At 32.7% G+C, this 114,192-nt stretch overlaps 3 protein-coding genes and 1 long non-coding RNA gene across 7 annotated transcripts; 2 read left to right on the forward strand and 2 right to left on the reverse strand.

Moving 5' to 3' along the window:
- Nucleotides 1-469: 469 nt before the first annotated feature.
- On the reverse strand, nucleotides 470-9,065 carry LOC124369537 (restin homolog). Its single transcript, XM_046827561.1, has 3 exons — nucleotides 9,053-9,065; nucleotides 6,376-6,785; nucleotides 470-4,678 (listed from the first exon to the last, which is right to left on the reverse strand). Exons 1-3 carry the CDS (start codon nucleotides 9,063-9,065, stop codon nucleotides 992-994), a joined length of 4,110 nt encoding a protein of 1,369 aa, XP_046683517.1. The 3' UTR covers nucleotides 470-991.
- A 17,090-nt stretch (nucleotides 9,066-26,155) lies between these two features.
- Nucleotides 26,156-45,035, forward strand: LOC124369753. The gene is made up of 4 exons (XR_006923078.1): nucleotides 26,156-26,221; nucleotides 28,841-29,004; nucleotides 36,499-36,699; nucleotides 44,776-45,035. It is a non-coding gene; the product is annotated as an uncharacterized LOC124369753 (long non-coding RNA).
- Nucleotides 41,681-72,019, reverse strand: LOC124369752 (MKI67 FHA domain-interacting nucleolar phosphoprotein-like). The gene is made up of 5 exons (XM_046827832.1): nucleotides 71,794-72,019; nucleotides 64,094-64,213; nucleotides 61,622-61,730; nucleotides 55,818-56,053; nucleotides 41,681-42,434 (listed from the first exon to the last, which is right to left on the reverse strand). Exons 1-5 carry the CDS (start codon nucleotides 71,902-71,904, stop codon nucleotides 42,282-42,284), a joined length of 729 nt encoding a protein of 242 aa, XP_046683788.1. The 5' UTR covers nucleotides 71,905-72,019; the 3' UTR covers nucleotides 41,681-42,281.
- Nucleotides 72,020-75,574: 3,555 nt separating this feature from the next.
- On the forward strand, nucleotides 75,575-103,348 carry LOC124369754. 4 transcript variants are annotated; one of them, XM_046827836.1, is made up of 2 exons: nucleotides 75,575-75,665; nucleotides 96,761-103,348. In XM_046827836.1, exon 2 carries the CDS (start codon nucleotides 96,765-96,767, stop codon nucleotides 97,968-97,970), a length of 1,206 nt encoding a protein of 401 aa, XP_046683792.1. In that variant the 5' UTR covers nucleotides 75,575-75,665; nucleotides 96,761-96,764; the 3' UTR covers nucleotides 97,971-103,348. The 4 variants fall into 4 exon arrangements, with proteins under 4 accessions (XP_046683792.1, XP_046683789.1, XP_046683791.1 ...); XM_046827833.1 differs by lacking the exon at nucleotides 75,575-75,665 and adding an exon at nucleotides 75,944-76,113; XM_046827835.1 differs by lacking the exon at nucleotides 75,575-75,665 and adding an exon at nucleotides 79,994-80,348.
- The last annotated feature ends 10,844 nt before the right edge of the window (nucleotides 103,349-114,192 follow it).

Genomic DNA, 114,192 nt, shown 5'->3' on the forward strand with positions numbered 1-114,192 from the left:
GTGTAAGTGATTTGTTAAGTATCATGAAACAGGATGATCATAGTTACAACTTGTAATCTGTCATCAGTATCATCAAGGCTTCCTGAACAAGGTAAACCCTTACTCAACACTTTGTAGTGCTCGCCAGTTGAACTGTTAGTACAGAACAACACCCAGATACCTCTTTCAGACATCACTTCAATTTACGAAGCCTATCAACTATAATGGAGCAATACATTGGGAGTTAAAAACTTGTTCCAATAGCTATATATTGAGATTTCATCCTAATGAATTTGTATTTATACAATAATTTATATTAATGTGCTCTTTCTCTTTCACTCCCCTCAATTGCTACGAGTAATTTTCTTAGTATAAAAATGCTAAGTAAATTCAAGCTGGCATAAAGGATGTAATATTAAATCATCAGTTTAAGTTCAACTCCCCAGTATTAATATGAACATTTCAAAAGGTTATAAAGGAACCACATATATCACATGTATAAAATATGAGTTTTTATTGACTAGAAACATCAGTCATCAACACTTACAACACATTGTTCAACTAACAATGTGAATAAGTTGTCATGATAATCTAGGAACAAATCATAAACAAATAAAGCTAGAGTAAACAAAATAAGGACAATTTATTGATATGTTTTATTCTTGAAAAACTTAAAACCCCAAAAACTAAGAGAATTGCTAAGAAATAAAACAAACAATATGGTTATAAGTTCACAATCATCTTGACATCTTTCAAATTCTAAATTTTAATATACATCCCATACATATCTAAAAATATCTAAATACTTGTGAATTCTATATCACAATACTGATTACAAAAACTACTAAAAAGAACACAAATTATGGATTTTTAAAGACGTAAAAAATGAAAACTATAGAGCGGCAAAGAATGAAAGACAACCCTGGTAACATCCCTTAGCTGATCTCATAGAAAAATAGAAAGCAATACTGGAACAAACATCTTTAAACTTTTCTTCATGCCTCTGTATTTTTCACTTACTCTTTTCCATATCAGTAAGTTGATCTGTGATATCTGATGAGTTGGATTCATTTTGTGTCTGAACATCATTTGTATTTTGAGAGTGCCTTAATTCTTCCTGACATTCTCTGGAAACTTCTGTTACATCTGCGCTGTTAGTAAAACTAGTTGGTAATTTAGTTTGTTCTGAAGATTGTGGCTGATTATCTGAAGAAGTTGATTGACCATACTGCCCATGAAGCTCCTCCAGCCTGTTGGATATCAAATCACTTCTTTGAGAAGTGGCGGACATTTTACTAAACAAGGATTTACATTGCTCTTCCAGGCGGTTTAGTAGTTGACCTCTTGCTTGCAGGATTTCTTCAGGAGTTCTTTTTAATCTATCTGGTTCTGTATTTGTTTCTTGTTGTTGCAGTTTTATCCTTTCATTCATATTTTCTGCTTGGAGAGTATCCAAATCTTGAGCATTCGTTTCTTTAGAAGTCTTGTCTTTTTCTGTAGAGTGAATCATTCTCCTATAATTTCTTGGAGAGCTTGTTGGAGTGGATCTTCTCCTATCATTTTCCAAAGATGATGAGGAATGTTCATCATTGTCTGAAGTATCTTCTGACGATCCGTAGCAACTGTGAAGCTCATCTAGTTTGTTTGATATTATTTCACTCCTTAATGATGTGGCTGTCATCTTGGATACTAATGATTTGCATTGTTCTTCTAATCTTTTAAATCTTTCTGCTCTAGCTGCTAAAATTTCTTCTGGTGTACGATTTGTTTTAGGACTTCCAGTTACTACTGGAATTGGTTCAGTTGAAGGTCCAGGAATAGAACATTTGTTCAAAATTTCCTTAGACTCGGATGCCAAATCAGGTGGTTTTGAATCTTTGATTTCTTCTCTATGGACTGACAAGGACTTTTTTTGATCTGAGTGACCAATTATTTCTTTATCCTTGTTGTTTTGGTTGATTACTAGTCCAGAAGTAAGTGCATAAGTATTTGTAACCATTGGTTTCTCATTAATTGTTGATTGCTCAGAGGACCCATAAGATTCATGTAGCTCATCTAGTTTGTTAGAAATCACATCACTCCTTGAAGATGTTGCTGCCATTTTTGAAAACAAAGATTTGCATTGATCCTCCAACCTTTTTAATCGTGCAGCTCTTGCTTCTAAAATTTGTTCAGGTGATCTACCTAGGATGGGACTTGGAACTTGAGACAAATTTTCACTGTTTGATGAACAAGCTATTGCTTCTGCATCTTTAGAATCTTTTAAAGGTATAACTGACTTTGAAGAAGTTGTAACTTGCTCACTAAGGTCTGTAGTCTCTTGTTCTTGAGCTTCAGGAAGATTACAAACTTGGTTTTCATTGTGTTTTTCTTTTGACTCTATATTGACAGGCCCTTCTTCAGTAGAACCATAGCAAAGATGTAGCTCATCAAGTTTATTTGAGATGATTTCACTTCTGAAGGATGTTGAAGAAACTTTAGATACAAGGGATCTGCATTGTTTTTCCAACTTCTTTAGTCTATCCTCTCTGGCTTTCAAAATCTCTTCTTGCGTGTTTGTCCCTGAATTAGAAGAAATCAAGGGAATTTGATCAATAATTTTAGTTTCCTGAGAAACTCTCTCTGTCTCTGAAAATGTAACTGTAGTTGGTGGTTGAGAATCAATAACCCACTGTTGAACATGCTCCATTCCAGTTAATTTAGTTTGGTCACTCTTGTTTTCATTTAAGCTTTCTTCATTTTTAACTGGAAATTCATAGCATTCTTCACCACTTATTAGTGGAGTAGCACTCCCAGATAAAATCTGATAGCTTCCATTGTTTACTATTGGTGTTGTAGGATCATTATCTGGGGTAGATTGAGAAGTGCTAGGGATATCAAGAAACAAATTTTGCTGTGGAGGAGAAGGTCTATTTCTGGTAGGTTGATCCACAAACAATCCATCAAGGAACTTAGAAATGTTTTTTGATGAATTAGAACCAAACAATAAAGTTTCTTCTTGTACTGGTTGATTTACAGTAGGTAAGGGTGATGAATAGATATGATTATCATTTGATAAGGAATCCTCCTCCGATATATCCATTTCAGATGATGCAAAGTCGTCATTTTCTGTAGGAATTGGGGAAGATCCACTTGACGAAGGGAGGGATAGGTTATAATCAGCACCCAACAGCTGGGTTTGATACTGAATATCCAAAACAGCAGCAAGATCTTCAGACTCGATCTGATCAAGCCCCTCTGTAAATTCACTACCAGACAGTGGTAGCAGGCTGGGAGATATTTCTGATGCCACGGTAGGAACTTCACAGAGAACAAATGGAATTGTCGATTCACCTTCACTTTGGTTTTCAAGGCAAGCAATATCTAATAAATCAATGACTGTATCATAACTATTTCCATCAGAATGCTCAATGTCTTCTTCAGACAGTTCAGCCTCACTTCCATTATTAGGTCTTATTTCAAACAAACTATTGCCATGATTTATTGTTTCTGAAGGTGGAGAGACAGCAACATCTTCCTCTTCATAACCACTTTCCGCTGAGTTACTTTCCGTTCGAGACTTCCTTGAAGCAAATTCCTTTCTGAGTTTTTTCCAATCTTCTTCAGTTTGAGTGTTCTTTTGCCGAGCTCGCTCCCATTTGTCCCTGCAATGTTCCAATTCTTCCTTCAGTTCTGTTAGCATACACCTTTTTTGTTGAAGTTCATATCGAAGAATCTTTTCATGAGTATGTAGTTGTTTGTGTTGAGCTCTAAGCTTGTTAAAAACTCCCCACGTTTTTCTTAATTCAGTTGTTACCACTGAAAGCCTCTTTTCTTGACTTCCTAAACGATACTCTAAATGATTATTCAATGTTTTCAATCTACCAACTTCTTTTACCAAGCGATTTTTCTCTAAGATTAAATCTTTCAAGGTTAAAAATGTTTGACTAACACTGATAACAGATCTTGGACCAGTTGGTGTTTGGATACATTTATAGCAACTTTCTGCCCCTCCAGCAAGTTCCACATGACTTGAACTTTGGTGATGACTCAAAAGTTCTACCATCACTCTCCAAACCTTAGATAGATTTGACGCTATTTCAGTCTGTGATTCAACATTCTTATCTAAATCTTCGGAGTTTTGTTCCTGTTTTTTCTCTTCTTCTTGTTCTTTTTCTACTTGCCCTGCTAGATCTACCAACAAAGCAGCAACTTCATTGGAATCCCCTTTTTCGGTTAAATCAGTTATGAGACCATGGTTGTCTTTCAGAAGTCGTGTCAACCGGTCTAAGTCTACTTTGGGACTTACCAGCATTTGAGAAAATAAATTGTTAATTAAAGTAATTTGTGAGCTCAAACTTTTATTTTGAACAGTACTCGAAAATAAATCATCTTTTAATTTGTCAAGGTCATCCTCATTTTTCTGGATGACGCCCTCTAACTTCTCAATCTTCAATTCCAATTCTTTCTTCATTTCTTGCCAATCTTCTGTTTCTTTCTGAAGGTCAGCTAGTTTTGTTTCTATTACCTCCCTCTTTGCCTCTTCTCGTTCCAGTGCCCGTTGATGCTCAAGCATCGTTGCTGCTGCCCTTTCCTCGTAAAGAGTTCGTAGTTTGCGAATGTTATCTATTTGTTTCTCGTATTCAACGCGCAAGTCTTCTGGTGGCGCCAACACTGTAGACAAGTTGATCTCAACAAGTTTCTTCTTCAGCTCTTTAACCTGTCATCAAACAACTTTATTATTATGGTTAACAGTTGTATCTAAATTAATGTGCTGTAGTTATATTGGTTTAGTAATAGAATTAGTAAGTAAATGTTTAAACCATTAATAAACTTGTTCTATATTTCTTTAAAACTTTTAGATTTTTTCGAATATGCTTCTTTGGTATAAGCTGTAATATAACAGTACTTTTTTGTGTAATAACAACACATCTGCAAACTACAAAGAAATGTTTTGTGACAGGTACAAATGCATTGTATTAAAAATAAGAGTAGTCAGATAACTTCAATCTAGGACCAGATTCAATAGTTTCTAGGCCTACCAGTCACTTTTTCACCTGAGCGTTGAATTTTCAGACACTAGCAATCACAGATGTGTACTATGGCATACACATATTTGACTTTATCTACCTACGTCCTACATGTTACGTTTATTGGAAATCCACATGGATACAAAGTAGCATCCTCCCCATGGCTCGTATTCCAGTTTATCTTATTTTAAAAATTCTGCTTTGCAAAAATAACTAAATCTGTCTGACATTCAAGAGTGTTATGATTGGACATAAGAAGGGATAAAAATATAAGTATAAATACAAACTATATATCACTATTACAAATTAATTTTCTTTCTTCACATAAACAATTAATTAGGTAGTTGATATGTTACGTTGAATTCAAGATTAGAGTAAACACTTGTTTAGATCAAATTATATAATGTGGCGTAATACATAGTGGTAGATAAAAGAATCTAATTAATGTAACAGACTGACATTGTAAGACACTAGTTACTATAAAACTCAGTAAAGAAATGTTGATAACAGCAAATTACGCATTTTCCATTCTAATTTATGGTAGAGAATCATTGGGGAAATAGTGCAAGTTCAAAAAATGTTTTTATTTGGCAGAAGAATCTTTTGAGAGCTGTGAATGATGTGTCTAAACAAGAATCTTACTTACCAATAATTAGAAAATTTCAAATCATGACTTTGCCTAGTTATATATTTGTTGTCTATTACTCCAAATCAAAGAAAATTTTGCCAGCTTTACATATATACAAAACATACATTTGCACTATACAAGAAAGAATTATTAGCAGTCATGTGTATTTAAGAATAAAACTTTTCAATAAGTTACCAGAAAAAGGATGGGGTGATATATTAAGAAAATTTAAAGTTATCCTAAAAGTGGCTGAAAATCCAATCTTTTTTTCCGTAAATGACTACATGGCCTGTGATTTTAGTACTTAAAGTTTTGAATCCTGTTTTAATTTAGTTTTTATATAGTTTTATTATTTAATGCATACATTTTATTGTTTTTTAAAATGTTCTTACTAGTGTTAAAATCTTGCCTCTTCTTCCATTAAAGGCTTATATTATATTGTACAAAAAAAGGTGCTATATAATTTGTTGACTTTGTCTATAGCATGATTTGTAATTTTATTGTTCTTATCGTGCTCACACATACATACATATATATCATGCAATTGCAGAAATAGAAGGAAATTTGCCTGTAAATCTTCCAAGTTTCATTTTTACTGACTTCTGTCCTGTTTTTATTCATGTTTCAAAAGAATAGGTTCAATATATATATATATATATATATATATATATATATATATATATATATATATATATAGTTTGAACTTTATAATTGTTCTCAAAATTAAATTAGTAAGGTTAGAAATGTAAGGAAAATCACCTGAAGTTCTCTAATCCGCAACATCTCCTTTCCTATCTGTGAGACATCCTTAAGAGCTTGTACTTGTCTCTCGAGACCAGCTTTCTCCTCGACTTCTTCCATTAGGCGCTCTCTCTCTTCTTCAAGCTGTTTCTTCTGCTCTGTTACCCTCTGAAGCTCCTGACTTAGATCTATAGAGGCGGAGGATCTCAGAGTGTCTCGCTCCATCTCCACCTCCAGTCGCAGTCTTCGCTCCTCCTCCACTTGACTCCGCAGATCTCTCATCTCTGCCTGTAGGGCTGCAAGAGCCTCATTACGCAGTGCTCTCTTGCGAGCTAACTCTTGTTTAAAAGCCTCTAGCTCTGCTTGCTTCACTCTACCTCTCTCTCTCCCAACCCCTGAGACTCCTCTACTTCCTCTGTGACAACAACCTGTACAAAGACAAACAGATGACCATTAATTGATGTCAGTAAAATTCTATATATAAGTACTATCCTTTTATAAACATTACTCCTTAGGAATTGTGGGTAAATATACATATTTGTTTGCTGTGAGCAATAGAAAAATTCCTAAATAACCAACAGTAAATATATATTTACTTATAATTTATCCAACAAAGACTTTGGCACTACCAGCGTAATTTCTTCCCATTCCCTGTTATAGTGTGCCCTGAAATCAATAGCTTTTTATTACATTTACTGTCATTTTGAAATTCATTGCCATAACAATTTTTAAATATCCATTGTTATAAAATAATAAAATGTGTTGACAAGTACACTTTTATGCTGAATTATTCTTTAACACCTTCTGTAACGTGAGTCATGTATAGACTATACTACAGGCGGAAAATAGTAGTGTATGCATCACACTCAATGTGTTAGTTTGATACCTATCTAGCAACAGTATATGTTAACAACATCACTGCAACACCTTTAATTTACCAACTTTAAGACAGGCGGAGAGTAGTAGTAATGTCCATGCACCGCAGACTATGTGTTAAATATTAAATTAAATAACACATAAACATGTGTTAGTATTTAATATGGGCGTGTTAATCAAAGGTGAATTTCATGTGTTTTCAATGTTAAGAAAACAAAATAAAAAAATGTCTGCATTAGCTCTCATCACCCAAACCTAAGCCTGGGATGAAAATCTGCTGAAATGGTTGCGTTGGGTTTAGCTGCCAACCTTGGTAGGTAGGAACATGTGTGATATTGTAATACTTGGAAGCAATATCAGGATAATCATAATATTGACATTTAATTATACAGTCAGAGACCTATTTATTTCTATTATAAACATGTAAAGATGAGTATCAAGAAATCTGTAGAAATAAAATTAGAAGTTCATTTAAATCATAGAATGGTCTATTTAGATATATAGTCGATAAGGATCTATAAGGTTTCTTTGACAATTTCCAACCTTGACTTTTAGCAAGAATATGAGTAACTTAGAGGCAACTATGAATCAGCCAAATGAAATTTTCTACCCACAGTCAATTGAAGGTCACTCTTCTCTGCAATCTTTGAACCGACTAAACCATTTCTTTATCACCCGTGGACTGACTCATCACTACAAGCTTTTATATCATAGAGATTGTCTCTGAAGCAGAATAGCCAAGTTTCTTGCACAATGTAATACAAATTCTGCTCAAGACTCATAGTGGAATGCAACACAAGACATGTAATAACATCAAATACAGTGTTGTGACTCACTGACAGGGTGTAGTGTACAGATTGTCTGGTGGCAGTCTCAGAAGGGTTCCCTTTATATAAATCGTCTGAGACAGTCACTCACTTAACAACTAATTACTGTAGTAAAATTACAATAGGCTTTAATATTGTTCATTCATTTCATAATTTACAAGTATTTGTTTCGTCAAGTAATTCTGTCATTTTATATACATACACACATATATATATATATATATATATATAAATGATTTCCAGTTGCCATCTTGACTTGGTATGGTTGTCACAATTTTAGTAGAGCTCATTGTAGAAAATTGTACAATGCAGGTGAACTTTTATGATAATTTCCTGAGTATCGACCAAACAATAATTTTATTTACCATCACTATTTATATTTATTTCAACTTTAGACAAATAAATTAAGTCTCTTCTTGTAAAACTTGACCAACAAATTACAAAACAATAAATGCAATCCTACTTGTTGGATTCACCCACATTGAAAACATGATTAAATAAAGCTGATACAGCTCTTTTATTACTACCTTTGATGTTTTTGAAGCAAGAATGCACTTTTAAATGTTAAAACACTACTATTTATTTTGCTGTAAAAGACTATTTTTCTAGCATTTAAAAAATAAATCAATTGTGTTAGAAACCATAACATGTTTCGGCAAGAAACATACAAAATACTCCATTATTGAAACTAATGTAAAGTTAATTTATCACTCTATTTTGATTAGATGAGTTCCTTGGTTTTAGAATTGTATTACTGCTAACCATATTCATTGACTCCAGCTGCATCAACCAGGAAATGGTTACTAAAAGAAAATAACAACCTGAAGATATAGTTACAAAGACTACATGAAGAAAATAGGCTGCTAAAACTAAAAATGCAGTCTTATGATGAAAGTTACCCAGCACAGAAGTCAAGATGGAAATGTTGGAGAACAATTAGCAAATTTTAGAAGACTACCTAAAAAATCTGCAGAAGTAGGAGCACAACTTACCTATGCTACTCATAGCAAACTAACTTAGAAATAACAATCAGGAACTGCCTGACCTTCAAAGCAGTGGATAAAATCAAGCACCTGTACAATACATGTGATGAACATACAGGTATACGCCGGTCAATCATACAGTAGCCTCTACCTAAACCTCGCTCAGCTTCATTTGCATTAAAATAAATCAAGATCACCAGAACTTATGAGACCACAAGAACAGCATACCATGTATTATTTTAGAGCCAGCTGCTATATGAAATGACTGTTTGTGGTGGTTATTCTGATGCTTCACAGTGTTACGGTTATACAGAAAAAGCTATAAGCACAATGGCAGGAATAGGATCTAGAAATATTTTAAATAGTTGAAGAAAGATTTTCAAATAGCAGATGATTTAATGATTAATTCTTTACTGCACGAACAAATGTCCTCCCAAACAAAGACCCCTACATAACCATGACACCAGACAATCAAAAGATTATACACTATCAATTCAAAGAACAGCCTCATATGAAAAAAAGAAATTGTTGTAATCTGTGTTGAAAATGTTTAACATTCTGCATAACACCTAAAAGGTGATAATCCAGACATTACTAGGAATATATTTTGGTGTTGTCTGCAAGACCAGCCTTTTTTTTTTACCCGGATGCAACCTCCACCTTCTCTCATGCTCCGCGCGAATCCATTTCGAGACAACCCTAGAGGATTCACACCTTGGAACACCGCAGAACAGTTGAGGGCCCGTCATAATTGTCGCTAAGCCCTGGTTGGCCAGGGCATCAGCTCTTTCGTTCCCAAGAATACCCTCATGACCAGGAACCCAACAAACGGTTACATTGTTGATTCTGGCAAGGGAGGAAACGGCCTGATAGCAATCCCAAACCAGTTTGGATTTGATCACGCAAGAATCCAGTGCCATCAGCGCTACCTGACTGTCCGTGAAAATATTAATCATCTTGACGAAGATTCTCATGAGCACATTCCATAATAGCTGCGACCTCCGCTTGAAAGACTGTCGGAAACGGACCCAGAGGGACCACCAGCTCCCTACATGGTCTCACTCCCAGAATTCCAGCGCCTGTGCCGCTTTTTGTTTTAGAGCCGTCTGTGAACCATTCGAGCTCCGCTTGTGGAAGAGGTTTCCTTCCCTCTGACCAATCATCCCTAGAGGGTAAAATAATCCTAAAGGGTTTGTCAAAGGAGAATTTTTGTGGCACCTGATCAGAAATCATGTGCAGAACATCCTCCTGTATCAGAGTGCTAATTCTGCAGTTCCCACTGCTGCAGCCCGACCAGAGTCCCATCTGCTGAAGACAGTAGGCACTCCTCCTGGCCATAGCCCGGATGACAATGTCCAGGGGGGCGAGGTTAAGACAACAGTCCAGAGCCGCGCCTGGCACACTAGGAAAAGCCCCAGTGATAGCAAGGCAGAAGACCAGCCTTTCTACACACTGGATGAGTTTTTTTCATAAAATGATGACTTAACTGCTCTATTTATTTAATGTAATAACTTGCTGTAACAACTGTATGAGACATGAACATTTACAAAAGATTAGTTAGTTAAAATATTATCTGCTTTTTGTACTTGTCTATTGTTTTGACAATCTACAACGCTAAGATAACTTACCAAATAATACAATGCCCAATGTCTATGAATTATTTACATTGTGTTTAAAGTAAGTTGTTACTCATATCATTGATTTTTAGTAATAAAATTACTCAAATCATCTGTCACACTCTGAAAATAGTAAAAAATAGAAGGATTTTGAGTATTTGTTTCAATGGAAACCCAGTATTATAGAAGTTACAACAAAATCTACTCACGGCTACAATGCTTACAGATTTAGTAGAAAGAAGCAGGAGTTGGTACAGTAGCTAGTGAGGCAGCTTTATAAGTTAATAATTTCTTAACATGATGGCTTGAGTAAAGTCGAATCTAGAAGAATAATAAGAGACATTAACTAACCTGTGGTGAAGTGTCACACAGTGGTCTGGTTTGTGGTTGCAGAGGTGGCCACCAGGGGTCAGGTGAGGGCTCTTGCTCCAGAGAACTCCAGTTACTACCCATTGCATCAGCTCGCTCTAATGTCACCAAAACTGTAAACAGAATCACAGGTTATACTGAACTGTAGAGAACCAGTGGCAAAATAACTACCTAGCAAAGTATAATTTTAATAAGTGTTGTACTGAAACTAATAGATGGATTGTATGAGTTTCAAAATCCACATATACTAGAAAAGATTCATGGAAAAAAGTAAAACATGATTTACAAGGAAATGGACCTTCACTGTTAGTCACCAGGTTTCTATGACTATCTCAAAAAGCAAAGCTATTAATATTTTCTTTCTGTTGATGAAAAAGGACAATTTCATATAAATTTTCAGTCAAATAACTGGTAATACTACCACTACACCAAAGAGCCCTTACTTTTTATGATTAAATTATTTCGTATTTTACCGTTTCTGTCACATATACCTTTAAATAACCGAACTAACATATGATCGGAAGACTAAATAACTGTCAAACAAGTTTTATTTACATTAATTAAATTTGTATAAATTGCAATAGTCAAATTATGTGTTTTATTAAATGTAACATTAAATAAACAATATTATATTCTACAAGACTGAAGGGAATGATATGTGTTTTATAAAAAAATATGTAATTTCATTAAGTCATAAGATTTTCTTTGATAAAAAGCATGTCACTTCCATCAAAAATAATTTATAGACAAACTCTAAAAATTTCATATCCTTATCTTCAACCGTTTTCCCTTGAATCTGGCTATGAAATTTCCTGAAATTACTATTATACATGCCTGAAATTTCTCATGGAACAATAACAACTTTGGTTTTTCCTGTCTTTAGGGAGTTATTCTAAAGGGCTGTGACTATAAAATTTAACAACACATCAACCCAGTGAAAAACCAATTAAACAATCTTTATAAGCTGAAAATATTTGCTAAGAAACATTCCTGTTTTCTCTTTTTCATTGCGCTCAGAGTTATATGAATGGAATAGTTTGTTAATTATATTAATTTCAAAGGCAAGGTCTCAATGCTTACATAAATCCTAAAATATTGCTATTGGAAGAATGTAAAGCCAGATTACAAAAATTATTTTTCACTGTTGGAAGTTCATGTTGTAAAGTAATGTTATAATGTACCGCTATAACAATAAATAAGGTACATAATGAGCCAAAATAATAATTTTCATTTGTCTGAAAAAAATCTGTTGGTATATACTTTAGAATGATGTTTCTTTTGTTACATTCACTACATCGTTTTAGGTTGGTCAGATTCTGATGTTATGTGTCAGTTATAAATTAGTCATCCTATAATGAATGAGGTCAGAAAGACCAAAGGTTAAAATGTGCAAAATGCAGATTAGAGTAGAGAGAATATGAAGCTCATCCAACTAAAAGAGGCGATTAAGAGTGTGCAGTCTCAACTGAGGTGAAAAAGGAACAATTTCAGAATTGAAGAAACTAATATCCAGATAAATTTAGCTCATAAGACCTTAGCACTACAGAAGTTACTGTAAGTACCTACTGAGATTTTCACCGAAGTATAAAATCACTGTTTCCTACAATATCATGTTAGTACAGTAGTTGCATGGAAAATATTTTCAACAATTTTCTGCAAAGAAAATATAGGTGGAGAAGCAAAAAATCCATCTTCTATAATTCTGTAACATTCAAATTTGGCAGCAAGTTAATTCTTAGATAACAATAAATGCCAAAATGAGTTGGGCACCTTAATGACTAGACTAAGACCAGTAACCTAGATAAGGTCAGTTAAACATAACTTTTTTTGAAGTATTTCAATAAATATTATAAATTTAGTTAAAACATAAATCAAATCATAAGGTAAATATTATCTCTGTGTTAAATTGACATCAAATTACTCTAATAATAGATGTTTGTATTATGTAAACAACATAAAATGTTAAGTAATACACCAAAGTAGTACTTCTATTTGTATTTTTGGTAATAGAGTAAACACATCTATCTTAATTTTCAATGCTTCTTCAAACAAATTATGCAAATAAAATTAATCATTGTTCTGCTACACATTACACAACTTAGAAGACCGACATCCAGCCCAATGCTATTTCACCACCACAGCAATTATTTTTAACTGTACTGATATGGGTAAACTACTTAAATGTTTGACTGAATAATTTTCCGGGCTGGAAATGTTTCGAAAAACTAGTTTTCGTTAAGTAAGTTAAACATAAAATAGGCTACATCAAGTACCTCAATGTAATTAACTCCCTCTATCTTAGAAGCCACATGCCGACCAGCTCTGCAAAAAATCTCTGTTCAGGAACCTTTTTCATATGTGATTCAGACAGAGTATGTACACGAGAAGCAAGAAGAACTACCTATTTGGCCTTTCTTGAATGTCATGTAAGATATGGTATAGTTTCTTGGGAGGAAAAACTTCCACAAACATAGAAAGACTCCTCATTCAACATAAGATAGCTGTTAGATGTCTACCAAGTGTTGGATATTGAAAGAGCTGCAGAGCTACATTTACTGAAATAAACATTCTAATTGTGGTGGCACTTTATATACAAAAATTATCCTTCACACAGTCTCTACTTTACATTCAAGACATCAATATATTCACCCGTATAACGCAAGACATGCCTCAAACTTTGTCCTACCACCCCATCACCTTAATCTGTACTACATAAAACCTACTTATGATGGCGCAAAACTGTTCAACTTAGTACCAGAGGAATTAAGGAACACACCAGCACAACAGCTGAAGAAGCGATTGACTAACGACCCTTCTACTCAGATGATGAATTTAAGAAAGAAGGAGAACTGGAAGAAGAAACTATTTTTTAATATTTATAAAAAAAACAAAAATAATATTGTTTTATTATTATTGTTAATGTAACAATATGATGTATTACTAATTTCCAAGATTACATAAATTCTTTACTAATGTACTAGAGCACAAAGAATATTTGGAATACATTAGTAAGAGAGATGCATTATTGGCCTCAGGATAGTTCAACTCTGGCTTGTTTATACTTACCAGTATAACCTATACTGGGTACAGCAAAGTAGCAGATTTTTATTTATTCTCCGATCTCTAGAAGTTGATTAGCATTACAAATTTTAAACGGATACGTCACTAAACTAACGCTTGATACCCATAAAAAAAGACCACTAAAAATAAGCTGAAATTGAAGTCTCTATAGGGTTTCTGAGAGTAATTAGTGACTTCACATAAGTACTCTTTTAATTGTTACATTAGAAAGTCAAGTTAATACATTCTGCCTTTATATTAACTGTTGGATTAAGAGTATCTGTCAACAAAAATGTTTCTCTTTTACTTCTTGTCGATATTTTTTTCTGTTTACATAATACTCAAAATCAACCAAAAAAAGTTAAAAGAACTATGGCTTCTAAACATATATCTAAAGTGTTGACTTTGTGCAAAATTTTAAGTAACTAGTTTGAGCTACATAAGACTGCTTTAACTATGTAAGTGAAATTTTGAGGATGAAACTCCACATAATTGAGAAGTGGCTACACTAACTATTGATGGAAATTACGGCCTGTGCATGTATAAGTGTGAATACTACACTTGATCACAGTTCTTGTCAAGTTCTGCCACTAATTAAAAATTCACAGTTCACAACTTCTAGAATAGCATTCAGGTTTTCAAGTGTTTTATTCTGCATAAGGGAACATGAAAAACAGTGTATTTTATTTTTAAATAAGATGATTAGTTTGAATATGAGTACAAAATATTTGTTACAGTTGCAGAATTTAAATATACCTCACAACTATGAATTGAAACTGCTTTATTAGAGGTAAGGGTAGAACTACGAAGTCCCCCCTTATACTTATTCTCAGTAATTTATCATATTAAAAAAAACATATAGTAAAAAAAGTGAAAATGTATCCTGACATTGTCACCCAATTGAAACTATCTATGAGTTCACAACCTAAAATTTGAAAACTTCTACACTTTAGTTATATTATCAACACGTAAAAACTGTTTTTGAGTTTTTAAAAGATGAATCTCATTGTCAGAAGTACAAAATATAAAGTTTTGGATAGAAAATCGATTTAATAACCACGAATCCACAGTGAAAATAAAACAATAAGCATCAGAAAATGTCAATAGATATGTTAAAGATTTTCTGAAGTAATTTCTTTAACATTTGCCCTTTTCAATACACAAGGAGTAGGAAAAACTTAAAATTATCCATTAAAAAACTGCAGGATAGTAAAACATTTTTTCATACTTTTAATTGGTAAATTTAATGGTTTAAAAATAGTCAACATACTTTTTAGAAAAGGGAAATAAATAATATGAAATTTACTGATATAATGACCTTTTTAGAAGCATTTCATTATAATTTGAATAGCTGTGATTAGAAAAAGTAGTGTTTTCCACAAAAGTATTAAATAAAAAACCTGTATTTTTATGATAAAAAGACTTGTTAGTTGCATTGAATTTTGTTATTTTATTAGTTACCATCTCTGTATATAACAGATACAGATAACATGTGTAGATCCACAACTATCTGCTTTATTATTAATTGGTCTTTTAAAGGTTAATGTTTAGAGCATCAAAGTACAAAATGCAATTGTATACAAACTGCACAATGTACAATGATATACTTGAAATTTATTTTTTAACTAGAAATCAATGTGAGGTTTATGAGTAACATATGGGAATGAAATTAAAAGAAGAAAAACTGGTTTATTTTAAAAATACTGAGTGAATGGCACTGAAAACAAAACATGATGTCACATATTTTAACCAGTTAGTTATTTTAGAATTTACACAACACAGATGCTAGGTAGATAGAACCAATAGGTTAAAAAAATACTGTTGTCTATTACAACTTTTGTTTATTTCTAAGATTTTTATTATAAATTTTATTTTTTTTATGAAAAATTAATTTTTAAGAGAAAAAAAATGTATATGAAACAGATTTTTGATATATATTTGTATTTTATGAAATGGTAAGTGCAGTCTTAATCATGATTTTCTAAACCAATTCAATAATTGATAAACTCACTATACATATTTTAATTTAACTCTGAATGAAGGCAGAATTGCAATACCATACATTCAGGGCGAACAATTTAATTCAAAGAACAGGTAAATATAGGAACAATTTTTATGCTATAAAGAACTTTGACAAATGTTTTTAGACTTTTATTAGTTCAATCTTACTCGTATTTAAATAGATAAAATATTGGGTTGAAACTAAAATTACTTTTTCTCTTCTAAATTCACCTTGTAAATATTTAAAAGAACAGAAAAATGTTTTGCTGTACCGGTAGTGAAGTGATATAAAGCGGTGCTAGCAGATGGATGAAAGCGAATGTTATAGATAGTCTGGCTACGTTTGTTGGGTTGGGGCCAAGCCCATGACGACCATCAGTACGTTGCAGCTACATCTACGTCTCTTGTGTGTGCAAATTCTTCTTTTGGTACAATCAGTCGCTCTCTCCAACAATCTTTCTAAATTTACGGAACACTTAAAATGCCAGTGTGAATACAAATTTGTGATTTTTTTAACACGTTTACTAAATTGCTAACTTGAGATCTTGAGGTGTAATTCACTATAAATCGACTTCCAGACCATGAATTTTAATAGTTATATAACATCTCTTCATTTTTAAAGCATAGAATTCCAACAGATTTTTCTATTTATATCTTGCAGTGTTTGACATTTGTGATGGGGAATAGATAGAGAATTAGGGACTATTCAAAAGTAAGTTACACAACTATGAAACCAGAAATCGCTTCAAATTAATTAACAATTTTTATTCAAACAGCAAGTCTTATTCAAGTTTTTATGGTAGCAGTATTAGATTTTTAAACTTTTTTTCTTCAGAAATAAAAGAACTCCCTCTTCATTCGTTTAAAAGATACGTTTATAATAAGTCAACAGAAAACTGTTTATACTTCATAGGAGACTTTTTTACATTAAGTTTTTAATTGTTATTTATTGATATTTATTTGTTGATTGTTGTTTGTTGATTGTTATTGGTTGATTGTTATTGATTAATTGTTTTTATTTATTTTGTTGTTGTTTTGCTTTTACCAATGTTAATGCAATATATATTGTTTATTCCATATTACAGAAAATGACTGATATGTCAAAACTTAAGTATTGGTATTGATTAGTATTTAGTGTAAAAGGATAGTTTTAGTACAATAACTGTAACTGTCTTTAAGGAAAAACATGATGGATGACTGTACTGAAAAGTTGTTTGGCAATAAACTATTTTATTTGATTTGATTAGCTTTTGTTGATTTAGTGTATTCAAACACTTATAATATAAGTGTGTGGCTATTTATCAATCTAAAGACTCCCAGCCGTGGAAGCATAAATAGTATACAGCATCTTACTAGCTATAAATGGAAATGTTACACCCTACTTGACTCCTAATGTCTGGCTGCTGTGAGAGCTAGAGGTATGTTTATCGTGAATCTACTTCCAGACCATGTATTTTAAGGGTTAAACATAAATATATATATACTTCTCTTCAGTAGGTTTAATAGATGACATAAACTCTTACTCTCTTAGCACTCTTCACTCTACACATAGTAGATGATTTTTTAACTCTAACACTCTTAACATCCAGTTATAACAGAAACATGATTTGGAGGTATGTTCACAATGATTCTTCTACCATATTTGGAATCAAGGTTATATAACATTTTATAAGGTATAGAATACAAAGTTACCCTTAACACTACCAGCTTTTGGCTATTATTAATTCAATTTATAAATGTTTTAAATGGAGGTCTATTGCTAGACCTCGATGTCTAAAGGATAACATCTGATTTATAGAAGTGATTACTGCTAATTTATCAACAACCTGGATGTTTCATAATATTATAACATCTCCTCCATTAGTTGTACTATCTGTGAATCCAGGGCCAGCTTTGGCGGTAAAAGATATTCGACCTGGCTCCGTCATCTCCATCCATCGACATGGTCCCTTCAAACAGATGTGCGGTGGAGCTTGCCTCTTTGGTTGGATGGCACTCATATTTCTATACTTAGCGAGTCTGAGAAGTGGTACTCATTTACAAAAAAAAATTGTATCACTTAATTTTGGTTTGTCACTTGTGAGTTTCACCTATATATTTTTATTATTATTTACACAGAAAACATGTAAATAATAAAACATGTAAAAAAATGTATGTCTACATTTTTACATTATTATAGACATAACTTGAGCCATACTTTAGCTAATCTTTGTGCTGTTTGTAAGAGTACAATTTTATGGTAGTCAAAAGATCCTTGTCTCTTGTTCTTGTAACAATCATATACATTTTAAATATCTCAAATACACAAAAGCCGAATACAAATACATTACAATTCAGTAAGACCTTCAAGCATCCTAAGTATAGGAATGATGAGACTTTAATTCTTCTGCATGAAATCTCTAATCGGGCTGAACAGTATAGTGGATTTTTTTAGGGTTCATATGATAATGCTAATGTACTTTGGCCATACCAGTATAGGTTACTATTCAAGGAATGAATAAGATTTTTGAATTCCTTGATGAGTTATTAAGAAACTGAGATCAAATGTAGTAAGTCTTGCTAAATAAAACCATTGAACCCAAGATCTTCTTTAATAATCTGAAGCAGTTTGTCATACTCTAGCTGTTTTCTCTGATTCTTTAAGTTTTAAAATTCAGCCCCAACTTGCAGCCAATGTTGTTTTACATTACTGGAAAGCAAACTGCTGTTGAGAACCCTTCAGTGTGAGGGTTCTTGGATTCATGGCACAGCTGAATTCTAACTGATTCAACTGGTAAACCAGGAATCAGGTTGTGAACCTCTATAGCCCACTGTGCTTAGAAAGTAATCTCAGAATACAAGTATCTGAATAAAAGATCAGTCTGAAGAGCATGGACTGAAGAACTGCCAAGGCAACATCAAGCTGGGCAGAGTGGCAGTTCAGATGAGTAGGCTTAGGTTGTTGCAAATTAACCAAACACTCTCAGTTACATTGTTCTTCATAATTAAACATTTTGTAAAATAATTATAATAATAGTGGTTTGTAAAATGGCATGCCCAAGATGATAACAAGCACCACAAGCAGCTAGCTGTGCAACGAGACCAACATTGAAATCTTTGAAGAGCCCAATTAAGAATAACAGTTAAGTAGTAATTTAATACCAACATTTTTTAAATCATTCTAAATTTTAACACTCAAAAACAATAGACTTGTAATTATTGTGTATTAAAATGTTACTAAAATGTTACTTAAATGTTATTAAAATGTTAAAATGTACATTTTGTAAAATAATTATAATAATAGTGGTTTGTAAAATGGCATGTCCAAGATGATAACGAGGACCACAAGTTGCGGTTTTAATCAGATTACAAGTTTCAGAATTATGTATTTTCAAATTTTTAGTTTGGTTGAAAAGTGCTAAAAATGTTACTTTTTTGTTATCAACATAAAAACTAAAAGTTATTGTTTGTAAATAATTTTCTTTGTATGTTTAAACACATAAATAGACAAGCAACATTTTAATGTAACTCCTGTTATTGCAACTGTACTGGTGAGTTTGTGATTAACTTCCAACTCGTTTACCTGCACGTTTTGGTCCGAGAATAGTCTTACTACGGATGCAGTTAGACTATTGTCGGACCAAGACCATACTCTTAGGTATCTAATTGGCTAAAATGGTTAACATTCAATCAAAAATATTATTTTTTACAAAATATTACTTTTTTTACAAATATTTATTTCTTAAACATTAACAATTAGAAAACAAAAAATATATATGTACCCACGATTAGACAATTGAACTGAATGAGAATCAAATTATTCTATTGCTTAATCTCTAATGTTATTTTATTTCTATCAAATTTTAACTTCAGTCTCTTGTAAAATTAAAATGAAAATGTTAATATAGATTTTAATTCATGCCATTGTATTGACTATATGATGTAATAGTAAAAGTTTCATCAAACTTATTGATCATTTATGAACTTTCTTAGTGTTTAATGTTGTGGAGTTTTAAACACTTTATTTGGGTCAATTGGTCCATAAATTGACAGTTTCTTCAAAAATGATTTATAAATATTTTCAATATTTCAGAACCAAAAGTTTACCACAGTTAAAATGTTTAAACAGTTTCTCTCATAGTGTGTTATTTATACAAAATACATTTATTCCATAAAAATATTATTTTGAAAAGTAATACTGACTCAATATTTGCCTAATCATATGCATTACTTGAGAGAAAAACTTATGAAAAAGGTTAATTACATTTATTTACATTAACTAACTGTTGTTCACGGTACTGATGATAAGGAAATAATGTCACAAATTGTATTGTTTATATCAATTATAGCAAAATAAAGACTATTAAGAAATCAATACTGAATTAATACCCTTAATTAAAGGTATTGTTGAAAGAAGCTCCATTATGTTACTGATCAGCCAACTGCAACTGCATCAAAACAGCTAGGCTTGTTTTAGGTGGGGAAACCCCTGCTAAATATATCACAGTGAGAACAGCTTCCTGATTTCCAACAAGTGTTAGTTCATCTATAAGGATTTTAAAATAATTATTTGTTACCCTTGTAAATAACATTGAGTTTTTTAATAGTAACTCTAGTAAAAAATAAACTAATTTTTATTTTAATTGACGTTTTAAATCAAATCTGCTTTATGATAAAATTAATCAAGTTGGTTGTATTGATTTTTGTCAAAATACTTCTTAAGACAATTAACTCACCAACGGGGGAGGAAAATTCAAACATCATAACACAGCACAGTGAAGTACTAAGTTAAGAGTGTAAGAGTACTGGTCAATTTAGTTCACCTACAGCAATTTGGCGAAGGTCAACAAATTGCTCAGCTCTTGAATGTCATTGGAAGATTGCTCTTTTTTATATAACTTCAAATCAAGGCAGGCCCACTTGATCTATTAATTATATATTAACTCGGTCATATATTTTTTTATTTTATATATTTGGTTATATTTTAAGTGGTTTTTGGAAAATTATAGAGTAAAGAGGTTATTTTAACTATTCAAAATAATTAGAGAAATAGACTAAACACATTTATTTTTATTTTCATCTCCATGTATAATACAAAAGAAAAATATATAATCAGAAAAAAATTTAATTTTAAATGGTACCAGTAAAATGATCAGTTTTTGACTCTGCCCTTCCTTCTCTCCAAATAAAATGTTAGTTACAGTATAATTGGTGATCTGAATGCATGAGTGAGTGTGGATGTACCTGATGTGACCAAAACAAAGTGGACCTTGATTATGAATATTAATAGGGGTTTATTAATTTTTTGACATTTTTAAGTATTTAAGTTTACCCAAAAACTTGTTTTGTAAAGAACCAAACCTTTCTAAAAAATCATAAAACATTTAATATAATGAGAAATATCATCTCTAAAAATTCTTGTTCAAAAGTTACAGAAGATTTAATTTTAATTTTTGATACGGAACTGAGATAGAGGCTTTATGGATGATCTGATTTGAATAATTTAGCATTTAGAAGTCATTTTATGAATATCTCCACATAATATAGTTATTATTTTTTTAATTTTCAAGATTCTGAACACAATACAACATAAGTTTTCTTTAATAACTATGTATGTAGTTTAAATGGTTTTTAAAAACAGGCTCCTAAATTTTTATTAACATTTTGCCACTTATACCCAATTACACGGTTTGAAATTTTACACTACATATACATAAAAATTATCTTTTATAAGAGTTAATCTTTATGTCTTGTATGGGGGCCCAGATGAAGTTCCAAACCAGGCCTTCGAGAACCAGGGGGTATAAAAACGTAAAATATAATATTTAGTACATAAGAAGGAAACATTTTGTGCAATATTTTAGCAATATTTTTATAGTGTTTATTCTTTTGCTCACTATGTATATCAATTTGGGTTATCGGTCACAAAAACCTGAATAAAATGTACGGATTAAATTGTAATCAACTCTCCAAGTCTGTATAAAGATATGTTTTATTAGTTATGCCTGAGCAATACTTAACCAGTGAACACCAACTAGATCCACGCCTATGAAATACTGTATTATTGAAATGTTTAAAACACACACTCAGAGTTCAAAGTCAATAACAAAAATTTAACGTCATTTGGTAAACTCAATATTAAAACATTTTGCTGTCAAATTCTCAATCTTTATTATATTACCAATCAAATTTGGAATAAATTGTCTTATTCAAAAATTCTTTTGGTAAGAATATTAATATACAAATTAAACTAAAATAAAATGCTCTATTCTCGATAAAAATAAAATTGGCTTCTCAAATAAAAACTAATATAAATCAAATGAAATTAAAGCTTCTTCTCTTCATAAAATCTAATAATCAATCAAATTGATTTATTCTCAAAGTTCTGTTGTGCATCTCATTCTAAACTCAAACTTGTGGGATTTTGTCCAGTCCACGTGATGTTCCAGTTAATTTTAAAAAATTTAAATGCAACTTGCTACTAAGTTAACTCTAAATTTGCAAAATTACCCAAATTAGTTACAAAGAGTTCAAATCCTAACTATTCTAGAGATGAAATTAATCCTTTGTTCAAACAGGAAAAAACAAGTATACTACATGAAAATTTTCTTTTTACTAACGGCCTCCCTGTTTACTGGATTTAATAAATCTGCAATTGAGTCTTGGATAACTGCGTGAAATTCCCTATAACAAGAGAACCCCTAAATTAGGTACAGGTCAGGAAAACTACTTAACGTAATTCTGAGAGATATTTTGTACTCACCCAAAATCATTTTCGGAATTTTGACACACACAGAACAGACAGACACTGATTTGTGCACTCTTACAACAGAAAAATCGTGTGGAAATCGAGAAGCGCTGGTTTAAATATTTCCCCCCCATAATTAATGATGTTATAACCGAGCTAAATCATTGGCCCAACACGATTCCAACGAATTAGCCAGCTTTCCTTTCCTAAACCAACCAAGACCCAGTAATAGTTGGACAAAAGAACCAGTACAACACAGGCTTAATTCAGAATTGAACTACTATCCTCAAATAACAAGAACAGACTTGCCAAAGGAGTACATTTCAGTATCATTACATACCATTTGAAAATCTACTTAATAATAAAAACACCTTTTATATTTTTCTTATAAAATCAAATTCATAAAATTGTAAAGTTAAAACAAATGTAGCCTAAGATGCTATATTATGTTATATCCTTTCCTATTTTGCCCTTTTCTACCTTTAAGGATCTGATAAATTAGGATAGAAATGTGAATCTGTGCAATACCATATAAACTAGATAGTCAATGATGGTTCATATACGTACTCTAAAATCAAGTGTCTTTAAACACTTTGATACTGAATCATCACATTTTATTTTACAGTTTTCTTTCTAACATCTAATGAAAAATTATATAAATTTTAAAGGACTATTATAATTTTGTTTTATCTAGCTACAGAACACTTCTCTACCTATAGTATACTATACTAACACTTAGACTGCCAAGGGGATTGGTGTCTGAACTGGTGAGCTAAGGAACAGTAACATTGTGTGAACTGCAGTAGGGACCGTATCATAGGTTTTCTAAAATTCAGTTTTGATAGTGTGTTCTATAAAAACTTCTCTAATATGATCCTGTGGTGTATCCGGGAATATATTTTGAGGGGAATAATTATGGGATTGAAAGCATATGTCCACAGTTAAGAATAAAAGAAAGAAAGAAATATTAAGAATATGTATGTGTCAATAATTTATTGGAATTATAAATTGTTTTAGTTTTATCTAACTGAAAATATTTATAAGCTAAAACTGAATTTTGAGGGATCAGTTCTCCATATTCCTACTTGGTGCACCTGACATGATTTTATTTATCACATTCAATATGGTTGCCCAGATACTGCTATCAATGTACAAATAACTCAAATATTCTTGTGGTTTTTTCTTCAGTAATATATTTTTTTTTACTCACGGTAGTACATAATAGTGAGATTAGTTAAAACACCATTATCTGTTTTTATTGAATTTAATTAGATATTACAAATTATAATAAACTGGTTATACTAATAAACTTTTGTGTGTATTGTTGTGATCATTTTACATTTTTTCCACCTACTTATTGTAAAATTTACATACACTGCATATAAAAACAAATTTTAGTATTATTAATAAACTAAATAAGTTTATTAATAATACCCTCTTCTAATACCCTCTTTATGATTACAAAATAATATTGGTTCCAAAATTGAACTTAGAATATTGAACTAAGGTGGTAATTAAATTTGAATGAAATGGGATGAACTGGGTTTGGGTTAGATTTTAAGTTAGAACTTAAACTATCATGGTAATATAGGTAATATTGAACAGTTTTCAATCTATTGACTATAAGAAAATCTATGAAAAGCTGTATTCAAACACATATATTTACCAAATACTTTACTATCTATATCAATGGAATTGATATAGAATCAATATAGTTTCAATTGCTATGGTGACTGAATTGAAATTATGATGCCTTTCTTTAAAATGGCAGTTAAATTCAAAATACTTAACTAAAGTATAAAATGGTAGTTAGATTCAAAATACTTAACTAAAGTATCATTTATTTTTCACAAATTTTAGAAAGGAGTGAAAGGATATTAAGGGTCTCTTTTCAGAAGAAACTCCTTTTAAAACAGAGATTTTAACTTAGAAATTTAAAATTTGCCTGTGAAATCACCTAAAATGAATGATGACATGATGGAATGATATGTACTACAGTTTGGCAAGTTAATCCAATAATTACATTTGATTATTTATCATAACGGTTGACATACTATTATACACAGTAAAGAATGTAATTTTTAAACAATGTTTTAAACAATTATCTAACAAATTGTTGTTTTATTATTTATTTCAATGCTTATTTTTAAATCTGTAAATTTTGCTTATAAAAGGACAAGGCCTCTATCATAATTTGTAATTAATAAAGTTATATACATAAAAATACCATATTGTTTTAAGACCCCATGATTTAGCCAGAATTATTTGTAGTCTATTATTATTATCTGTCTTCTAGGAAAAGCACACAAATATATTTTTTTGCAGCACTGCAAATAATGGGTTTGCAGAAGCAGTGATTATACATTTGTGTTGTCGGTAAATGTGCATTTGGCATAATTCCAAAAACACATAACAACATGATTTGCCAATTATTTTTGGATCATTATGTCATCTGTATTTAAACACATTCACTTTTTGTATTATGTAACAACAAAGTTAAAATTGTCCAATTTTTATAGCTGTTTTTGAATATTTTGTTGTTACTGTGATTCAAATGGTGGGTACTAGATGCAGCATTTTGGGGTGTTTCATTTATGGACACGTATAATGTGGACTTTTAGAGATTTAATAATCATTAAAGTATTAGTTTTAAAATATATTAACATAACAAATTTTGCTGCACTCATACCAGTAGCATATTATCTTAGGTAAACTTGTAATTGAGCACAATAAGTAAAATTACATCATTATGAAATATTTTAACTTTTTTTATAAGGTTACATAATTTTGGAAACAAAACTATTGGTACTTCTTTTAATATAATATCTAATGACTTGAACACATTTTATACAAAAACATAATAAACCTATATACAGATCAGAAGAATATGATTCTACATTTTTTATAAACACTTAGTTTTATAATTACGTTAAAATTTTTATAATTTTATTTGGATGAATAGAGTATTTCCCAGTTATGATTTTCCATAGCTTTACAAACATAAAGGTAGTTTATCTATTTATCAGGGGCAAACAGGGCTTCAAACTTTATCCTGATCGCTGTTTACTCCAAATGAAAACATCAATACATTATGTCTGTAAAATTATGAAAATCAACCCTAAACTTGTTATAAAATACAAATTATAGAATATTAATGTTATACCTCATGCAATACGAGGAGCAGTAGATCACTTGAGGAGTACTCACTTGTATAATGTAAGCGGCTTAACTCGGTCTGCTGGTCGTCACTGACTGCGTTGTCTTTCACGTCAGCGAACCGTTGCCAGCGGAAGATATAAATAGAGAAGTCGACTCAGATTGAAGCTGCGAAGTTCAATCAGTAGTGACAACTTACGATTGCATCTTCACGGGAGGTAGACTTCGGTTGTACTGAGAGCTGGAGAGGTAAAAATAGAGGATATTTCTGTCCAGTGTCTGCCTCTGGATTTATTTCCAGAGTCGTAACTTGTCTGGAGTGGGGGAACAGTTGTAAACATGCTCCTTTCGTGATTGCACACTTGTTATGCATCTCCTTTGGATGAGACTATTGACTATTATTTTGCATGAGTAACTTAACAGGATGACAACAAGAGTAAAATAATATTATGAAATCATGTATCCCATTACTAAAAAAAACACACAGTTTTTAGAATGAAATAAGTTGATTCAGTCTACAAGAGTTTAATAATCTGAATAAGTTACTCAGTTACTATAAATGGTAAAATGTACTAACCAGAAGTTAAGACTTGTTTTAATACTTTAATAAACCCCCAAAATTGTTTTAGAAAACCATCTTACGTTGAAAAATATAAATTTCACAACCAAGCTTAATAGCTGGATCAGCTACAGACTTTTTATGAGCTCTTTAAATGTGGAATTTAAAAATCTGGAGAGAGGTACATGTAAAAATTTAAAGAATAACAAATTTCCACCGCCATATCACCTGATGAAAGAATCTCTCAATCTGAGGCTTATAAACTACCATCCAACAATGCTGCTTATTACAATACTACATTTTAGGGTATTACCTTTTAGTTAATTTGGTTCTGCTCAGTTGTATTAGCTAAAAACGAAATAAAATCTTTATAATTAATTTGGAACAATCTGTACACATTATAAAGAAGTGAGGTCTTATGAAATATTTCAGTCCAATGAATGATTCATATTACACTAACTCTGAAAATAAAACCTGCTGGCTATTTCCTTGTATTGAAAATTAGATTCAGTGAATGTATTAGACAACTTCCTATTTGTTTTAAATTATTTTAAAACTCTCCCCCTATTCTTAATGAAATGGTGAAGGGCAACAAAACATTTTTGAATAACAGTCCCTAGATACTTTAGTTGAAAGAGTAGGATAAATAAAATTTCACTTACAAATGTGTTAACTTGTTTGAATTGAAACAAAAAAAACACTGTTTAAATTAAATAAAATCAAAACTTTAAATTAAATAAAATCAAAACTTTAAATTCTTCTTCTTGAAAATTATGATTTTTATCAGGGCTGAGAACAGATTAAATGATTTAATTTAAATGTAAACTTTTATTGAAAATACACATATTTTTAAATGCAACATTCATGTCCAACAGGCCCCCACTGACAAGATCAAAATAGCAGGACTCATTTTCATATAAGAATTCAAAAATAAAAATTTTCCATTTCTATATGTATATATAAATGTGGGAAGACAGGGGTCATCCTCATCCTCTTGAAATTTGTTTCTCTGTAGTCGGGTGACTTCCTCCAGAGAATTCATCTGACTTTTACTACTTTCTATCCAGAGCTTTAGGTCTACATTGTTAGTTTACAAGGAATACTATGTCCATTACGAGGAAATTTTTCAGGTAACAGAAGGCCAACTCAAACACTTTGCTTAAGTATTTATCAGTTACTAAAAGATACCATCAATGCTAGAAATAAATACAATTTGTAGTGAAATAAATGAGCAGCTTATAACTTACAATCAGATAATTGCTGTGTTATCAGTTGTTATGCTTCGAAGTACAAACATCTTCAAATAGAAATATTGCACTTCATATTGAGTAATGATGTGAAACATGGTTTTGTACCTTTTATGGCATTATTCATGTGTTTTTATTTTATTAAAAAATCAGGTTTTGTTAAATTGATATTACAATATTTTTATATTTTTCTTAAACATTGCCATTTTTAAGGTATTTCAGTACAAAAATGTTTTATCTCTACCATTTTGAAACAGGAAAGGATATTTTTCACATTTTATTCTCAAAGTGTTATCAAAGGTTAATAATACAACCACTAAGTTTCACAATCCTAGTGTAAGTGGTTCTCAAATAATACATTTTTATGTAAAAAAACATACAAAGAGATAGATGGTTTAAGACATCCATATAAAATTTTTTCTCACTTATGTGTGTACCATACATTCTAGATTTTACTGAACACCCTGTATTTTACGGTTATAAAATGTTTGAATCTATATCAATTAATTCCTACTAAATATTATTTAAGAAAAATCTTTTCTTCAATTAGAATTAAAAATTTTAATTTAAATTTAAATAACATTTGCACGATGGAACTGTTTTAAAATTACATGACATGTTTTCCAAAAATTTATTAGAACAGTAAACACATGGAAATCAGTGATTAAAGTTGACATAGAATTCAGACAAAATAATTTGGTTCTATACCATTGTTATGTCACTATAGCTGTTGTGGTAATTGTTTGTATTCATATCTGATTTCGTTGAAACAAATTTAGAGTGAGCAAATTCTCCACTTTTAAAAAAAAAAGAACCAGCATTTTAAGAAATCTCAGAATATTCCCTATACATATCTTTATTTTACGTTAATTATTTTAAAAAATTAAAAAGATGGAATGTTATCTTTCCCTTGTGTTCAACAGTGCATTAATTCCGGATGTTATATTACAAATTATGTTTTAGAATACACAAAAGATTTTCTACCAGATTAGCAATAGTAGTTAGAAATGTAAGTAGTTTTTTCCTATTCTTCTGTGTTGTGTATTAATTGTTTGTCTCAAGACTGGTCAGCAAGCTGCAAACGTTTAGCTTCCTATAATTCTGTGCCCGTTGGCCCCTGAAACTATTCTGGGAGAGATCTGGGAGTGAAGTGGTGAAACCGAGAGAGTAAAACATATGCTTCCTGTTCAAAGTGAAACAACAAACCGCCTTGTGTTTACAAACAGGTGATTTAGCCACTGGTAATAGATCTAACAATAAATATCCAAAGAACAAAGCTACAATTATCACTGCAACTTATTTAACACAGGTTATATTGTTCAATAAATAAAATTATACCAATTTGTTTATAGAAAATGACAAAAGCATAGAAAATAGTAAATGAGAATTTCCAACATTGGTACAAAATTTACATTTACGAAAAAGATAACTTTATCTACATCTGATTATCTATATCAATTTTCTCCACATTTGTACCTTGCAATTTTGTGTGTACTTGCCTTGATTTCTTTGCCAGGTGATAATTTGTAAACACAAGATTAATGGTATGTTATTTAACTGAAAACGCCTGGTTATTGTAAGTCAACCCATACTCCCAAATGGATTTTACAGGACTGAAGTATGTATTGTTAAATATATTAAATCAATTGTAAAAAACAATGTATACATATAAATGGTCCATAATACTTTGGCCACAAATGATAATGCACCAATATTAACTCCAGTAAATTCAACCAATACCACTAAGCATTTAAAAAAATAAATGTTGATTTTACTTCAAAATCATACATTTGGGGTTAAAACTTATAGTTTACAATATTTTAAACTCTAAAAAATTAAAATCTTTCCAAGAGACATTTCAAAATTAAACTTGCAATGGTACATTTCTACAAAATCAGACAAATTTTGTAGCTATATAAAGCTTACATTTGCATTTTGCATGAAATTTAAATGAATTCTTTTATTTTGCATCAAGAATTTTTAGAGGTGCAGTTAAGGTAAGTTTGTTTGCCAGAAATTGGGCTATAAATAGCAAAAACGTAATCAAAATTATCACAATAATATTATATAATATTTAGGTTTTGACATTTCTTTATTAAACAATTTAAAATAATAACATTTTATTATGAAAATAACTTTTTAATTTGAGTGAAGTGTATGTTTTCACTGAAAAACTCATTTTAATTTTGGGTCATCACAATTATTTCTCCTGTTCTAGACTATGTATTGAGAAGAAAGTAAAAATAAACAGATGACAAAATACTAACGCTTACCAATGTAGTATGTAGGAGCTCTATTTCAGGCTTCTACTATGAAATTACAAGACATCAATGACTCATTGGCTGATTCACTAAAAGTACTGGAACTCAAAAGCTGTAATGGGTCAAATTACAAAGCTATTAAAAAATATTAGTTTCCAAATGTTCAATTCACAGTGTCTTTATTCAAATGTTGATTTTTAACTCGCATGTAAACAATAACAAAGTAACTATGTAGTTTTAACACCAAATTAACTAAACAGCTACCAAACGTTTGAGAACCAATGTTTTCATCTGTAAATGAAAAATGTATTCATAATAAATTGATCTCTCTGGAGTAGACTGGTCAAAAGGAAGTAAATTAAAAGTGAAAAAGGTCTTATTAATAAAGTGATTTCAATTCCAGGGCACAGGGAAATCACTGGTAGGCTTAGTACAGCTCAACAAAACACAACATTACAGTTTTTTAAGATTTCATAATAATATTTATTCTGAGACAACACAATTTTATCAAATAATATTAGATTATTCATATCAATTCACATTAGATACTTCAAAATTTTGAATTTGGTTTAATATGAAGTGCTTTTCTCTTGTATATAACTCTGCAAATGTTTTCAATCTTCCATCTAACATAAACATTAATCACAGGATTTGTGTCATTAGACCTCACCAAAACCAAGTAAAACACTATTATCAAAATCATTAATGTGAAATATTTCACCTAGAAACAGTTAAGAAAACTTTAGTATTGAAGTAAAGTCTTCAGCTTTATTCCCAAAATTATCAAAGAAAAGAACAATTTCACACTGGTGCTAAACAATATTTAAGAAAAGTACAATAATTTTCTTTTCAAAGGTATTGGTAAATAATACATATAAATGTATATATACGTAATTTAATTAAAACTAAATGTGCTGATGTTTATGCAGTGAATAAAGATGTTATGCTTGCATATGGCTACAACTTAAGCTTCCTATTGCCATTCTACTTCCTACAGCAGAGTCTGCTCACAGCAAACCCTGCCAGTCTATTCTTGGACTTACGTCCTCTCTATATTTAGCCCAGTGGTCACAAGACTGCTGCAATCAAATAATTATCAACCTTCCCAACGCAAACTTCCTTGTCTTCCGCCCTGCAAACATTCACAGGAATCTCTGCACAGATTTTCAACTATAAACTAATTGTACTTACTGACTCACAACTAGTCGGGTAGTCACTTAAAATAAAGTGCATTTTGTAAATGCTAAGTTAAGTAAGAACTAATAAAGTTTCCTCTGTGTAAAACATTTAGTTATTCTTAAAGTGTTCATATTTAAAAAAAGTCTTAAATTTGTCCAAATACATAAATAATGTCCAGGATATGAGGAGAACACAAAAGGTTAATACAAGATAATATATTATGTCTAATGTATAACATTTACTAAGAGCAGTTTAAGTTAAAATTTTGTTGCAAATGAATTGTGGTACAGTATTTCTTAGTTAGTTAGTTATAAATCATTATTTATAATATTATTGCTAAATGTCATTGTTTTTTACATATTAAGTAAAAATGATCCAGAGCTGCCAATAATGGAATTTATTTCACTAATACAGACGAAAGTACAGTCAAAGCATACTGTTAATTTGAGTTAACAATTTCTTGTTAATATGCCTTTAAGATATAAAAACAAATTGATGTCAATTTAAATCTGGGATTATAAATTGCCTGTTTGGTTGATATATCTTTCATATACAAGATCAGGAATTTTTATTACAACTAGAACATATTTCTAAAATAATTCCAGAGTGCCCCACCACTGATAAACTTATGGAATGTAAACACAACAGTAATTTTATTCATCGTAATATATTGTAGACAGGGACATAGTGTAACCAGTTTATGATGAGGTAACTAGCTATGGTCAATGACTAAGACTTATGCTAATAACTATTTTACAAGTTTATTATCCTTTTCGTAAATATTGGGTACCAGTTAAATTGTTTGTTTGGTTGATTTTTTTAGTTCTTACTAAACCTGTCTTGTTTTAATTTAGAAATGTGTTCCCCACATACTCAAAAAATTATGAATTTGTTGATAAAAGATCATAGTATATTACATGTCAGTTTATGTTATATACAAAATCTGTATACACTTCAAACATTTCTTTATATTTTTTGCAATGAAAAAAACATTTTTGAGTTCATTAATCCAAGTCTTTTTTTATACAGAAAATCCCTATTATTCTTGATTAGCTGAGCAATAAACAAAATAGCGTTCATTGAATATTATTAAACAATTTGTAATTGAATAACTTACAGAGCTAAGAGTGCTACAAGTAAATGGTCAAGCAATCTGGAATGGCGTAGTATTATAGAGGTACAGGCTGTGTTATGTAGGTCCAACAGCCAGTTGTGTTATGTTGGCTGGGTGCGTATTTGGCAATGTATTTGCAAACCACTGTTTACTCTACCAGCTAGAGTCACTGCACCCATTTCAAAGCAGGTCACCCTGTGCTTATTTAATTAAGAACGGTATCACGCAATAGTCCATTCACAAACAATAATTTTTTATTACATTACTGTTACAATTTAAGTTAGCTTTTCACATTAACCCAATTAAGTCCATGATATTTTTCCATATGACCTCTATGAACAAATTTTAATTTAAAATATCAAAATGCAAGGTAGTAAACTTGACCAATAATTCTTTTTTAATTTCAATGTATGAGGAATGATTTTTAGATAATGAAATGAGCAATGAAGATACTATGTCATCTCTATGAATATGACATTTTAAAGAAATATGTTTTATATACAAACACAAATTATTTACTTTGGTTATAAAAAGTGGATATTTTACATATTACCAGTTTATTTTTGTATAGAAATCGCAACATTTTATTTCACACACATTTTATTTTTATTTGAAGATAATTAAAATTATCTTCAATTTTATATAATTTTTTAATGTACAACTTTCTGTTACTGTACAGTTCAGTAATTTTATTTTAATTTGTCTAAATATAAGAGAGTGATAATAACTTACTAGTCTGACTTAAAACTATACGCAAAATGTTTCTATACTAAAATAAATAACAATAGAACCATAATATAGCATGAAATCTGGCACTTGTTTACCAATACTGTGTTAACTTTAGGCAAAGTCAAAACATAATATTATAAGATTCTTGGACAGGTGAGTGACCCTTGTGGACAGGCAAAATGAGGCTTAAATGGGGATCGACCTTTTCTTTAAACCTTAGGGCATTTTCACACACACCGGCATAACAGGAGCCAGATGATTCTACTCTCTGAATAGTCCAGTCTGCTTGCTGCTTGTGTGAAGTAAGGGTATGTCATAGATTTAACCTGCGGTATCTTGCTTGCTCTTTTATTTGAGAAGAAGGTACTAAAGACAAAATAAAGTTTACTGGATTCATCCTTTTTTAAATTTGGTTTACATGGCAGGTTATCTAAAAACTACACTCTTTTTGATAAATTAAGAGTTGACAATAATATATTTTGTAATTATTATCAACATGAAACGTCACTGTACTTGTCCCATAAACAACACATATCGTATCTAAATTTTACTATGATTATCCACTGCAGAGACACTGTCAATACTGAAGAAAACAAGCCTCCTCCACCGACGCCGTTTCTGGTGAATTGGAGCCTGTGTGAACATGCACACAAGAAAGCATCAGCCTCGGCTGCCGGCCCAGCAGGTTTAGATACTGCCAGACTGCATTCCTGATCACCGGATACTGAGGCAATAAATTTGCTGGACTAGATTTAGTGTGAACTATAATACCAATAAAATTGCTCCCAGTATCAGAACCGGGTCCGGTTTTACCAGTGTGTGTGAAAACACCCTTACCCCTCGAATTATTTTCAACAACAGTTGTCAGCCTAACCAATTTACCGCTTGTGGGTTTGGTGTTTTAAGCGTTTCTTGTTATATATTTTCATGAGTTTCACACCTTCATTTTTAAAGGTTATTTAGTGACTCATATAAAACTCCTGATCTGAATCATTTGTACGCATTTATAAAATTTTTTATAACCAAAATTAAATAAAAAGTGTAAAGTTGTAAAACTTTTATTTTTTTTTAAGTTGCAGGCCATGTCTAAAATGTTTTACATGTTTCTTTCAAGGTACAACATATATTGATGGTATACATGCATATAAATATAATTTCAGTTCTTGAATGGAGTATAAAATAAATTTGTCTATGCATTCTTCATGGTCTGATGATAAATATCTACCAGTTTTTCTGTTCCTCCAAATTTCTAGTATCCCCTATGAATTGAAGTATTAGTTGCTTGCTGAATATTTTCTGTCTCATAGGGTTAGGCTCCTTTGTCTTATTTAATTAAAAGTAAAAAAGAATTACATACACCACATTCAACTACGTGGTGGTAACGTAAGTCAGGAAAACTACTTTCGCCACCACTTAACTGATTTTCTGTCAAAGTCGTACGAGATCTTGTAGCAATCTTCAATAGCCACAACTCCCAGGTTTTCTGTTTATTTTTCAATAATGGTTGGTTTGACAATGGTTCCTTTAATACCTCATCTATTAATCCTTCAACTGTTGTTCCTCTGGGACCATTGAAAAAAATCAGCATGGAGACATTTCTCTTGACTTTCCAGGCAAATACAATGAGCCTATTATCCAGACAAAATTCTAGCTATTCATGTTGTTTCAGTCTGAGTTTCTTTGTATTTCATTTCTGGTGGTAGATGTATCAGTTGATCATAACTGTACCCGTTATATAGGTTGGACCAAATCAGAGTTGTTAGTATTTGATTCATAGTAAGCTTTAATTATAGATACATAAGCAGTGCTTCACTCTGCTAAAACAAATATTCTAAGCCCCCATTTACTTGGTTTGGTTGGGTTATAGGTCATGAAAGATACTTACCCCCCAAAAGCCCAACTGTAGACTCATCATAGATTTCTTTTTGCAATGGAATAAATTTTCCTTAAATTTATCTTATAAATACACGTGTTTTTATTTTTGATAGTCTAGACTCCATTCTCTCAGCAGTTTGAGGAGGTGGATTGAGATGTATATAACGAAGGAAAGATCTGCTACAAACACATCCTTAAAAAATGGTTGTTTGTAAAGCCATTCCTCAGAAAAAAGTCTGCATTTCTGGTTTATTTTGCAATCACATGGCCAATATAACACCAATAAGTGCCTTGAATTTTGCAAGTGTTACAGGCACCTAACTACACCAAATGGATTTCTCTTGTAAAAGAGTGCACTCTCTTATCTTTACTAGCATATCTGTTGGTCTACTTCCATTTACACTTTGATTAGAAGTATCAGTCCTAGGTAGAGTTGAATGTGCAATTCTTTAAGTCATAGGCCTATTAGAACTAGTTGATGGCAAGTTTCCATCTAAATTAGTGTACTGAGGATCAGTAATATTGTTTTCATCATCAAGTTTCCATCATTAAATAAAAAAATCATCTGCAGCATCATAAAAATCACTAAAACTACTTACATTGTCACCTGTATATTTTTCTAAGGCCACTCCTATTTCCTCCTGATCCAAATAATCCTATTCCTATTCCAAAAACCATCACTTACACAATAGTACAGGGTCTATTTAATAAGTATCGGGACTGATTCCAAAAATCAAAATTTATTGCAGGTATCATTACAATTACTTAATAATCTTCAAAATACATTCATCCTTGATCGATACACTTATTTCGGCATGTTTGCCACTTGTCAAATGCTTGCTGGAAGTTGGTGGTTTCCGGAATACTGTTGAGAACTTGTCTTTTAGAATGGTGTGGTCGGTTCCGACTGAAAGGTCGGTCTCTAAGGGAGATAGTTAAACGTCTGTCAGAGTCCAAAACTGTCGGGCATCATCTTCGACAAGCTCCTGGCCTTCCTTTAACATTTTGTGGCACTCAAAACTCTTGTACGGCTTAAGGCATCATCCATTTAAGCCTGTTTAATGAGTTCAAGGGACTCTGACGTGGATTTCCAGAGTTTTGAGCAAAACTTAACACACTCCATGCTTGCATGATAACACTATAAAAAATCACATGTCAAAAAATCCACCTCCTGTCTCTACGCATGCCTACAGGCAACTGAATTAAAGTGCACCTGAGTGGTGAGAGACCCCTCTACAGAGGCCGACCGGTTAGACCCCCCTCCACCGCTCCGTTGAGAGTACAGTGAACCAGTCCCATAACAGACCTTGTATATCCCACAAATAAAACAAAGCAATCCCTGTTTCCAAAGAAAAATTAAATCAAAATTACAGAAGCGTTGATTTAAGTGAACACTAGCATCAGACAACAATCACACAGTTGGTGATCGTGGCAATAAACACACAAATAATCTGGAAATCACTTTTTTCAGTGTTTGATAGTAATTCGTTGCCTTAAAATAGAGTATTTTGTTTGTGTAATGGATCGAAGTACAGGTTAAGATTGATTTGTATTCGTTTCAGCGAAATATTCCGTCTATGACTTAACAAACGGCAGCTACACAGTAGGCGGGTCGGCCTCTTGGTGAAACAATACATTGATGTGCTGGTCCAGCCTTGCCGGCGCTATTGGTAAAAAAAACATTAACTCAGTGAGATTTAATGTTCGCCACTGTGCTAACTTTGGAGCACATTGAGATAAAACAGGAAGCTTCATAAATACCCGTAAGTCACCAAACATGTGTTTTCGAGTTTTCTACATATAACGTAGTTGTGGCGAGAAGGGTAGATTCAATGTGAATGTTGAGTTTAGCTCCAGTTCACCTTTGGTTGCTCCACTGTGCATTTAAATTGTGTCAGAAACATTGTAGTGCAGAAACTCAATTGTGCACCTGATGAGACAATGAGAATGTAACCTCTTCACTCAGATTAAAACATACTTTATAATCTAGGTGGCTCTGATGTCGAAACGATATAAAGAGTTTGTTTTGAGCTTCTTTATCACTGACTTTTTTTGCATCTCTTCAGACAACACAATTTCAGATTCCTGGTGTAAAGTCTGTAACAGCTTCAGATTTCAAACGCTGCAGTAAGAGGAAGGTGAACTGTAGCTAAGTTTAACATTCACACAAGTGTTATGTTTTTCTAGTAAAAAATCAAAGAATGAAGTTTTTGATTGCTAGGTTTTCAAAAATTGTTTATGCTTATAGTAGTTTTGTGAAAAATGAATTTGAACAAAAATAGTGTTACAAAAACGTATCTACATTTTACAAAAAATTTACTTAACACACAATTCAAAATAACCAAATTGTAACAATTTAAAGTAAAAACAGGAATTTGTAATGTTAAAATAAGTTTTTTCAAGTAATTCTTTTTTTTTATATTTAGTGGAAGAACACAGAGTGGAAATGTTTGATTTATTTTTTTGTTCCTAGATAATTTAAACTTAATTATTCTTCTGTTTATTATTATGTGTTTTTATAACTTTTCTTGTTGATTAGTAGAAACTTCCTAAATGGTTTTTTATGATACAAAACAGTTTGAAGAAGTTTCTGAAATTTGAACTTGTAGTAAACACAGACCTTTTTACTAATAACAATAAAAAAGCTACTATAGCCTATATAGCTCTTAGTATATATGTAATTAAAAATTGTCAAATAGCACTTATAGTCTAGTAACATATTAATTTAAAGGTCTTGGTTAGTCAATAAAAAATACACAAATAAATGAAATCAAACCACTCAAAAAGAAATAGCAGTCCCAAACGTAACTGAGCATTATTGTGATTCATAACGTAAGAAATTAATACCTAATTTAATAAATAATTAAAAATCATTTAAGACAAAACTTATTTGAGCAATTACAGATAAGTATTGCCATATTGGGGAGGGAGTAGAATTTTGATTTAAGCTCCAGTTCACCTTCCTTTTAATTACAGTATCTGGTATGTGACGCTTTCTCAGACCTAACTCCTGGAATCTGCAGTCATGTTCGTCTGAAGAGATCCAAAGAGTTGACGACAAAAAAGCTCAAAAAGAAACATTTACATCGTTTCGACATCAGAGACACCTATAAATTTGGACTTGACACCTATAAATTTGGATCTCTTCAGGTGAACATGACTGAAGATTCCACAAGTCTGAGACAGCGTCATTAAAAGGAAAGTGAACTGGAACTAAACTCAAAATTTATGTGCCTTATGTGTAGGGATGGAGTAGTTGGAAAAACTAATACACTCTTGTTTATCTGATTCTTAACTTATACAATGCTTTTATCCAATCATTTTCCCTAGTTTCAAACAGTTCCCTTGAAAGGTCTGACTTATTCGGTTACCATATAGGCTACTGAGTTTAGTTGTAGTTTTTAATTCAGAGTATGACGTAGGTACATTATTATTAGGATAACACCCCAAACTTAATGTTTTAATGTGTAATTCAGTAACCCCTATTCTAGAAAGAATCAAAATATTCTGAAAGATTGCAGCAAGATATACAATTGATGACTAAATTACTTTTCAACATTATACATTTGGGCCTGCCATTTCATGTAAAGTGGACCAATTTCAATTCTTTAAGTGTATTTTTTATTGACTAATCAAGACCTTTAAAATTATATGTTACAAGACTATAACTGCTATTTGAAAATTTTGAGTTACCCCCCCCACCCCTCTTTACACTGATTTGAAAAACTATCATTATTAGTGTAGCCCTTTGTAGCTAGTAAGATTGCCGCAAACAGATGATATATATCTGAAATAACAAAAAAGTTAAGAGGAGGTTAACTTACTTTTCAATCACCTGTCTGTATATTCAAAGTATTGGATTTCAAGATATACCCTAACACAGTATTTGACTAGCAATAAGCCTTTTAAAGATAATTTAAGTGGTTACTACAGGTCTCATTTGTTATGATGTTGGAACTTTACAAATCACAAACAGTGACGACATACACTTCCCGGATAAAAAAAAAAAAAAAAAAAAAGAGTAGCAGTCGTGGGACTGCCGATAGAAGTGAAAACGGAACTATTAAGTTGAGAGAAATTAAAACTATATGCAAAAATTATATGAAATTTTTTATGTTTTATTTATTAGTTACATATGATGGGTTAAACAAATCATGAACAAAATATAAATACAAAGTGGTTGAAAAAATAATTAATATACAATTATCTTAACAATATCTTAATAAAAAGTTCAATGCAATCATTATACTTGTTGTAATTGCTCAATATTAATAGTTAGTTAAACATAGAATACAAGTGAGTAAACACCGAGTGAACAACAGTGAGTTGAACACCGTTGTAAATAATACAGTTATTGCTACGGATAAAGTATATAATTGCAATAACAATTAAACCCACAATATTTTTAAAACTAATAAATTAGTTAAATTAACTTGGTTCTTTCGTAAAGGTATTTTTATTGCACAATAAACTAATTTATTGAGTTAATACGGTATCAGTGAGCCAATGCGCCAACTACAGTTCCGGCAGAAACGTTCACTCATCACTTCATACGCTACTACAGGCTAAACTAAACTTCCAATAAAAAAATGATAAATTACAAAAAAAATATTCATCTATTTTCACACAACTTTCTCGCTGACAAATTTTGTCTGACCAAAAAATAAAAAAAATCCTCGCTTACTACTTTTTTCTTGTAATTGTAAACGCTATGTAAAATGTAAACAATAATAAAAATTATTTCGAAATTTTTTTAATATTTAAAAATGTAACCAATAGATTGCCAATATTAAGAGCTTTAATTTGACGCATCTTACAGAATTGTACGACATTAGCTTCACTTTTAAATCGCGAGAGGAAGCCGTAAAGGTCACTGATTTTCGCAGTCTGTTTTCATACTCCGCCGGGACAGTTTTAACACAGCGAGACTGACTTTTTCATGCAGGTTAGTATCATTAGCATGTCGGTGACGCGAACCGAGGATTTTACCCTCTACCAAAACGCTCAACGCGCCTAAAGAAGTTTTCACTTCAAAAAATAGTAAATGTGATTGAAATATAAAGTAGTTCTCATTATTAAAAGTTTTGTTCCCCAAGTTTCCTTTTGTTCAATTGTTTTAAAATGGCAAAAGTTAAAAACATACATAAGATTGTGTTTTGTCAGAAACAGTAGAGCATTTGGATTGCTTTTCAGTACACTTAAAAGGCATATAAATGTTGACATCAAAATCTGATCGCATATATGATGGTAACCAAATGGTATGTTTGTAATGCTAGGGTGAAATACAGAGTGTTAAATGGGAAACGGATGTTTTGTTAACAAATATACTTGTTGGCGGGCAGGAGGGGAGGCATTTGACTGATATTTATTTGTGACCACATCTAAAGTACATGGACATAAAGAAACACACTGGAAGAACTGATGACTTAATACAAAAACAAATTGCAATGAGGCAAATTATAGAGCTTCAAGAGTTTATTGCAAACCATATAAATTTTAAATGGAAAGTGTTAAACTTACCATTAACAAAAAATGGTATACTTATATTAACCCTTTTAGTGCTAAGGAGTGCTAAGCATTTTAGTGCATAAATGCAGACTTTTAGTAAATTCCTTACTATTTCCTTATTTGAAGTCATATCTTGTTACTTTTTTTTGTATTGAAGATAAATAACCAATAAACAGAAATAAATACAAAAAATACTTTTGTAAATTTTTTTATAGTTTTTTTTTCGTATTCACTTTGGCATACAATTTTAGTATGTAAACAATTTTATATTTTTATATTTTTCTGATGCTACCATCGGAAAGAGCAACTAAAACTAAACAAATTCTATATATTTTATTTTATTTTTACACAACAAATAAGAAGTGTGGATGAAAAATAAAATATGTTGTCCGCGCCAAATTTTGCCCTACATGTAATGTTTGAAACGCTCAAGAGAAAAAGTAATACACTTACTATTATTAGCATAAATACTTTACTAACTTTACTATTATTTATAAAAAAAGAAATTCAAGCACAGTTAACATTTTTTTACCTAAATATTGTTTTATTCAGTAATAAAACTATAAAAAAGGTGATGTAATTTGGTGTTCTTACTAGACATAGTTTGTAACTTAGTAAAATGTAATACACATGGAAAACAAATGAAAAATGAAGTAATGCAATGATTTGGCATACTAATGAAGTAGTATTTCACAATTATAACACAATTTAATGGATAAAATAAGATAAAACAGAGTAAACAAAGCACAGCATTAGTTCGCTCGTAAGTAACCATCCGAACTGACCTTCTTTTTATTTCACGTCAAAGACATATAAACAGCTGGTCGTTGGCAATCAAATATACAAATATCGTTACTCTATGGCTTTTGGATGAACTGTCATCGTTTGCAGCCAGTAAATTGCATAAACTGAACCAATATATATTAAAATACGCTACGTCTATGACGTAGACGCTGTAGCACTAAAAGGGTTAAACTACGATTAACTATATTGTTCACTGACAAATTTTTTACTCTGAAACTAGAGTGTAATGGCCATGACCCTTCTCTCCTAAGATTCCTCCTGTCATACTCTCCTGATTTTTTTCATGTGTGAATGATATTTATTTGTGAGCATATCTTAATGTAAATAGACTTAGTATGTATGATATGATCAATATAAAGCAAAGTATAGTGATGTGCTACTATTGTTAACCATCCGTTTTCCATGTTACTCTGTACTAATAAATAATCAGAATTATTTCATATAACAAATATTTTATTTACAAAATGTTTAAAACCACAATATTATAAATCAAAATTAAGAACATTGAATTAAAGTTACAGGGGTTTTCTTAAATTTTCACACTTTGGAAGAGAGTGCAAATTCAAGAAAACCCCTGTAAATCTGTTGAAATATTCAGTTATTATCCTTCCCAACATTAAGAATTAAAAAAAAACAGGATTTCTCCGGACATTTTCCAGCATTCAGTGATACAAAAAATCAGTAACACTAGGTTTTGAGATCTGTAATCTGATCTATTCTTCAAGTAACACTAAATAACTAAACTAACATATAATTAATTACAAACTATGTTAAATTAAACAAATAATAAAACTAAACACGCTGACCAACCACTTGAAGATCTCAGATTGCAGATCTCAAAACGTAGTGTTACTGATTTTTTATATCACTGAACAAATGTCCAGAAAAATCCCATTTACTTCACAATCCTCCCATTGTTAATAAGAAACTTTAAACAAACAATTTACGAATTTTACTAAAATGAGTAAAACTATAAGGTTGGGAAAAGTAATATCCAATATATTTCATGAGGCTAATTCTACTTAAAATCAGCCTATGAATCATTTTCATCTTCCACAGAAGACGCTTTCTTATTCTTGGGGGGCTTCTTTATCTTTTCTTCTTTTTTTCTTTTTTCTTTCTTGCCTTTTTCATTTCCACTGTTCTTTTCTTTTAACAACAAAGACTCAATGTTCGCTTTTTGGACCTGAAAGTGAAAAAATGTTCTTGTTACAAATAAAAAAACAAGAGGTCAGAGTTCTTAGAAGAATTTTTACAGCAAATTACCTCATAAATTATCTTCCTTAATTTCAAATTTGTATTAAGTAATCCTTAAAGTGCCAATTGAAAGTACCTTAAATACCAGCCTTATTTTTAGTGTTATGAGTACATACTTTAAAAATATTTGAGAACACACATATTTCTTTACAAGATGTCTACATTTTCAGAAGAACATGTAGACAACACGAGGGGTATCCAAAAAGTAAGTTTCCCTGTTCTGTAAAAAGACGTGTACGTAACACAGCGTGCAGCTGTGGGCGGGGATATGTAGCGCGGTTCGGTTGGCAACAGGTGCGCCGGTCACTGGCCCATTGTCACGCTTCTCAGTCAGTTGCTGCCCAAACATCATGGAGATTCCACTGCGTTCTGCCGCCAGTTGCGAAGTCCATAGTGTTATTCGTTTCTTGACCGCCAAAAACGAAACTGCCGTTGAAATTCATCGTCAGTTGTGTCAAGTGTATGGTGAACATGTTATGTCCGTTCAGATGGTCCGTCGTTGGCGTGCAATGTTTTTGGAAGGAAGAGAAAATGTTCATGACGATGAGCGTGGTGGCCGACCGGCCAATTCTCGGCAACCTGACGTCATTAATGCTGTACGAGCAGTTATTGACAATGATAAGCGAGTGACTCTCGATGAAATTATGGATAAACTGCCGTCAAGCGTTGAAGTTAGCCGGTCATCTGTGCACAATATCATGACAGAAGATCTTCAGCTTGCAAAAGTGTGTGCAAGATGGGTGCCTCACTTATTGAGCAATGCCCATAAACAACAACGAATGGCTGCTGCCCAGTCTTTCTTGCGATTGTTTGACGATGAAGATGATAACCTTTTCAGTAGAATAGTCACTGGTGATGAAACATTGGATTCACCACTCAACTCCAGAGACCAAACGCCAGAGTATGGTGTGGCAAAAAAAGGAGGCAGCTCCTCAAAAAGCCAAAGTTTTTGAGTCGGCAGAAAAGGTAATGGCTACAGTTTTTTGGGACTGCCGTGGAGTGTTATTGATTGACTATCTTCCTCGTGGCGAAACCATAAATGCAGAAAGGTATTGTGAAGTTCTCACCAGACTTCGGCGGGCAATACAGAATAAACGGCGCGGACTTTTGTCGCGCACGTTTCTGCTTATTCAAGATAACGCCCGACCACACGCTGCTCGTGCAACAATGGAACTTTTGAGGAAATTTAAGTGGGATGTTTTTGGTCATCCTCCATACTCACCAGATCTTGCACCTAGCGATTTTCATCTGTTTCCGGAGCTGAAAAGACACCTTGGCGGTCGGCGATTTGCCAACAGCGATGACCTTCAAAATGAGGTGGATACTTGGCTTAAAAATTTGGCGGGTGAATTTTGTGATGCTGGAATAAAAAAAACTACTTCCTAGATACCAAGAGTGCTTAGAAAGGGATGGTAACTATGTAGAAAAATAAGGTATGATGTAAAAAGTTGAATAAATGTTTCAGTTATTTTTTGAGTCTTTTTAACTTTTTCATAATTAATGGAAACTTACTTTTTGGATACCCCTCGTAGAATGTTGTATAACACTTAAAATTATAAAAAATATTTTTCCCCACGGCTACATTTTTGGTTGAGGTTGAAATTGAGGTTGAGTGGTAGAGAGGGCTAAATAGCCCTAACTCCGCCTCTTGAATAAAGGCATATTTCATTTCATTTCAAATTTTTTGAAATGTGGCAAGGGTTCACTTCACAATGAAAAATGTGACAGAAAAATGTTTTACATCTTGCCTAGTTCCAGAAAATCTATAGTTTTACATGTTATGAAAAAGAAATTCCATATTAATTTAAATCACAAATGGTTGCTTATCACAGTTTACAACCAGCAATGCTCGCTTGTTACAACTGACAACCAATAACCGCTGACTGACCTACTGAGTCATTTACATTATTTTTTGTGTGTATTTTTTAAATATATTTTCATGGCTCAAAATTGTAAAGACAAGAAAAGGAAAAAAAGAGACAAAAAGGTGAACCTATGTCTAAATTGACATTTTCCTTATCGATTCATAATTAAAAATTTGTACAGAGCAATACTGGACTAGCTAAAGTAAACATTGTTAATCATATTTCCTCATATTTTGGTCAATCTATGATGAAAATTTCCTTTGTTTCAAACATGATAGCTTTATTATTTAAATGGAAGATATTGATAATTTTACAAGCAGAGAAACATAATATAACAGTATTTCTTTATAAACCTTTGTTTTTGGAGAAATTTCTACTTTAATATTATTAAATGATTATGCTCAGGAGGAACATACAATTGTCCATGGCTCATTGAAGTTCTGATAAGTACAATCCTAGACGACCTTACAATTTCCACCTGTGGTTTTTTATGATGATACAAAAAGGCAAACAAACTTGGAACAGCAATCTTTGAAACAAAAATAGAAGAGTGGAGCATCACAGGGCGAACGATCAATCCTTGGCAGAAGAACAGCCTGTATTGTTACCCAGTAGTTATTATCTCTAAATGTAAAAAAGTGTTTAAACTATTAGTTAAAATAATAGTTTCATTTAACAAACCATTTGCTATATTTTAATTCCTGCAAATTCCTTCAATGTTTAATCTTCATTTCTGTGGCAACAACCCACATAGGTACAAACTGTCAGAAACTACATTAGTTCCCTTGCATATTCACAAACCAAGTTATTTATACTTATATATTCTGTATGTTGTCCAGGTAGTAAATCAATTAATTTGAAGTTAATATCGTTACAATGCTTGTTTGTTGGTGCAAGAATTACAATATTAGAAAATTTCTAAATGCCATCTTTCAAAGTAATTTTTCATCCACGAAATATCAGATATTATCACTTTAGCTGAAATTATTATTAAAATCAATTACTTCTGCTGTTTAATTTTCTGGTGAGGAATACTCACTGTTTCCAACATTAAATAAGACATATGCAAACTTTCATTCTCTTTATTCATTTTTTGGTATGTACATTTGAAGCTTGGCCAAAGATGTAAACATTTGATGCCAATAATACTGTGTTGTACAATTGAATGACTGCAAGCACGAGGAATCACTGTTAATACCTGCCTGAAGTCTCCTCCAAGATTTAATACTGTTTCTCACAAAATCGAGAAATAATTTAATTACAGCCATTAAAGCATAATTACTAGCCATTGGAGCTTCATCCCAAATAATCAGTCTAGCTTCTTGTCTAAATTGGCCTTCTTATCGTTAAAGCAGACACAGATGTCTTGTTCAGTTATAGTGGAAATTTTATAGAGCTATGTACTATGCGACTATAGTATAATAACATGCCTGCTATGCCAGGCCAAGCGACAGGAATCATGCCAAAATTAATTGTTACCTTTGCAAAAAATGGATAAAGCGATAAATACAATGTCCTAACTGTTTTACAAGGCCCTCTACAAAAGATGCATTATTTTTATTAGGTGTTGCTCTGCCTTAAATACCTCTTTAATTATACTAAATTGATTGCCATTCATTTTTTTTTTTAGCAAAGCTTTTGATCGAGAGTCTCATAACATTTTGATTAAAAAACTAAAACATTACAATATTAAGGGGATAGCTTTAGATCTATTTAGCTCTTACTTAAAAAATAGATCTCAATATGTAGTATTAGAAAAAGATATATCTCTGTGTAAACCAATAACCTGTGGAGTCCCAGAGGGCTCTGTTCTAGGGCCTTTGCTGTTTTTAATTGCAGTGAATTGTCTGAGTGTAAATTTACCTGCGAATAATGTTTTATACGCTGATGATACCACTATAGTAACTACAAATAAAGATTATAACAAACTCTTAGAAGACTATTCTTAGAAGACTAAAGTTGAACATTAATCTTGTAGAGAACTGGCTCACTGCCAACAACTTGATTCTAAATAGTGATAAGACAACTACCATAATATTTAGCTTCAGAGAAGATCCTAATAGGACACAAGAAGATATATTTCAAACATTTTTAGATTTGACTTTTGATTCTAATTTAAATTGGCATCAGCAAATATAAGCACAAGTGTGTTTGCAATTAAACGTTTATGTGGTGAACTTGAGGAGAAAGCTCTTATACAATCTTATTTTGGGCTTTTTCACTGTCATTTAACTTATGGTTTGATTGTTTGGGGCTGTCCTTCTTACGCAAATGAAGTATTCATCATCCAAAAAAAAGCTGTTAGAATATTGGCAGGAGTCAATAAATATCATAGTTGCAGAGAACTTTTCAAATGTTTTAAAATTTTGACATTATTCTCTTTATAATACAACAATGCCTACTTTAGCTCCGAGCTAATTTAGATAAAGTAAACCTAAAGAAAAATGTTCACAATTATGAAACAAGAAGTTGTAACAATATCAACCTACCTCAAACTAGACTAGCTAAAACCGACAAAAGCCCAATAATGATGGCTATTAGACTATACAATAAGTTACCATTAGATATAAGGATGCTAAGTGATATGGAATTTAAAACTAAACTATTTTTCTTGTAAAAGATCATTCTATTCAGTGGAAAAGGACATCTAAACAGTGTGGACGAAGCAAGACTTTTAAAATGTTCATTGTTTTACAAAAGTTGTAACATTGTATTGACGTGCCAATGTATTTGTGTGGAATATTTTCTGGCAGAATAACGTTCTTATTCTTTTTGAGCATGGTACTATAATCAACATCACTCGGTATAGTATCCAATCAATTGGGTTCAGCAAGAGCCATCATCACTATTGTTAGTAAATTAATTGAGATAGAGAAACCCCATATAAACATTATTTGAACGGGCACAGTGGTATCTAATAATGAAATTACTTTTTGTGATTTTTTAGTATACACTTCTCTGGCTATCTTTCTTGTAGTTACTACGAGGGTCGTCCATAAAGTAACCGCCGTTTGGGCGTGGCGCGATAAGTAGTGGGGGTAGCGCCGCCATTCTCACATCGGCGTGCGCAGCAGTTCAGTACGCTTCTAGCTGTGCAAGGGAGAGCATCGTGCGATCGCGCGCTCTTTTGTTACGACGTAAAACTGAGCGCCGTGATAGAAAATCCCGCCAAATGTGAAGTGCGTGGTGTAATAAGATTTTTGTGGTTGAAAAGTTACACAGCAGCTGAAATTCATCGTGAATTGAGTGAGGTGTATGGCCCAAACATTATGAGCGAAGGTGTAGTCCGTCAACCAAAAACCAACAAATTAGAGGTGTCTAAAATTACATGGATCCACGCTCAAAGTTTATAAATTTATTGTCTACCATATGCCCTATAAACGTTTAGTCTGTGAAAAAATTACTCATAGAAACAAGTTTCAGCTTATGCCCAATATGCCCAGTCTGCTCATGATCTCTTAGAAAAAAATCAATATATTATTTTTAGACATGACTGGAATACCGTAACACTCATCATCTACTATAAAACCTTTATAGAACTCTGTAAAATATAATTTAGCACTTTGCGTCTAATCTCAATATGTTTATTCTGTGCTTTATATAAACAATACGAAACAGCTTTAAATAAACAGTTCCCATCATCACTGATTCTCACCACACTTGAAGTCATCATTAACTACAGTAAAATCCCGGGAAATGGGACAGAGACTAACTCGGATAAGTAAAAACTTGGATAATCTTCCAAGACAATCTTGAGACAATGTTCAAATAGATTATAAATAACAAAAAACATGTTGGATTTTTGGACTGTATTATATATGTGCCAAATTCGTATTTACACTTAATTACAAACAGTTAATATATAATAAACAGTAATATAGAAAATGTCAAAACCTTTTTAGGTTGTGAAAAAGCTTTTGATTGATTTTTGCGCTAACCTCTTTTCCCTTTTGGTCGCCATGATGTAGCGCCACTGCTGCTATGTTAGAACGTAATGTGGTGTGAACTCCTCTTGCTGTTCGATGTAGGCAATGGCAGCGTCAATCGCCTTTAGTCCATCGGAATGAGACACTTTAGGGGTGATATCATCTGTGTCAGATTCTTGTGGATTGTTGACAATGTGCAGAATTCCGTCATCACTAAGTTCCATTTGAGCATCTTTATTGCACCACATATGAATATCTTCATTTTCTATCAGCTGATCACAAGGAAGCTGATTAGCTAGTTGCGCTAATTCATATAGGCTTTCATTGTTCTCTGCTGATACATTTTCTTTATGCTTTGGCAAGTTAAAGTTTTTCTCCATGATTTTTGAAGTGTTCAAAGTCAAAGTCAAAGTCAAAATCTCTTTATTTACAAAATTTCATAGAGAAATGTATTGGCGTCAATAATACAATGTTAAAGTTTAAAATTTACAAAATGTTCAATTGTTAACTTCGTCCCAAGCTGTTACGATCCAAAAAACTGCATTTTTGATTGTTATTCTTTCAGAGACTCTGTAACACTCATCCGATCGTCTAGACATGAAATAAGAGTTTGAAGAAGTCTATGCATGTTTCATGGTCTCAAGAACTGATTGATCTAGGGGATGTAGTAGCAAGGTCACATTAAGGTGTAAAAAATAGGTCTTTAATATCACCCCTACAAAGCTTGTCCTCATCAAAGTGTATTGTCCATCAATAGGATTGCTTTTCGGGGAAGCTTTCTGTTTTTTAAAAATGCCTCAACAACAGGTATAAACTTTAAAAACCATTCCTTAAAAACCTGGCTATTCATCTATGCACCTTTTTTGGTTTCGGTGGTACATGGTGGGCAAACAGTTAACATTGATGTGTTTAAATGCTCTGGGTTTGTGGGCTTTTCCTATCAATAGAGACTTTAGTTTAAATGTTGCTGATGAATTAGAGCATGCTAAACTTGTAACACGCTCTTTGCTCTTTTTAAATCCCAGAGGGATTTTTTTAGATTTAGCCACCAAAGTTTTAGTCGGCAGCATACGAAAATTGAGCCCAATCTCATCGCAGTTACATATTTGTTCATATGTTAGATCAGACTTCAAAACAACCCCTGCGAATTTATTTTGAAATTCTGTAATTTTTCAGCAACAATATTCAGATGTCTAATACTGTGCCATTTTTTCCACCTGTCTAACCATCCATCGCTGGCTGTAAAACTCATCACCATCCTTAAACTTTTTATGAAATTCTATTGCCTTTGCTTGTAGTATTACGTCGGTTATAGGGTTTCCAAAACTCTGCATTTGAAAAAAACCATAAAAAAGACAGCTTCTAATGTCAGCTCATCTTCACTTTGCTTCATTGGTTTCCGCAATCAACCGCTACTCCCACTCACTTTTATTAACAAATTTCTCAATGTTTTGTTGGTACTGTCTCCAATCACTAATATTCACTTCAGTAACTTTATATCTGCATCCACCATTTTAATGGTCTCGCTAGTATCTGAACATTTTAATACTTTCATTTTTTCTTCCAGAGAAATCACAAGCCTTTTTCGTTTTCGACTCATGCTGTAACACTAACACTGTACACTTTCCAACAGGTAGAGCACAGTAACAATAATAAAATTCATTCATGTAGGTTACGCTCAGACGAGCCTTCAAACGTCGGGTGATCTATCATAAATCAGCAACTGTTACATCACCTAGAGGATGCGTATTCCAAGCAACAGTCAAAGTATATGCATCACAGATCGATACAGACGCTAGTCACACACATTATCTTATTATTGTACTGCTACTTGGTCTTTAAAAAACATTTTTATCTTTGAAGGCCTCGGTTAACCTGGAGCCTTGATTAATCGGGACTCGGATAAGCGGGAGTTTACTGTATGTGGTTTGATGTCCATATAACACACAGCAACAGATCTTGCGGCCAATTCTTGAATTATTCTGACTAAGTATATAAGAGAACGTTGTATAAAAGACAGGGAACATATTTTCATAATATTTTACAGTCTATAATCAGATAATTTTAATAATTTTCACAAAATTCTTCAAAACTATCCAACATTTAAAGATCCTTGCTCAGTTGTTTGCAGACATCTTTGGGAGGGATACAATTATGAAACAGATAAGATGATTTTAGAAGGCCTTCAAGTATAATGGACAATCACTTCACTCTCCTGCATGAAAAGATTACTAAAAAATGTAAGTGAGCTCTTGTTAATCAGTCTGAAAGGGTGGTCTGGAGAAAATATTACAAGCGCTCTCCAGATTAGCTTCAACCCTTTCTATTTTGGCTACTGTTTTCAAAAGTTAAAATCTATTTCTTTTGAATTCTATATAACACATGCTGTCTTGCCCACTGTGGTTCAAATTGTAGGATTGGCAGAAACCTTTGCGTTTGTGTGCAACTGTTCCCAAACACAGTAAGATTTGTGGTAGTCATTAGATAGTAAATAGTCACTGTTTTCGTATCCTAACTCTCTCCACTGAAGTAGACTTGTAATCTCATTGGTTACAGTATTGATATTATCATTACTATCACATTCTTCATTGTAGGCAAACATTTTAAATTTTTACTCCTTATTTTAAGCCTCAGATCCGATATTTACAAGTGTTGAGTTTGTGTGAGCGATTTTGCTATTTTCCACAAGTTCTCGTAATTGGTTATGAAATCATGCTAAAGCCATTAAGCACAGACATACATACGACTCATGTCAAATCCTAATGGTAATTTTAATTTTTTTTTTATTCTGAGTTTGATAGAAATTGCCATTAAAATTGTTCTTGTTTTCCACAGATTTATGTGGTTAGTATTGGCAGTATTGGCAGTACGTTAATTTTTCATGTCTGTGCAAAAATGATACACGTGGCCCAGACTGTGACAATCAACTAAATTTTGTTGGTAGGGGCCATGTGTATCATTTTTGCACACTTGATAATTTTTGTATTATTATACTTGAATTTTACAAATAGCCCTGTTTTTGGTGGCTTGATCGACAAAGGACAGTCTGCAGCACCTGGTCGGCTACTTGGGGAAGGCCGAGTACTGATAACTGACAACTGGTACACAAGTGTGCCCCTAGCACTTGGTCTGTTAGATTATTCGACTCACTTGATTGGGACAATGCGTATCAATAGAAAATACCTCCCACCAGACACAACAACACCTTCGAAAAAGGGAGAAATCTTAACCAAAGAAACAGGAGAAGGGGTCACATTCCTGAAATGGAGAGACAAACGTGAGGTTTGTTTACTCTCGACTGTGCACACAAATGAGACAGTGCAGATCAAAACCAAAACTAACTGAGTTGTAAAAAAACCTTAAGATGTTGTCCTTTACAACAGTGGAAAATTCTCCATCGACATGAGCGACCAAATGGCCACCTATGGCAAAGCTCTTAGAAGATGTACCAAATGGTACAGAAAACTGGTAATTGAAGTTATTTGGGGCATTGTTCTTTTCAACAGTCACTTCCTCTACAATTTGAACTCTGGCAAAGAATTAATGCCAATTAAGATCTTCAGAGAAAAAATAATAACCTCTCTTCTTCTAGATGACACTGTACCTGTTACACATAGAAGGTCAAAAGCAGTGCACCACTTGATTGAAAACATCCAAGGTGATCCACCAAAGAAAAAAAGAGGTCGATGCAAAATTTGCTATCAAAAATGTGGCAAAAGTGGGAAAGCTGAAAACCTGGGTGAAAAAAAGACAGTGAAACAAGTTTACACAGTATGTGACACTTGCGAAGGAAATCCCTACATGTGCCGTACGTGTTTCGACAACAAACACTAGTTTTCTAATTCATGAAAACTTACAGTTTTTATTTTAGCAGCTCAACTAATGATCTTTTATTTTATAGGTACCCATTTTATATTCATTTTATATTTTACCAGTCGTATATAGACATTTGTATAATATAACATGTTTAGAAATGGAGTGTATGTACTTCATTAGAAAGCTGTGATCTAAACAGTAATCTGACGTCCTGGGCCGGAACTGGCCGGGTTCTGTGATAGGCCTGGGCCATGAGATTCAGTCTATAGTGTTACAAGCATTGTAGAAGAGCTCAGTTTTGATACATATGGCTAAAACTAGAAACTGACGTATGTATCAGAAATGATACACGCGGCCCACTTGGTAACATGGACCGTGTATCATTATTGATACACATGGCCCTGACCGTTAATATATGGAAAATCCTAGTGGCCCGTGCTAAATGGATTGTGTCATATGCCCTGGCGCTGAATGTGTTAAAAAATACTTAACTAATAGCTTACGAAATAAATTTTAAAATACTATTAATTATTCAATATATGGAAATAATTTTAAAGATGTAGTTGTACAACTATGTGGTCAATATTTGTTAACTGTTGACATTTTATATTAATAATTGATATTTGGTTCTTTAGGAGAAGCATTTTTTTCGATTTTCACCTTCTTGTCTCCCTTTGTAGATCCATATAGCAAATTTGCAAACATATATGTAGCTTAGTAGTGAAGAAAAAAACTTAGTACTTAACCCTTTGGACCCCAAGCGGTCGATTTTTGGACGTCTGATAAGTATGCTCAAAAGACCAAACGGTCTATGGACGTTCGCTAATAGGACCAGACGGTCGATTTCCGGAATTTCGGTATTTTTTAACCCTTCCAACGCGGCTAACGCCTAAAGACGCGGAACTGCCGATGCTTTAAACGCGGATTACGTCTACAAACGCAAAAGCTTTACTTATTAAAATGGTGAAGAATTAGTTGTTAAAACTTCCGTTAAAGAGCAGATCGATGTTCCATTCGACTGTCGGGACTAGACAAAACGCTTTGTCACCGTTGGTGGACTTTGTAACGGTATCTACTCGGGTTGAAAGCAATCGCCGCCATTTTTTGTATGGCCTGTGACGCGGCATACGCCTACAGACGCGTTCGTTTCATTCAGCTGTTTAACTACGCGTGTGTTGGTCGTATGTTGGTTATATTGTTAAACAAAGTGTTTTGAATCAGTCCGTTGTAATTCTTATACAATTTTTATAAAATTGTTTTTACTAACATTTAGTATAATTTTTTGTTATAATGGCTAATCCAGATGATCCAAGTTTTGACAAATGAGCGCATTTTTGGTATATTATGTGTAATATTTTTTTTCAATTATTTGTTTTGTAGCCTATTTTATACCAGTTTCGCCATATAATTCCAGTATATTTATTCTAAATAAATAAGGTTTATAAGTACAATATTTGTTTCATTTCCCTTGTAGGCTATCATATAAATAAGTTTGTGTTGAATTTCACATTATTACATTTCAAAATCTTATACTGAACTTATTTATTTTATGTACTAATTATACAGGAACTTCAGTTACAATTTACTCATTATAAATAACCTGTATAAATGTAATGTAATCTGTCAAATAGTGTTGCTATGTACATTATCCTGCAATGCAGTATATTCAAAAATTTCAAATATTTTCGTGCGTATAAAATTCTCAAAAAAATTTAATATTACATGTTTATTATTTTTTCTTATTAAGGCAATACCAAGGTATATGAAACAAAAATTAGCATTGGGAAATTTAAAAAAAATATATTTTTTATGTCTTAGCGTTTGACAGTAATTTTGATTAGCGCTTTAAGGGTTAATAAGTAATATAATAATGTTAGCATTTAAAATATCATTTTATTACATACTTTAAACCATATACTCTTTGTTAAAAGTATTAAGGATATTAAAAATATTGTTTTGAATGAACTACAAAATATTACACAGCAGCAATACAATAGCGCTGTCAGCTGATCACTGTGTACTGCGTAGTGGCTCGCCTCGCCGCCGGGCGCCAGCTGTCTAGATGTTTACGTTCTGTGTTTTCGATGTAGTAATATTTGCTTTCGTACGAATTATTTTTTTACTAAATTGTGATGAAAATTGCTTATGAGAACTTGAGAACAAGTGAACTTGATAGGGAAATAGATAGGGAGCTAGATTCGCCTGATTCTTCAATTCCATTTGATGACGACTCGGACGCAGATCCCACCTATAACCCTATTCTACAACCTTCAAGATCTGGTCAAACGTACAAGCAATCAAGAAAAAAAATCTAGATTTGCAGTTGGTGCAAAGAGGGCTGCCATTCTCTTTGCTTTGGCAAACATGTGTGTAAATAGTGCTCCGAGTGAAAATTGGGTACTTTGGGATTATACTGACCACACCCAGACGTGAATCGTTATTTGACATTTTGCTTCTACTGATTACTAGATAAGCGTAGAACAATATTTCGTCAATATAAAACAGGAATTGTCTTATCGCAAACCCCTCCCAATCCTCAGACAGAGGTCAAAGTCGAGCGGTCTAGTAGATAACGTGACTGCAGAGTCTCGCCGCCCGTTCAGCTGGTATGCCGCGACCCAGAAACCGGTGCTAATACTCAACAAGTTGAGTGAATGTGGGGTTCAGCTAAATGGCGTAATAAAAAACAAAAAGGAACAGCACAACACCATCTTGACTAACACCTAGCTGAATACATGTGGCGGTCGGCAGTTGCGGCTGAAGGCGGAAATCCACTACACTCACTCATCCTTGATATTATTGCTGCATTCTGGGCGTCACAGAAAACGCATTAACAGTTGATAATCATTGTAAGTTTGTAATTTTGTAATTAAAGAGTTGTTTTTTCGTTCTATAATGTTTGTTTCTATAAATTTATATTTTTGTGTTCCTCATACTGGTGTGGTTGGTATAATCCCAAAGTACCGAGAGAAAATTGTTTGTACATAGTGTATATATCTTTTTACTTTAAGCCATTGTAAACCAGTACATTTTATTGACTTATGCCTATTTTGGTCTTCACTATATTGTAAAATAAAATAAGAATTTGTATAACTTAAATTATTTTTATATTTTCAATGCTGTACTGATATTTCAGAATAACAACTTTTTTATTGCTTTTGTAGCAACATGATAAATTTCGTTTAATTGTATTATTTGTATTTCAAATAAGTTAAAATTTGGTACACATGTAGAAAACAATATTCTCTGTAAAATAAATTGGTTTCCCACAGTTAAAAACTCTTTGGTATTTTCAGTAAAACACAATAAACTAAAAAATTATTAAATAATTTTGTTATTTTATTTTTATTTTTTAATAAATGCAAAAAAGGAGGGTCAGATAAGACGATTTGGAGTTTTATATACTTAAGCTGATTTAAAATGTACATTTTGACACCAAATACATAATCATATGCCAATACATTTGTTATGATTTTTCTCTTGAACCACTTCAAAAAAGCATGACTGACAACTGAACAGTTTTGGGAGCTAGTCCACACAGCAGGTATTACAGTATTGGGCAACATCCATTTTAGGGTCCGGTCCTTAAAGGCTTAAAATTATCAATAAGCCGAAATTTCTAGTTGTTGTTACTTAAACTTGCAATAAAAACTTCAATGAGTCCACAAAATTTCTATTGAAACATACAATTCATACAAAACTTACCTGGAATTTATAGTCAACACCAAGCTTCTCCAGGTTTTTGCTCATTTCCTCTTGTTTTTTCAACAATTTGTTCATCACTTTTACCTCCTTGTCTTTCTTAAGCTGTCTATTTTTCATTAGTTGGTTCTGTTTCATGGACTTCGCAGCTTTCTCAGGAATGGTTGTATGGCTCTTTTTTGACTCATCAGCTGCTATGAAGAGGCGTGGTTTCTGTTCATTAGGTGGAATATACTTGGCTGTAAAACCCAACATTATTCAACAATTTTGTTGACCTAATTATCTTTTATACAGTCCATTATTTTATACAACATGTCCAAATAATAACTCACTCAATTAAAATATGTTTAATCCCTTTCAGAGACTTAATAAATTATACGGATTTTATATTGATGACTCAAATGGAACATTTTGTGGAAGCACCCAAGGATCTCTGATTACCAAGTAAGAGAACAATGGTAAAGAAAAACTTATTTAGGAAGTTGATGGAAGAATTGAGACAGACCACAGTTTATGGTTGGTTACATTCCATTCTACAACTTTATTTTAATTTAGGTTCTGTCTCAAAACCAACTGCAAAACAACCAAATGCAAGCTCCTTTCTTTATACCTGTCTCCAAATTATTTCAGTTGGTCATATGTGTTTTGTAAACAGTCCTGTGTCTTTTAATCTCTTCAGGATTCCACTGTTAGCTTCAACAACATATTTAATAAGCATAATTTTATCATAATATATAGTGTTACTACTACAATAGTTGTATTATTAAAAACTATTTATGAGGGCAGTTCGAAAAGTAATCCCCGGTTTTTATAAATAAAACATAGGAGTAGACAAAAGTATTTTATTACATACATATTAAAACTACATCTTTAATCTATTTTTCAATATAATTTCCATGTACATTGAAACATCATAATATCTGTGTATTAACTGGGAAATTCCTTCTACATATAAATATGCTGCCTAAACCTGGAGCCAGCCAGGGACTCCATCTCATAGTTCCTAGTCAAATCAACAGCTTTCATTATTCTTTGGTTTTTGGATTCACATACTTAGAAAAACTCAACCCCTACCCCCCAAACTCAACTCATGTTTCTGTGCCCGTTACAATTCTGTTGAGGAATGATTGTTCTTTTTGCTTGTCGTGGGTTGGAAAATCCAGAGCAGAGACCATTCGCTGAGTTTTTTTATTTCTCAACAGAACTTTCAGGACCCACCAAGCACAGAACTTTTGGTAACCTAACAAACCATTCTGTCACTATTTTGAGCAAAAAAGTCATAGAAATTTGTGGGAATTCGTCACAAAACGTTGAGATAATGAACCATTAACTGTCACAAATCCTTCCATTGAATTTCTTGACAAGTTCATTGTTGATCCCAGAGAGACTACCACTTCTTTATTGTGTACATTTGTTCGGCCATTTTTTAAAAATATTACAATTTTTTGAATAATGAACAACTCCTTCGCTCATTACTTTCGTTCCACACACAGCGCAAAGTTCTCTGTGGTCTGCTGCGGCTGAATATTGCTTGGCTGTGAAAAATGTATGACTGTACGTACCTCACACTTGGCGGCACTTTTGATAAAAGAAAACATTTTAAAAACTAATTAGCACTCAATGTATCACAGCTGTATGACGACTGACCGGACATGTGTGCTAACGCAACAATAATCTCACTAACCTGTCCACTTTCCATACAGTATATGTATTATGTTTAATATTTACAATAATGTTCAGTTATAGTAGGCTTTAGTTTTAGTATTCAGAATAAGACTCCTGCTCTCAGTTAAATTAGTTTAAGGGGTTCCAATATAAAACAGTGAGCTGACTAAGTGAACCATGGACCTCTCGTCCAATTTAACTACTGCTACTGCTTCTTCCATTGGTGGAACTCATCATGTGGTCTATCTAAGTCCGTCCAATATCGTCCCTTAACACTCAAGCTGTCAGTCTTACCGTTGAAGTCAATCTGAACATGACATTCTCCAGTAACAGTAGCTCAGCAAAAGTTTCATCCTTTGTCCTCTAGTTGTAGTAGCAGTGTAAATCTCGTCTTGGGTTCGCCGCATTATGAAGTAGCATAAGTGGTTATGTTTTCTCTCTACCAAGATGGTGCATAGGTATTGAACTCTCCTTGTATAACCCGTTGACTGTAGTAGTGCCGTCTTGACTTTCATCTTATGGTGAGCGATATCTTAACAAATTCTCCGTTTTCTAGTTGACTGTAGTAGTGGGTCCCAATGCCCTTTGTGAATGCGATTGCAATAGGAGTGCCGCTTTGAACGCCGCCTCGTGTGCGATTAACAGATGAATTTCCCTCCAAACATTGTGTCCTACCTCAATGCCAATGACTGTTATTAGTGACAAGAAGGAAGTGTTGTACATGGTCTGTTTGTCCATGGATACCACTACAACGTTAAGAGGCCCTGAACGAGCTGTACGTGCACCACCCCCTCCTCCCCCCACATTGGATGAAGTCAGACATGAAAGTAGGACGTTGGTGAGTTAACATCATCCCTTATTTAATCTCTACTAATTTCAGCCCCGTCCTACCATCTCCTGATTTGTGTTTCAAATTGTATTAATAACTCATTTTATTTTACTTATCCAAACAAAAAGCCAATCAGCTAAGGTCCATCCAAGCATGAAGACTCGTGAAAGATCTTGGAAAAGAGCACAAGAAGCAATCATTGACAATGTGTTCCATTTGCCTGAGATCTCACTCCACAATGTCATTATGGATCTAATCATTCCTCATTTGGATTTTCATGCATTGTATCTGTCCACTCAAGTTCAAAATTGGTTTAAGAGGACCAACTCCTTCCAGGGAAGGTAGCACCCAATGTCGTTATTGGATTGGAAACCAGAAACTTCTTCCATCCTTCTAACTAATCCCAGGAGAAAGCCTAGTTACCATTTGATAAAAATCCTTCCAAGATCAAACAATGCACGTAGGAGTGGTTTACGGGACCGTAGTTGAGTTTCAGACTGAGGCAGGTTCAATAAAACGGTCACGTTAAGAGTAGAAGTGATTCTCTGAGGAATGCTTCCCTGCACCAAATTTCATGAGAAACTATGTTTTACAGTACTGAATCAAGAATCAAGAATGAATAATATTTATTGTCATTCTACATATGCACTGGATTGACAAAGTCCAAGGAGTTATACACTAGCATAAGTAGTTTAACTTAAGCCTAACTATAAATAAAAACTATGGTAACTACATATGATTAAAAAGCTATCTGAACATGACGTTCTTAAAATAGCTATAAATAGCATCCCTAGCAATCAAGGGAAATTGTCGTGAAAGTGCCATTGACTTATCTTATTCTGACCACATTCTGCTGTAGGCGACATTGATCTATTTTGTATGAGCACTATTTAGCCAGACAGGAGCACAATATTCAGTAGCTGAATACACAAGAGACAAAGCTGCAGTACACAGAACTTGTGCATTGGCTCCCCATACTGAACCAGCAAGATGGTGTGTAAAACTGGCCCTTGTTCTAGTTTTTAAAGTGGCTTTTAAAATGTATTGAGATATAACTATGGTAACTTCCTCATACTGAGGGTGTTCATTGTGATTTAATTGAACACCATCGAAAAGATGTTGAGCTTATAACCAGCCAGTTTATTGTTCAGGGTTCTGACTCAACTTCCATGAACTTCCATGTTCTGAAATAATCTTTAAAGACATTGAAATCATCCGTGAGTGTTACTTCCACCTAGTGTACATGTTTATGTTGACAAACTAAAGCAATATCATGTGCATAAATAAATTTCCTGGATACAATATCAGGAATGTCTGCAATATACCTGTTAAACAGAAGATGAGCTAATACCGAGCCCTGAGGAAGGCCGTCATTTAATTGTCTGAAAGTGCATTTCCTGTGACCCAAGCAGACTTTAAATAGTTTATTGCTTAGTATTGAATTTAGGAGACACAAAATTAAAGGGCACAGAGGTATCGCATATAGTAAGCATACAAAGGTTTTTTTTTTTTTTTTTTTTTTTTTTTTTTTCTTCCTTGGGGCGGCCTACTGCCATGCACTTAAGCCTCAAGGGCCTTTTGCGCACCCCGAAAACACCATGAGGACTACCAGTCTACAACTTCAGCAGTTCAACAAACCGCCGAAAACAACCTATCAAGTCCTCCTGGGAAAACTCGCCACCCCTGTTCAAGCTACCAAAGATGGCATACCGCTCTCTTGCTATTGCTGGGCAATCAAAGAGCAGGTGCTCAGCAGTCTCCTCCTGCTCATTACACCTTCCACAGAGCAGATCCTCCTGAAGGATACCAACTCTGTGTAGATGCTTCTTCAGGTGACCATGCCCCGTAATGAGACCAATGACCTTGGAAGACATTGATCTGTTTAATGAGAGAAGGTCCGAGGCCACCTTGGAGGAAGGTGACTGTAATACCATTCTACTCACTCTCAAACCCGGATGCAACCTCCACCTTCTCCCATGCTCCGCGCGAATCCATTTCGAGACAACCCTAGAGGATTCACACCTTGGAACACCGCAGAATGGTTGAGGGCCCGTCATAATTGTTGCTGAGCCCTGGTTGGCCAGGGCATCAGCTCTTTCGTTCCCAGAAATCCCCTTATGACCAGGAACCCAACAAACGGTTACATTGTTGATTCTGGCTAGGGAGGAAACGGTCTGATAGCAATCCCAAACCAGTTTGGATTTGATTGCGCAAGAATCCAGCGCCATCAGCGCTGCCTGACTGTCCGTGAAAATGTTAATCGTCTTGCCCCTATATCGCAGACGAAGATTCTCACGAGCACATTCCATAATGGCTGCGACCTCCGCTTGAAAGACTGTCGGATACGGACCCATAGGAACCACCAGCTCCCTACACGGTCTCACTCCCAGAATTCCAGCACCTGTGCCGCTTTTTGTTTTAGAGCCGTCTGTGTACCATTCGAGCTCCGCTGGTGGAAGAGGTTGCTTCCCCTCTGACCAATCATCCCTTGAGGGCAAAATAATCCTAAAGGGTTTGTCAAAGGAAAACTTTTGTGGCATCTGATCAGAGATCATATGCAAAACATCCTCCTGTATCAGAGTGCTAATTCTGCAGTGCCCACCGCTGCAGCCCGACCAGAATCCCGTCTGCTGCAGACAGTAGGCACTCTTCCTGGCCATAGCTCGAATGACAATGTCCAGGGGGGCGAGATTAAGACAACAGTCCAGAGCCGCGCCTGGCGCACTAGGAAAGGCCCCTGTGATAGCGAGGCAGGCCATCCTTTGGATACCTGCCAAACGTGCTACCACCGTTTTGGCTTCCATTTTTGGCCACCATACGACAGCTCCGTACATTAGTGCAGGTCTGACCACGGAAACATAAAGCCAGTACAAGAGCCTCGGCTTCAGTCCCCAGGGCCCACCTATCACACGTCTGCATTGCATTAGAGACCACTTACCCCTGGCAATGACCCTTTCTAGATGAGGTCCCCAGTTTAGAACCCTATCTAGGATCACGCCCAGGTACTTGACCTCAGGCTTCAGCTCAACGGGTGAGCCTTTAAATAGAAAAGGACCAATGCCCTCCATCTGTCGCCTCCTGGTAAGGCGTTACTATACAAAGGTTACTTTCCAAACAGGAATTTTCATGATGGTTTAATTTTCAATTAAGATATGATTAACCTTCAACATGAAATTTCCACAATCTATTAACAGAATAATCAACAAACACACATTCATGTGTGCACACTCATACTGATGTTAATGACTACAATTGTAAGGACAAATTACAATTAATATTTAACTAAATCAATCTATATATTCATATTACTCACCTTTAATTAATCTTTTGAACATAAGATAGTTGTTCATTGTTTCTGCCGCAATCTCAGCAACCTCTGGATGTTGAAATTCAACAAAAGCAAATCCTCTAGCCCTTCCCGTCTAAAACAAATAAATGAACAGTCATTAATTTTACATCAGTCACAAGGCTAGGTCCTACAACTGTGGTTCTAATTGTGAACATTGGCAAAGCCATTGTTGTACTCATGTAGCCTACCACAACCTCACTTGACTTATACTCATTTTTTTTGTACACACCACAAAGTTACAATAAATGTCTATAGGCTTGTGGATTTCTCTACAAAAATATAACAAAAAAATGCATCTTACAAATGGCGGGATTGTTTATTGTTTTAATTGCAGTTTCCCTTTTAACACATTGCAGAAAGTAAGTATGAGGGGCACAGTCTATATGCTACCACAGTTGTATGCATGTTTAGTGTAGAAATGTGTTGACTCCAATATGTTGGCTCAAATTTTACCTATTGCTATGATAGGCCAAAATGTTTGTTGCTTTCTAAATAGCCCCTATATAATATGCTATATAGTGTTTATATTTTCAAAGCAATTAATGATTCATAAAAGTTTAGAACCTATGAATATGTTTTTTTTTCAATTCTGAATTTGATTTTCTATATGAGGATTGATAACTACAGAGATGCTGACAATATTTTATCAAGTGAACAACCACACTTAATATAAGTAACTAAAAAATGTGATTAAATATCATAACACATGCAGGGAGTACACCAGTATATGGTGTAACCATATGCAAAACACTAACAACCTCCATTTTTAGTGGTAATTCTCGATGATGGAATATTTTGGTAAAGCAGCCCGTGGTATAGATAGCCCTTGAATCAACATACCAACATGTGACATATTGTATGAGTAATGATAATCCTTTAACCCCTTTGAGTGCCACAGCGTCGCTAATTTTGACGGTACGAAAAGTGCATAAAGTGCCAGCGTCACCAATTTTGACGTTTCGTATTTTGATAATATTTTATATAGTACAAGATTATTTTGGCCAAATAACCAGACAGCTGTATTCAATAGGTTCCAAACTATTAATAAATACGAGTTTTATGTTGTTTCTTTACTATTTTATCTGTGAAACTTACGTTGTTTGGGTACTTATCAAGAAGCCACTATTTTTGGACGAGTTTTCCTTATCAGGGACAAAATAAATTACAGTATTAAAAACAACTGACTTTATTTAACCTATTTTTGAATTTACAAGTTATTACGACAATCAATGAAATCAAAAACTATAAGAACAACGTTTCATTATTCGAAAATGTCAGGTCATTCATGTGCCTATTTGGAGATAGGTAGTATGACTCATCGAGTATTTTTCTATTCGTTATGGAAAAAGGAACTTATAATGAAGTTTATTTTGATCTCTGATAAGGAAAACTCGTCCAAAAATAGTGGGCTGTGATAATACCGAAGTGCCTGTGCGATGATTCTGTCTTCCAGTCACGCGACGTAGCGGACGAGTACTGTGTTGCGTAACGACCTTTCTTGTTGTTTATGTGCCGATAATTTGAGTAAATACAAAATAAAATAGTAACTTATACAGTATTTTACTATATTTCTTTACAAAAGTAATGTAGTGATTTGAGTTGTGTCCAAGCGAAAAACGTGAATTTTCAGTGTAAATATTATTAGGGCTATTATTTAGTAAATGTAAACTTTTATGTAAATATGTAAGCAAGTATTTGTTTCTACATTTACTAATCATATTTATTTGTGTTATATTGATGTTTTATTAGATTTATTGGGAATACTGCATCATTACTAAGTAATTTCTAAACTCTGACAAATGAAGTACAGTTTATAACATGTCGGTACCCGGGCAGCATTTTGTTAACACATATAATGCCATCTTTTTAAAATTATAGCATAAGATATTACACATGGGTTTCATTTAGAATTATACATGTATGGCCTTTATCATGGTATAAAGAAAAACAAATCTTAAAAATACCGTATACACTCAAATTAGGTCGAAACTTAACTTTTTATAAAAAAGTAAAAAACTTTGTTTATAAATACTGAAATTTTTATATTTTTATAAATCAAATTTTATTTGTAACAATATGTATCATATTCTGCATTTAATAAAAAAAAACAACACCAAAATGATGGAAATCTGTTTGGTAGTTATTTTACAACAGCTTTTCTCCCAAAAGCTTACAATTATGCGAAAAACAGCGTGGCACTTTATGCATATGCCTTCAGAAAATACCCGTGGCACTCAAAGGGTTAATACTTTTGCAAGTTTTTTTCAGTTATGGATAAAAATACTTACCCAAAACAATTATTATTGTAAGTGTTTGAAGATGCTAGTAATGTAGCAAACAAGTCAGGCCTTTTCAGAAAGCTAATGCATTAAAAATTGGTGAAATTGTTAAAGACAAGAACATTTATTTCATTCCACAGGTTACCAATTTACTTACTTTGCTTCTTGGGACTGAGACATTTGTAACCTTCCCAAACTGGGCAAAGTACCCTTTGATTTGGTCATCATAAAAGCCATGGGGGATATGTGAAAGATACACCACTCCCTTATTTTCTACCTGCAACATGACAAAATAGTTTTAATATTTTCATTCAATGATAATTATTATTGAACTATTATTATTACATTACATTATATATTTTTAAAATCTAATGTACTTGGATCGATACTGAACCTCTTTTAATATAATATTTTCCAAGTTATTTATTTCTACAAACGTTTAATGAACAACAAGATTGCATCATGTTCACAAACATGTCTTTAGTAATGAGAGTAACAAAACTAGCATTAGAAAGAGCATTAGAAATAAACAAAACTTTTTCATGTGGAGAGACTACTGGAATCCTATGTACTGACTGACATCCTTAAAAGAAGATAAACTAGGCCTTATAGGATCAGAATCCTCTCATGGGTGCTCTTACGGTCGACGGGGTTCTCTTCCCAATACACAATAACCACCAAGCCAAGCAGCGATATGATGCACCCAGGATGTCTGTGGTGCTGACCCCTGAGCTCTGATAAGGGTCCAGAATGGTGGCAGAGCAGAAAGTCTCCACAATTCCCATATTTCCCTGAGATTGTTCCAAGTTTTGTAGCTCAATTCACCTCGTAGGACATGGCTACTGAGGCAATATAGCCCTCCTCCTAACCTATTACATGAACCAACAATCAAACTGCAACAGTAAGGTCAACTTCTGACACTATAAGAACACTCGTTTCTACCACAATCATAAGCTATAACTGGTAAAATCACATTAAACTCTATTTATAAAACTGTCTTCTCAATCTATGCATAACAAGAATTAAAAGACTTGACAAACAAGGAAACAGCAATAATAACTAATTATGCCTTATTTGCCTCCTATTTAAGGTTAAGTTATGGTAAGTTATAACAGCATGGGAATGGGATGGCTCAGAATGTGTATTATAATAACAACTTCTGAGACAAGAACAATATTCCTTAACATGTTATCATTTAATTAACAAGTAGAACTCCCACAAACTAATATAGCTAATGTTATAAAGACATAATAACTAAAACTAACTAGATTTAGTTTTTAACAAATTATTAACATATTATTATTTCATTAGTTAAAATTAACAGATTATTTAAAACCCTATTAATTAACTGAGGGAACACCCATTTTATTACTTATTTTAAACAAAATGATTTAACACATTTTCAAACACCCATACACCAAAATTCAAACTACAGAGACCTCTACTCAATAATACAATCTATATAAGATCAGAAACATTATAGTGAAGAAAATCTTGACAAAATTCAACAAACTTCCAGTTCTAGACTCTAACTGGGCTATACTGGATGACTACAATGTCAAGGACTGCAAAGAGATTGAGAGAGCTGTCATAAGCAACTAGAATTTGGGTTTTTGACCTTACCCAGCCTCTATATTCTCGATGTCTGATTCAGAGCAGGAAGTCCACCAGTACGAGACCAGAGGCAGGGACAACTTCAGAGCTGAACAGCATAGAACGAAACGACTATGTTCGAACACTTCACTTGCCGTCTCATGTGGTGTCAAGATAACCTGAGTCAAATCTCGATTAATACACTTTTTGTTGTCAAAGGCATTTTACTCCGTTGATGAGTTTACGATGTGCCACTGGGATGAAAATTAGCATTTTATTATAAGTCTATTTCTCCTTTTCTGATATCCAAAACATGCAAGATACAAATATATTGTTAGGTTCACACATTAATATGTGGAATTGACTTTGCCTATGATAACTTAAGATAGGTTTAGTTTATATATTTTGTAATCAATATTATGAAATGACATTTGCAATACAATTTTGTTAATTGTTTACTTTAATAAAGAATTATTATTAATATTATTATTATTAGTATTACAAAAAGCTAGAAACATGAACCATTTTACTTGGTAAATGTCCAGATGCGCTAGGCTACCTCTAGAATCAAAAGTTCAAGCTTCTTACTAGGAGTGTAAAATACCCAGGTATTTATCGACCACAGTAAATAGTAAGGCTAAATACCCAGGTCCCAGGTACATAGCCAATGTTTATAAATACTCACGTATTTTAGAGTTTTAACCTTTAGAACGTCATTTACTTAAATCTCAGCAATCTCCATACATGACCAACATCATAGATGTGTTTCTGTTTGCATCTGATATTGTACAGCTATCATAAGTCAACTATCTGCACATTCAAGATATCAAGTCCGTATGGCTATGTGGTCTAAAGCACTACTCTCGAATACAGGAGTTGGCTCAAGTCACAGGCTTGATTCCCGCACCTGACGTTAGGGATATTTGCGGTCTGGTGTGCACTTATGAGTCACTGGTCTGTGGCAAAGCTTGCGGGAGGGCCCAACCGGTGGTTGGCTTGGGTGGAAGTTGACTGGATCAGTGTATTCTTACATAAGTATACCAGACACAAATCACATGTTTTGCATTATTTTTCATAACTATTAAAAAGGATCATTAGATTTGTGTTATTCGTACAAGGTGTTTAATATTGAATCGTGACCATAATAATACCTATTAAGTTTAAAATTATTCAAACCATGACACCAAACCACAGAAGAGTTAATTTCACACATGTTTGACTTGTGTGCACAAATGTGCATGTAGGTAGTATAAGGGTTAAAAATTGTTCATTATTGTTCAATATGGTTCTTATTTCATAGAAAACATACAATGTTATCCATTTTTACATCAAACAAACACATAGATGAAATTATAATATATTATAAAAGCACAAAACTAACCTAACCTACACTTTTCGGGTTTTAGTCCCAACTTTTGCCAATTTAGGATTTTACAACAGGTTAGCCACATTGTCAGCCATCGATGGGGAGCAGTTAGAGCATCTGTTGTTGGAAATTTGTCACTATTTTGTATTGGCTTGAAATAGCTATCTCTATGTTTCACAGCTTTTATTCATAAAGACCTTTAAAACAATGTGTAACCTGACAAGGATTTACATTTAAAATGTTTACGTTGGGTCCAAATTTTGGTACTTTTGTAAAATATTTAAGTTAATCCACTGAAAGGGCAAAATACGTACAATAATTTTAGTTTGCTAAACATTCTTTTAATCATTTAAACAATGTATTTATGAGGGTAAGTTTTTATAGTGTATTTAAACCAGTTTTATTTGAATTCTGTTAATTAAGTTTTGAAACATATTTGGGTGCAAGTACTTTAAAAACTCCCAAATGATATTGTGACAAGAAATAACTAGTAGTAAATAATATTTAATTTGCTTAATATTTTTAAATTTAAATGTATAATTATTTTAACATTAATTCAAACAGATTGTACTAAATATGGCGTTTTTAACCCTTTGAGTAATACGGGAAACTGCTTCAAAATAGTAATGACGTTCCAGAACGTCAAATGAAAAACAAGCCAAAAGGAGTAGTGACATTCCAGAACGTCATTTATTGTTTGTTACGAAATTGATTTTTTCTTTTGTTTTTGTTTTATTTGGATCCATTTAGAACCATATAGTTATTTAAACCAAACCATAGTTGGTAGTGTAATTTTTGAGGCAGAATACTCGGCAAATAAGACATTATTATCAACCATCTTATTTCTGACAGCGCTCCATTTTACCCGCCCCCTCCCTACTCTTGAAGGTCAAGCAAGGAAAGCTCAAAAGCGGTGTTATGTATGCTACAACACAACCACCCGTGAAAAGAAAAGGAAGGATACCACATTTCACTGCCCAGACTGCAATGTAGCATTGTGTATTTACCCTTGTTTTGAGGAATTTCACACCAAAAAATTTTGTAAATCACCTGTAAATCACAAACAAATGTAAACATTTCAACTTTTGTAAATTTTTATTTGTAATTGATTAAAAAAAAAAATATGTTTAATGTGTTTTTTTTTACTCCTGGGTTGTATTTTCATGTTTTAGCTGTTACTCCTGTGGAACAGAACCTAGTGACGTTCCAAGACGTCATTACTACTCAAAGGGTTAAAACAATTGCTGTACATAAACTGAACAGAACATAAGCCTATTTTATAGACTTTGTCTGAATTGAAATCCATCTATATTATGTACCATCGCATACTCTATGCTGAACAGTTGGGGTAGTTGTAGAACAATTTTACTGTGTTTAAGAATTGCAATCTCACTCAGCTAGAGGTTTATCACTCAGCGTATATATTAATGTAATCAAATAAATATATCATGTATGTTATAAGTTGAACATCTTAAAAAATAATTTATTTACTATTGTAAATTAATATAAATAAAACATATAATATTAACTTAAAACAACTTTACAACAAAAACTAATATATTCTGAAGGATTTAATGATTTAGGCTAAAATTTTGCCCCAGGGCAGGGGCAATCTTGTGATACTAATTGAAAAATGCAGTGTTTGTACCCTACAGTGGTATACTGAGTTTAGTTTTTCTAGGTGCGGGCGTTGAACAGTTAATATGGGGTAACCATACTTTTTATTCTTCCTGTATGCACATACAACCTCCTTGAACCACCTGGTAATATCCGATCATATACAGTTCCTGATTTAAAAATAACACACTATCACACGATAAAACCACACTATCTATCTGAAAAAACATTGATTTATTTTATAAACCTCTTAAACAGCTCACAAATACATAGTCAAACATATAGCCAATATAATTTTTCAAACTAGTATATGGTATTACAGTTTGAACATGCAGTAGTTATGTAATGGCAACTAGACTTGGCTAAGTACACAAAGAATTAAAAATCCCATCAAGAACTAAAAATGGAAACAGCATATTTTCTGCACAATTCTGACTCAATAATAGTAGCCTAATTTAAAGTGCACTTATAAAAATAAAACTTGCAGAAAAATACTATTTACCAGCACCACAACATGTTCACGAAAGATAGAGAAACGGTATCTGTCTCTTGAAATTAACTACGTTACACACAAAAAAATGTAACCAATTGGGAAACGAAAAAAAAAAGATGCACAAAGAAATTACATAACGGCAAACAAAATCAAAATAACTGAGGAAAAAACTAAGAATAAACTTCACCATAGACAAGGAAACAATGGCCAAAAGACAAAAAAAACAGGTCAGAGTAACAAAAAAACTCTTAAATTAACCTCAAACACAGTAGTTGATAGACCTATTCTCACTGCTCAAATTGTCATTTTTTTCTTGTAAATGTTGATAACCCTGTTATCACCTTCTCTTATGTCTACTTCATCCCTTACTTAGTTATAAACTCATGTCAGAAACCACGATTCCTACCAGTCCCCTGGAACTGTAGACTATTTGGAAAAAACTAACTTATCTTAATAATTATCGTGCGAAATATGGTTTGCCAGCGCCTAAAAGTTTCTTCTGGAAATTAAAATATACTGTTATTAAAAAATTACTAAAAGTGGTAGTAAATCTTTAAAAGCCTATCTCTACACGTTTTGTTGGTATTTTAGAATAGAGTGTACTTAAGAAGTGAGTAGAATAGCAATTGTAATAAATAAAAGTGAGAATAGATCTAAACACCTCAACAAAATTACTCAACAATTTTACAAAATCTCTCAATGCAGCACAAATGTCTGCAATATTGTATTTTAACCAAAAATTGACTAAAAAACATATACATCAAAACATAACAGTAAAAACTATTATAATGTTATATCAGGAACAGTTGGTACTTGTGGAAAAATCAATATTTTCTTACATATTCCATATAAAATCACTTGCGGAACACAGATATGGACGTTCTTTTTTGAAGGACTCCATTACTCGACCCTGCACTTTAACTCTATTACCAACAATTAGTTTTGATTGTTGTTTGAGTGTTTGATTATGAATAATGTCAACAGTTAAAATATTATGAAATGAATTAGTCCTTTTTAACCCTCCGAGTGTTTTGCGTCAGATTTCTGACGGTTACGAAGCACCGGCCGAGTGTTTTGCGTCAGATTTCTGACGGTTACGCAACGCCGTAGTTTTCTACCGAATTTACCGATTGTCGATAGCGATATCGAGATTATTCGAATACTATGCGATTCTAGAACATCTAGGCTACATGGTGATTGTATAATGCCTTCCGTTTGTCGAAAAATTTGCCGTTTTATTTGCTCTTGCATTTGTAGAAATTCAGCTGTGCCAGTTCATTTTGACATTAGAACGACTAACCTTTGTTGGTGTCTGTAGTGTTTAGTATTGTTTTAGTATTTTAGTATTGTCCACTGCCCAGGATGTAACTGTGGAGTACATAAGGAATGTTTCTTGAACTTACAACACTACTGGAGGCCCCTAATGGCCCGAAAGATGAAGAAAGTGTGTTAGTGGTTTTTCCCTGAAAACAAGGTTTTTGTACATAGTGTATAGAGTTAATTTTTCATGTTTTTTTTACTCAAGGTGTTAAAAAAAAGTGTATAAGTGTATATATATTTTTGTTCAGTAATAAATTGTGTACAAAATGGCTATTTTGATTTTTTTATAAAGTGAACAGGAAAAAATAGAAAAATTCACATTTTGGAAAGTTTCAGAAAATTTTTTTGAAGTTTTAAGTTTCTACCCACAGGAAAAATTCAAAATTGAAGTAAGTGTTTCAAACCTTATATTTTATAGTAGCCCACATATTCTAGTTTACAAATATGTATACATGTATGGAATTAATTTTAGTTATTGATGTTTTAAAAATATTTTTCTAAAACACTGCAAAAGTCACAAAAATGGCAAAACACTCCTGGGGTATGTAATACAACACTCGGAGGGTTAAATTAACATGTTTTTTCAGCGTAAGATTATGAAGTCATTGTTATCGTGTGTCATTTTTAAATCGAGAAAAGCTATTTTTATGTGATCGGAAATTACTACGTGATACGTAAGTAAATAGTACGTACTTACAAAATTAGGTAGTTATGGATACATTAGTTTTGTTTAAGCATTAAATTTATGTTTGTTTTTTACACTATTTATTCGTTTGTAAAAAGTTTGGTCCAATTTGTTTGCATTATTTTCAAATTATTTTTATCCATACTAGTCGCATTATTAGCCTATTGTAACCAACCTCCTGAACAAAACAGTATAAGGTTTTACAGTATGAAAATGACAAATAATGAGTTTTAGAACATTAGAAGTAAAACTACTTTTCTTGCAAGATAGGCTAGTAGTAAGTTATAGTTAAGTTAATTTACAATATTTGTTTGATTTGTCAAGTTGCGTTGCCAGGCCAACAGTAATGGCTGCAGGCATTCTTGATTAGATCATCTAAAATTTAATCTTTTAGTGATAGGTACTACCACCTCAGGGGATGTTTTTCATATGTCGCCATCAGCGACATGGCCAAAGGCCCTTGTGTCAGGCTGATATGAACTTTTATTCTCAAGTCTAAATTAACAAAAACTTCTTTTTATTTGGGTCAATGCTCCCCTTAAACCCTTATATTGTTTTGTTCAGGAGGATGATAGCAATAGCAAATGCTGCAAAACTATCATTTGCTACTCCAGCCATTAAGTTCAAAATTACCTTAATTTAACTAGGTATAATACTGCTGAATCTTATGGAATTTTCATTTAAAAAACTAGCAACTAAAGTTTAACAGCCCTAAAAATACGTAGCAAAGGTAAAATACTGTATCTTCAAATGAGAAGTGACCGAGACTATGCCTTTACTCACCGATTTCACCCGACGTTTCATTTTCTTCTTTCTGTTATTAGAATTAACAGATGACTTCGACCTTTTCTTTATAACTAGAGATGAACTACCTTCTTCTGCAGTTGTTTTCATTTTTACTTCCTACAAACAACCAACGATACCATAAATTGATTCTATACGACTCAATAACACGAGGTGACCAAATAAACAATACACTGTCTTGCAGGTTAAGAAAAGACCACTTCTAACAGTTGTAGCCAGGCAGCCAGTACACACTTGTTGTTCTTCTTTACTCCTCTTTTTTCTGTTATTCGTTATACAGCAGTACTACAAACTTCTTTATGAGACTTCATACTACACTATTTACAACTCAGCATTATTGGTTTCTAACAAACAACCTCAATGTCAATAGCAAAAATATTTTGTATATACACTCAGGCATCTAATCATAGTGTAAACCAATAAAATATCTAGTTTCGGGGACAATGTACATACAAAATCTATTCTCTTTTTGTTCCCAAACTGTTTGGAAACAAGTATCAATTATTGGTTCAATGTCAAAAGTGTGTTATTAGAATAATGTTCATAAGTACGCTGATTTTTCTCCTTCGGGCGCCTATTGGAAACAAAAAGATTCATATTCATAATATAGTATATAGTCATTAATTATTCATTTATTTATATCTTCAAACTTTGCTTTGACAACAACCTGTACAAATTATTTGAAAGCTTGTCCTTTCCAATCGATGGTCACAGAGTAGGATCCTGCAGTTTGGACATTACGGATCTTTGAAAGGCAGGTATATCAAGAGAGAAAAAAATCAACATCAGAAGATAGTACGTTTCCCAATCTCTGGATCCTATTCATTGTACTGACTGAATGCCCTGTAGTTTGTAAAGTTACGTTATTTGTGGAAAAAGCCCCAAGTAAAAAAAGGAAAAAGAAGGATGGTCAAGTTCGCTGCTGCTGAGGCTGTTCTAGAATAGGTCATACAACAAAAATATAAGAAGCAGAGACAAAAGAAGAGTGTTTCAATTAAAGAAAAGGCTTATCTTTAAGTACAAGAAATTCAAATATCAAATCAACATGAAAAAAGATGAAAGGGGAAGTAAACAATAAAAAATTAAGTGTAGCCTATGAGGTTAGATGGCCTCCTTTAACTTTTAAAATCTGTGAACAAAATTTAAACACAAAATAAAAAAAACAGTTTGTATATAAAAAGTCTTACTTTTCATCATAAACAAACATCTGAAGTTTTTATGATTTCCCGTAAGTTAGTTTTTTCCGTGTTTCCCGTCGGGTTTTAGAGCATAACTTGTTTTATTTTTTGAGCTAGAGAGCACAAATATTTGGTACATATGGTCTTCAATATATTGTGCACAAACTGTAGCATTGTAGTTAAATATATAGAACCGTAATAATAATATAATCTTTTGCATGACAAACTATCATTTAGTAAAAAAATCAACAATTAAATTTCCTTATCTTTTTTTAATATCTGGTCTTTCGAAGCTTTGAATACGGCATGTAAGAATATCATTGGACCAAAAATCTGTAAGGTATCTCATACCCCTAGAAATTACTTCAGATAAACGCTGATTAAATCTCGTTCTTAGCTTAATAAGTGTGTTATTAGTACATGCAGGCTGTCTGTATTTGTTGTAATATTCGGAATTATATGTTCGAGTCCCTCCGGCCTGATGATTGCACGGATGACTTAAATAAATGCGCATAATTCCTTAATCGAACTAGTGGTATTAATGATGAAAGCACTCCGTATAACCCTTCTTCCAAAAGTTGATACTTTATGTGGTTTTCTTTGTTGTCTCAGAGATAAACTTTCTTTTCTCGGTCTTCGCTGATCACCTTTACTTCCTTCAGTTGTTAGGTTTATCCGACAAGAGCCTGTACTGCTTTCCATCTAATGGTTCATCTAAGCTGAATTCAGATGACCACATCCACAAAACAACCCAGTCTTAAATTCCACCTAGTAATGATCGTTAGGTACCCAGAAGGTATAATATTAGAGCCTGACTAATCCAGTCATGGGTTCTCTCATGTCAATCAACATCCTCAATCTAGGTCCGAAACTATGTCTGTACGAAGTACATTTTTTCTAGACAATTACATAATTGCTTATGTGTTATCTGTCATCTGCGCGTCACGGCGCACTATGTTATGAGAGTAACATTGTTGGCTCTGACATACGCCCAAGAATCCTTTCAGCAATACTAGATCATATGAGCTTGCTATCTAGGCGAGCAGGAAATAATAGATTACAAGTTTCAAATATTATACTAAACACTTTTTTTCAAAGAAGTTGCCATTTACGTTTTGGGAAAACATTGTGAGTTTTTAATACTTTTTATCACTCACTTGCAAGCAACTACCAAACCAATTACAAGTATTTTGCGTGATAGTATTCATCATTTGAAATAAAAATATAACATAAGTTGAGAAATCTCTTGTTTAGACGCTCCTTTAAGTGTAGACTTGCACAAGCCGTGAGTAGCTAACATTTTGTCTTTTGCTGGACATCAGCTATATAACATCAGGCATAAAAAGCAACAAACAACTGTCACCTCTTAAACTAATAAAAAAAAACAATATGTTGCTGCTGCTTGTGCAAGCGTATCTTTAAAGTGGCCGCGCTCGCTTATGCGTTGACGCATTTCGATGGGAAAAGTACCGTTGGAATTGTCAAAAATATTGCAGAATAGTTGTTATCTTTTAAAATTTGTATAATCTATATAAAACATCTGATGCCTATCAAAAGACAAAGTGTTAGCTGCTCCCTGCTTGAGCAAATGTAACTTTAAGTGGTCGTGCCCGCTAAATCTTTGATAACTATACTGTTTTTTGCTATTTGACTTTAAACATTTCCAACAGACGCCATTTTTTAAAAATATTAATGAAAATAACACAATTATTGTTTTTGACGTGACAACGTCTTAAATTAGGTTGCGGCTCGGAGTCACTCATGAAAAAGTGTAACGCCCGGTAACGTTACGATGCCCGTCCAGTGGGTCCGCCGCACGGGATCCGCACGGGATAAAGCAGATAACTGTGGGTCCGCCGCACGGGATAAAGCAGATAACTATGTTTATTCGTGAAAATGTGGAGTGCTTAGATTCGTCATTTACAACAACTACAACAATGAAGGTAAATAATTGTACACTGATATTTCATTATCGTAAACTATGATTGATTGATTAATTGTTAGATTGACACAAAAGTTGAGAAACTGAGTTTATAGGTTATGTCATACTATTGACAAATGTTGATAGTGTTAAGTAAATTATTAGTTTAAATCACTCTGCAATCAATCGTAATTCAGTCGATTGAGAAGAAACAGCGCGTATTGCTAGTCAAACATTTAAAATAACAAATTATAACCTCTAACCTGTCATAACAGTGCGACCAAACAAACGAACTAAACCGACCAATCACCACGCGCGGAGTTTGTGTTTAGCAAGAATTTCAAATTCCAATTTTAGTAAATGTTTTATTCAACTTTACCATTTACAATAACAAATTTTAATTAATTTCAAATTATGTACAATGTTTTAGTAAACAAAATATATTTCTATAGTTAAAATTTGTGCAATTCTTATTTTCATTCAATTCCTTGTTCCTATTGTGCAATTTAATAATATTCATATCAATAAATATTCTACCGAGAAAAAGACGTTGTCACGTAAAATCTTCGCCCGTAAAACCGACTTTACAGGCAACCATAATGTTTTTTTTTCCTCTTATCTATTTAAACCTGTGTACCGAGTTTGTTTCTTTCGCTCATCCAGTCTTAGAGATATTGTTTTATAAACATACAAAATGGCGGCTAAAGGTTAAACGAGATATTTCTCGTAATATGATGTTATTAGTTTAAAATGTAAGTACTATCAGCCACAGAAGTTTATGACAATCTTTAGTGAACACCTGCATATATTCTTATAATCAAGGCTTCACGAAATGGCTTTTTTGCAACCCCTGCTCTATTGCTATTGCAATTTTATTTGTAATACTAGAATAAACGAATTCAAGTTTAAACAATTTAATAGCAATACTATTTAGAATATATAACACAGCAACATATCAATATATAGTAGGCTGTTGGTCAAAGACTGATGAAAACGATGATAAATTAAGTAGCCATACTATTTTGATTCTATGGTTTTTTTCAGTAAGAGTCTGTATTGTATGCCGGCCCGGAAGTTCGTAATAGCAGTTATTACAACAACAATGGTTTGGTGACATGTATAAGCCTACAAGTTTACACAAATAAGAAATACGTATAAGTATTGATTTGTAATAATTACATTGAAAGTTCTTCAGAAAATGTGAGTAAGAGCTGAAGTCAACAAAAATTATTAATTATTTGATGGCTGGTAACATTTAAAAGTATTTCTGTAAAACATGGTAGGCCAATATCTTACAATACGTTTGTTTCCATTTATTTGATTTAAGTTCATGTTGATCTTCCTGAAAAAATCTCTAACTGATTATATTATTAGGTCAATATTTGATAAGATTGAAACATTCATACCATAACCTGCATTTAGCATTTAGGTTAGCCATCATCTTTTTTATAGACAACATGCAATTGGTGGCCATTTCTCCCCATTACTTTGTTAAAAATACATGTAATTGTCACATTACCAGCCAGAGCTGCAAAATACGAATTTCGCGTAATTAACTTATTGGAATCGTCGGACAGAACAAAACAATGTAAGGTTTGACGGGGTGGAAATAACAAAGTTCTAGAATATGAAAAATGGAACAACTGTTCAAGCGCAGAGCAATATTTCCATGTTCTACATCCACATCGGGCATCACGTGAACATGATTCAACCTCATGATGACGTCATCGGATGTAGCGCCATCTTTACAAACGTAAATGAAAAATAATACTGAAATGAGCAGCATTTTGATCCAAATGAACAATGTTTTTCTTACATTTCGAGCTACAAATTAATTAGTTATCGAGTTGAGACGAGTGCCTCCGGCCATCAGCGCGCTGATGTCAACGAAAGAAAAACATCCCTCGAGATAGCACCTATCAGTAAAATATCAAATTCTAGAGGGGCTGATCAGAAATATAAATTGAATTGTAATGGAAAGGCAATTATGTACGGTGTAAAAAACTTAATAAATCATAAATATCTCTAATATGAATACGTATATAAATGGACATTAATAGAGAACACTTACCATTAGCGTGTTCCACAGAATGTACAGAAACTAAATAATCTCGTTTCGGTCGAAACGTAAACTCTTAACATGCCCAACAAAACGCTCCGACACACCAATTTACTACGATTGGTCGAACTAGTGGATGGTTGATCCATGATCGTCACGCACCTACTCGGGCAATATCTAGTGAATCACTGACTTCTGCCCCGGAGCGTTCAGATAACAGATACGCTATCAGTCCCAGCCGCAGATAATATTTACGACACACCAGTTCACTACGATTGGTCGAACTAGTGGATGGTTGATCCATGATTGTCACATACTCACCCGATCCAATCTACAGTACACGTTATCTCTGACTTCTGCCCCAGAGCGCTCAGATAACAGATACGCTATCAGTCCCACCGCAGATAATATTTACAGATATCCAGACATACCACACAAACAAAACATTAAGAACTTAACTATTTATGTATTATATACCCTCTAAAATCATGTTATTTGTCATTTGCACCCCCTAAAACCATATATATTTTTTGTTCAGGGGGATGAGCAGAATACGTTGATAACGTCAAATTCGTGATTTGCCAGTTCGGCCTTTAATCTTATAATTCCCAAAATACATTTATGCTATGAACCTATATATGTTATAAATTATCATTTTCTGGGGAATGTGGAGATAATTATGGTATAAAATTATGCATATACATAATTAACCCTTTTCATGATATAACATTTGGTTTAACCTACGTTTTCACTTGTTCTTGTAGGCTTAATCTAAATTGACACAGTTTATAGAATAGATAGGCTATCACTAAGTTATGAATAAGTGTCTTATATTTAAATGTAGGATTTAGTTTTAAAAGTTAAAAAAATAAAAATATTTATTAACAGTATATATTTTTTCAGTTTAACATGAGAAATAGTACTTAAAAAGTTATTCTACTATAAAATATAATAGTAAATACTAATATCAATAGAAAGACTAAATTAAACTAAATAAAAACAAAAAGTTTTGATTATTATTTTAAAAACTGTGAAAGTTGTTGATTTTTATTAAGCAACATTTTTTCTGTTTGTGTTATTTTATATTAAATTTAAACTAAACATCTAATTAACCCTTTTAATGCCACAGCGTGTATAAGTGCCGGTGTCACTAATTTTGACACCGCTAATATTTTACACAGACAGGGTTACTTAGGCAAAATAACCAGATAGCTGTATTCAATAGATTTTAAACTATTGATAAATACGAGTTTTATGTTGTTTCCCTACTCTTTGATCTGTGAAACATATGTTGTTTGGGTACTTATCAGGAGGCCAATAGTTTTGGATGAGTTTTCCATATCGGGGACAAAATAAATTACAGTTTTAAAAAGATCAGACTTTCTGTAACCTATTTTGAAATTTACAAGTTATTACAATGTTCAAGGAAAACAAAAACTTAAAAACAACATTTATTATTCGAAAGTGAGAGGTTATTGTACGTCTAGGCCAATTTAAAGGCGATGTGGTGATAGGAAGTATGACTCATTGAGTATTTTTTCGACTCATTGAGTATTTTTTTGATTCATTATGAAAAAAGGAAAGTATTAGGAATGTATGCTGAATTTTATATTGGTTCCAGATACAAAAAACTCGTCCCAAAATAGTAGGTTGCGATAATTTCTTAATAAACAAATTTGAAGGGAAACATAGTTTAAGGCCTAGGTCGTCTGAGTCTGACAGACCAACAAGTTCTCTAATGTCATAACATAAGACTTATCAGCATAGTTTTGGGACATCACTAAAAGTAGAACCTAAAACAAATAATCAACCCACAAAACAAACAAGAAATAAACCAGCAAAATAAACAAAACTCATGATATAACCCTAATATTATAGATCCCAAACACTTTCACTGTAGTGCACAATAACCTAGATTGCCTAGGCTTACAAATTACATTGTATTACCTACAAAAACATGAAATCACTAACAAAAATGCTATCATTGTTGTTTCTTAATTTGTTCTGTTTGTTCTTCTGTTTGTCACACTCAGTGAAGGAAATATTAACTTGTATGAAACTGAATATATATAAAAAGTAAGTAGTTGATCCTTGCAAGTAAATTCCATGTATATCTGCAAAATTATTTCAAAATGATTTACGTTTATTTAAGGCCTATCTCAATCTAAATGGTAAATCTTTCATTTAATGTAAAAGTGTAAACAATGAATTGTTTAATTTAGCACAGTTGTTTGCAACAGACGTTGCGGATTTTTATTTTGATTTGTAATAAATTGTATTTATAGTAATGCAGGCGTGCTCTAGCTTTATAATGTTTTGTAAAAAATACTGAACTCATGTTGGCCATATACTAGTAACAGGCCAACATTATTTCCATTTATTACATGTATTTTATATTTACCTTATTTATATGGAAATAAATCATTCATTCATATCTATTTAACAAGGCTTGTAAATACTCGTTTATAGTTCACACTATGGTATCTTGTGGAATAAATACCTTTTGTGACTAACCTTTTGTAGTACCAAAACAGATCACCAGATTCAAAATAAATGCTCGTTCTGAGCAGAACGCAAGTTTTATGACTTCCTCGTTGCAGAACAGGGACATCACTATTGCCGAAACAGCAAAGCAAATTTCACCATTGAAATCAGCAGTTCTTTATGTTTGAAATGGTATATATAAATTTAGTGGTAATAGTGTAAACTTATGTTCTATATAAACTAACAAGATGGGTGCTTGTCGAATCGTCATTATAATATTGACTGCCATTACCGAATCGATTTGGGTTGTTATTATAATGTGAATGTTGAGCTCCAGTTCACCTTCCTCGTAGTGAAGCGTCTGGAATCTAACGCTGACATCGACTTGACTCCTCGAACCTGAGTCATGTTCGTCTTAAGAGATGAAAAGTAGTTTGTGATGAAGTAGGTCAAAATGAACCACCACATTCTCAATGATTTCTTTACATTGTTTCAACATCACAGACACATGGACTGCAAAGTATAGGTTAGTTTAATGTAGGTGAAGAGTTATTCTCATTGTCTCATCAGGTGCACAATTTAATGCACTACAATGTTTTAGACAATGCTAGCTGCTTGAGTCTTAGTGATGATTGCCTTACTCTAGCCTTAACACATCGTCCCTAGCCACTCATCGGAACATCATGTAGAGAACATCTAAACAGCAAAAACACCAGCAGATCAATCTGATACTGGATATCATCATATCAGAGGCAGCTGATTTGGAGTACCAAAATGATGATCAACATTTGCCAACCCAATCTGCTACTGGAGAGTAGGGAGAAGGCTGTTCACCCTTCAATTTGCTGTTGGACATTGAATAGTGAAAACTCCACTATTCTGTCTTGCGCAGGTGAATATCCACCTTGTTAATACAGCATCTGCTGCTTTGTGGAGGATGTTTGCTTAAATGAGAAGCTAGTAATTGTACTAATTCAGGAATCAGAAATCAGAAATATTTTATTGTCATTAAGCTTAAGTACAGCGATAGACAAAGTCAGCTTATTCATTTATGTACATACAGATAAATTAATAAATAAAACACATACTATATTACAAATAAATAAAACAAAAACAAACAAACAATTATTAAAACAGTTATAAAACAACGAAAATTAATTTTTAAAGCATAAACATGTAATATTGCTGCTTAAGAAATCTGAAACTGAGTAATAAACATTATTTTTGAACCAGTTCTCTAATACTCAATACTTAAAATTCTTTAAAGTTACAATCCATGCATTTTGTGGTAATTTGTTAAACAGTTTAATTTTCATAAAAATATGGCTACCTTTAGTTTTTTCTAATCTTACTTGAGGAAGATCTAAAAAATACTTCCTCCTCGTATCACACCCATGTACTTGTTCCCTTTCCCTGATTGTAAAGCTGTGGAGGACTTCTTTTACACTTACTAAACAACAGTAAATATAAAGATTTGGCAGTGTCATAATTTTATACTCTCTAAATAGAGGAACACAAGTTTCTCTGTCTGATACATTTTTTATTGACATAACCGCTTTTTTTGCCAAATGAATGCTCTTTGTGCACTAGTGCTGTTTCCCCATAAAGTTACACCATATCTATTGCGATTGAAAAAGGGCATTATAAACTTATAACAATGTTTCAATAGATACATAATTTCTTAACTTTCTTATCATAATCCTGAGTGAACTCGGAGAATATCATGGAACTACCCCTTAAGTTACTAGGAATACAAGGGGTGCTAGGTTTAGGGCTTGTACTATGATTTGAAACTGCATTAATTATGTTTTTAATAGAATGTTTAACATGGGACTTGGAGTTGATTCAGAACAGACTCACTGAAAGCACTCAACGGGTGATATAGCCTTAGTACATTTCTCTGGGGAAGAAGCAAAACATTGCAGGATGAAATTAGAAGGCCGATTATGAAGTATTGTAGTGAATGGCTTAGGGTCGGTCGGGGTAAAATGGGTATACTGGGGTGAAACGGGTATAAACATTATTTTATATTATAAAACTTGAGTTATTGATGTTTTTGGATCAGAAAAAAATACCATAAATGTATAACATCATCTTATATGATATTATACTGAAAGTGAGTTGGCTAAACTGCTGGTAGCTTCTTAAAATGAAAAAAACATATGTTCACAGGAGTCAGTGTAACCAAGACAACCTAACTGATGACATTGTTAAAAGTTAACCTAATCAAATAGAAGTTTCAAATTCAGGTATGTATACATTACACATATATACTTTAACTTTTAACTTGTTTAATGTTTTAAAAGTTTAATAGGTTTTATTGCTATTCATAATTTGTTAACATGGGTAAAATAGGTATAATATTTTAAAAACTGAAAACTAACCTCACTTTTTTGTTTTAGATCATGCCACGCACATACATAAAGAAAAAAACCCAAAAATATGATGAAGATTCTTTGAAGGAAGCAGTAAAGGAAGTTGACAATGGAAGCTCAGTATATGCTGCAGCAAGAAAAAATATAACATTCCTTATGAAACCCTTCGGCGGTGGAGTGAAAATCCTCCTAAAACTCCTGGTTCTGGAAAGGCAACAGTGCTATCAAAAGAAGAGGAGAACTATATTGTGGAGGCTTTATTGTATGCAGCAAAATGTGGTTATCCACTAGATAGAAAAGACTTGCAATATATGGTGTGTAGCTATGTAAAATCAGTGGGTAGAAAGACGCCATTCAAGGACGATATGCCAGGGTATGACTTTTTAAGAGGGTTTGAAAAAAGGTGGGCACATCAACTATCAAAACGGAAACCCAAATATTAACAAAAGCAAGGGCTGAAGGACTGTCTCAGTTTGTGGTAGATGAGTTTTTTTAAAATTTATGAGCAAGTTCTTGTGGAAAATGGGTTAGAAAATCACCCAGAACGTATTTTCAACTTGGACGAAACTGGCCTAGGCACAGATCCCACTAAGGGTAAGGGTCTTTGTCCCTAAAAAGTGCAAAAGTGTCCTATTCAAGATCAGGAGGAGCTGGCAGACTGCAATACAGTGTTCTTTTTTGTAGCCAGTGCATCCGGTGAACGCTACCCACCTTGTGTTGTTTTTAAAGGACAGGGAGATTTGCAAAGTACTTGGGTTCAAGGAGGACCCGCCAGGTGCACTCTATGGAGTCACACAGTCTGGCTGGATGCAAGATTTCATTTTTGAGAAATGGCTCATTAATTTTGCAAATCAGACAAAAAAATCTTGAAAAACCAGTTCTTGTCTTGTTTGACGGACATGGAAGTCACTTGACCTATAACGTAACCCGAGTGGCAAGAGACAATGACATTATTCTTCTGTGTTTGCCCCCAAATACATCCCATGCACTTCAGCCATTGGATGTTGGGGTATTTGCTCCTATGAAAAGTGCGTGGAGAGAAATTTTGAAGAACTGGTATCGTGAATCGCGGCTTAAAAATGTTGACAAGGCTGTTTTTTCCAAGTCTTCTAAGTAAACTGGTATCGACTTCATTCAAATCTGAGCACATTATTGGTGGTTTTAAGGGCTCTGGGATCTATCCTGTGAATAAGTCTGTTTTAGAAAAAAGGATTGTTTCAGTACAACCAACTAGGCCCAATGGACTTACAAAGTGGAAGCACAACCTAAGCAAAACTCCATCGAAACACCCAAAGACATCGCAGAGGCACCCATTGGCCGACCCAGAACCCACTGGATTAAAGTTAGCTAATCCTGTACAAGAATTTACTCCCGGCCCATCAAGTTCTGTAGCAGCCTACCTGAAATTTCTCCTTCACCAATGAAGAAACTGAGAGAAGCAATTTTAAGTACATTGTCACCTGAACAGTCATCAAGTATAAAAGATGCATTGAAAATTCTAAGACAAAAAGGCGACGAGTTCAAGGAAGTTGTGGTGAAGTAATGACAACAAATGAAGTAATGGACAGACTGAAAGAAGAAGAAGATGCCAGAAAAGAGAAAATAAAAAGTAAAACTAATAGGCCTAAACCCATTACAGCCTTAGAAAAACAATAAAACAAGAGCCTGGATTGGTCCAAGCAAAGCCGCAAAAAAAACCTAGAGCTACTAAACGCTTATTTGATACGGCAGAAAGTGACGATGAAAGCAGCCTACCTAAAAACGTAAAACCTACTGAACCCACTGTAGGATCATGGGTAGGTATAAACTACCAAAGTGAATGTGGCACGGTTGTGAAGGAGTACAGGGGACAAATTACTGCACAAGATCTTCCGCAACAAGGAGCGATATTCCGTAAAGTTTTTGACAAAATGCAAAGGTGAAGGAGAGCGTTACATTTTTCCTGATAAAGAAGACATTGAGTGGGTTGATTTAGGACAAATTTCTAATGTTTTTTTCTGTACCAGATTATAATGGAAGATTTTTTCAAGTTTGTGTGAAGTGCCCCTCTCAACGAACTGTTTTCTATGTTTTAATTTTTTAAATAAATTACTTGTCTAACTGATATTTTTAGTAATAATAAATTTTTTGTGACCAAAATATTTCATTAGTTATTTTTACTGTGCCTACTTTACACAAATACTGGGGTAAAATAAGTACAGCACTTGTAATTATTGTGTTTTTAACTATGAAAACATTACTATATACCCGTTTCCCTCCCCCCAAACCATGGGGTAAAATAGGTATACTATAAAAAAAATAATTACTTTTATACTAAATAGTTTATTACTTTTATTACATATTAAACTATTCTAAGAGGTCACAATGAATAAGCTGGAACCTGTAATTATTTTGTAATTAATTTCAAGAAACTTTTTTAAAAGGCCTTAAAGTTAAAAAGAGCATGTTTTTGTACCCATTTTACCCCCGACCGACCCTACCATTACTGATGTTCTGCGATACAAATACACTGTATGAAGTAGTATGGGCACCAATGTTAGAGATATTTTTGAAGATAAAGAAAAAGTAATTTTGAACATTTGTCGGAGTAAAATATTTTTATATTGACGGTTTTATATGCAGCATGATTACTTACTGATTTATGTGAAACATTTGTATTGAAAAAATACTTTTAAAGTACACAAACAAATCAACCAAAAATGTCTTGCCAGCTGTGCATGTTTTAACTACCAGTTGGGTGGTTAACATGTACGGATTATTCGAATTTGTCACAGGGTACATTAATGTTAGAATGTCTACTTCTGCCGTGAGGTTGTTGCTCTGGTTGTGGAAAACAGAGATAACCATTTTCTTGAGATTTGTGTATGCGGTATGAGATGGTTGGAGGATTCTCCTTTCTTTGAATGCTACCATTTTTCATCTGGTTAACATATGGTTATATATCACAGCTATCATCTTATAACTGAAGTGACATACTTCTCTCCCTTTCTCTTGACACTAAATCTGAGGTTTAGTTAACTCAGTGGATGTCAATGAGGGATAATATATCCATGAAAAGGAAAACATTTTCCAGTAACCTTAGTTATATTCAGCAAAATTGATTTGTTTGGATCATTTAAATATAATAAATAAATAAATATATATATATATATATATTTAATTTTTTTTTGGAAGCGTTCTGCTGATATGAAATTTAAGAGGTCTGAAGTTATGAATAATTATTTCAGGCTAAGAAGGGAGATAAAGGTTGCAATGAATGACTGTAGAAACAAGATATTCTAAATTATGTAATCATATATACTTTATAATATAACAAACTGCTATATTTGAATCTTTAAAATTCTGATTTAAGTGATATTTGAAGAGTTTAAAGCATTTATATAAAATTGTATGAATTGTAGTTGTATTTTAAACCAAAATTAAATTGATTTTTGTATACATTTTGGTTACAAATTTCCATGGGAAGTGCTTGATAACCCACTGTATAGGTGATTTGCCACCACAGAAAAAAATTCCATCCCCTAAGTCATTAGATATAGATTTTGCTTGCTGGGATTTATGAAAGAGAATGAATCTAAAGTATATTTTATCCGTAAATACAATCTAATATTTTATTATTTTGTAGACTTTAGAAAATACATTTGAGACTTTCTTGTGTTTTAAAAAGTGTTGTTTGTTACACAGAATGTTTATCAGCTTACTGTGCACACAAGGTTAAACATATTTGACATAGAAATAACTCATGCTCTTATCACAGTCCAACCACGCTTGTATTGTTGCCTTACTCGTTCTTTTGGCAGTACTGATCTCTGAGCTAGACATCATAACTGGTATGTTCTTATTAAATTTAAAAATGAATGCTTTCAATCTTAACATTAACATTTATAATTATGATATTGATATTGATTTTCATTGTGAAGTGGATCGACCTCTCCTTAAAAATAAAGCTCTGTAGCTGTGATACAATTTTGTTGTAGGTGTGGAGGCATGAAATATTCTATAATAATAAGTAAATTATCTGATGCTATTCTGTAAATTTTCAGACCTGTATCAAAAATTATATATAAAATACACTCATTTAGAGTTAAATACTCATTTTAATTAATATTATAATAACTTGGTTTGTAGTATTTTAATAGGATTTGAACCATCTGATGTATTACTCAGCTCTTACTGATATGTGCTCTACAATATAAAATACCACTTGTTGTGAGGTGTGTTTTGTGATTAGGTTTTAATTGGTAAAATCCCCACACCAATTGAAATATATCATCAATATATGGGAACAGAATAATGAGTGAAAGTTACATGAGGTAATAGTGTATTGATTTAAAAACATGACCATAGCAATATTCAAAATGACCTCAGTAGGAGTTTTGTCTAGTCTTGTGACTGATAAACTAGTGATGAAAGTCAAAAACAACTTCATTCTTAAATAACATTATTTCAGATTTATAGAACCTTCTGAAAATTTTTCTCATATAACTACATTTGTATATGAAAGTACAAGTACAACGGCTCAAGAGTTTTGTATATGAAATTGTGGTGGAAAAGGGATGAGACTTGGATGGAGCATGACAGTTGTGAAATAAAAAAAGCACTATATGGAAAAGTGCCTTACAGCAAACTGCATGCCTGTGTAAACTAGTTTTTGAAAAAGGAGTATGCCTGTGATGAAATATTGACCCATAAAAACAAAGTTAAACTTAAACAATCTTCACCTTTATTTTTGGTTACAGATAATTGTAAAGATTTCTCATCATGACGTTGCTTATTCAAACAGTTTATATTCATAAAAATGCTTATAGAATGTTTGGAAAATCTCTTTCAGCAGTTTAATATTTCAATTCTAAAAATGTATAAATACAAAGATGTTTGTTTGTTAAAAATCTAACAATAATAACAGAAAACTAAAAGGAATTTGGATGGGTACAAAGCCTCTTTAATTCTTTAATGTCTTTAAAATTAGATACAGAAAAATTCTACATTCAAAAATAAGAGAGTGAAATAATTAACGGTTTAGCATTGTTCTTATAAAATCTGTAGGAGGTTTAACTTGTTAGGCTGTGACTTACTTTAAAACTGTGATAGGGAATCTCATCTCTCTCAAGACCTTTCTATCAAGAGTTATTGCATCGACACAATTTCAATAAGGCCCTGTCAAAACTTTAGTAATAAATGAAGCTGCTATTGAAAACATTAAGCTTACAACCTACACAAGCATTATAAACATCAAAACAATTTTCTTAGTTCAACGTTGTAGAGAATAAATTCAGTTATTTTGGGAAATAGGTCTGAATAACTTTATAAAATTCATTTTGTTTAATATTTTTTGTTTTGTATCCAAAACAACTAGTTTGTTAAGATCAGATATTTGAGTGTTCATCCCAGTCACATTTATCTTATTTAAAGTAAAATTAGTAATAACATTATAAATTACGCTTTATATTTTTCTGTGACTCTGGTTGGAAAATCAACTAAGCAACACATATTACAATTGGAAAGAGTACCCACCAGCATTTTTGGTCTGTGTAATTTGTATCAAAACATTGATGATATGTCTCCTGCCATAATATAATTACATCCTTATAGTATTTATTTATTAAAATTTCGAATGTTACATTTAGTTTGAACACAAAATGTTGGACAATTAAATTTGGGGAACAATAAGTGCCAGCTGGTATAAAAAGAATAGATTTGGTTTAAATTTCCCCTAAGATATTGATATGACATGATGTTGAGTAGACATGAAAAATAGAATTTTATTTCGGGGGTTGTATTGTTGTACTGAATGTAAAAGCAAGGCCAGTGAGTGAGTGATTTTACTTTATAGTGAAGACAATAAAGGAATGTTTTACCTGTCATATCTCCTATATAAAATGAATCTACATTAACTTACTGTCACGGCTATCATTTTTTACAATTTTACTCATGATATCAAAAAACTGAAACTTCTTTCATATGAGTTTTTTCTTTCATTGTTTTACCACTTATGATTACTTAGTTTTACTGTTTAAAAAATAACATTTAATTAAGTAAAAAACTTACATGTCCTGATTTGTTATTAGTAATTTCTTTGTCTGCAGTATGAAAATATTTTCATTTCCACTTAAAGCCATGTAAAGTTATATTTATTTATTTCAAAAGTTACTATATATATATATATATATATATATATATATATATATATCTCAAACAATAACTAAAACAATGTTATGTAAACTGTCATAAGAACATTTTGATTTAAAATAAACTTATATAATAACAGTGAGGGGTGTGAAATAATTTTCCGATTATCAACTTAACTTTTTAGGCCCAACCAATAATGGGTTATTCAATCAACCAATAATTTATTTAGCCATTATACATAACAATTTGTGCTATAAGCTATGTCACAGGTTTACAACAATGGTAACTAAATATATTACAAGGGTCATTCAATAATTAAAGAGACAAATAGGTTTGGGGAGAAAACTGTTGGTAGGGTAATTTTGGTACTTTTATAGCTTTAAGTTGACATTACTGGGATAAGCTGATTGATTAACATTTTTGTTTTTATAACGTCAAAAATATATTTAAATATGGCAAGTCCACTTGAAAATTCTACTTTGTTTGAACAACGTTCTGTTATTCGTTTTTTACTTGATGAAGGTGAAAAACCAGTGAATATATACTCTAGAATGACTTAAGTGTATGGTGAACATTTTTTGAATTGTGTAAATTTTTACAAATGGGTAGAACAGTTCAAAAATGGCCGAGACTCAGTGACTAACAAACACCGTCCTGGCGGACCAGTTGAAGTTTCAACTCCCTCATTGGAAAGTCGAATTGATTACGTATTTCGTGCTGACCGCCGAGTCACTGTGAAAATGACAGTTGAAAAAGTTCATGTGAGTATGGGTACAGTTTATAACACTATTAAAAACAAGTTGAAGTACCACAAAACTTATGCAAGATGGGTCCCAAAGGAGTTGACACGGCTACACAAGGAGATAAGGTTGAGCGTGTGCACAGAGCTACAGGAACATTATGAAAGAGAAGGTGAGCACTTCCTCAACAAAATTTTAACATGTGATGAAACTTGGGTTCACTATTATGATCCAGAATCAAAAAGGCAAAGCACGGAGTGGATGCCTACCAGCTCACCTGTCTGGAAAAAATTAAAAACCCAAGCATCAGCAGGAAAAGTCATGTTGACTGTGTTTTGGGATGCTGAAGGTCCAGTTTTTTGTGATTATCTTGAAGAGAAGCGTACAATTAACAGCTAATACTACTCAGATATGCTTTTGAACAAAGTGAAGCCATCTATGAGAGAAACGTCGTGGATCTCACAGGAAAGGTGTGATTCTCCAACAAGACAATACATGTCCTCATACTGTTCAACTAATCCGAGAATCCATTAACAAAATGGGCTGGGAAGTACTGCCTCATCCTCCTTACAGTCCCGATTTAGTACCAAGTGATTTCCACTTATTTGGTCTGCTGAAGGAGGCATTGCGTGGAAAGACAAGAGGTTCCAGGATAATGAGGAAGTAAAGAAATTTGTGGAAAACCGGCTCAAAAACCAAGATAAGGAGTTCTTTGCAGCTGGTATAAAAATTTGTGGTCCGTTGGAACAAGTACATAAATGTTCAAGAGGATTATGTTGAAAAGTAGTAAAAGTGTTGTTTTGTAAAAATAAATTGTTTCCTCTCTAGACTTGTTTGTCTCTAATTGTTGAATGACCCTTGTACATAGGCCTACCTAAGAGGTAACAAATCATGTCACTAATATTTAAATTCTTATACTCATCTGCGAAGCAAACGGCCATTTCTTTAAACCATCTAGTAAGTAGTGTTTTAAAAGGAGTATACTAAGTTGCCTAACAAAGAGAGGTAATTATATATAAAAATTATACTGTTGATATTTGTGGCTGCAAAATGATTTACTTAACCTATTTGAAAGGGGATACAATATTTTTTTGTTTCTAGTTCTATATTAATGGTTATGAGACACAGTGACGTAGTATTGAAGTTATACATATTTTTTTAAATACATTAAATTAGAAAATATATACAGTGAAGGCACAATCATAATTTGAAGAGTTTTAAAACTATCATTACACAATTCGTGATCTGACAAACCAACCAATACTCTGATAACTTTCTTCTGTAGAACTAATACTTTGGAGGCAGAACTGGTATTACCCCATAACCTAACACCATACAGCGGCAGAGAATGAAATGGGCCATAATAGATAATAATCAGTATTTCGTTACTCACAGATTTTGTTTCCTCGTGAATTAAATAATTCTAGAAAGCTTCTCACATACACTTGTCTATTATTAAGTTATGTGCAATTGTCAAGTCAGTTTATTATCTAGACACATGCCCAACAATTTTACAGACTCGGTTTCATTTCCAAATAGAGTAATATTACAAAGTGAAAAGTAGATGAGCTCAGTCTTACTATCATTTACTTGTAATCTATTTACATTGAGCCAGGATTTGGGTGGCTGTACAGCATTTGTGAGTTCTTTACTGACAACAATAGAATCGTTGTTGGAATAAAGGACAGAAGTGTCATCTACATAGGATGGACACAATCGGGAATGTTAAAAGGCATGTAGTTGATAAAAACCAAGACAAGAAAGGACCCTTGTGGAACTCCTGACAACACACTTTGAAAATTAGAAGTGTCAATATTCACTATTACAGCTTGCTTTCTATTTGACAAATAAGATTTTACCTATTTTAATTCTATACCCCTATCTTAATAACTTACCAAAAGTGCTCTATTTTCCAATAGAGAGATTCTTAAAACATTTTGTTCTGTACAAAATGGTGGCTGTTTAAAGGTTTAATATTCATATCAAGATCAATATTGATCTTATTCCAACAGTCACCTGATCTAATTAAGTCCTCTAAAATGATATGCATAAGACCTAGGCTTGCATTTTAAGATTTTCATGACACACACCTGGAGCCATCCCCCCCAATTAGGTGTGGTGGTTCTTGCATAAAAAAAGTTATTAAGATAAGCCATAGAACATTGTGCAGTCTTTAGATTTTATCTGCTATAGTTTCAAAAATATTAAGGTATTTCTGAACATTTGACACACTTGTGTGTCCAAATATTTTAAATTATAACACATGGACAGTAGAATCCCGCTTATCCGAGGTAAATGGGACCGAGACTACCTCTGATAAGGAAAAACTTGAATAATCCAGACACAATGTTAAATAGGTTATAAATTACAACAAACATGTTGGATTTTAACAACAGTATTATACATGTGCCAAGTTTGTATTTATACTTAGTTATAAGCAGTTGTTTTATAATATTTGGTTGCCGCGATGTAGCGCCACCTTTGCAGTGTTAGGAGGTCAAGTGGCGTGGACTCCTCTTGCTGTTCGATGTAGGCAATAGCAACGTTGATCGCCTTCAGTCCATTGGAATGAGACACTTTAGGGGTGATATCGTCTGTGTCAGGTTCTTGCGGATTGTTGACAATGTGCAGAATTCCGTCATCACTAAGTTCCATTTGAGCATCTTCATTGCACCACATATGAATATCTTCATTTTCTATCAGCTGATCACAAGGAAGCTGATTAGCTAGTTGTGCTTATTCAAATAGGCTTTAATTGTCCTCTGCTGATACATTTTCTTTATGCTTTCGTAAGTTAAAAAGTTTTCTCCACGATTTTTGTATTGTTGAATTTTTAACTTCGTCCCAAGCCGTTGCGATCCAAAAAGCTGCATCTTTGTTTGTTATTTATTTCAGAGATTCTGTAACATTCATCCCATCATATAGATGTGAAATAACTGTTTGTATAAGTCTACATCTATAGTTGTTTTCCATGGTTTCAAGAACTGATTGAGCGGGGCTGTAGTAGGTCACATTAGGGGGTAAAACATAACTTTAATATCATCACTACAAAGCTCATCCTCATCGGGGTGTGAAGGTGCGTTGTCCATCAATAGGATTGCTTTTCAGGGAAGGTTTTTTTTTTTAAATGCCTCAACAAAAGGGACAAACTCTTTATAAAACCATTCCTTAAATATCTGGCTGTTCATCCATGCAGTTTTTTATTTCCATACATGGTGGGCAATTAACATTGATGTGTTTAAAGGCCCTGGGTTTGTGGGCCTTTCTAATCAGTAGAGGTTTAGTTTAAATGTTCTTGATGAATTGAAGCATGATAAGATTGTAACACACTCTTTGCTCTTCTTAAATCCTAGAGCTGATATTTCAGATTTAGCCACCAAAGTTTTAGTTGGCAGCATACGAAAATTGAGCCCAGTCTCATCGCAGTTAAATGTTTGGTCAGATGTTAGACCAGACTTCAAAACAACTTCTGACAATTTATTTTGTAATTTCTGAAGAATCAACCGATAATTTTTCACCAACAATATTAAGCTGTCTAATACTATGCCGCTTTTTCCTCCTGCTGTCTAACCATCCATCACTGGCTGTAAAACTGTCATCACCATCCTTAAACTTTTTATGAAATTCTATTGCCTTCGCTTGTAGTATTACGCCAGTTATAGGGCTGCCCAAACTCCGCATTTGAATGAACCATAAAAACGAGGCTTCCGATGTCAGCTCATATTCGTCTTTCTTCATTGTTTTCCGCAATAAACCACTACCCCCACTCACAAATTTATTAACAAATTTCTCAATTTTTTTCGGTTCCGTCTCCAATCACCAACCTATCATAACTCAGCAACTGTTACGTCACCAAGAGGATGCGTATTCTAAGAATTCACTACTCGACCTAGCAACAGCCAGAGTACATGCATTACAAATTGATATAGCCGCTAGTGATACACGCATTATCTTATTATTGTACTGCAACTGTTTGGTCTATAAATAAACATTTTCTATCTTCGAAGGCCTTTGGTTAATTGGGACTCGGATAAGCGGGAGTCTATTGTATATGTACTCTCATAATTTATTAACAGCTTATAACAACCCAATAATTAAAACGGAAAATAGGATTTTGTTCGGTTGCCATAGTTATATGTTACAAAAAGTATACCACTAAATTTCGAGGCTTGAACTTTTACTCTTCTTCAGATATTAAAAACCCATTAAAATGGTTACTCTAGTAATATATGTGTCGAGCTACAGCTATATACCCATTTGTTAAAACATTTTGCATGTACATTGCAAGTGAAATTAGTTGTAATTTAGCAAAAAATATTTACATATTTATAAATAAGTTTTTGCAGAATTTTATGTGGAAGAGCTATGACAAAAATGTATTTTATTTTCTTGTGCTCTTGTATTGTACTTTATTACAGGATTATTTTAATAATAGGCCTAATTTATATTGATCAATGGTATCCAAAGGATTTATACTAGTAATTATGCTCTAAAACAATCAGGTCAAGTCCTCATTTGCAGCAAGCTAATTTTAATAGAAAAGGTGTAGAAAAGTGGGTACATTCCATCATTTAACATATTCTTCCTTGGTTTCTGTTAGGATGGATGAGGTGATGTAAATCCAAGATGATGGAACAGGTTGATAACAAAAGGAATTATATTAAATATAATAATATAACATAATATATTATATTATATTATATTAAAGGTATTATATTTTATCTCTATATACTGTGTGAGTGAAATATTTTGTAATACTAGAGATTATGGATTGATTAATTCCTTAATTTGAATGATTCATTTTGTAAACAAAAGTCAAGTTGAATAGTCCTACATTAAGTAGAAGTATAAAGACCAAAAATGTTCCTGCTGGCAAAAAATTTATCAAATATTAATTAATACAGATGGGTAGAAAGTTCCTCTATGACAAATATGAAACACTGTGTGCTAAAACTGAATTACTGGAGCCATTTCTAGTTACATAGAGTGACCTCTTACTTGAAACTCACCATGTTATAAAGTATCATAAAGTGTTATAATTTATAGTAGTTTCATGCAACTGTTATGTTCCAGTAAGAATAAGAATAAGAATAAGAATAAGCATAATTTATTCCATTGATCTGTTTACAGAAATAGGACAAGTCATTTTAAAATTACATACATTGTTAGAGCTAAAATTGCATTAACACAAAAGTGTTGTAAAAAGTTCACATGAAATTTAAGTAAAGTAGCAATAAATAAAAGTAATTATAGTTAGTTATAAACTAAAACCTAACATTAATATGGCAATTCATGAATTCCTCAATGCTGTAAAAAGGATTTTTCACTAGCCAATCATATAACTTTTTTTTAAATATTTTAAAGGAAACAAGTCTCGCATCATCAGGCAGCTTATTAAAAAAATTTATAAAATTTAATTTAAACGAGCTTTTAGTTTTAGCTAGTCTGTGAGGCAATATATCAATCTTATTCCTTCCCCTAGTGTTGTATTGATGGATCTCCTGTCTTGTATGAAAAAGATTCAAATTAGATTTTGTATACAATAAAACTTGAAAAATATAAAGATTTACTATTGTGGGAATTTGAAATTGTACAAAAAGAGGTTTGCAGTGTTCAAGTGGGTTGGCTCCTCCAATATTACGAACAGCCTTTTTCTGTAGCACAAGAATGTCAATGACATGTGAAGAATGACCCCATACAAGTAGACCATACAATATGTGCGACTGAAAAAGCCCAAAATATGCCAATCTTAAATACTCTGGACTAACAAAACTTTTGAGTTTCCAAAGTAAGTAATTTACTCTAGAGATTTTGTTACAGACAGTATCTATATGAGTTGACCAGTTTAATTTTGAGTCTACATTAATTCCTAGGAGCTTGACCGATACCAAATTGATTTCCTGTTTGAGGCTTAAAGTAATACACTGTGTTTTATCCAAATTGCATGCTAACTTATTTGCTGCAAACCATTCATAAGCCCTCTTCTCAGATTGTTGGGTAATTTGTGCCAAACAGTCTAAATTATGATGACTAGAAAGTAAGGTGGTATCATCAGCGTAAATCACTGAATGAGTATTGAGGTTTTTAGGAAGATCATTAATATAAACAATAAAGAAAAAAGGCCCAAGAATAGAACCCTGTGGAACACCAGTTTCCACGGTTTTCATTTGAGAGCATTTATTCCTGACACATACATATTGCAATCTATTGGAAAGATATGACTTAATAAGTCTTAAAGCACAATCACTAACACCGTAAAATGCAAGCTTATCAAGAAGAACATCAACAAGGACACTGTCAAATGCTTTACTGAGGTCACATAAAACTAATGAAGAGGAATCCTTTTTTTCAAAAGCCTCTAGGGTATGATCAATTATGTTTAATACAGCCGAAGTTGTAGATCTTCCCTGGCGGAAGCCATATTGACTATTTGAAATTAAATTATGAAACTCAAAATAGCCATTCAGCTGGTTGTACATAATTGATTCAAAAATTTTAGAAAATATAGGGACAATTGAGATTGGACGATAGTTATGTACACAATTTTTGTCACCTTTCTTAAACACTGGAGTAACTTTTGACACCTTTAGTAAAGGTGAAAAAAACCCTCATTCATGCAGTTATTTAAAATTATCGCTAGGGGTTCACTTATAAATTCAATAGTACTTTTAATAATGAAATTCGACAACCAATAATAGTCCATAGCTTTTGAATTTGAGAATTTTGACACAGCCTTTATAACATCCTCGGCTGTAACTGTTAGCCAAACAAATGAATTTTGATCAATCATTCGTTCTCCCAGAAAGTAATCAGGACTATGGTGGCTGGGGGGAATTCCTTCACTAAGCTCTTTAATTGAGTTTATGAAATACTGGTTGAATTCCTCAGGATCCAAATTTACATCTTGACTGTGTGTAGGTGAGTGTTCATTACTAATCACCTTCCAAGCAGCCCTGCATTGGTTAGGAGCTTTACTAATATACTGCTTAACTGCAACTTTTTTTGCTAGTGTTAATTCATTCCTATACCTTTTTTTATGTTGAATATATACATTATAAGCTGCCTGAGTTTGCTCTGACCCCCTTAAATTCAAACTTTTATAAATTGTGAATAATGCAAGCATTTCATTTCTTGTTTTGGCTAGTTCCGGTGTATACCACTTGACAAGTTTAGTGTTATTAGACCGTGATTTATTTGAGGTTTTTACTAAGGGTGAGCAATAGTGCCATAAGTCAACAAATTAAAAAAAAAAAAACTATTAAAAAGTGTTTTAATGTCAATTTTATTTTGTTTAAAATCATCTATCATGTCCCAATTTTCTTTCTTTAAATAATAAATAAACTGATCCAGACTTTCATCACTGTGCCTTCTAATAAAACCATTACTAGCTTGCAACATGTTTTGATTGTTCTGTAAGTGCTTTGTGGAAAACATTTTAAAAAAAGGGGTACATGGTCTGCAAGACAATGTTCACCAAGTGTAGTAGTAAATAGCTTTTTATTAAAATTAACAATAATATTGTCAATGCAGGAATTAAAACGTGTAGGTTGATTATTTGTAATAAAAAGATTAAATGATCTGAGAATGTTACTAAATTTAGAAAAATCCAAATTACCATTATCACTATTACCCATTTCAATATTAAAATCCCCAGCTATGAGTACCCTCTGGTTATTAATTAGTAACCTTTTGACAGCATGCTCAAAACAGTTAAAAAATTTGTTAATATCTCCATTTGGAGATCTATAAATGCTCACAATCAAAATATTTTCTTGTATTAATTTTATACAACATATTTCAAAATCTAACTCAAAATTAAATTTAGATACATCAACAACAGAAAATTGTATTGTATTTTTAACATAAATACCAACTCCACCATTTTTCCTAGTTTTTCTACAGACTACGCTGGCTGGAGTAAAATTCTCTGGTACAAATAGATCTACTTGATTTTGTTTCAGCCAGTGTTCTGATATACAAATTAAGTTTATATTTTTTTCTTTACATATACTTTCTAACTGCAATATTTTGTTTCTTAAACAACATACATTTACTTGCAGTATAATGGAAGACGACATCCCTGACTGGCTCGACAAATCATTTCTGGAGAAGGCGCTTGGAGGAGGAGAAGAATCATGTGTGAAAGTGGCCAGCTATATTGTCAAATCTGCACTTACACCTGGAGAAAACTTTGCAAGTTATCTGTTTAGAGTCCAAGTTCATTACACAGAAGGGGATTCATCTGAGGTACACTTTAAATCGCTTATTGTGAAACAGCCGGTTAAAGTAGGATTAATTTATGAAATAGCATCCAACACACAATTTTATGACAAAGAGGCAGTTTTTTATGGAGGATTACTACAAAAGATGTCAGCAAAAATGAACTGTCAGTTTGCACCAACAAGTTTTTACAGTCCAATTGACCAGGTGATCGTACTGGAGGATTTGAAGCCTGAGTATGTTGTGCTCGATAAAAACAAGCAGTTAGATTTGGTATACAGCAAACTGGTGTTCAAATTTCTAGCTAAATATCATGCTTCAGTTGTTGCTGTGTATAATGATGATCCTAAATTGATCGAATCAGTTAGTGGAGAATGTGAGTTTCTAAAAGATGGACCAATAAAGAGATGGGCAGAATTTGGTACAAAGTTTATCGGAGAAAGCCTACAAGAAATGGGATTTAAAGAATTAGCAGACTTTATTTTGGATAAAACAGATGGCATCTGGGAATCAGCTGTAGAATGTATAAAGCCAAGACCTGGACGCTTAAATGTTCTGGTACATGGGGATATTTGGACCAGCAATTTGATGTTCAAATACAACAACGCCAATGAAGTAGTTGACATGAAGCTGTTGGACTTCCAACTAGCGAGATATACAACTCCAGTTATGGACCTCTTTTATTATCTATACACAAGTGCTAATGATGACGTTCGTGATCATAACCAGCTGGAATTGTTTGAGATCTATGTTAAGACTTTAAACGAGAGCTTGCAGCAAGCCGGCTGTAAAGAGAGGTTCACAATGGAAGAGTTGAAGGATCATATCAAGCATGTAGTTCCTTGGTTTTTTGCAGTATTTGTATATGGAATGTGCCCCATATATGTTCATGGTAGTGAAGACGGATTAGACTTGGAAGGAATAACAGGAAATGACATTTCTACAGGGAAATGTAATCCTATCTTTGCAAAAATGTTTAGTTGTAAGAAAATCAAGGAGTTGCTCCCAGTCCTTATGAGACAATATGTTTCCATGTTGAAAAGTTTATAAGTAATTTATACGAGAGTTTAAATCAAACTTTTATTTTTTACTGGTAGAGGTAACTATTTTAATTGAACAACAAATATTGTTTTCAGCTTTAATGTAAAAACTGAATACTCGTATTATTTATGTGTTAGTGATCAATCAGGTGAAGCACACACATAAATATACACATATTAAATGACAGTATTTAGTTGTATTGGTCTGATGATGATATCCTTGAAAGTAAAAAGCCTCTTTTGGAAAATTAAAAATCTTTTTATGTTCTGCTACAGCTTTATAATATGGTTTGGATGCTTGAAATAATGTTAATGTGTATTAATACATTTTGTATGTATGACTATTCATTAATTAATAGTAAAAAGATTAATTAATATAGTGTGAGAGGAAAAAATTCTTTTTTGTGTTTCATGAAAGGAATGTTTAAATTTTCTGCAGGGTTTAATAAATGTTTTCTATTTTATGAAACATTAGTTTAATCTTACAACCATGATTTACAGTTTCCAGTTGAGATAATTACAAATAAATGTTCATGGTTTACATAAGTATTCAGCCGGTTAAAGTAATGCTAACAAAGTAAAATTTAAACTAGATTACAATATACACGTGAACTTAGGAGGATGTTAAAGTAACTACCTCGGCAGTAACTTGTTTAGTATTAATGAATGAATTAAATTAATATAAGAAATATATTCTAATTAAACCAATAATAAATTTCAATATATGAAAGTGAGACTAATGTTATTTTGCGCTCTCTGAAGTTATAATTTGGGAGTATTCTAAATATAAAATCCAGATTTATAAGAATCTCTGTAATCCTTGTTATTAATTTATAGAATTCTATTTCATAATAAATCTGTGGTTATAATTAGTATTATAACTTGTATTATCTTCAGTTTGATAATTATTAATAATAGTAAGCTGATGGTTTCACTGAATGATGTATAAGTGGTTAATATCTTGAATTGCAAATTAAACCTTCTATACAGCAAAATATCAGTATTTTACTAGCTGAATTAAATGTAGCTTAGTAAAACCACAAGTTACGGATCTTTGAAAGTATCCCCTTATTGGAGGATGGTGTAATCTTCTGCATGCCATGTATACTGCACTGGAAACAGATCTTTTTAGAATGGTTTCATTTTGAACGATCACTTGTAAATTTAACATATTATGTAACATTTCAGTAAATTATAACAGTGCAAAAATTTTTAATAAAACCTGTCATATTCAAACTATACCATAAATTGTGCACTGATAATTTTGTTCATTTTAAATTAAACATAAAAGTGAATATTTTGTTATTCCTGAGATTGGTGAGAGCATGAATTCTGTTAAAAGGTTTAAAAGTAAAACAAGAACAATATTCTTGCTCATAGCTCAGTGGTTTGGATGGATTGGATTATCTAATTATCCTTTAACTTTTATTAGGTTATTATATATTGCATCAGGCTTGTCAAATGCCACATGTATCTCTATAGCATAGTATAATCTTGCCTTTTAAACAATCAGTATTATTTTTGTCATTGAGTTTCTAACAAATTGAATCTTAATTTTTCTTTATTGCCTCTTTTATTTACTAAATAATATGTTGAAAATTACATTCTTCTGATCTAAGGTAATTATGATTGTACTAAATGTGTTCAAATTAGTATAGTATTATTATGGGTACTTGTTTTGACGGTTAAATTAATTGCTATTATAATGTAACTAAAAAATAGATTCAGTAGTATTAGAACAGTTTCTGTATGATACTGTGTGTGTTCACTCTAATATGCAAAGTACTGAAGAGAAATTGTGATGCCAGAGAAAATCAACTGTATGAAACTACAGAGAACTTACTGAGGAGCTATAAGTCCAAAAAGCAACAATGTCCATGTAGAAAAATAAATAATAATGAGACATTTTTAACAGTATAAGTTATACTTTGAGTAAGTTATGATGAAAAGGGATAGTGTCATAGAAAAACTAACTGCATGTTTAAAAATCAGAACCTGAAATTCTTTTCAAATTACTCTCAGGTTGGTTCTTGATATATAGCCAATTTTCATTATTATATATGAGTTTTGCCGAAAAAATGTTATTCTAAAGTGGGAATTACATGGAAAATTATTAGGAACAATCATTAATTTTATATTATTAATAATAATAATATACCATCCCACCTGTTGTATTTTATTATTAAAATTGAGCTCAATAGGATAAAAAGTTCTGTTTGCATGCAACATGCCTAAAAGTCATTTATAAAAATGTTTGTCTTTGAAACGTTTTACATCAAACAGATAAAATTAAACTTTAATACATTTGCTGGGCATAGAAAATTAAAGCCAGTTTTCAATAACAGAAATTGGATAGGGAATAAAAGAGTAGGCTTACCACCAAACTGGAAGATTACACCTTTATTTATTGACACAAAAACAATTGTGTAAATCATATATTAAGTATTTGTTTCATGCTTTCTGAATGTTTTCTGTGGTTGAAAAAGTGATTAGTAAGGATGAAATATTCCACTTGAGTTTCTGCATAAAGAGGGGGTTCAGTCTTCCAGTGTAGTGAAGGTAAGCTTACTTTTCCTATCCTATTTGATCCCTCTTCTACAGCCCTGAAATTTTGTACAATACACAAGATGATTTTCTTGGGACTAATTTTTAAAGATGTCAGTTTCTGTTAGGATTTGTAGTTTATGTTATCCTAGTATATTCCTTTTTTTTTATAGATTTATGTCACATTAAATTATATGTTAAGTTTATATATCTTTGAAATACTGGCTGTTATTGTTAATACAAATTTATTTCTGTAAGACAGATCAAAATGTTTTGTTGTTAATAATTTACTTTGATGTGATATATAATTTGAAATAAATTGTGATAAAAAAAACTTTTTTATACATAGTGTTCTATAACAAAATATAGTAAATATTTTGGAAGCTCAATTTAAGTATGAGAGTTCATGTAGCATATGTATGTATACTTCCTTAGTGAGATTTGGTTGGTAAAATATTCACTCTATTGTTACCCTTCTAGCCATTGTTTAAGGTAGAGGTACAAAACTGCTTTATGCACACAGGTGGGAAGCCTGTTGTGTGGGACTCCTCTAAGCTGTGTAATGGAACCCATAGGTTACTCACTAAAAATTACTGTGTGTACCTATATATATATATATATATATACATATGTACAATGCAACTCAATGACACAGTGTTGAGATCAGAAAAGGTCGCTGTGCATACTAGCTCAGTTTAATGTCAAGATAAATACCCATAAATACCCAATAGCCTGACAGGATAAAAATAAGGATCTTATAAACGTCTATATTATGTTTTATTGAGAATAGTATATGTTCAGTCTTACTTTCATTAATCATTAGGTTATTTACAGAGAAAACCAGATGTTGGCTTGTTCTAAAGAATCTGTAAGCTAAGTTCTAACATTAAAAGTATTAGTATTATAACACAGCAAGGTTTTGTCATCTTCATATAACTTTGAAAAACAATACATTTATACTAAAATCATTAATAAATACTAATCATAAAAAGGGCCCCAAAATAGAACCTTGGAGTATTCCTGCAACTACACTTAAAAATTCTTGGAAGAGTCATTAACAAAAACCATATCTTCTCTGTCTTTCAGATAACTTTCAATTAACTGTAATTCCAAATTACTTATTCCAATAAATTCCAGATTTTTTTACATATAATAGAATGAGTTACAGTGTCAAAAGCCTTGCTCAAATCTATCATTGTAGTCAAGTCACCAGCTTACTTTCAAAACAATTCAAGACAACCTCAATAATTGCTTCAACACCCATAACATTGGAATGATTTGGTCTAAAACCAAATTGATAAGGTAGATTAAAAATAAAATATTGAAAAAAGTTACCTTAATAAACACGATTCTATTATTTTACTAATTATCGGAACGATTGTTATAAGATGGTAGTTCTCTGGTAAATTCTTAACTCCTTTCTTAAACATAGGGGTAACCTTAGAAAACCTTAAACAGCTAGGAAATTGACTCTTAACTAACATACAATTAATTGTATAAGTAAGATGTAGAATTATTACATCTATAATATTTTTTAAATCAAAGTTGGACATTACTTATAAGCTCTCACTACATGAACAGCTCAGTTTGGAAACAACAGAAATTACAGTATCACAATCAATTACATTCCACTTGAAATTATGTTCGATAACATTAACAGGACGAGGATAGTTCTGTAAGACATCAAAATATGATGTTGCTGGCATAGTCATTAATTGTATTTACACTATCACTACTACGGTTAACAAAGAAGTTATTAAAGACATCAGGTATTACAGGTACACTATTACTACAAGGCTTACTCAGATTACCATATTATTTTTTTAATTCTCCATATTGTTTGACATTTATTCTTTGCATTTGTAACCATAGTGTTAATAGCAATCTTCCTTGCCTTATTAATTTCTTGATTGTATTGTTTTTTTTTTTTGAAGTTATTGAAAATAATGTCCCTAACATCTAAGCTTGGTTTACATCTGGCATATAATATTAAAATATAAGCTCTCATGCCTGAGTATACAAAGTTTTAAGTTTACATTTAGATTTTACAGATACACTGATAAAAGGACAACAAATATTAAAATAATGACTGAACACATAAAAAAACAATGAAAACAACATCAATACCTACATTATTACATATACCTCAATTAAACCAGTCAACATTACTAAGGCAATCTTTTAGTTCCATGAGGTTACTTTGATTAAGATTCCGCTTCTGATGTAGGCCTACAACATTTACCTCAACTGGTATCCTCTTTTATTAAAAAAACTTGACAGAGATGAATCCAGCAATCAACAGGACAGGTTTGGACACTGTACGGTAGGGGGAACACTCTTGAAAATGATTTATATGAGGGAACATTAATATTTGTTAATTCCTGTATTTTTAACTGGATGACAACTCTTCATACATCCCAAGCAATGTTTCAACCTGTTTGTATATTTTATATGAATTTCTTGTTTATATTTCAAATATAAGAGTTTGTGGACTATTTGGATTTTGTTGTTGAGCACTGTGTATGAAAACATTGTAGTTTGTAATGTTTCTATTTAGTATGTTTTATTAACTATAAGTTTTGCAATGAAATCTAGTTCAGAAATGCTTCATATATGTATTATTACTATTCATAAAATGATTTAACGCATACATATATATAGTTTTAATAAAAATAATATATTTTATTTTATGTAAAATATAAATATTTATATATTACATAAAGGAAAAAGAGAAATCTATAAAGAATAGAAAATTCCAACACCTAAAGTGGAATCGCTTACAAAATAGCCTAAATATATATAATCATTGTTTTAAGTTGCTTGTTTAATAAAATTGTACTTGTACAAAGTTGTTTTAGTTGTTCCTAATATATCCATTTGGTTTAACATTTAACTTTATACGTCAAACCAAAATGCAAAAAATTTAAGACCCATTTATGCCATGCTAATGAGTTTCGAAAGAAGGAAAACAGGGTCACTCAAATTAGATGTTAAACTTTTCCCATTTTGCTTTGTTGTACATCGTTTGCAAAAAGATCTTTGTTGCAAAGAGATTGGTACCCTCTTGAGATCCATTACTCAAGTGACTTTGACCAGACAGTATTTTGACAACTGTCTTTGCAAACAAAACTATGAGCACAAACCTTTGTCGTTTTTGTGTGTAACCTGTTTCGGCTTCAATTCACCTCTTCAGCTAAGGATTTTGTGTAAAAGCAACAGATTTTAGCTGCAATGCTACCTTAGGTTAGGATAGATGATGACAGGTAAGAAAACGCCTTTGTCATAAACTGTTACTCCATTTTGCCAAATATCTTGAGGACATCTTTCAAGTACAATGACATGCAACTACTTTTGCAATGCTTTTATGATGGAGCATGTGATTTTGCATGCACAATTGTGCATCTCTCATGCAAATAAGTACATTTTGCAAGTTGCATTAAAAAAGCATAGTAGAAACAAATTTTTGGGATTCATTTCTGGCCCATATTTCCTCATTTCATAAATTATTAATGCCACTTTAGGTAAACAAACTCATCAGTAAATAAGGTGAATTTGAAGAGTTTCCAATAAGTATTTAACCAATTGGGATACTCTAAACAATGGGCATGTGTAGATGCTTTATCTTAATGGTTAGGATAAACGTCATTATTACGTGTTATTACTAAACGTCCTTTATTCGTTATTTTGTGTACCTCCAAATCATTCAAAAATATGGTTTTGTATTAACTTTTAAACTGCAGCTTTAATGTTTTCCATCATTTACATTAACATTTTGGGGACAGTGGTCATAATGAATATTAATGCAAGGAAGTAATCATATAGTTGTAACATATGAATTGCCTCACTAATTTCAATGTTGTATTCAGTGATAAGAGCATTGATGTCAATATTCTTCAACAACAGTTGCAGCACTGTTTTCACACTTGATGTAAATAAACATCATATCTGCTATTCTTCAGTTGAAAATAAGTACAGTACTTAAATAATTCCATCAACCCAAGACAAACTGTCTCTGTCATACATTTCTTTACTTATAATACTATATGATTGCAATATATAAACAGAACATGTAGTATGTGGCAAATGGACTCTGCTTACAATACTCAGTTGTAAGCTCCTTGAGTTGTATTTTGAGCACTCCATAATTTAATAAATGAGATCATTAATAAAACTCAATTCCTTGCTCTCATGTAAATTCAAGTATTTTAATATTCAAAACCATCAACTGTTATGCAACTTTTGATTTATTGGCAATTTAGGAAAAAGTTTCTTCCAAAATATTATTTTGGGTTTTCAATATCAGCTTATGTGAGAGCCTATATCTGAGCAGTCTTAAGACCTGGACTTCGAATCTGAGTGGTTCAATTTATACTTCAAACACATATGAATAGTTTGGTGGATGTTGAAATGGAAGTGTAGCGAAGGTTTTAACATAGCTGATGATAAATTTGTTCACAGATATTTTTAACTTGACACACATATAAACCATCTGTCATATATGTAAATTGTAGTTATATCTCAGCTGACATGTAACATCAATATTTTATCAATAGATTATTTGAACCATATCAAGTCTAGATAAAGACTATCGAAGATTATTTATGTGTCCAATAGTAAGTTTAAAGTAAGTGTAATCTGGACTTTGAAAATGTATCTTTTGTAAGTTTTATTCTTTTTACTTCCCTAGCATTTCAACCCTCTCCAAAACTTGAATGTCTGAAAATAATTTTTTTAGGAGAAGTTACTCCATCAATATAATAAAAAACTAGTTTGTTTTATTATACAATGCATATTTGCTATCAAGCATACCACTTTGAAAACGGATTTATTAACTGTGATTTTAAACTGTTGAGCATCAACATCCATCTATTCATGTTTGCCATAACAAATTTGAAAATGTACATTAAGTAATGATTTTGAACAATGTAACTATAACATAATTAATAACTAATGGAATTAATAATAATTTTGGGGGAAAGATGGGGACCGCTTGAGGCATCATTCTTTAGGCTTGAGCTAGACAGCAAAAGTTCAAATTCTGTCTGCGTCTTAGCACTTTTGATCAATTCTATCATGTTTTACAGTACAGACAGTCTCCCTTTCTTGTTTGATCAGACCCTTTAAATTTTAACCAAGCTTTGGACTTAGTTTGTGAAAGTTAAAGAAATCCAATAAGGATTTTTGCATGTGGATCCATTTAAATTTAATTACACTACTTTCACTAATACTTGCATACAAATACCATCCATTCCAAAAAGTGTAGCTCTACCTTGAACAATTTTCTTCTTCTTTAATGAATTAAACAAAGAGTACAAATATCACGTTTATCATGATCACAGCCTATAATTTTAAAACAAAATAAAAAAGTGGCAAAATAGATTTGAGTATCATATAATGTTAATATTGCTTTTTGAGTGTGTCTGTTATTTTTTGTAGCTTTCCAGAGGAGGACTAGACATTTACTACACTTACCTTTTCTGATCTGCTGAAGAGTGGTCTTCTGTAATCACTTTCTATTCAATGTAAGTGTATGGTGTTGTATGTTTAGTGAATGGTTCAATTTGTCTGGGCTTGTTTACATTTCTTGATACTGAAAAAAACTGTTTCCTTATCATTGCTAAACAATGTTTTTTTTATTACAACGATAAGATTGTGAACCGACTTGTTCTTGCTTTTAATGACATAAATTTGAATCACCTTTTTATGAATATTACTGTTTAAACAATGAACAGTTGAATTTTTTTCAATATAATTTAACGGGAGAGATTACAATTCCATAATATAACATTTTAATTATTTTTTATTCCTCATCATTATTGGACCCAATTTATGGGTCTCCATAAAACATTTTATTAACAATTCTCATAAAATAGGCCTACATATTCAATATAAGAGAAACGCATGAAGGAATAGTATAAATATATGCATCAAATCTCTTTTAATGTCAGGAATAGTAATGTCGGATAAGGGATTAGTTTATTTGTACTACGTATCTTCAAACAAAGGTATCGTCTCAAAATGATGACAGCATAGAGTTATTACACAATATAGTATATTATAATTTCTATGTGCTTTTTATAGTGGTCTTTTAAAAGATAAAATAAGGATGGAGCTCAAAGAGAGGAATTGCCTCAATTTTCAAGAGTTTGCTGTTGTACAGTAGTAACTGGAATCTATTGTTTGTGTGTACCTGGTGAGATGAAATAATGTTAAACAGTAATCTACAGACGGTTGACTCTTCTTGCCAGCAAAACTTTTGAGGAGCAGCAATTAACATGACAGGAAGGTCAAATCAAATCCTTAATTGCTCTTAACAATTGCACATTGTATGGCAAACATCATAATTTGTTCTAAATTTTAAACTCACACCACATGGTCAATGTGATTCTTCCAAGGAATTTTGAGGAGTAGACTTCTTCCAATATGGAATCTGCCAACATGACGGCTGACCCACATTGGGGGTCCACTGGACGCAGTGCGAAATTTAGCACATTGGATTTCGAAGAATTCATTTGAAGGTAGAGGCAGTTAAAGTATTTAATACAGTTGTTGATATCGACAAAGGTTTGTTGCTCCAAACTTTCTTGCAAGTTTCTGAAACAGAAAGTCGTGTCATCTGCATACTGCACGATTTTACCATGCAGCAGCGATGAATGTACGTTGTTGACATATAACAGGAAAAGGATTGGAGCCCTGAAGAACTCCATAACTCAGTTGAATTGGTTTGAGATCTGAACTACTTGAGCTCTGACTTAAAAATGATTCAAGCCATAAGAGTGGCACGCATCGAGTGCCATGAGATTCTAGTCTGTCGAGCAGTATTTCATGGTCAACGCACTTGAATGAAAGAAACAAGAAACGCAGTTGTTAGAAAGGTCAAGGAACACATTTAATGTGTGATCCTGATGTTCTAAACCCTCTACAACCATATTAACCAGACTCACCACTGCGTCTATCGTCGATTTATTTTTTCTGAATCCAAATTGGTGTTCAGAAAGCTGGTTGTTTTATTTAAGAAGTAAAGCATCCATCCTCGTTAGAAAAAGTTTTTCAAATAAATTTTCTCAAAAGATAGTTCTAAAGCTACTTTAGTTAAGTCATCATTGCAGACAGCTTAGTTTTTTTACTAGAAGGAACACACACATCATGTGCTAGTAAGAAACCACATGTAAATTGAAACATGGTAGAGCATGACAGGCTAGACATTTTCCTAGTATCATGCGCTAGTACAGTATGTGTTTAAACTCTGTCACGCTAGATAGTCGTTCCTAGATTATGTTCTCATCATCGATGTTTGTGTTATACCAAATTTTAAATAAATAAAAATTTTCAATAATATCTCAAACAATATGTTAAAAACCATTATTAGCAACCAGAAAGGTGTACGCAAAACAGTATTTTTATACAATATTGTATTCTAGGGCTCAGTTATATTACAGAAAGCCCAGGAAATTTGGGATGAAATGGCCTCCTTGCCTTAAGCAGCAATAGGAGGATGCATATTCCCTTGTTTTAAAAAGTTAGAATGAATTGAAGTTGTTGTTTAAGACAGTGTGATTTAATAATAAAGTGTACATACAGGGAATTTCAAAAAGGACTTTACATCTTTGAAAATTCATATAAATTTATTAAAAAAAGCTGGTTTTAATGTTGTTTTGACTCGCGTAATTATGCTAGTGCAGAATCATGTCGCATCAAGTACTAGTGGCAGTTATGTTACTGATGGCTTACTTTACTAGACCGGAGCATGCTAGCTGTGTGTTTTGGTTTGAAGAATCAAAGTTGACGACAACAGTTCAGTGTACTTTTCGTACCAAGTACACTAATGATCCTCGTAGTAGGCCTACCATTTAAAAGTGGCATAAATGTTTTAAAGAAATGGGGTACTCAGTAAAACAAAAGAAATCATCAGGTCATCTAAGCATATGTGACGAAGTGAGACCAAGTTTTATCAACAGCCCTAGGAAATCAACGCAGCATGCATCTTGTGAGCTGCAAATCCTACATGGTTTGGTGTGTGTTGAGAAAATGTTTGTATTTGAAAATGTACAGATTGTCACTTTTATAAGCAATCAAAGACACTGATAAGATTGCCCAGAAGAATTTCTGTGCAGATATGTTAAATCAATCGGACGATGAACATTTCTTTGACAATATAATCTTTTCTGACGAGTCCACTTTTCAGTTAAGGGGTAAGATTAACACAGATAATCTGTAGGATTTGGGGCAGTTAAAATCCACATGAAACATTGCAACATGCTTGTGATAGCCCTAAGCTGAACGTGTTTTGTGCATTGGGCAAGAAGAAAATAAATGACTCCTTTTTCCAAGAGAGAACCATCAACTGGATATATTGGAACAACTTCAGCCAAGGATACCAGTTCCACGCAGATCCTACCATGCATGAGTGTCAAGTGCAGTGTCAAAAAGTAAACGGTTTGGCTATGATCTCACTACCTCCCTCTTGCCCTCTGTCTGTCAGTAAGAAAAATTGTAATAGCCATAAGTCTAATAATCTTTTTTTTAGTCAATTAGCTCAGCAAGGTAAAGAATTCCTAGCGAGGAATTAGATGTAAAAAAATTCTTGTTAAAACGCCTGATACTATTTCTTGCACTGCAGAATCACAAGTTCAGAGATCACACATACAAATAAAAGTGGGCAACAAAATACAGGATTATTACAAAATTAGTAAGAACAAATTTTAAAATGATAAAAATATTTTAATTTTGCACCATAATAATCAACACCTACCATCTCGCCTAGATCAGTTACAAATCAATTTAGAGGAAATTAAACCTGAAATTTTGGTGTTATCATAACATAAAATGACCGAAGCAGAAAATTACGCAGTGAGGTCGTGTTTTTCCCATAAAGGTGATCTTGGAGGTGGGGTTATAATTTTGGCCCAGATAAATATTACTAGCAAAATTATCTTGATCCCCGAGGTGCAGGAAGTGCTAACAGAAAAAGAATTTGAATGTTGTGTAACAGAATTTAAAATTCTGAATTATTTTTTTGTTTTGGCTTGTATATATCGGTCCCCTGACTATTGTTAATTTAAACTCTTTTCTGAACAAATTGGAAACTTGTTACCTTTTTATTTGCTATCTTGGAGGGATAATCAAAAATATTAATCAAAGTAAAATGTGTATATATGCAGATGACACTAATATGGTAGTAACAGGCAATTCAAAGGAAGAGATAGAGATTTCTGCGTATATTGAGCTAGCAGCCATTGAAGAATTCTTAAAAAATCATAACCTGTTATTGAATTTAAAAAAGTCCAATTTCATAACGTTCTTGACAAAACAAAATTGAACCGTTACTTATAATTGGCAATGATCTCATAACACAAGAAAATTGTACAACATTTTTAGGTTTAATTATAGATGAACACCTTTCTTGGAATAAACATGTTGACAGTGTATTAAATAAAATTTCATCTGGAATCCATGCCTTACGACGTATGACAAAGTTATGCAACCAAAGTGCTCTAAAATAAATTTATTACGCACTCATTCATTCACATTTAGCATATGGAATAAGTATCTATGGAGCAACATCGAAACAAAATCTTGACAAGATACTAAAAATGCAAAAAAAGCAGTTAGAATAATATTAAACCTAAACAGACGAGATTCAGTAAAACACCTGTTTAGTCACCTCAAAATTCCAACAATTTATAGTCTATGTTACAGAGGTCATTAAATATGTTAAAAGTAATTCTACAACATTTTTAACAGTAGAGCATGACTATAATACATGTAATAAATCAGCACTGTCAAACATAACGACATTCTATGAAATGAAAACAGAATATATTGGGAAAAAATGTTTTAACTGTTTACCACAAAGAAATAAAAGATTACAATGGCAAAACGTTTGGTAGTGAAGTTAAATATTTTACAAATAAAGCTCTACACTCAATTGGAAAATGATTATCAAACAATTAGCAGAAAACTGCCTAAAAACTAACTGTAAATATTAGTGTTAGTTTTAGATTTTTATAGATATTGACGCTATTCATATACAGTTGATGTTTACATTTAATGTAGCTCAATGTATGTTTTGGAATAAAGAAAATTCTCTCTCTCTCTCTATACCACAGATCGATGAGGACGACCGAGAACGAAATGTTTACTTCATGCAAGATGGTGCACCATCACACTATCACACTGGACTGACGTCCAGGAATTTTTCAACGACCCCTTTCCAGGTCAATGGATTGGCCATACTGCACCAACTGCATGGCCCCCATGTACCCCAGACCTAACACTGCTAGACTTTTTCTTCTGGGGTTGTATCAAGGATATAGTGTATGTACCGCCTTTGCCCGCCATTTTACTGGAACTTAGAGCAAGAATGTACACCGCCACCGAGCAAGTTACACCTGAAATGCTAGTACAAGTTTTGGAAGAAATCAACTACTGTTGGGATGTCTGCAGGATAACCAATGGAAGCCACATAGAACATTTTTAGTTTTGGGTAAAAAAACTTGATGTGATTTCCTTTAAAACAACACTAAAACCATCACTGTACCTTTTTTGAATAAATTCATATGAATTTTCAAAATTGTAGTCTTTTTCGAAACACCCTTTATATTAGATAATACTGTTATGTAAATTTTGTAAGAGTTTAAAGGTAATGTAGTTTAACCAATTAGTTTTAAGATTTTATGTGCAGGGCTTAAAATACGGCTCACCTTTTAGCTGATCTCACCCATTGTAGAAGACATTGTGGAAGTTCGGCATCAAAAAGAGAACACTCTAACCTGCAGTGAGTTGATAACATTCTAAAGTTTAAGATGGCATACTTCACTCACCAAATAATATGCATAGTTCAATAAATTTTCTTTTTGGGCAAGTTTCATCTCAGTGTCATTGAAATACTTATTTGTATAGTTTAATAAGAATTGTTTCAACAATTAACTCAAAATTATAAAAAATTCTCTTACCATCTTGTATTGAAAATCATTAATTATTTTTCTCATCGAAGAAGTCGAATGTGATTCATGGGGGCGACCCTACAAAGTCGTTATGACACGGTTGAAGATAGAAAGGTGAACAGAAGCAGTATTGTCTGGTAGCAACTTTAAACATAAAAAATGCCTTCAATCTGACAAGTGGAATTGCATCTTGAGATCTCTGAAAAGGATGAATGTCCCAAGATACCTTAAGGGAATAGTTGCCAGCTACTTCATGGACAGGAGGTGTTCCTCAGTGCTCAGTGCTGGGGCCTCTCCCTTGGAACATAAAGTACGTTGGACTTTTAAGACAGAAGTTACCCAGAGAAGCTACCCGTGGCTTATGCGGACGATGTGGCATTGGCAATAGTGGGGAAGTCCCTTAAGACATTAGAAATCTTTTTGATATTGCCTTTGCAATGAACCACGAGTGGATGAAATCAGTGGGAATGACGCTGGCAAATCACAAGACTGAGGCCGTGCTAATCACCGGCAGGAAGAAGATGGAAACCATCAAGCTATGAGTCGGTGAGCAATAGATAACTTCCCAACCACTTATTAGGTATTTGGGAGTAATGATCGACTCGCGAATCAATTTATGCAACAAGTGGAGCAGGCCAGTGCTAGGGAGTCTACAGTAGCAAAATTCCTCTCAAGGCTCATGCCCAATAATGGAGGTTGAACAGAAAAGGAGAGTACTCCAGTCATCTGTTGTCTTGTCGATCTTGACATATGGGATTGCTATATGGGCTGACAATAGCGCTGCAAGCGCCTAGAAGGAAGATGGCATTAGTCTACCAGCTGAGTGCTCTATGCACTGTGAATGCATTCCGCACAGTGTCAGAAAACACAGTATGCGTAATCGCCAGAGTGGTGCCTATCGGCTGAGGAGCAGAGATCTCTCTATGAACGTCGGGAATCCTCACCACTGACTGCTGTAGAACTGAAGGAGGAGCGACTAAGGAGCTTTCAATGCTGAATGCTAGAAAGCTTGGATCACCTCCACCAATGGAAGATTGACACGTCGTCTGATCCCTGAAGTAAGCAAGTGGTATGAGCGCAGCCATTGAGCAGTAAACTACTATCTAACTCAGATATTATTGGACACGGGTATTTCTGAGCGTACTTGTAAAATTAGAAGCATGAGAACTCCCCGGAGTGCCCATCCTGCAGTGGAATGGACGAGAATGAGGAGCATGTGTTCTTTACGTGCCCCCATTTCAAAGCACAGCGCACAGAGCTAGTGGTTGTCACAGGAAAAACATTACCCCGGAGAACCTGGTTCAATTAAAGCTTGCATCAGAAACCACCAGGGAGAAGGTCTGCTCTTTTGTCACGGAAGTCCTCATTGAACTACAATGGGAAGAACAGGAGAGGTTGAAAAAGAGGGCTGCTCCAACACCAGTAGGATGAGCTTCAGCTGATGCCTTCCCCCGTGAAGTAATAACTAACAGTAGTTCTGTAGGAGGCCAAATTAAAGCAAGATGAAGAGGGGAGATATTTAGTCGATATGGGTCGTGGTCTCAACAATATCCAATGATCAAACTGACACGACACAATAAAGTGTGTAAACGCTTTATTCCCTCCTAAAATAGCATGCATGCACACGCACACAGACACAGATATGCACACGCATACACACAGAGTTTATTTATAGTAAACTTGAATATGAGGAGCTAAGATCCACGATTCACTCAGTCTATACAAAAATTTATAATTTATTAAATAACCCTTTCACCAGATCAGAAAAAGTTAAGTCCACCCATGTCATCATGGACTTAAGACTGTATAACAGAAGCAATATACATACACAGTCTTAAGTCCATGATATATATAAAACATGTATGCTCGTCTCAGTCTATGTTTTATTTTATGTTCTAATTGTTGGTGTAATGCAAATTTTTATTTTATTATTTATTACTGTTTATGATGAAATGATCCTAGAACAATCTGTTACTTAGTTTGCTGACCCCTTCAGGATGAGCGGGTTATTTATAGTCCACAAAGTTCATTATTCAAGAAAATAAATATGGACTATTTGTAACCTGTACTAGGCTTGCGAAAAAAGACGAGTGGGCTCTCTAAATGCCACTTTTTGTTTTACTGTTTATGAGTAAAAAGAATTGTTAAACCACGACTTTCTATGCCAACGTATGTCCTATCACCTTTCTACAAATATTTATGTGTCATGTTGCAGTATAGGTCAGCTACATATTTTTCACATTGTGCAGCAGCTTTCCGATACAATCATTCTAGATAGCTATGTAATTAGACAGGTGATTGTGTTGTGTATTTGTGTGTAATTCTTCTTTTCCAACCAATCAACATCAGATGTGGTACTATTATAAAAAATAAAATAAGAAACTGAACAATATTGTTTCCTACGGCAAAATTGTTTTTTGTTCTTACAGTGAACGAACACAAAAAAAACAAAGTAAATTTGTTAAAATATTAGAACTAATCAAATTAAATTAAATAATGTTATATTGAACATTATTGTATTGTGAATAAAACATTAGATGCAGATATCTTTTATAATATTATACTTATGATGTATTTATAAAATGTTTGTATATTCCCTCTTTTCACCTTTGTCTTCTTCAATACACCCTTCAGAAAAATGTAGCCACTTCAAAAGTATGTAACTGAAAAATTATAAAAATGTTCTAAGTCCTAAAAGAGTTTAGATGAGATCAGTTAAGTTAATTAAGTCAAGACATTATT

The sequence above is a fragment of the Homalodisca vitripennis genome, chromosome X (genome assembly GCF_021130785.1).
Source record: "Homalodisca vitripennis isolate AUS2020 chromosome X, UT_GWSS_2.1, whole genome shotgun sequence".
NCBI classification, from domain to species: Eukaryota; Metazoa; Arthropoda; class Insecta; order Hemiptera; family Cicadellidae; genus Homalodisca; species Homalodisca vitripennis.

Bases quoted from the DNA above. Each gene is read 5' to 3' on its own strand.
- LOC124369537 (XM_046827561.1), bottom strand. The intron at 4,679-6,375 runs GTGATTTTCCTT...GTTTGATGACAG, and splicing joins TGCGGATTAGAGAACTTCAG to GTTAAAGAGCTGAAGAAGAA.
- LOC124369752 (XM_046827832.1), bottom strand. From the start codon at position 71,904: ATGAAAACAACTGCAGAAGAAGGTAGTTCATCTCTAGTTATAAAGAAA. The intron at 61,731-64,093 runs GTAAGTAAATTG...TATTTGTTTTAG, and splicing joins TCTCAGTCCCAAGAAGCAAA to ACGGGAAGGGCTAGAGGATT. The intron at 56,054-61,621 runs GTGAGTAATATG...TGGGTTTTACAG, and splicing joins GTTCAAAAGATTAATTAAAG to CCAAGTATATTCCACCTAAT.
- LOC124369754 (XM_046827836.1), top strand. From the start codon at position 96,765: ATGGAAGACGACATCCCTGACTGGCTCGACAAATCATTTCTGGAGAAG.